The 144,179-nt window shown below is 41.8% G+C and overlaps 1 protein-coding gene across 1 annotated transcript; it reads left to right on the top strand.

Annotated features, from left to right (window-relative positions):
* Positions 1-65,278: 65,278 nt before the first annotated feature.
* SLC1A3 (solute carrier family 1 member 3) lies at positions 65,279-141,988 on the top strand. Its single transcript, XM_008692626.2, has 10 exons — positions 65,279-65,624; positions 67,271-67,543; positions 86,721-86,858; positions 124,709-124,913; positions 127,723-127,765; positions 131,196-131,488; positions 133,909-134,142; positions 134,703-134,897; positions 137,860-137,994; positions 139,789-141,988. Exons 2-10 carry the CDS (start codon positions 67,363-67,365, stop codon positions 139,991-139,993), a joined length of 1,629 nt encoding a protein of 542 aa, XP_008690848.1. The 5' UTR covers positions 65,279-65,624; positions 67,271-67,362; the 3' UTR covers positions 139,994-141,988.
* Positions 141,989-144,179: the final 2,191 nt, after the last annotated feature.

Raw genomic sequence — 144,179 nt, 5'->3', positions numbered from 1 at the left:
GAACAGATGAGACAAAAAGCAAACACAAAGCAAAGGGAAGATTTAAATTCGCCTTTATCAATAGTTATATTAAACATAAATAGCCTAAACACTGTAATTAAAAGGATTTTAAAAAAAGAACTTGCTTTCTACCATAAGCCTACTTTAAATATAAGAAACTAACAGGTTAAAAGGAAAAGAATGGTATGGTAGGCTAAATAATGTTCCCCTGAAAGATATCAATATCCTAATTCCTGGAACCTATGAATGTATTAAGTTACACGGCAAAAGGGATCTCACTGATGTCATTAAGGATCTTGAGATGAGGAAATTATTCAAGCGGACCTATTGTAATCATGAAAGTCCTTCTAAGAGAGAGGCAGGAGGGTCAGAGCCAGAGAAAGCCATGTGACAATGGAAGCAGAGATAATCAAGAGGATGTAATGACACTATGCTATAAAGATGGAGAAAGAAGCCATGAGCCAAGGCATCTAGAAACTAGAAAAGGCAAGGAAACGGATTCTTTCCTAGAGCTTCCAGAAGGAACCAACCCTGATGACACCTTGACTTTAGCCTGAGGAGACCAATTTTGGACTTCTTACCTCCAAAACTATAAAATAACAAATTTGTGTTGTTTAAAGTCACTAAGTTTGTAGTCACTTGTTATAGAAGCAATAGGAAATTAATACAGCTGGGGAAAGATATACCATGTTAACACTAATCAAAATAAAGCTAGTGCGACTATTTTAATATCAGACAGATTTTAGAGTGAGGAATATTGCCAGGGATAGAGAAGCTCATTACGTAATGATAAAGGAGTCTGTCAATTCTTCGGGAGGACGTAACAATTCCAAAAATGTATGTATCTAATAACAGAGCTTCAAAAAGTCATGAAACAAAAGTTTGATGGAAATTTAGAATGAATTTTTCAAATCTATAATTACAATTACAGATTTTTAATATCTATCTCTCAGTAATTCTACTAGGAAAAGTAGACAGAAAATCAGTTAAGATACAGACATCTTAAATAACACTACCAGCTTGACCTGATATTTCTAGAACATTCCACACAACAGTATACATATTCTTTTCATTTGCACACAGAACATAGACCACATTCTGAGCAATAAAATCTGTGTCAATTTAAGAGGATTCATGTCATACAAAGTATTTCTCTGACCACAATGAAATTAAATTCTAAACCAATAACAGCAAGATGCCTGGAAAATTCCCAAATATTTGGAAACTAAGTAATACACATTTTTGACAGTTTCATTTAGGTATAATTGACACAAAATTGTGTATATTTAAGGTATATAAGTAATAAACTTCTAAATAACTTATGGATCAAAAAAGAAATCAAGGAAAAATTAGAAAGTATTTTAAAATGAAAAAGAAAAGAGAAACACTATCTAAACATGGGATGCACTACAGCAGTCCATAGAGGTAAATGTACAGTAGTAACTACCTATATTAGAAAGAAGGAAGTTCTCAGATCAAGGACTTCAACTTCCACTTTAAGAAATTTAAAAAAGAAAAGCAAATTAAACGAAGGAATTAAAGCAAAGTAGAAGGAAGGAAGGAATAAATATCAGAGCAAAAATCAATGAATAGAAACTAGAAAAATAATAGAGAAATCAATGAAACCAAAAGCTTCTTGTTTGAGAATATCAATAAAATTGAAGAACCTCTAAGCAGAATTATCAGGGGGAAAAACCAGAGAAAACAAAAATTAATAATAATATTAGAAATGACAGAGGTGATTGTACCTTAAATTCTGCAAATATTGAAAGAATTATAAGGAAATATTATGAGCCACTTTATGCCAATAAATTTAACAATTTTTAAATAGACCAATTCTTTGAGAGTTACAAACTAACGAAGTTCACTCCACATAGCTCTTTTTCATGGGGCCTCAGATTCAACATCTTGTCACTCCCCAATCATGTGACCCAAACGTCAGCGTATTGCTCTGAAGAAATAGCATATTAAGAAAAATAAGTAAGAGGCTGCAAAATATGCGAAACTTTTGGCCAAGAGAATGCAGAAAGCCAAAGAAAAACACCAGGAACAGATTGCCAAGAGATGGAGGCTGTTCACTCTGGGAGCTTCTACCTAAGTCTGAGTCCAGTCAAAAATGAGATTTTCTCAGAGTAACCAATACATAAGATCAGGCATTAAAAAGAAGAAGAAGAAGAAAAATTCAGTCCACATAGACAAAACTTACGGTAAAAAGAGCTAGACAAAAAAGAGTATACATGTGCGATTCCATTTATATAAATTTCTAGAAGATAAAGACAAATCTAATATGAAAGAAAGCAGATCTGTGGTTGCCTAGTATGTGGGAGTGGTGTGAGCAGGCGGGGGCCAGGAAGAAGGGAGAGGGGTGGGTTACAACAGGCAAGAGGAAGCTTTTAGAGGGGACACATATGCCCATTATCTTGATTACGGTGATGAGTTCACGGGTCTATACATATGTCTAGATTTACCAAATTGTATATGTTAAGTATGTACAGTTTATTTTTCGTCAATTGGTAAACCACTTTTATCAATGAAACAGAGTTTGTTTTCTCAATTTGAAAGATCGTTCTATAAATCTCAATTCAGTCCACCTGCTTTTAAAGTGACTGTGAAGGACCATCCAGCTATATTAAAAGGGACCCACGTGAGACACGGAGGCGTGTGCCTAGCCTATGCACATTTACGGGCAGCACACAGAATTCTGTTCGGAAGACAAAACAGGGAGAGAAGCCGGGATGGAGGAAGAGGGAGGGTATGGGCAGCAAGCCTTGCTGAACTACCAGCAGAGCTACCAACACAAAAAAACGGCTTCACTTGCCCACCCTCTCCGCAGGCAATCCCCAGGGTACAAAGTAAGTAAAATCAACTTTCCTTCCTTCTGGCCTGACCTAAGCATTCACTGGCCTGAAGCAGGAGAACTTGTTCCAGCCAGCTTGCTAGTTACACCATCCTGGCAGGCCACATGCTCCGAGAGCTCTCTTCCAAGATACTGTGTCCTGGTTAAGCCCTCAAGGGCATTGCTTAGGACCTTGCTATAGGCAGGCCAAAGATTTGCATTTTTTTGAGCTGGGGAACTCCACTGAGGGGGGGGTCAGTTCTGGTGCCTGGAGTACACAGTGAAGTTTTGTTTGATCTACTAAGGCAATTGAGATGTTGTAACTCATTTGCAACTGATTTGATTTTACTCCAAAAGTATTTCCCTCCAGCCTAGACTTGGCTCTGTGTCCTGGAAATCAGGAGAACCGTATGTGGGTAAAAAGTAGAGGTCTAATGGACAACGAGCAAAGAACTCAAGGTCTCTCTGCATATGAGTATTTTAATTGCTTTCGAAACCCCGCCTCCCTCCACCCACTGGTCAACCGGCGGTGTTTCCTTCCACGGGGGTGGAGAGCGGAGCTGCTGGGAATGCTGCTGGGGCTCCCAGAAATGCCACCACAGTTGCCCTTGGCAATCCTTTCTTGTGCAATGCCCTTTCTCAGGGAGATGAATACAGGCTGTACATACCGAGTGTCAGTCACACACTCAGCTACCGCCGGTCTCATTAAGCAGAAACTGAAAGGACCCTGAGGAAAAATAATGCGACAGAATCCGGAATCCGGAGTTCAGGGAAGAAGGGAGCAAGGGAAAGAAACTTCCTGCAACGGGGAAGCCACTTCCAGGCAAACAGCCTGACGCCCAGTACGGTACAGGTCCCTCCCTCCCGAGAGCAAGGGCTATTTAACATTCCATGCCTTTGTCAACCTGTTCCTCAGTACAACCGCTCAAGTGGGAGGCACAGGCACCGAGACCCGGCACAGGGGAGGTCTCCTGGGCTGGACGGACAGCACTTGCTGCTCCCAGGAGAGCCGTCTGTGAAAGAATGATGCACCAGGGGTTTTTAAATCTGGATCTGCCTTTTAGGAGAGAAAAACGTCATTTTCCTTTTACCCTTCTGAGTTCTTAGCTGAGATGCCTGTGATGAGAGACAGATTAACTCGAAAAAACCAGATTATTAGCATCTAAGCCTTATGTATTCACCGGAGATACCCAAGAAAATGAGTAACTCCCAGAGGTGGCTTTAGAAGTCAGGGTTAAATACTATCTTAATAGGGAAAGAGGAGGGAGGGATGCAGACCTCTTAGTGGAGAGTAAATGATTTGGGGGAAAGATGAATGGGCCCTTAGAAGAATAGATGGGAAGGCAGGACAGTTTGTGACAAATTCTGCCTGGGGGTGGGCATTGACTTCTAGTCTCCTCTCCTGTGATAAGAGTCAATCTTCCCCCGCCCCCGTTAATGACATTCACAGGGAGGGAGGGGCTTTAGGACAACTGAGCTCCTTTTGCACAACCTGTCTTCTGGCAGATAAGGGGAAATCAGGGAAAGCCTTTTCCTACATTTACTGTGTTTCAAGTGACTGCAGCTCAAAATGATCGATGTCACAAAACATATTGGGAGGGCATGCCCTATCACATTTCTGCTGCTCTTCAGCCCAGAATTAGCTGTGAAACCTTATGTACCTCCCTTTACATCCCTGGGACTCTATTTCTCCATCTGTAATATGTGATTACACTCTAGTTTTCCAGTTTTAAGGTTGTATTAAAAAGGAAACCACAGGCCCCAAATGATGTCACTTAGGTTAAGACCCCAAGTCAGTAAACCAAGTAAACTCTGGTTTCAACCTCCTAGCAATGTTAGCTTTAATCAGTCAGCATGAATTTCCTGGTGAATATTAGAAAATTTACTAATAGGCCCCTTTTACTCCCCTTATGAGGGCAACCTTGCCAAAGCAATGCATTCCTTTGTTAATACATTCCTTTTCGTTATGCCCTCTCTCTGCCTCTAAAGACCTTTGCTTTGCTTAATTCAATGGATTTCCCTCTACTTGCTAGGTGGGATGCTGCCTAATTCACAGATCATATAACAAAGCCAATTAGATCCTCAGATTTACTTGGTTGAATTTTGGTTTTTAACAGATTTGGTGGCAGCGATGGGATCCAAAGTGAACTTTTGCCAGCACTCAGGGACGATAAGAAACAAACATGATGGGGCGCCTGGGTGACACAGCGGTTAAGCCTCTGCCTTTGGCTCAGGGCATGATCCCGGCATTATGGGATCAAGCCCCATATCAGGCTCCTCCGCTGGGAGCCTGCTTCTTCCTCTCCCACTTGCCCTGCTTGTGTTCCCTCTCTCGCTGGCTGTCTCCATCTCTGTCGAATAAATAAATAAAATCTTAAAAACAAACAAACAAACAAACACNNNNGACGCTTTGCAAAACCTTTCAAGTTCACTTTTGCACCATCTCTGTGGGCTGTCGGTGACTCCCTCTTGGTTTGAACTCTGCTCTTTTTGCATTCAGGCTAGCAACCTAATTGGCTTCCCAGTCCAAGGTTAATGGGTCAGTGTGGACTAACAGGAGGCTCTCAGGGAGCAGCTGTCCTTAGCCCTTGCTTTGGTCCACAGTCCCACACCAGAATCCCTCCCCCAGTTCCTGGCTGGATTCCGCATTTCGGGCATTTGCAGCTTTAGTCCTTTCCCCATTTCCAGTCCACAGTCTCTGTTTATGGAGTCTGCTAACTTCGTCTATGCTGGGAATTGCTGGGGGTGCGCACAGCCTTCTCTTGGCCAGTCCACAATGACATCGTTTGGTTACTGCTGGTGCGTGAAGGTACACAGGTTTGTCTGTCTTGTTTTGTGTAAATAAAGGCTTAGCTAATGGGATCCTTAAATTCTGAAGAAATCTTCCGGGACACCTGCTCATCTCATGTCTAAAAACTGATGCAGGGAGCTGTGACTATCTATTAAAAAATGGCAAAATTTTACTAAAAATAAGCTAAAATTACAATGACCATTGTGGGAAATATTCCAATGAGATAAAATCATTCATTTAAGAAGGGCACTTGAAAGAAAGGGTTCCCAAATTAAACTGAATGGGATACCTATTTTAATTGGCAAGCAAGCACCTCCAAAAGGTTTCAAGATTCCAAAATTGTTTCATTGGAAGATTCATTGCGAAGGCTAATGAAAAATTAAAGACGTGTGAGGAACGTAAAAGACTGTAAAACTGACATAACGCCTACTGCTCCCCTCTTTCCTCCTCCGAGTACTTACTCTAATCTAAATTATTTGTCCACTCTGAAAGACCACACAACTGAAAACAAAATTCCTCCAGGTCAATAGCCTTACAGACACCCCCATATCTACCTACACAGGAGGGGTCCCCAGATGGGCACCCTTGCTTTTCACATGCCTGATAATATATCTTCTTTGTAACTCCTTTGTAAAGGAGTTAATGATTTCTTTGGAGTCTTCCAGGACAGTAGATAACACCTAAGGACTGACCAGGCAGAGGCATGATGTACAATTTCCCAAGACCACGGACTCGGGACCCCTTCACACCAAGACCCTGGGCTCCAGGACATAAGTGACTTATGAAGGACACCTGAACACTTGTTCTGGTTCCTGGATGCCTGAGAGGACACGTACACGAGACCACCATCCTCAATAAAGCCCCAGACCCCAAGCAAAACAAGACTCCCTCTCCTTTCCTTTGTGAGTCTCCCGGATGTTCCGCCTGCTATACTGTCACTTACACTATTCAGTAAACTCGGCTCTCACTTCCTCTTTGCCTGAGTTTGATGTCTGTCCCTCAAGAAACCACGGACCCTTTTGACTGGCCCTGCAGAACCCCTTCTGGGTCCTCAGACCCAGCCAGCCAGCATCACTTCCGCTCCCAGAAACAGCTATTGCTTTCTCGCTCATCTCAGTTTGCGTAACTGGGCTTGGCTTTCCGCCTGCCTGGAACAGCCCTGGTTGCTGGTTCTCTCTTTTGGCTGTCTTTGGGAGTAACTCTGGATTTTGGGAAGGTACTATCCTCTGCACCCTCTTTGGGGACCTGTCTTACACCCAAGGGGGTGGGGGGAGGTTAGTCAATACTGCCAAAAATATTTAAAATTAAAACTATATCCCCAGAGGGAAAGAAATAAATTGAGGATGACGCAGTAGGATAAGTAGATCAACCTATGATGTCATTTAAGTTACAACCCAATTCTTTGAGGAAATGAGAGCAGCTATCCTTATCTTAATCTTTTGTAAAACAAAAATCAGTTCTGGAGGCAATTCAAAATTCGTCTATTTCTTACCAACCTCCAAACTTCCCTAGTTCCTTTCAAAAGGTTAGTAAATTATTGGCCCTAGGAAACCTCCCTACAGAAACTTACATTCTTTCATTGTTCCTTGAAGTGAAACATCTTATCATGTCTTTGAAATGTAAACACAGCCCACAATCACGCGAGACAAAAAGAAAAAAGGGAAAGAGGCCTTTTTCAAATACGAAGCACAGTTCCCTTAAGATTAATTTTAGGGACAAATAAAAATCTTAAAAATCTTCTCCACAAATATTAGTAACTATAAGATCTCTGCACCTGTGTGTGTGTGTGTGTGTGTGGACGTTATAAATGTGAGTTACCGTTCCACTTCCGGATGGTGTTGATGAGGGAGAAGGCTGGCTGAAGACAAAGCATAAGCACACACCCTGCAGCCTCCCCCCACCCCCACTCTTGGGTGGGACGTGTGACATTCTTCCAGGAAGCCCCCAACCGTCTTAATGCTAATGTCTTGCTAGAGAGAAAAACAACCTTAACTTGACAATGGCCAGGCCTCTGGTATCTTGTGAGTCTTTAACATATGAAAGTACTTTCACAGTCTCCCATTTTCCTTACCTCCCCCACCCCCATCAGTATATAATCAGCCACCCCTCACAACCCGGGGCCGCCGCTCTTTCTGCTCGTGAGTCCCGTTCCTTGATTTAATACACCACCATTTTGCACCAAAGACGTCTCAAGAATTCTTTCTTGGTCATCAGCCCCGGACTCCACCCCACTGAACCTCACCTATATTCTACAACTGTATCAGTATTGCTGAAATTAGTTTGTAAAAGAGCTGTTTTGTGGGTTTGAACACAAGTGCTTACAAGGACTGGGCAATTTAAAATACTAGAAAAGGGGCACCTAGGTGGCTCAGTTGACTAAGAGTCTGCCTTTGGCTCAGGTCATGATCTCAGAGTCCTGGGATCGCGGCCTGCGTTGGCTCCCTCGTCAATCAGTGGGCAGTATGCTTCTCCCTCTGCCCTCATCCCCAACTTGCACGAGCACAGAGCTTGTATGCTGTCTCATAAATAAAATCTTCCAAAAAAGTAAATACTCAAAAAGAGAAACTAACCCCAATTTTTTTCAAGTCCATGTGATCTGGGAAAATACTCTATATAAAAGCTAGTGTAAGGTTAATGGTTTAATTAAAACAGACATGTCTTTAGAGTTACCAGCAGTAAATGTAAAACTTTCATTCTACCTGAATTTCCTAGCCAAATAAGTTCACATAATCTCTTACAAGATTTACCACCGAAAAAACACTAGCTTGCGATAATGGCTGAAGTTGTCCAATGTTTAATGAAGTTTTGTAGGTAATCTAAACATAATTACTGAAAACAAGTGAATTAAATAAAAGCAAGATAAGCTTATAAATGAAATTTCAGCAATATTTATGTCTACTTAAATAACTTTCCCACATCTTTTTGGGTAACCTTAAAGTTTTACTGAATGAGGTTTAAACTGTAAGTTAAATTCTTTAAATATCTAGATGATTTCCAAATAAGATAAAATACTAAAACAATTATTGAACATAGGTTTATCTACGTTTTGGCTTCTTATTACAAAGAAACTAAAAGATATTTAGATATGCTAGTGCTACACGGGAAAATTGAAAAAAAGCATATGCTTCCAAAAATTATGAAATACATTCATAAATTTTCAAATCTAAAGAATACCGGTGTAAAGTTCACAATGGCTTACTGGTAAGTGTGCCCTGGAAACTAAGGGTTCTAAGAGTTACAACTTCTAATTAATTAAGACCACTGGAAATAATAAGGGAAACAATTCTCTACGTCAGGAAAGTAGGATGTATGTTCTGGTAAGAAAAAGCATGAAAAGAAAAAACATTTTTGTTGAGGGAAAAGAAAGTAACTTTGTTCTGAAGTAAGACTGGTTATTTAAAAAAGAAACCTTAAGGGGCGCTTGGCCAGCTCCGTCAGTGGACCATGGGACTCCTGACCTCGGGGTTGTAAGTTTGAGCCCCACACTGGGTGTAGAAATTACTTAAAAATAAATAAATAAAATAAAACAAAATAAAGTAAAATAAAAAGGGAAAACTTAGACAAAACCTAAATTTAAAGAGCAAGTTACAAGTTTGTGGAAAAGAAATCGCTGAAAAGAACTTCTAGTATGTGACCCACCTGACTTCTGGGCAAGGGCAGGAACAACGGATTCTATGAAGACTGTGACTCACGCGCGTGAAGCCCATTCTGCTTCTGCAAAACATGGCGCCACGTTGCCAGACCATTGCTATCCTCCTGGCATTATAACATGGCAACGGTCTGCTCCTAAGTCAGGAAAATTGAGGTGGTAAACTGGCTGTAAGTCAAATGAAGAGTCCAGACTATGAGAAAACCAAGAGAGCAGCTTCATTCTTCCCAGTTCCCTGACAAACCCCATTTTTTGGTTTTTGCATTCCTTCACCCACCACAGTGCATTTCAGATGACTCAAATTATAAATAGACCTTAGTGGGGAAACTTCTATAAAATTGCAAAAACCGTCTACCAGCAATGTCTGATTTGTCGGGTCCATCACCCTGGAAAAACTGTTTTGGTCTCCAGAGGCCTCAGATCTTCTCCCTCTGGATGCTTTGAAGACCTACAGGTGAACTTCATTCATAAAGCTGGCACTTCAGATGTGTTATCAATACGTTCTTGTGACTGTGTGTGTATTGAAGCCTGGGTGGGTTGAAGCCTTTCCTGATGCTCTCACAGTGGGGAAAAAGAAAAAAAACTGTTTAAAAAATGTGTTTCCCAGGGACACCTGGGTGGCCCAGTCAGTTGAGCATCTGACTCTCAATGTCAGCTCAGGTCATGATCTCGGGGCCCTAGGACCAAGCCCCGAGTCAGGCTCCATGCTCAGCAGGGAGTCTGCTTGAGGATTCTTTCTCCCTCTGTCCCTCTCCCTGCTCACACTCTTTCTTTGTCTCTCAAATAAATAAATAAATAAATAAATAAATAAATAAATCTTTTGAAAAAATGTGTTTCCCACTCGGGATACATCTTCTATAACCTCCAGTGACCAAGGCACCCACTTCCCTGGGCAAATCATATGAGTCTTAACGAAACCTTGCGAACTTCTTGATCCCTTGTTGTCGCATGCTGGTGTGGCCACCTACTCTGAGTCTCTAATGCCTTCTGTTCAAGCCTATGATCAGAAGGGGAAACAAGTCTTCCTTGGTCGCAATTCAAAGGATTCTGTTGATCAACGGTTTAGAGCCTGGTGATTAGGTATTTTAGAAATGTCATCAGAGGGGCGCCTGGGTGGCACAGCGGTTAAGCGTCTGCCTTCGGCTCAGGGCGTGATCCCGGCGTTGCGGGATCGAGCCCCACATCAGGCTCTTCTGCTAGGAGCCTGCTTCTTCCTGTCCCACTCCCCCTGCTTGTGTTCCCTCTCTCACTGGCTGTCCCTATCTCTGTCGAATAAATAAATAAAATCTTAAAAAAAAAAAAAAAAAAGAAATCTGTTTAAAAAAAAAAAGAAAGAAATGTCATCAAAGAAAACCAGCTCTCAAGCCCCATTGAAAAGAAACTTACCAGGTGCTGCTGACCACTGACACTGCTATGGAGCTAGAAGGTATCAAGCCCTGGCTTCACATCACACAGCTAAAGAAGGTTCCATGTGGCACCTGGTCCTATACAGAGACCTCCGAATCAAATTGCTGAGGAAGAGAAGTAGCTGACATTGAGGCAGACTATTTCTGTCCAAGACGACAGATCAAGACTTCATAGTCTAAGTGAACATGAAACCCTTTCTCCTTCTTCTCCTTTCCTTTACTCTGGCATTGGCCTAGAAAGATAATGCCTCATCTTCATCTCCCAAGCCATTGCTAAGGGTGGGGGGTGGAGGTAACCTCTGGAATTCAGAACATTTTATTTCAGGCTAGGAAAAAACAAATCTAATGGTGTCCCTAACTTTTCACAAGCAAAATAACACGTCTCATTGGTTGACTCCTCTGAACTCACATAGTCGAGTTAAAGAGGATGTTCCAGGGGCGCCTGGGTAGCGCAGTCGTTAAGCGTCTGCCTTTGGCTCAGGGCGTGATCCTGGCGTTCCGGGATCGAGCCCCACATCAGGCTCCTCCGCTGGGAGCCTGCTTCTTCCTCTCCCACTCCCCTGCTGTGTTCCCTCTCTCGCTGGCTGTCTCTCTGTCACATAAATAAATAAAATCTTTAAAAAAAAAAAAAAGAGGATGTTCCAGGAAGCTTTCGTGATTCCGGATTTACTCCTTGTGGCAGGTCCCTACTTCCCTGGCTAGGGGTATATGTAAATAAGGCTGTGATAAGAACCTGTCCTTAATTCTTCAAGTTGTTACAGAAACTGCAGCTAAACCCATAGTTGTCCCACAAAGATGGACTCTCTGGCCAAAGTTGTTCTTGCTAATAAATAGCTCTTCGTTATCTCTGAGCTGAGCAAGGAGGTATCTGTCCTGTGGCCAACACCACCTGCTGTCCCCAGATTAACACTTGTCGGGATATTAAAACTCAATTCCATAAAAGCAAAAACACGTCATTTGGCTTAAGAAGGTGACTCTTACCACAGGATCTTTTTTTGACTTATGTGATTTTGTTTGGTTCGGGTGTTGGGGACCACGGTTTCAAAGCGTACTCCAAACACTGGGAGTTCTCTTGCTTATAGTAATCATGATAATCTCCCTGGCCAAAGCTGTAAATGCATGTTGCCAGCTGCTAACCACCAAGCAAATGATCACCCTGCAACTGGAGCATCAGGAAAGGAACACAGAGGATGACCAACCTAAAGAACGTGAACCTGAAGTTCTAACCTGTGAATACGACAGGGGTAAAGCAACAGCCTCATGACTGGTGAATGCCATGCCAAGGGCCAATGAGGCTGCCAGAACCACAGAATGGTAGCTGAGAGTGGTGCTAATGCCTGCCATTTTGATCACATTTGAGTTAAGCTAAGAGTCAGATCAAAAGGAAGGAATTGTTCTAAAAAAAAAAAGAGAGAGAGAATTGTTCAAAAGAAAACCACACACCCAAAATGATGTCACTTAGCTTAAGGCCCACAAGTCAGTAAACCAAGACTTAATACCTAACTCATCTCCAGTTTCAATCCCCTAGGAATGTAACCTTTAACCAGTCAGCATGGAATTTCCTGGTCAATACTAGAAAATGCACTGATAGACCCCTTCCATTCCCCGTAGGAGGGCAACCTTGCCTAAACACTGCATTCCTTGCTAAGAAATTTCTTTCTTCTTTTTGTTGTGCCCCTCTATGCCTTTAATAAACTTTCTTTCATTTAGCTCCCCTCTACTGGCTAGGTGGGCTGCTGCCCTGATGCGGAAGCACTTAATAAAACCAAGTAGATTGTCAGATTTACTTGATTGAATTTTATTTTATTTTTTTAACAGATTTATAAGCAGAGTTAATAAAATCCACTGTGGGTTGCTCTCTGGAACCCTGAGCTCGTAGGAAATCAGTCATAATGCCCCAGAATGTAAAAGTTGTCCACGAAGGAGAGCCATTCTACTTTGATTTGTTTTGCTGCATTTTATTTTCTGTGTGGCATACCTGGCACATACTGATAAATAAAACAATTGATCGGAGCTACAAGGAGCCAAAATTGTAAGGGCAGAAATGATTTCATAAGAAAAACGTTTCCCTGGCCCGGTGCCTGAAAACCTCCTTTCTGCATACAGTGATCAGGCCACCTTTGAGTTTTTAGACTCTTAGTAGAAAGACACAAAATTCCTATTTTGAATGTTTCATGTAGAACTCAGTACCTGGCTCTACACAGATTATCTTAAAGTTCATAGTTATTGCTTCCGTTTATCTGGTCTTAATTCCTTGTAATAACATTCAACTAAGTATCCTACAGCAAAATGCCATTTGTCCAGCGTCATGGAGTTCTATCGGCCAGTGTTTTTCATTCCACACCATAGAACCAACTCCAGCCAGCTGGAGATAAATGTCTTTCTTTAAGGATATCAATGTGGGAGGGATTTTTCACCCGTGGCCTAGTAATCAGAGACATAATCCAAATTACAGTACCTGCTGCTGAGACCTGGGTAAACTAAGTTAATGGAGCACCAGCTGACCTTTCCCTTCTTTTCTATTTTTTCCCAGTTTTATTGAGATGTAATTGACATACGTTCTCTAAGTTTAAGGTGTGTAACGTAATGATTCGATATATGTGTATACAGTAAAATGATTATCACAATGAGCTTAGTTAAAATCCATCACCTCACACAGTTCCAATTTCTTTCTCTTGTGAGGAGAACTTTTAAGATGTACTCTCTTAGCCGTGTTCAAATAAACAATACAGCGTTATTAACTATAGCCGGCATGCTATACTTTACATCCCCAGAATCAGTTAATCTTACAACTGGAAGTTTGTACCTTTTGACCACCTTCGCCCAGTTCTCCTACCCCCCAACTCCCCACCTCTGGCAGTGATCAATCTGTTCTCCATATCTCTGAGTTTGGTTTTTTGCAGATTCCACGTGTAAGTGAATATAGTATTTGTCTTTGTCTCTCTGGCATATTTCATTTAGCATAACACCCTCAGGGGCCATCCATGTTGTCACAAATGGCAGAATTTCCTGGGTTTTTCTATGGCTGAGTAATATTTCATTGTATACATATACCACATTTTCTTTATCCAGTCATCTATCAGTAGACACTTAGGTTGTTTCCAGGTATTATATTCTTAGCTATTAGAAATAATGCTGCAATGAACATGGGGGTACAGATATCTTTTAAGAATAGTGATTTTGTTTCCTTCAGATATATGCCCGGAAGTGGGATTGCTGGATCACATGGTAGTTCTATTTTTAATTTTTTTAGGAACCTCCATACCATTTTCCATAGTGGCTATAACAGTTTACATTCCCACCAACGTATATACTTGATGATAAGGGCTATCCTTCTGGATAGATTACACTGTGAAGCAAGAAGAGAGATGGGGAGTAGTGACAGGCAGGGGGGAGGAAGGAAGCATGTGTAGCAGTTGGCTCGGATGCGAGAATCCTACCCTTGGCCCACCTCTGATTTCACCTGTAGCTGTGCAGAGGACAGTTCTGGAGGGCTCAGACGCGCCTCGCACTGGCAGTGCCCCACCTCATGCCTACTGAAGAGTCTTCCTGTATTTGAGTTCTTCTGCATTCTGCCCAGGGCCTTCGTAGGACAGGCTAGTGCCATCTGTAGGAGCAGGACTTTCACGCCCCCAAGGGCAAACTTCAGCCAATTCAGCACAAGGTACAGTGGGGTGGATAAATGCTCCAGCCTCCCCATCTTTAGGTAGACAGTCTGGAGGAGCAATGGTACTGATCAGGTTACTGCTATAGGTAACTGAGGCTTAATATTTTGGGACCTCCTGAGAAATCCTGTTGAAGACACCTCAGAATTGTCCCACTGAAGGACAAGAAGACTAGGGCATTCAGGGTATCAACTGCCCCCCCCCCCACAGTAGCAGGTGAACTCTGGTGGGTCAAAGGGTATGGGAAATGCTATTAGCAGCATCTGCCATAGTCACCCTTACTAATCCCCAGATCTGCTCATGCCGCACCCTGATTCTACTCTCTTCGTGATGCCTGAGGGTAAAAGCGAGAGTCCCTGCTGCTGCAGCTATGGCAGTTAATGGGGAAACCAAAGTCCCTTTGGCCTCAGCTAGACCCAAAGCCACTGATTTTATTTTCTCCTTCCCCTTGCACCCATTCCAGTTTCATCTCAAACTCAGTCAGAACTTTTGCCACCCTAGGTTGCTTTCCCTTGAGACAATGCAGATCTTTGAGATGTTTGAATCCCTGGTGTCCTTAACCTTGTCAGTCCTTAGTTGCTGAAACTGCCCTTCCTTCGGGCACAGAATTATCAGAGGCTTCTTGATGGATCTATTGATTTCAGACCATGCCCACTGTTACAACAAAACCGTTAGAATCTCAGGATTGTCAGTACTGATTACCACCCCCAGTACACTAACTCTTTTTTTAGCCTTATATTGCCTGTTGACATGAGAGCAACAGTCATGACTTTAGATTCAGTGGAACCCTAATTGTGTCCCCTGGTAGAAGTGTTACCTCCTCGGAGACCAGGACCTTTAATTCTGTAGACCCTGAAGTTATAGGAATAGGCAATAAAAACTCCGTAATTGGGACAGTGATGGTGAGAGTGAGGGCAGTCAGTCCAACTTCCACCCCCTGGTTCCACCCTTGTATTTAGCTACCAAAGACAAAGCACTACATGATAGTCTACTGGGGACAAAGCACCATGTGACATCCCTTGACCCTTAAAAGTGTTCTTCTCCAAGCTGGAGCCTTGTCTGTGTCTTTAAGAGGACATTCCAACTTTTTATCACGCTGGCAGCTTCTAGGTGCTGTAATACATGGTAGAACAAATGGATTCCATGGTCACTGCCCACTTCACACCTTCTTATGGTAAAGTAAATGTCTGGGTCCCTTGGTCCAAGGCAGCATTAGGCAGGATCTTACATCAGTAATTCAGAAATTCTCCTTTCAGTTAGGTGTTAGCCAAGACATTGTGGGCAGAGATGGCAAACCTGTAACTGCAATACTTATCAATCTCAAGTAGAAAGAATTACTTTTCCTCTAGGGTAGAAGGAGTCAATGGAATCAACTTGCCACCAATGAGCTGGTTAGTATCCTTGAATGGTAGTGCTCAACACTGTTTCCTGTGCTAACATGTTGGACATTGAGCAATGGCAATTACTAGATCAGCCTAAGTGAGAGAGAGCACAACAACAGCTGGACCCATACAGCATCTATGCTTGACACCATTGCCACACTTTTCATGGGCCCACTCTGTAAGTAGTATGGTGGCTGAGGAGAGACTGGCTGATCTCTAATGGCTGAGTTATCATGTCCACTTGTTCAGTGTATTCTCTGTGGGGGTTACTCTCCGATGACCATTTATCCACTGACTCCCACCCCCTATCAGTTAAAAGTTTCCCCCAGAAGCAAAATTCCACCCACGCTTCTGAAGTGTGCTTGTACACAATCAAGCAAACTCCCCTATCATCAAAGAAGGCCTTCGGCAGTAAAGAGGAGAAATGCAGGTGCTTGAGAAGGGAAGCTGTCAGGCTGCCAGGAACTGTCTGCAGCTGTAGGTATGGATGTGGGATGGGCTATTAAAAGCATCTGCTACACAGAGAATATGTGTCAAATTTATGCTATGTTACAGAAAATAGATGTTTGGACAAAAGCTTCCCAGGCATAAGCAAGATTAAAAGAAATTAAATAGAAGCTATATAGAGATACAACAAAAAGAAGATAAAGGAATATATATGCAAAAGACAAGTGAATTCCTATAAGTGGAATAGAACTCAAGAAACAGAAACAGATTCTCTTTGTGTACTATGAAGAGTTGAACAAGGATATCACTTTGGTAAAGTAAGAGTACAAAGACAAGGTGATATAAAACATGGCATGGAAAAGGGGATGCAGAACAATAAAAGCAGGCTTAAAATGCCCCCAAACCTTCCCCATTTATAACAGATAAGTAACCAAGGTCCAGCAAAGGATGAAATAGATATGCCTGAATTTTATATTAATGGTATGAAGGAGCATCTTAAGATAAAAAGAGTGAATATATAAGAAAAACAAGAGAAATAAGATGAATGAAGACAATATGCTAGACAGGGAGGACAAAGACAATTCATCCTAAATATATTTGTGTACTTGAAGAAAAAAGAAACAATAGTGGGGAAAAATGTATTCAGAGATTTATAATCATAAAATTCCCCTCAAAAGAAGAAAGAACAGAATCTATACACTTGAAAGAGCACACTACATACCAGGTAAAATTGATACAACATGACATCATGACATAGTTTGGTTCAACTACTAAACTTCAGGAATAAAGGTATCTGTACCACATTTCATAACAAAATATATAAATTAAAAAATAAATAAAGGAAGACTTCCGGACAGGAAAAAATATCATAAATAAGGTCAAAAATTCAGGATTACCCAAGACTTGTACCTAGAAAATTTAATTCCAGAAGACATTGGAATAATGTGTACCAAGTTCTGAAGGGTAGGTCCACAAATATACTCAGACAAGCATAAAAACACAGAAATTTTCAGCCATGTAAAATCTCAGGCTTCTTTAAGATGCTGAACTTGAGAAAACAAACTGAGTTGCTGGAGGAGAGGTGGATAGGGGACAGTGGTAACTGGGTGACGGGCATTATGGAGGACACTTGATGTAATGAGTTTTGGGTGTTATATGCAACTGATGAATCACTAAATTCTAGCCCTGAAACTAATAATTCACTATATGTTAACTAAATTGAATTTAAATAAAGAATTTTTTTTTAAAAACCATGTCTTCCAAAAACCTACTTAATGATGAAATCTAGCCCTGTAAGCAGGGGATCAAAACAGTTCAGAGTTCAGGAATCTGAAATGGCAAAAATCAATGTAAAAAGGATCAGTGATGTGCTCCACATCTATTTAAAGTAGCTCTAAGCAACCGGATAAATGCTTTTTTTTTTGTTTCAGAGAAAAACATAAATATTGATTGAACAATTAAATGAAAGTCATTAAGGATATAACAAAGCCAAAACATTACAAACCAACTTGACCTAATATTTATAAAACACTATACCCAACAATTTCAGAACATGTACTCTTTTCAGACCATGTGGAATATTTATTTGAAAAGACCATATACTATGCTATAAAATAAATCTCAATAAAATGAAAAGTACTGGGGCACCTGGGTGGCTCAGTCATTGGGCGTCTGCCTTTGGCTCGGGTCATGATCCCGGGGTCCTGGGATCGAGGCCCGCATCGGGCTCCCTGCTCCACTGGGAGCCTGCTTCTTCCTCTCCCACTCCCACTCCTTGTGTTCCCTCTCTTGCTGGCTGCCTCTCTCTCTGTCAAATAAATAAATAAAATCTTAAAAAAAAAAAAGAAAAGTACTAAGATCATACAGAGTAATATCTGTGACCATAATGGAAATAATTAGAAGCCAATAAAGAAAGATACATGAAAAATACCCAAATGTTTGGAATTAACAGTACATTTCTAAACCCGTGGATAAAAGATTAAATCACAATAGAAATGAGAAAATATTTTTAACTGAATGAAAATGAAAAAAATAATACCACAAAATTTGCTGGATGAAGATAAAACAGTCTTACAAGATAATTTAAACAATATTAATTGTTTAAATAATTACTTTTTAAAGAAATCTCTAAAGTCAATGAGCAAAGCTTTAAGCCAAGAAAAAGAAGAACAAATTCAATCCAAAGTAGAAGGAAAGAAATATTAAAGTTAGAGCAGAAATTAGTGACACTGAAATAGAAAAATAACAAGGAGAAATCAATAAAAACAAAGTATGTTTGTTTGTTTTTTGTTGTTTGCAGGTGGAGGGGCAGAGAAAGAATCCTAAGCAGGTTCCACACTCAGGGCAGAGCCCAACACAGGACTCGATCTCAAGACCCTGAGACTGTGACCTGAGCTGAAATTAAGAGTCAGACAACTCCGACTGAGCCACCCAGGCAGCCCTAACACCTGTTTCTTTGAAAGAGTAAAATGGATAACTCTCTAGTTAGAGACATTCTAGGTATTAAAAAGCTAGTAAGGAAATATTACAAACAATTTGGATCCCATAAATTTGACAAAACAGATGAAATGAAAAATTCATTGAAATACACAAATTACTAAAACTTAGGACAAAGTATAGGAATAAAAATCAGTGCAGCCACTTTGGAAAATAGTATGGAGTTTCCTCCAAAAATTAAAAAGAGAGCTACCCTACAGTCCAGCAATTCCACTTCTGGGTATTTATCTGAAGGAAATAAAAACACCAAGTGGAAAAGATATCTTCACCCCATTTATTGCAGCCTCATTTAGAACAGCCAAGACATGGCAGCAACCTAAGTGTCCAACAGTGGATGAATAGAAAATGTATATATACCATGGAATATTATTCAGCCATAAAAAAGGAAGGAAATCTTGTCATTTGTGCCAACACGGGTGTACCTTGAGGGTGTTATCCTAAGTGAAATAAGTCAGAAGAGAAAAACAAATACTATATGATCTTTATACGTGAAAACAAAACAACACTACTCATAGACACAGAGAACTGATAGGTGGTTGCTGGAGGCAGAGGGTAGAGGGGTGGACAAAATGGGTGAAGGTGGTCAAAAGAAACAAAATAAATAAGTCCTGAGGATGTAATGTACAGCATGATGTCTATAGTTCATAGTATTGTATCGTATATTTGAAATTTGCTATGTTGTATTATATATTTGAAAGAGTCAATCTTAAAAGTTCTCATCACAAGAAAAAAATTCATAACTAGACTTATTGTGATCGTTCCTCAATATACACAAGTATCAAATTGTCATGTTGTACACATGAAACTAATAAAACATTATACCTCAAATATATCTCAGTACTAAATAAATACAAAGATAGATATCATACAAGGTATCTCTTCTGACTACAACAGGATGAATTTAGAAGTAAATGAATAACAGAAGGAAAACTGGCAAATTCACGAATTTCTAGAAATTAAAGAGCACTCTCTTAAACAACCAGTGGATCAAAGAAGACATCACAAGGGAAATTAAGTAATGCTTAGAGATGAATGAAAACGAATACACAAAATCCCAAAATTTATGAGACACGGCGAAAGCACTGCTAAGGGGAAACTTACAGCTATAACCTCTTACCTTAAAAAACAAAAAAGTTCTCCAATCAACAACCTAACTTTATAACTTAAGGAACCAGAAAAATAACAATTGTAGGACAAAAGCTTCACAACATTGGGTTTGACAATATCAAGGCACAGGTAACAGAAGGAAAAATAAACAAATTGGACTTCATGAAAATTTTAAAAATTTGTGCATTATAAGATACTATCAACAGAGTAAAAAGACAACCCACAGAATGGAAGCAAATATTTGCAAATCATCTCTAATAAGGGTAATATCCAGAACATACAGAGAACTTCTAAAACTTACAACACAAAACAAGCAAATCAATATAAAAACAGGCAAAGGGTAAATATCCAGTAATGCAATTGCTGGATTATAGGGTAGTTCTATTTTTAATGTCTTGAGGAACCTCCATACTGTTTTCCAGAGTGGCTGCCCCGGCTTGCATTTCCACCAACAGTGTAAAAGCGTTCCCCTTTCTCCACATCCTCACCAACACTTGTTTCCTGTCTTGTTAATTTTTGCCATTCTAACTGGCGTAAGATGGTATCTCATTGTGGTTTTGATTTGTATTTTCCAGATGGCTAGTGATGTTGAACATTTTTTCATGTGTCTGTTAGTCATTTGTATGTTACCCCAAAGATACAGACATAGTGAAAAGAAGGGGCATATGCACCCCAATGATTATAGCAGCAATGTCCACAATAGCCAAACCATGGAAGGAGCTGAGACGTCCTTCAACAGATGAATGGATAAAGATGTGGTTCATATATACCACGGAATATTACTCAGCCATCGGAAAGGATGAATACCCACCATTTGCATCGACATGGATGGAACTGGAGGGGATTACGCTAAGTGAAACAAGTCAAGCAGAGAAAGACAATTATCATATGGTTTCACTCATATGTGAAACATAAGGAATAGTGCAGAGGATCACAGGATAAGGGAGAGAAAACTGAATGGGAAGAGATCAGAGAAGGAGACAAACCATGAGAGACTCTAGACTCCAGGAACCAAGCTAAGGGTTACAGAAGGGAGGGGGGTGAGGGGATGGGGTAACCAGGTGATGGGTGTTAAGGAGGGCATGTGTGATGATGAGCACTGGGTGTTATACTCAACCAATTAATCATCAAAAACTAATGATGTATTATATGCTGGTTAATTGAACATAATTTAAAAAATCAATTTATATATATATATATATATATATATTTTTTTTTTGCCTATATATAATATATATACAGGCAAAGGACTTGAATAGTTCTCCAAAGAAGATGTACAAATGGCTCGTAAGCACAAGAAAAGATATTCACCATCACTAATCAATAGGGAAAGGCACATCAAAACCACAATGAAGGGTCACCTCACAGCTGTCAGAATGGCTAAAATCAATAACACAAAAAACAATAGGTGTTGGTGAGGGTGTGGAGAAAGGGGAACCCTCTTGCTCTGTTAGTGGGAATGCAAACTGGTGCAACCACTGTGGAAAACAGTATAGAGTTTCCTCAAAAAGTTAAAAGTAGAACTACCCTATGATCCAGTAATCGTACTACTGGGTATTAACACATAGAATACAAAAATACGAATTCAAAGGGTTATATGCACTCTGATGTTATTGCAGCATTATTTACAATAGCCAAATTATGGGAAGAGCCCAAGTGTCCATTGATAGATGAATGGGTGAAGAAGATGTCGTATATATACAATGAAATATTATTCATCCACAAAAAAGAATGAAATCTTGCCATTTGCAACAACATGGATGGAGCTAGAGGGTGTAATGCTAAGTGAAATAGTCAGTCAGAGAAAGACAAATGCCCTATGATTTCACTCATATGTAGAATTATAGAAACAAAACAAATGAGCATAGGGGAAAAAAGACAGGCAAACCAAGAAACAGACTCTTAACTGTAGAGAACAAACGGATGGCTCCCCAAGGGGAAGCAGATGGGTGGATGCGTGAAAGAGGTGAAAGGGATTAGGAGTACAATTATGAGGAGCACTGAGTAATGTAAGGAACTGTTGAATCACTATATTGTACACCTGACACTAACATAACACTGTATGTTCATTTACTGGAATTAAAATAAACAAACTGAGTATTAAAGAGTTCATCCTTCCTTTTTTCATTCTTTTCACCTTTTCCTTCAAGTCCTTTTCTGATAATAATTTAGTTGTAACTACTTCTAGATATTTCACATCACATTGTTAGTGCTTAGTGTATATTTTCCTCCAGGTGTTAAATGAGCGGCATCTTGCAAGCTAGACAACCTGGTGCCTGCTTACAATCAGCACAGACCAAGAGAAGCCCGTGTGTGCCCCCAACAATTAAATTCTGGAATAGGGACACCTTTTTTAATGGCTTGAGTCATGCAATGTTTTCTCCTTACCTAGAAATCTGAAGCAAATATTGTTCAATGTGGTATGAACATAAAAAGGGTTTTGGAAGAATTACAGCTTCTGTTGGCAAATACACCAGAGTTCATTATCTGATTAAAATCTCCCCTGCTTCTTCCAGGTTGCACTTCTCTGTTTTTCTCTCCTGTGACGTCATCAGAAATTTCTATTCCTTTGTTAGTTGGGTCAAAACAAGAACTGTACTTCTTAGCATCTTTGGACACTGAGCATAGCTTTTTGTCGTTGTTTTCTTCTCTCGACTTTTTCTTTTTTGTTTCTCGTTGAAGGAAATGTCCAATATAGCTGTGCATAAAGTCTCTTCACGAGTTAGAAGATTCTCCCCCTCACAAGGCTGGCCGACCTATGGCCATTGAGGAACATCCTGTCTTGTACTTTGTGATGTAGAAACAGACTAGGATACAATTGTTATTACCCTTGTCAAAGAAAAGTGGTAGATTTTCTGAAGGATTCGAAGAAATAAAATCAACGTGCCAAAACATGCTAATACCTCAGGGGCCCAGCACCATTTGGAAATAAGCTAGCTCACATAAGTTAACTTCCCAGATAACTGAACATTGCCGCTGCCAGTACAATTATTACATTTTAAGTATAATGGAGAGATGTTCTCAGGGCTTGTGACATTTGTAGGGTGGGAGGCCCCTTCAATCAGTAGCCTCACTCCTCCACTTCGCTAAAATTTGGCCTGCCTTTTATAGTCTGTTCCCTCTTTTTCTGTTAGAGTCACCTCTCGCTAGCAGTACCCTACCTCCCCACTCCAATTTACTTCTATTATACTATCGCATAGAAACCAAATGACCACACTTGTTGAATTGTGTCCCAAATAAAAGCCTAGTGAAATTCTGGGACATGTTCCTTAGTTGTCCTCCTGCTGTTGCTTTGGGAGGCCTGATGCCTCTTAAAATCTTTTCTTCCTTGGTACGGTTGCATAGGCAAAACATACCATTTTTTCATTCAGTCATTCAACAAACAATTATCATGTGCCTCTATGCTCCGTTTACTATTCCAGCTCCTGGACATACAGTAACATATAGAGCACACACCAGTCCTCGCGTATGTAGAGTTTAAAATCTAGTCAGGCAAAGGGATATTGTGAAGAGAGCTTCAAAAAGCACTGTGAGAGCATGAAAGAGGGGAATTAATCTACACACATAACTCAGAATTCAAATTTCAAAAAAAAAAAAAAAAAAAAAAACCCTGAATTTCGAAAGGACCACTTTGCAGCCAGGAAACCATAATAGTCCTATTAGAGGCATGAGTCAGAGGCTCTTCAGGGAATGAGTTGTTTCTGGCAGCAGCGGCCTGTTCTGGAAGCAGGTCTCCCATGCACAGCCTCATTCTCTGGGGCCCTAACAAGAGACCTGCCCCCAACCCCTTCACACCCTTCCCGTCTATCCCCTCAGCTGCTATGCAAACAATCTTCACCAGCCACTGAGTTACTGGGGAAGGATGTGAGTAGTTGAGGGGTTTGGACTGGCATCCACAGCTGGCAGGAGAAAGATGCCCTGGCTATGGCTTCCCCTCCAGGGAGTCGTGGGAGTCAGCCTGGGAACCTTGCTTTCGAGAATAAATAAAATGTGGGGATGTGAAGCCCTCTCAGAATAGTTTCGAATTTGAAGAGACAGCGAAGGAAGAGAAATGTGACCATTTCCGTGAGATGAGCACTATGGTCGCTGGTAGAAACATCAAGTTCGCAATTTAGTTTAGGAAAATCTGAACCAGTATTTTCTATTCTTCTTTCTCCACAGTTCCAAATTTTGTGCCAGCAAAGTGAAAAGCCCTCCTCTTCCCACCCTGCACCTCCCCAAACCTCCCAGTTTGTGTTTGCTTGTGAAAAGAATATAAGCAGTTGGCTGTCTTTAATGACTCTTGACAATAAGCAGGGCAATGGGCTAAATTATTTAAGAATGAAAAAAAATCTGGAAAAACATTTAACAAGCTAACTGGTGGTTTCTGATGTGTTCCAAAATGAGAGGCATTGAAATAGAAAGGCCTCTCTGCTTCCCATTCAAGCAGGAACTCGAGATATCAAGTCCCAAACCAGGGCCCCTGGAGCAGTAAGATGAGGTCACAGCTGACCACATGAGTGGACTTTATCCAAGAAAACTCTTTGAAGGTATCCCTTCTGGTGACAGAACAGATTGTCCTCTGAGGTTGAAGCAAACACAGATAAAAAAACACTTGGGAAAAGCCATTGCACATGGCACAGGGATGATAAAATGCCTGCTGCTGGTTTCAGCTACTGACTGCAGGCTTCGCGCCATTTCCCCTCAACTCATTCCTGTGCTTACCAGAACCTTCCATCGTGAAGAAGAGTCTGATGGGTATCAAATGGGTCTGTTTATCATGAAAATGATATGAAGGCTCCTTCCACTTCATAAGAACCCAGGAGTTGAAAACGTACGTATAATCAGAGACTCCCAGCTCTCCATCCATCAGAATCATCTCCCTAAAAGGTCTCATTCACTACCCAATGGTCAGAAGCCTCCCCCACCCACACATCAGATATAAATACTTTATAAATAGCCTTGCTGACATGAGCCTTGTCTGGACATAGCACTCTGTTCCCTGGAGCCCAGTTCCCATGCTCCTTCAACACATATCTTCTTGACCTCCACAGACTATCTACTCTGCTGGGTGCACCTGCTCGTCCTACTTACACCTCCAGGTGAACTTGAGTCCTGTCTTTTTCATGGAGCCCTCTCTCCCACAATTGATAAACATTTGATTTCTACCCCATTTTTCTTAGATCTCTTTACTGCAGGGAGTCCCAAATGACACCAGGGTCATGGTGTCGGACCTAACAACCTGTAGAAAACTACTTGCCTTCCCTTTGCTCCAAGGTAGAGAGAAGCGGAGGGTGTTCTCTACCAAACTTTCACTCATGGCCAGTCTTCTCACCCTCCTAGGACCTGTGGACCTAAGACAGCGTTAAACAATCTAGATCACAGGTGTCAGCAATCTAACAGATTGGTCTGTGAGCTCCTCCCTCCCCTCCCCTCCCTGGCCCTGCCTTTGAAAAGTTTCCACAAAATGGTGATAATATATCCACCTTTCCTTGCGGGTCTCTCCCATGAAGAGTTCTACCCTTGGTAGTACCTTTGACCCAACATATATCCATCCCCATGCACCTTTCTACTTCCCAGCTTTTCCCCTTGCTCTCCTGATACTTAGAACACCCTTGCCCTCCTTTCCAATCTGATAGACATCTCCCCAGCCTTCTCAAGTTTGGGCTCAAATGTAACTCCTTTCTTCACTTTCTCTTTACTGAACTTTTGTACAATATTAATTACTCTCTCTTCCCTTATTCTCCAGGTATATGATTCTTCACTCTATTTTAGAACTTTACAGTTGTATATAGTCAACTATTATTTATACATCTATCACTCTCATTCCCTGGAGAGGAAGAACTGTCTTATTTAACTGTTTTATCCCCAGTTCCTAACATTCTGCCAATCACATAGTAGATGTTCCATTCATACGTGAACAGTAGATGAGAATGCCTAGAGGTTCCTGAAATGGACTCAGGTGCTGCACTGTCCCGCATGCATAGGGAGAAGCCCAGCCCAGGGCAATATCTGCTATTTCTGATGCTGGCTAGTGATCCCCTCTTGCTCTGCCATATCGGCAAACTATTTTTTCTTATCGCAGCTCTGACACTTGCTTCTGGTTACGCTTCCTTTGCAGACCTAGAGCAGACCCACTTCTCCAGCTTTATTTCTGTGAACTCTCTCTGCACAAGCCAAGTGCTTGCTTGCCACCTCTTAGTCTCAGTTTCCTTCTCTGATACACCTACTTGTAGCACTGCTGCATGGAGGAAAAGAAAATGTGTATGTAAAAAGTGTTTTGAACTGAAATAGCAAACAATAACGAATAGCAAACAATAATGCAAACAAAAGAAACTCTAAGTGCATATTTTACAGTAAAATGTATTTCTAATCAAAAATAGTCACGATACAAAAATAACTCACAGAATATGAATTCAAAGGAGACTGGAATATATCTATGAGTGACCAAATAGATCAAGAAAATTGTGACAAAGAAGTATGATGGAAAAAATACCCTGGACTGAAAAGTTACTGAATGTTACCAATTGTCACAAGAAAAAACAAAAACTTTTCTCCTTTATTCCATGTTTAGACATGATTATTTCTCCTCACAGGCACCTCAAATCCAGTGTTCTCAAAACTGAACTCAGAATCTCTTTCCCAAACACCCCCACACTAACTCATTTCTATTTTTATATTCCATTTATATTTTATATTCCTCTTGGCCAGCGCCCCTACTCTCCATCGGTCTATCAAACCTGGGAGACTCATCCTAACTCCCTGCCCCCAGCCCTATTTCATCTGCCCACCCTTCATCTAAGCCAATCCAAGTCCTGTGGAGTCTGTCCTAAAACAACTTGTGTTCTTTCTCTCCTCTTTCACAAACTCGTTGCCCCTACTTTTGGGCCCTTACAATTTGTAGAGAAATCTTTCAAAGATACTAACCTTATGTGCCACTTAAAAATATTCTATGGCTCCTCATAATTCAGATTAAAGATTGAATTCCTTAACATATTATTTCAATTTTTTTAATGATTTAGCCCCTATTTATCTTTCAAGTTATACTTCTGTGCTCCTTTACATATCTTCTAATAGAGAAAACCTTCTCAGACCTTCTCAAGGTGAGCTTCCTCCTACAGGCACCGAAACCGAGTGTGCTTACTTTAATTAGAGCATCTGTCTCACACATTGTCATCTCTCATTAGGCATCTTCCCTGCCAGGCTGTATACTCTCTGCTTGTCACCTAAAATTTTTACATGAAGACATTAAGTGGAAACCTCATTGCCTCCTCATTCAGGCAGGCAGCCCACGAGTGGAGTGTTAAGAAGTAGAAGAGAAGAGGAATGGGAATGAAGGAATGAAGAGATGCTAGTTCTGACTCTGGAGAGAGAAAAGAAGAGAGTCTTGTAACCCCAGTTGTTGGATGAAGAAAGTAAGATACCATACCCAGCATACGCTTGACCACACAACCCCAGCAAGGATCAAGGAATTTAACCCTTCATATGAGTCATCTTAAAACAAAACAGACAACAAGCCTTCCCATCAGGACCTTTGGGAAAGGCAACTGACCAGACGAGCTTTTCCCTGATGGATATGAACTAATCCCACAACACAAATGTTTTACTGTGAATTATGACTTGACCACATGTCAACAGGTGATTGCATTTAAAGAACTACAACGTTTTTTCAAGAGTTCTTAAAATGTTCTCATCACTGAAATCTCCAAGGACAGATAAACATTTCAAAATCAACACACTGGCCCAAACAGAGTAAGAACAGATCACAAAAACAGTAATGCTTGGTAAATTAAACCAGTTAAATTGAGGTCTCCGTGTTCCTCTCTCCACACAAACATCCTCATCATTGGTCTCAACATCTAACCAAGCCCAAGTTTATACCATAAAAAATAGGACATTCTAAAATTCTACTTCTTTAGGAAAGAGACTTATACAAATAAAATGAGGATTTTATCCACTTAGTCAGTGCATTCTCAACCAAAATTTCTGCCCTAAAAACACCAATATTTATAAAGATCGTAACACAAACTATAGTTCTGGCGTTGACTCTGCTGCCTGGGGTTTTAGATACATCCCTTTGGATATATCTATTTTTATGACTGATATGTCCCCCTTTACCAATATGGGGTAAAAAAGAGGGCTGTCTTTTTTAATATTTGAATTAAATAACTGTGCATCCCACTCCTGTATTGTGAAAAACTATACCTACCTTTTCATGGTGTCTCACGTTCCATGAGAAGGGAAAAAAATCCAAGGAGTCATCATTGTCTTCGTGATGGAAGAAAAGCAGAAACCATGAGGAGTCCGTCCACTGATGGGTGCCAGGATCTTCAGTGGTTGCTGCTGATGGAGTATCTGTGGAAAGCAGGTGGTTTGATGGTAAGATACAATACTTGTTTATTGCTGCAACAGTGGTGACTTATGATATCTGAAGAAATCTTCTGAAGAAAGAGACCTTGGCACCAATGAAAGCTATGCCATGAGTGTCGCAAGAGTTTTGTCAATGTGGACTATAGAAGAGTAGAAAGATGGGTTAAGGTCAGCAGTACTCACTACACAATAAGGGTACACTTACTAGTTACCTGTCTTATTCTAAATGATCATACACAGCTGTTTTTCAGAGGTTTGTCCACAGTGCCAAGGAGAACGTCATGTTTATCGGCACTCCTCATTGTGCCTTTTGCAGACTTGCGCCAATCTGGGAAACGTTTGTGGCTGAACCACCATGAGACAAGTACACACAGGAGTATGCATTTAGAAACCTTGATAGCAATTTGATGCAGCCATAACACTCAAGTACGTAATTGTAGACCCACCTCATTAAACAGCAAATGGAGCAGTTCAGGGGCTGTTGATTGGGGTGAACTGCATGGAGCGTGAGCTACATTCTAGTGACGAGGACAGGCTCAGGTTGACACATGAGATACTTTAAGGTTAAGTTTGCCAAGTATAACCCAGGTACTTATATGAGTCTTTTAAAATCTTTTAAATTTTTTGTTTTTTATAACATTGTTCTATTTCAATTGTTAAATATATATGTATATATACATATATATATATACACTTTTTTTCCTTTTATTAGGTAAATTAGGGAATAACATTTGTGTTATTGTTTCCATATCTGATATTGGCAAGGTACCTTGTATTTTCTGCAGATAACTCAGAAAAAAATTATTTAAAAACAACCTTTTGAAGGCTCTGGAGAGCAATCAAAAGCAGTAGAAACTGGACGGTAGTCAATCTTTGGAGGGGAACTGAATTCAATAAAATTTGTGTTTACATAGGTTTTTGCCTGAGAGTACTCCCCAGTCCACACAAGCCTAAAGCAACCACAATGTAAGCAGAAATTCCCAGTCTTACTGGTTTGAGGAACAGAGTTTGAAGAAAGGGTCAATGAATTGAATAAGGGGTCAACAGAAATTACCCAATATAAAAAGAGCAAAAAATGATTGAAAGAAGATAAACAAAACTTCAGGGACATAGAAGACAATGTCAACAAGACTAATATAATTGTAATTAGAACCCCCAGAAGAAAAGAAAAGAATGAATAAGGAAGAAAAACTATTTGAAGAAATAATAGCCAAAGGTTTCCCAAGTTTTTGTGAAAAACATCATACAGATCCAAAAAGATCATCAGCAAACTCCAAAGGATAAATACAAACACACTTAAGCATATTCTAATCAAACAAGTGAAAACCAATGATAAAAAGAAAATCTTGAAAGCGTTAAGAGAAAAGAAACATATTACTAAAAGGAGAACAATGGTATGGATAATGGTAGACTACTCATCAGAAACAATGGAGGTAATAATATCAGTCTTATACAAATTCAATAAAAGAACTATGTAAGCATCTAGCCACAGCAATAAGGCCAGTAAAAGGGGCGGGGAAGGCAAAAAGATTAAAAAAGAAGAAGTGAAATAATCCCCAGTCACAGACATCATACACGTTAAGTTGGAAGTTGTTAGGAAGCTACAAAACTATAAAACTAATAAGTGATTTTATCAAAATCACAGGATAAAAATCAATATTTAAAAATCTATTATATAGGATTTCTATTATTAGCAGCAAATAATTGAAAAATAAAATTTAAGAAAATTCAATTTACAATTGCATCAAAAACTATAAAACACTTAGGAATACCTTTAGCAAAAATGTGCAAAACCTCTATACTCAAAACCACAAAATATACTGAAATAAAAATTAAGACCTAAATAAATGGAGAGATATGCATTGTTCATGGATTGGAAAAACTCAATATTGTTAAAACGTCAGCTCTCCACAGACTGAGCTATAGATTCACAGCGATCCCAGTTACGATCCCTGCAAGTATTTTTATAGACACTGACAAGATAATTCTAAATGTATATAGAGAATGAGAGAAAAAAAAAACTTGTATAGGGGCTCCTGGGTGGCACAGCGGTTAAGCGTCTGCCTTCGGCTCAGGGCGTGATCCCGGCGTTATGGGATCGAGCCCCACATCAGGCTCCTCCGCTATGAGCCTGCTTCTTCCTCTCCCACTCCCCCTGACTGTGTTCCCTCTCTCTCTGGCTGTCTCTATCTCTGTCGAATAAATAAATAAAATCTTTAAAAAAAAAATTGTATAACTAAAATAATCTTTAAAAAAAAAAGCACAAAGTTGGAGGACTTACACTACTTCATTTTAAGACTTACTATAAAACTATAATAATTAAGACAGTATGATAATAGCATAAAGATAAATAAATATCAACGGGACAAAAGAGTCCAGAACTATACTTACACAATTAATTGACTTTCAACACGGACACCAAAGCAATGCAATGAGAACAAAAGGAAAGCCTTTTCCATACATGTATTAAAACAACTAGGTATATGTGTGAAGGAGAAATGACCCTTAACTCCTATCTTATCATTCACAGAAGTTAATTGGATATAGATCATAGACATGACAATAAAAACTAAAACTGTAAAGCTTCTAGGAAGATCTAGGAGAGGCTCTAAAGCAGGCAAAACTAAATTAAAGTGGTTTTTAAAAATCAGAAAGAAAAAAAAAACCACCTTTGCGTATGTGTATTGCAGGAGGGACTTGTGTGCTGCGAAGCGGCAAGAGGAAACTCGCTGGAGTGACAGATATGCTCTTTATCTTGGTAAGGATCGTGTTACACGTATATATCCATTTGAAAATCCCACCACTTGTACACTGGAGATTTTACACTTCAATATATGTAATATTTACCTATAAAAACCTGTAAATGCATATTAAATTCTAGCTAGTAAGTTTGCTTTTCACAGCAGTATAGTTGAGCAATTCTGAAGCCACTTTCTGTATATTTGAGGCATGAACAAATGAGTAATTATATATTATAGGTCTAGAGAGGGAGAAGACTAGAATGTATCTTGTGGTGTTGGATTGAATTGGAAATATCAGCATAAATTCATGGCTCTATACCATACATAGAGAAAGAGAGAGAAATTCATATATGTACAGGCTTATGTATGCATGTGTGTGGATGTATACGAGTGTGTGTGTGTATGTGTGAGTGTGTATTTGTGTGTTTATTGGCACTACCGCTGAGAGGGCTTATAAGCAATGACTCACATGTAACGAGCATAGTTCGATCGTTGTCAGATCTTGGTTTAAAATACCACTCTACTCAAAAGCGAGGGGTGTTTGGAGAAAGGGCTGATTCCAGGCTTCAAGCAGTAAGAGTATTGGATGATCCTGTAATACCTCATGCTGAAAAATAAAGAAATGCTTAAAGAATAAGAGATCATGCCAAGGGAACAAGAAGCCAGCTAGCTTGGAGGAGCCCCACTGGTCAAATCTAGGACAATCGATAAAATCAACTGATATTAAATACAGTGGGTAAAAATTTGATTTGTATGACCTCCAATTAATTCTTACAAAATATATCTGTGCCTTCAGGGGAGCAATCTGGTGGACACCAACTTATCCAAATAATCTAAGTCAGTATCACTAATATTGGGACAAATTGACACCATGTGCCTTCAGGTGTGATGCCCTGAGAAGGACTTATCATGTTATCCCTGCCAAAAATGCACGGCCTGAAGTTAATCATACCCGAACTGAGGGACATTCTACAAAACAGCTAGCTTGTTCTCCGAAAAAATGTCAAGTTTAAGTAAGACAAAGAAAAACGGAGGAACTATTTCAGAATGAAGGATAGCAAAGAGACCTGACAACTGCTGCGTTATATGATAACTGGACTGAATCCTGGACAGGAAGAAAATAGCGACAAACGACATTATTGAGACAAGAGATGAACTTTGGATGTGAATTATAGCTTATAGTGCTACATATACGTTAAGTTTCCTGAATTCAGTATCTTTACTTACAGAAAAACCACATGAAATGATTTCACAGAAAAGGGGCATGATGTCTTAAACTTACGCTTAAATGTTTCAGAAAAAAAAAAAAAGATTTCATGTGCATAAATACATTGATATGGGAGTGAGAAAGAGAAAAGGGAAAATGTTAATGTCAATGGAGCAAAATGGAAATGTGAAGGAATACCAGGGCTCCTTGTAATATTCTTGCAACTTTTCTCTAAGTTAGAAATTGCATCCAAATAAAAACCTAAGACAAATAATTAAATCATGTAACTATGTTGAAATATTAAGTGACCAACAAACAGGTGTTCTTTTATTGGAGAACTTATAAATTATTTTATTAAAAATTACTTTTGGGGTACTTGGGGGGGCTCAGCCGGCCTTGAGTGGTCAGCCCTTGGTTTCAGATCAGGTCATGATCTCAAGGTCCTGGGATGGAGCCCCAGGTCAGGCTCCACGCTCAGCAGGGAGTCTGCTTGAGGAGTCTCTCTCTCTCTTTCCCTCTCCCTCTGTCCCTCCCCCCCACACCCCCCACCCCACTTATGTGCTTTCACTCGCTCTCTCTCTCAAATAATTATTTTAAGAAAATAAGTAAATAAATAAAATTCTTTCATAAAAAGTTAAAATTAATGTATCTGAGTATATTAGTACAAACTTTAAGTCTTTACATTAATTATCTGAACACCAAAAATAATAAAAATGAAATAATTACCCTTGGTACACATTCATGTTTTTAATCAATTTTTAGCTTTATCTGCCTGTAAGACCCTGTCACAGGCATTTTTTGGTCAAGAATTTTTTCAAATATGCAATTATTATTTTTAATTTCCTCATAAATTTGCCTTCAGTATTATTCATAGTTGAATTTTATGATTAATAAGTTTGCAAATTGTGACAACTTCCACTGACCCCTTTCTTCTGACCATATTTTTATCCAAGAAACTCCTCTCTCTATAGGTGCCCGGCACTCTACAGGCAGCTCCGAGCAAAGTTGGCTAAAGAGAGCCTATTCTCAGATTTTAATTTTTAAATTAAGATCTGTTCATATTTCAACCCACATATTTTTATAGGTTTTATTTTAACCCCAAAGTTCCTTCTTCAACAAACATTTTTAAAAGATAAAATTCATCTTAAAAGGTGTTTTTAAATGATTTTTCTAAATAGTTCGTCAAACTGAGATTATATAAAATCATAGGTCTTCTCAATTTCAATTCACTCCAGAATAGAATATACACTTACCAAATTAAAAATCAAATCTTTTCTATTCACATGTTGAGCTAGCCCACCATTGGAGTTCTCATTAATTAAGGTGTTTGCTTCTTCGTTTGCTTTTGTGCAGATAAATATCAATATTCCCCTGTTTGCAAGCTTTGATTTTAATAATTGCAGTTTGCTATAAGCTTGAAAAGCTAAAGATCTTGGTTGTTCCCTTATTGAATAATTTGATTAGATATTTCCAATTGATTTTGGATAAAATACAATCAAAATTTAGAGAAATTCTTCCCCATGGTTGACACTTAAGTTGATTTTCCAAGTAATTCTTCAAAAAGCTCAAACTTATATAAAACTCAGTTGATGATGCATGACTAAGAGGAAATGCATACTGCTAAGCTGAAGGTTCTGTTTATTAACGTCAGCTTCACTGCACACACAAAATTTTAATTCAGTCCTTCTGTGTATATATAAAAATATTTGTAAAATTTAACCACTATCAGTTTCTACTTCAATTGCTAAAATATTGAAATTTATCTGAATGAAATTAGGAGTTGTGGATGCACCAAAATCAATTCCCATTATATCTGTGCTCCACAGATGTCGTAATTAGAACACAGTTTTTATCATGGTGCTATGCTCCAAAACATATATTCATAATATCACCAAGGCAACAAATAGTTTCATCTTCAATGTTAAATTTTTTACTAAATCCATCACAGTATTCAGCATTATATCAGTTGTTTTGCCTTCAACAGATAAACTTCTGAAAGTTTTACTTGGATTTCACGAGTTGTCAGATGGGAAAAGAATTGAGTCATCCACTGGAATTAACTTGACTGATTTCCTATTTGAAGTATCTGATGACCCTGACAAAAAAAAAACTGGAATTATTTAATTGTTCGCAAAATCATTCTATTGCTGATAGAGCCAACACTTTAACATTGCTTTGTAAACATACAAGAAATCCTGAAATTGAAAATGATTGAAATTAATTTAGAAGAACAGATATTCGATCTAAATGAAAAGTCACACTTCAAAGAGTGACATGTAAACATAGCTTTCCACAACTGCACAAATTAAATTATTTTCTTTGGACACAATCCTCTTAAAACAACTTCTAACTTTGAAGTAGGTGCTGTTGCTTCTTCAGCAGATGTGTGTCTGTGCTTTTCATGTGTTTAATGATATCACTAAGCCCCTGATGTCAACAAACATTTTGTGCAAGTTTTATATTCATCATCAACAAAGTTGAGAAATGAACATTCAGGACCTCATTTTTCATTAAATATACTCTTTCGGGCTCTTGGGTTTTGTTTGTTTTGTTGTTGCTTTTGTTTTTTAGCTTGTTACTGCTGAAAGTACTTATTGCAAAATTTTTTAAATAGAGTTACCAAGTAACAAATGTCAAAACCATGATAGCAAGAGAGTTTACACTACTTTTTGTGTATCTGTGTCAGGACTGTCAGTCCTTATATCCAGCACATATCTTGAATATACGTAACTTGTAATTCCCTGTGTTTCCCACTGATGGACAATCTCATGACTTTGTGACTCTCCCTGGCCATGGCACATATCTGAGCACACCTGGCTGGTAGACGCTGACCAGCAGAGGCAGCCTCTTGTCAAAAGAGTAAAAGGAGTTAGCTCACGTGTGAAAGCATTTCGTTTTAACAGCTACCCGCCTGCGTGCTATTCTTGAAAAGAAGCAGTTAATTACATCTGGAAACAGTTGGGAAAAGAGATATGAGTTTTCATTAGTCCTCTTTCAGATTGACCACATGTTAAAGTAAAAACTCTGTTCACTGCACTTGCATCTTACCTGTGACCATGGCAGAAGCTAAAAGCATGGCGGGGCGGGGCGGGGGGGACGGAAACACAAGGTGGAGAGCTATTCCATTAGTTTTCTATGCTGCATAACAAATTTTCCTCATGCATAAAACAAAAATAATAATAGATCTACTCATGAAGTTGTTGTAAAATATAAAAGAGTTAATACATATAAATACGCCTGGGTCAAGGAAACTTTTATCAGAATTAAATGTTATTATTAAAATTATTACTGCTTTCTAGAAAATACACACACATACTACCACTATGATTCTTTCAGTAATTCTTTGTTGTTGAAATTGTTAGAAATCAACGTATTTTCCAGATCCTTCACTGACATGAACGCTCTCTTAGTGTTGTATTTACCAGTTCCTCCCTGTTACGGTTGTGTTTCTAGATAATACGTCTATTGCGGCAACCACAGCAATTAGCTTTTATGGGCAGCCATGTCATATATGTGTTGGCTCATATTAAACTTAAATCTAAAAACAAAAAGCAAGCAAGAAAGAAAATCCAAGTGGATTTCACACGGTTATTAAGCCATAGTCTCTCCATTTCAAACTCAAACAGCTGGTGAAATACATTCAGAATTTCCCATCTATCCCCATTTTAGCTAGTCTTGTTAGTTTCAGTCCATAGTTCTATATCTATTAAGATCTTTCTGATCGTCTAAATTATTAGCTTTGGATTCTTTGTCATTAAGAACATGGGTTTGGATTCAAATAGGTTTAAATACCAGCTCTACCCTTCATTAACTATATAGACTTGGGCAATTTCAACCTAAGTCTCCACTTTCTCATCCGTCAAATGGGAATAATAAATCACAGGATCTTGAGATGACTAAATGACTTAATAGCTGGTATATCTCTCAATATTTTATTATAGAAATAAAATAGTGCTATAATATAGTTATTATAATATAACATTAAGTATGCTTATCATTTATTATAATAATAAAATATTCTTATGGAAAACAATTCACCAGGACAAGAATGATTTCTGTGATATCCCAATAGAGACTTACTTCCATGTACGCATATGACTATGTAACAGCTGCAAACTGACCTATCAACACAACCAATTTTAAATCCCTAACAGTAAGAAATGAGATTACTTTGTTAAAACAGCAAACACAAATTTTGGCTGTTTTTCTATGCTCACATCTTTCTTTTTCTGATGCATTGTATTTTGTGCCTTATTCCCATCTTATTCTTCAATTTTTTGTGTATGTCCAAATCAGCATCTCCACCCCAGAAAGTAAGTTACCAGACAGAAAACAGATCTTCAGTTGAGCACCATAAATAAGCATAGAGGAGAGACAGCATCATGGACACATGGGGTTTGGGAAGTATTTGATATGATGATTTTTCTGACAGCGCTTGACAATCATTGAATACCTTCTAAGCACCAGATAACTAATAATAACGATAGCCAAACTCCTTGTTCTTACCATGTGCCAGGCAGGTCCTCAGTGCCTCACATGTAGAAGCCCATCTGAGCCTATCTATAGTTGATATTACTATTATCTCATTTTACAGATGAGGAAACGGAGTCCCAGGAAGGTTAAGTTCTTGTCCAAGTGGTAGAACTGGATCACAAAACCAGAGAGCGTGGTGCCGGGTCCGTGTTTTTAACCGCCGCGATGCCGCGACTCTGCTTGCAAGAGACACTACGTGACTTACTTAGGGCCCCTCCACAAGCCAGGAGGGAGCTACTGGGGAGAACTCTGCTGCCACGAGAGTGTGCATAGGAAACACATGCCAAGATAGCACATCCCAAATGCTACAAATGACCCAATGCTCTTCCGTTCAAAAAGGCTGCCAGCTTCAACTCCACGCGCAGAGTGGGCTTTCCACACATGGAGGTGATGGTGAGTGCGCGGCTAGGTTTGCAGACGCCCTCTCCTGTCCCGGTGCCTCATGAAGGTGCCCTAGGATATCCTGCATTTTCCTTCTCTCTGCGCTCACTTTCTCTCTCTTCCATGTTGCTTTCAAAGCACCCTACGCCAAAATAAATCTCCCCCCTCTCTCCCTCCCTCCCTGTCTGGAAGGACTTTGGGGGGTGGAGGGCTGGGGGGGAGGGTCACACTGGACCTTGCACATTACGTCTGAATTCAGAACAAAACACAGGGCTTCTCAGGGCCTTTCTCCCTCACCGCACAGCCCCAAACACTCAACCCAGCTGTCTCTTCACTATTGTCCTGGCAACCCCTGCTTGGCTTATCTTTCCCTTGCCCTACTTTTTTTTTTTTTTTTTAACCCTTTCATCACAGCTTTTCTCTTTGGAATACAACAAGGAGGGACAGAGGTGAGAGTGGTCACCAGTATTTGTCATGTTCTCCACGGTGTGAAGTGACCAGCACTTTGTGAGCTGCCACCCACCCCCAGACGCCGCCCTGCCTAAGTGCCTCTTCCCTACTGGCGCTTGGGCCAACTCAGACTGAGTCATCTAGCCCTGTCCCCCTTCCCCTTTGCTCCATTTTCCTTTCCTGTGAGAGCTTTCGCCACCACCACGCAGCATCAGGCCCCGTTCCAACAACTGCTCCTGGACGGTGCCGGTGCCCTTCTGCCAATGAGAACAACTCCCTGGTGAATGCCAAAATCCTCTTTAAAAAGTTTACTGGACAAGTCTGTTCCTTAAGATTCCAGCTCATATCCTTCTTCCAGAACCACAGTAATGCTCTGGCATGTGCCAAAAGCCCCCATACTCATTACTTCATCTCTACTCCTTCAGGGAAAAGTACTATTCACACCTCTAGGATATGTAAACAAAGACTGAAAGATTAGTAACCAGAGGCAGGAAGAAAGGACCATCTTCTTCAGTGTCTGGTCTACGCCAGATCTACATGCATTATCTCCAGCTAAGTGTTCCCGGGTCTGTTTACTGATGCTCACTGCTATCAGGCAACTTGTCCTAGACCCTGGAGCTACCGGGCCACTCCAACTCCAAAGCCAGCATTCTTTCCACCCAACCAGAAGGAACACTTAGCCCAAATCTCTGAAGGAATAGAATTGCTCCATCCAATTATTATTTCCACACTTACTTTCCATACTGATTACTTTCATAACTGCCTTTTCTCATCACTATTTAGGAGGTAAAGACAATGTCTTGCTCATCTCTACAGTCAACTTCCTTTCTCTCATCTTGGAGTTTCTCAACAATATTTGCCTTACGGAGATGTTTTAAGACCAACAATCGTCTCATATCAGGAAAGCTTTCGTTAATACTCAGAATCAGGCTCATACATAGAGGGGATTAGAGACAGCTTGCCTGTTTTCCTAGGTGATCCACTCCTCATCTGACCCACCCACTCAGCACTATTAAAAACATAACAGGTATCTCCTCCTTTTGTCTTTCCCTGGGATTCAGTAATAGACTCTATTACAGCACTTATCACAGTGTGTCGATATAATTTTTTCCTTGTCGTATTTCTCTACTAGAGTAGGAGTTCCTCAAGGACTGAAGACCATGTAATTCACCTCTATGGTGGATGAATGGTAGGTGCTGGTTAAATGCTTCTTGACCAAATGAATGAACTGCAGATTGCACGAACTAAATTCTCCACTCGAAATAGGAGGTGGGGTAAGTTGATATTGGATATGAGGTTGTCAGAGTCTAGATCTGCAGGATGCTAACATTTAAAGGAACTTTAGAAGTAAAGCCCAACTCCTCCATTTTACCCAAGAAGCAGCCCAGGGAAATTGAGTAACCTGCCCAAAGTCACATACTTGGCCAGGGAGCTGGATATAGACTTCAGGTCTTCCCAGTTCAGTGAGTCCCAACCCTCTGAGAATTTGAAACAAAAAGGAGGGAAGACAGAAATCTTCCAAAGGGCCTTCCTTTCTCCTTCAGCCCAGCCTCCTCTAGAAGCCATCCCTGAGCTGCTATCCTTTCTCAGAGGCTTTATATGAGGAGTCCGAGCTGAGATGGATGAAGGAAACTCTACCTCCACTGATGCTCTGGTTCCTCTCCCTCAACTATTCCTTCCACTTCCAGGGATTTACCTTCATGTGAAAGGTAGGCAGTTTCATATTCAAGAGCCTTTCATCACAAAATCATTTAAATCACAAAAATTTTACCCAATATAAATGTCTGAAATAGGACCACAATTAAATAAGTCATGATACCGTTATACAATAACATGATACAGACTCATTGGAAAGTCATACTTTAATAATATAATGAATTCATGCATGCCATGAAAAAGTATTAGCTAACAGTGAATGAGTGCTTACCATAAATCAGGGACTAGCTAAGACTCTGACATACACTATCTTATTTAGTCCTGACAGCCATCTCTGAAGGAGGTACATTTGTTATCTCCATTGTACAGATGAGGATACTGAGGTTCCCAGAGGTTAAGTAACTCATCCAAGCTAACACAACAAGTAACAGCAGAGTAGAAATTTTAGAAAAATGATTAGAATGATAGGTTTTAAAGACTGGATGTACAACTTCATGCATTGTATTATCCCAACCATCTATTTTATTAAAAGGTAATACCATCTAAGGCAGTTTTCTAAGGATGCTCAGTATTTTTCAAGTGTTCTACAATGAATAAATACTTCTCTTATTTGTCTTATTCATTTATTTTAAGATATAATAAAAGTTTTTTTAAGTAAGCTCTCAGGAAAATGGCAATGCATAATCAGAATTGGGGGGGGGGGAGAAAAGGCCTTAAAAAAAGCAAGGGGGAAAGTCAGAGAGCTTGAGCCCCTTGCTGACTACACCCTGCTCCCACCCCTCCAAGCCCACTCCCCAAGCTCTAGCTCAGGCCCTGCCTTTATCAGTGAGAGTCTTCCCAACTCAGGAAGGACCTAGAGGAGGGAGATAGTTGTTGCTTGCCTCGTATTACCAACCACCCAAACACCTGTCTTGGCCAGCTCTTAATTTCCCGGGAAGCGCTCTGAATGAGAAAGGCTGGAGTCTCCTGTTCTGAGTTGCATTTTTAATCAGAGAGTAAGACCCAGCACCCACCTCAGATCTCCTAACTCAGAACTCAGCCAACCCCTGTACTCAGAATTTCACCTATTGCACAAGGGGTATTTTGGAAGAGGCCAGGAAGGTCAGAGGTAGACACAAGAGTCCTTTGCCTATTTTCTTCTCTAGGAAATATGTGTGAAACAACTATTTTGAGACAGTGGACAACCAGCATCAGAGAACTGTAACCCCCGAGAGAAGGGAAACAAATGAAATTATTCTGATGATGACCTCTATGATATTTTTCTCTGAAGGCATTTACCAGACTCCAGGCCATGGAAGTGGAAAGCAAGCCGAGCACAGTGGTCTCACTGAGTGGGAGAGATCTTCGGTGAAGTTTACATAAGATGAGGTGGCTGAAATGTGTGGGGCAGTGAAGACAGAACTACACAGACATATAGCTTTAGAACTCTGCACAGGCGTCTCTTTGAGTATTTGACTGAATACTAACTTTGCACACGCACAGGGTAATACTAACCTTGTGCATGCTTAGGGCAATACTACATGAGGCCAATCAAAGAAAAATAGAAACTTCACTGAATACCCAAGATATTTCGTTATCACTGAAGACCCCATAAAGGGCAAGCCATAGCATTAGGGCCAGATTAATCCTAGAGCAGTTACTCTATGCTTGCCCAACAAAAACTTAAAAACAAGCCTCAAAATGGTGAAGCTGATCCACCAGTAAATTAATTACACAACAGAACAAATCTATCCACTCTTCTGCTTAAGGAAGATAAAGAGATCCAGACACTTAAATGCACTGTCCAGCCATCCAGTCAAATAACACTAAATATTCGAAGACACAAAAAAATATAACCCATAATTAGGAGAAAAATTAATCATAGAAATATACCCAAAAGTGACAGAAATTATGGAAGTAGTGGATGATGGATTTAAAACAGCTGTTGAAAATATCACAAATATGCTCATGGATCTAGAGAAAAGCATGAACATAATGATTAGAGAAACAGAATATATATGAACCAAATGGAACTTCTAGAGATGAAAAATGCAATATCCAAAATGAAAAATTTACTGAATGAGATTAATAGCTGATGAACACTACAGAAGAAGAGGCCAGTAAATTTTTAAAAAGAGCAATAGAAACTACCCAAAATAAAGCACAAGTTAAAGGGGGCTTAAAAAAATTATTAGCACATCAGTGATACATGGGACAATATCAGGTTGTCTAATAATTGTGTCATTGGAGTCCTGGCGAGAGTATAGAAGCAACATTTAAAGAAATAATGATCAAGGTGTTTCCAATTTTGATGAAAAATATAAACTCACAAATCCAAGAAACACAACAAATCTCAACAGCATAAACAAAAAGAAAACCATGCCAAGACACATCATAATAAAATTGCTAAAAAACAATGATGAAGAGAAAGATCATAAAAGCAGCAAAAGAAAATGCCCATTATATACAAGAAAATAAAAATTATCACTTATGTCTCATCATGAACAAAGCAAGCCAGAACAAAACAGACCAACCTTTGAAGGTTTAAAGAGGGCCTGCGAGGGAAGGGGGAACCAGCCTTCTATATTAAAAAAAAAAAAAAAATCTTCAAAAATGAAGTTGAAATAAAGATATCTTCAAACAAACAACAAAAGCTGAGAGAATTCATTGCCAGAAGATATGCACTTCAAGAAATGTTTGAAGGTGCTTCAGGCTGAAGGACAATAATATCAGATGGGAATTTAAAGCTGCACAAAAGAATGAATTGTGCCCTAAGTGGTAAATAAACAGATAAATACAAAAGACATTTATTTTTCATTTGCTTAAGTCTTTAAATGATAATTGACCTTTAAAATAAATACACAAACAAAAAAAGTACTGTGAGGATTATACCATACAGAGAAGTAAAATCTATCACAATAATAGACCAAGGAAAGGTGTTGGGGGGAAGGACGTATATTGCCATAAATTTTTGAAATTTTATGGGAAGTAGCATAAAATCAACTTCTTACCTTACCCTCTTACTCTTACACTTTCTTATTCCATCAAATCCTAAGGACCCTAATCTTTGTTCTCATTATGATTTCCAGTCCCTATTCTTTGTCTCTACTAGCATCATTTTCTTGCTTTCCCACCCAGCAGCACGCTGTGGCCGCACCATAAGTCACGATGTTACAGTGCCAGGGGTAGAACATTATCCATTGCAAAACCCCCACCTCTTTTTTTCTGGTTGAATTACTTGTATTTTTTAATTTAAATTCAATTTAGTAAACATATAGTGTATTATTAGTTTCAGGGGTAGAATTTAGTGATTCATCAGTTGCATATAACACCCAGCGCTCGCTAGTTCACGTGCCCTCCTTAACGCCCATCACCCAGTTACCCCAACCCCCCACCCACCTCCCCTCCAGCAACTCTCAGCTTGTTTCCTACTGTTAAGAGTCTCTTATGGTTTCCCTCCTCCTCTGTTTTTATCTTATTTTATTTTTTCCTTCCCTTCCCCTATGATTTCTCTTCTGTTTCTTAAACTCCACATGAGTGAACTCATACAGTATTTGTCTTTCTCTGACTTATTTTGCTTAGCATAACACCCTCTAGTTCCAACCACATCTCTGCAAATGGCAAGATTTCATTCTTTTTGATGGCTGAGTAATATTCCTGTGTGTGTGTGTGTGTGTGTGTGTGTGTGTGTGTGTGTGTGTATAACACATCTTCCTTATCCATTGAGCTGTTGATGGACGTCTGGGCTTTTTCCACAGTTTGGTTCTTTTGGACATTGCTGCTATAAACATTGGGGAGCAGGTGCCCCTTTGAATCATTATTTTTGTACCATTTGGATAAATAAGTAGTGCAATTGCTGGACTATAGAGCAAAACCCATATGGCTGAGGAGAATTCAGACCTCCAGCTTATTTTCCTGCAGTAGTGCTCTTACTGTGATCCTGTATTTCCATGACCAATGCTGTTTACCCTGCCGATCCTCATACTACGCAAACACCTGCATTCAATTTCTCCAGCTTCATCTTTTTTTACTCATTGCTGCGGCTAATTGCTTACGAAACTCATTAAGAACATCAAGGGCCTCCAGTGCCATTTTTTGCATCTAACCTTAGCCTGGCTTTTAACATAGCTCCTCACTCCTTTGTCCATCTGTAATTCTTTAGTAGAATTTATAACTTCAATCTCAGATGCTTACCTTTTAGTTTTCGTATCACTTCATTTGTCCTCTTTCTTTCTGTAGTAGACATTTGTAAAGTTTTTTTTTTCTATTTCTATTTCTATTTCTGGAACCGTCCGTACATCTTCCTGTGTTTGGGGCATTTCCCACTGTGGCAGCAGACTTCTAAAAGAGCCTCCAAGATTCCCAGCCTCTGGTGTACACGTACCTCCCAGCTATTTAGACACTAATACTGCAAACTCCTAGTTCTTCAAATACTAATTTCAGATGTAATTAAGTCCCCAAATCAGCTGACCTTAAAATCGGGAGGTTATCCAGGTGAGTCTGACCTAATTACTCTAGCCCTTTAAATCTGGGTCTAGAGACCAGAGACAGAAAGTCAGAGATTTGAAGCATAAGAGAGGGATTCAAGGAGAGAGAAATTCTCCATTGCTGGCTTTGAAGATGGAGGAGGGATTACACAGCAAAGAATGCTGACCGTCTCTTAACCCTGAGAGTGACCCTTTGCTGACAGCAAGGAAACAAGAGACCTCAGTATTACAACCACAAGGAACTAGATTTTTCTACAACCTCATGAGTTTGGAGGAGGACCCTAAGCTCTAGATGAGAATGAAGTCTGACCAACACCTTGGTTTGAGTTTTAGAAGAGAACCCAAGGCTTCTCGCTTACAGAACTAGGAGCTAATAAATGTTGGCTGTTGTTTTAAGCCACTAAATTTGTGGTAATTTGCAATGCAACAGAAAACAAAAACAAAAACTGCTACACCAGTAGGTGTAGGCATTTGGGTCAGGTGTTGCCCCTGTTAAAAACAAGACGACAGGCCCAAAGTGGAATAACTTACGCTAAGCCTTATAACAAAGCTGAGACTTGACTTTATGTTAGTTTGGGCTTTCCCGGAAATGCAACCTAACTCAGTCAGTCAGGAATCACCTGATGAGCCCTAGTTACGTCGTCCGCCTGACAGAGCCCTGCCGCTTCCTAAAGGAAAGTAACTTTGCAACAACCAACCCGCTTTTTTGCTTCATGTAACTCCCTTGTTCCTGCTCCCTGCTGCCTATAACAGTCTTTCATTTTGTACTGCTCCTTGAAACTCTTTTCTATCTCCTGGACCAGATGCAGCCCAATTTAAATCAATTTTTGCCCAAGCTCGTAACATGTTTAATATGCCTCGGTTTATCTTTCAACAGTTTAAGTATCAGAAGAGGGAACCGAGGAGACCCCAAGGGTCCCCCCAGGAGCAACAGAGCAATCAAACATGGGTACCTGTGGAGCCCTTGAGGGGCTGCTTCCTCGCTGCGTCCTGGATGGGGGCTGGCTGGAACATTGGCCGGAGTCAGACTGGGTCCGACTTAAAAACTGGTCCAGGTCGAGCTGGGCCCAACTTAGGAACAGGACTGGTTCGGGGTGAGACCTGGTCTGACTTAGAAACCAGACCGGAGAAGCTTATGCTAAGCCCCATGCTGCCATATTGAGGATCCTAGTTTGTGCTCTCCGAGAAGTGGAATCTTAACTCAATCAGGAATCACCTGATGAGAACTACTTGGGTCATCCGCCTGACAGAGCCCTGCTGCTCCCTAAACGAAAGTAACTTTGCAATAACCAACCTGCTTTCTGGCTTCGTATAACTTCTTTGTTCCTGCTCCCTTCTGCCCAGAAAAGTCTTTCGTTTTGTACAGCTCCTTGGAGCTCCTTTCTATCTGCTAGACTGGAGGCTGTCCATTCCAGCAGATTTTTGCTCAAATAAACTCTTAAAAATGTTAATACACCTCAGTTTATCTTTTAACACTTTTCAGAGCCACTTGCCATACTCAGGAGCCAACGGCCCTCTGAGTATAATGTTCTCGCTCCCCAGTGGTGTTAGTGGCTGCTGCTGAAAATCGAGTCCCCCACGTAGACATGGCGGCCCTACAGCTGGGCCGCTAATAACAGTTAAGAGCCGACATTCCCTAGTCTTTGTTATGAATAATCTGTGCACTGAAGCACTTTGATTTTTCTCTTCGTTCACTGGTCAATGAATTTTTATTGACTACACCATATACTACTTTTTCCTAAGCACTGAAATTATAGTGGTTTAAAAAACTGGCAGGGTTTGGGCCCTGTCCTCACAGACTGTGAGATCTTAAAACATGTCCACAGATTTTTCACATTCTTCCCATCAAGCCCTGGAATATGAGTCGGCTTGGTAAGTCGGTTCTAATGAACTGAACGCAGTAGAAATGCCCCCGAGTGGAGCAGTGATAAACAGCAGTAAGCTCCTCCATGGGTTTCTCTGGGGCACGTGTTCTTGGACCCCAGTCACTGTGCTGTGAGGAAACCCAGGCCACACAGAGAGGTCACATACAGATGTTCTGGCTGACAGTCCCCACTGAGGTCTCAGCCGATAGCCACTATCAACTACCAGACAGCGGGGTTTTTGAGATGATTCCAACTCTGTCCTTGTCTGCCTATAACTAAATGAGAGACTTAGTGGTAATCACTCTGCTGAGGCTAGTCAACCGTCAGAACCATGAAAGATATTAATAAATGACCTTTCTTGCTCGTTTCAGGCCACAAAGTTTGAGATGGTTTGTTTTACAGCTATAGATGAGCTTACAGAGTAGTGATGGCATGAGCAGACATTAAGCAATTATCAAAATCATTCATTCATTCATTCATTAAATTATAAGGGTACCATGAAACTCTCTTCACCTGCTCACAAAACCTTACCTTACCCTAGTTCTTCTCTCCCCTCTTCCTGGCTTCCTTGTGCTTCTTAATGGCATCTTTGTCCTGATAAAAACGAAGGCAGAAAATCTGGGGGGCAGTCCTGACCCATTTTCTTCACACCCATACTTAGTCGGTTCTCATATTCTGTTGATTCTATTTCCAAAAGTGGCTCTGTCTTCACAATCTCACCACCACCAGGGCCCAGGGCAGGCCCTCAAAATCTTATCCCAGGTTTACTAAAATGACTTCTCCAACTGCTCATTCATGTCCTACCTATTCACTGCCGTCCCATCTATTCTTAAAGCACATCCCCTGTTTTTCCCTCCCCTACTAAAGAAATCTGTACTATCTCTTCACTGCCTGAAAAATACAGTACAAATGTCTCGGACCCTGCATGAGCTGCTGCTAAACTATGCTCTGGCTCGGCTCGGCACACAGCTCTGTTATTGCATGCTGCATTCCAGATAATCCAGACTTCTCAATATACTCTAAACAAATCCCCTCTTTGATGTCTCTGAGCTGTCTATCCCTCCACTGGATTTTTTTTTTTCTAATCCATATGTCCAGGGGTCTACCTCCTACGATCTTCCCAGTCTCCTTCAGCAGTGATTGTCCCTAGCCCTATGGCTAGCTAACAATGACAGCGGTGGCTAGGCTGGTTTACAGCCCACTGTCTCACACACCGTGGTTAAGAGTTGTAGCCGGACGTAAGGCTAGCTAGACACTGCAGTTCCCACCCTTCTAATGCGGCTTGACACAATCACATGACTGAGTTCTGGCAAATAGAGTGTAAGAAGAAATAGCGTGTGCCACATCTGGGTTGTACCTTTAAAAGGAATAAGCATGCCCTCCCCGGCCCCCTCCTTTTCTTGCTGGCAGGGATGTGGTAAGAGCTGGAGCCGCCATCTTGGCCTTAGAGATGAAGCCACATGTTGAAAATGACAGAGATACCCTTACAGCCCCACACTTCCTGGCTCTAGACAGAGAAATAAACCTCTATTTTGCTCTGCTGCTGAATTTGGGGTGGGTTTTTTTTTTTTTTTTTTCTGTATCAGCTTAGTCTATGCCCTATCTAATAGGATAACTAATCTTTCTATTGAAAGTTTATTGCGGGGCAGACCCAAGACATCATTTAATCCTCACAATGATGTTATATGTAAAATAATATTAGCGACAAGGACTCTGAAGCTCAGAAAGGGTTTGCCAGTTGCCCAAGGCCACACGGTGAGTGGACAATGGAGTTAGAACTCAAGCCTCAGTCAGTTGACTGCAGAAACTACACTTTTAATCACTACTTATCCCTTGGCTCGGATCCACAGGCTTAACGACACGGACAGACCTCACTGAGGTTTGCCAAGGGTCCCCAGAAACACTTAGAAGCATGCTTTGTGTGTCGTAGATACCCAACAAATGTTTTCTGGATGAATGATTGATTGGTTTTAGGAAGACGGGCTTTTTGAAAGTTCCTAACTACAATAATAGGATTCAGTTAACTGTTTCTGGTTACCCGGCAGCCCAGCATCCCTATTTCATACAGAACACTCTCCCAGGTGCTTAACACCAGACAGTTTCCTCCCTGAAGAATACCATATACGCAGCACTTCCGGTCCATGTGCTTACCCAGCCTACACAGTCAGGGGAGAGCCTATATGGGTACCGCAGGCGGCTGGGGAAGCATTCAGCTTGTTGCCGTCATCTGTATTTATTTACACAGCTGTGCTCCCCCTCCTTCAAGCAGAAGACTCTGGCCCAGAAATCAGAGATGGAAATAAAATTAGGGGGCTTTTTGAAGACTGCTGTGCAGTATCCTGCATCCTAGGCTCTCAGCAGGGATGTGGGGTCCAGGGACTTTCAAAGTCTTCCTTTGTGCTGGGTTAAGGGTGCTAGTACAAAGTGAGTAGTGCTGGGAGCTTCAGGCTGTGGGAGAGGTTATCATAAAGTACTGACATCCTGCTGTGAGGCCTGAATGTGTTCCCTTCTTTGGGGCTGTTATCTGGAGCCCTTCGGTGGTAGAAAAGGAATAGAACAGAACGCCTCAACTGTCCTACAGTTGCCTCCAGCCCTCCCTGGGAAGACTTGGAGCAATAAACACAAATCAAGAGGAAACTAAAGAATAATTTTTTAAAGGATCTTCAAACAGCCAGTCTTTATTTTTTCAAGTGGGGGTACTAAAAGACGAAATTAGAGCCAACTTTCTTTCTAATTAAGTTCCATGGACCTCCCAAAATACAACACAGATGCTGTGATGAACGTTAACAAGCTCTTAAGTAGAGTGTGTTTGAACTTGGACGCACAAAGATAGAGAATAATTTTTAAAATTAAAAAGAAAGAAAGAAAGAAAGACACGGAAAGAAAACCACACACACACAGAAAGACCATAAAAGCCTGCTGTGATCATGACTTGCATTAGTTCTTTAGGAGATTATGCAATAAAGCTGAATTCCTTTTCATCAGCACATTCAAAAATAAATTCACTCTTCTCTTTTGATTCCAGTAATGACATACACTTAAGATTATTCTTTCTCTTCCTGTGGGCACCTGCCATATTAACATAGTGATATAAAAGTAACCATTATTTGGTTTCAGAGCATATGTTTGGGAATAAAGCCCCTGCCCTGGAATTCCACAGAGTCATGTGTCCCAGGGTGGAGCGCAAGAGTTGGAGGGCTAAGGGGGGTCTACCACCTAGAGGAATGTGTGGATTAGGAGAAGTTCAGTGGTCCTTGAAGAGATATGGTCCTCCAAAAGACAGGTCCGTTTTAGTGCAGCCAGATCTCATGGGGCAGTAGAACGGGGGTAGGGAAGATAACTAGCCCTGAATCATTCTAGCCTCAAGTGTAGCAAATCAGAAAAGGTGCTGGGTCTTCCTCCCCAGGTTTAGGATCCACAGCAATAATCCCATAGACACAGTCAAGGTCCAGAAAACACCCCATGTAGACGAAACTAGGCACGCAGGTTGGCATCACTTTGGGGTTACTTAATTGGAGGTGAGAGAGTCAGAGAGCCAAACTGGGTGACAAATGCCAAGAAAGGTAGATGATGCTGTCCTAGAACAAGTCTCACTGGAGAGAGTTGAGCTTGGTGTTGAACTGGCACCTGGAAGCCATTGAAATTTGAATTGAGGATTATTTGTCCATGAGATGATATTAAAGATCATTTCCAAATCATTTTAATGAAGAAAAAACCCAAATCAATGGAGAAATGTATCTTTATCATTTCTCTCATGTTAATGTTGGGGTGAGAGAATATTCCAAAATAAATAATGTAGGGGATTTGTCAAAGGCAAGAAAGACTTTGCCTATGGAATAAACCGAGCTAGAAGACGAAGGTGTCGTATCACTTCTTAACATCTCTTTGTATTATGTCTCTCATCTTAAAAAGGAGGATAATAATTTACTCCTACCAGCATCACATTATTAGAAGGGAAAGGTTCAGTTTCCTTTCCCATACCGGTGGCGGGGTGCGGGTGGGGGGCGGAGGGTAACTTTTAAGGCATCTTTCCAACCCCTTGCTCATTCCTCCTTCTCGTCCTCTGACAAATTTGGGAAGAATAAAATCTACCCTCTTGATTCATTCCTTCTTCCTCTCCTTCTTCTTCTTCTTTCTCTTCTTCTTCCTCTTCTTCTCCTTCCTCTTCTTCTTCCTCTTCTCCTTCACCTCCCCCTCCTCTTCTCCCCTCCCCCTTCTTTTCTTCTCCTTCTCCTTCTCCTCCTCCTCCTCCTCCTCCTCCTCCTTCTTCTTCTTCTTCTTCTTCTTCTTCTTCTTCTTCTTCTTCTTCTTCTTCTTCTTCCTCTTCTTTTTTTGGAAGTGAGCAGACTACAAGGAGCATTGGTTCCAAAGTCTTGCCTAGACAGCTCCCATCTCAAGAGGTTACCTCTGACTCAAAGTATCTGCCTGGCTCTGAGGCTCAGGTCACAAACCTATTTGGAAGTATACTTAGCTATCCAACTCAGTTTTGGTCTCTAATAAAGGTTATACGTTTATTCCCCATCTGCCTAGCTCTTTACCTTCTTTTCTCAATTTGTTCAAAATGTGGACAGAGAAAATAAATGCTATATATTGAGCTCCTGGGAAATCCCAACAAAATAATTAGATATTGGAAAATATAAGCTAATTTTAAAGTATACATGGAAATAAGCAAGAATAGCTGAGACAGCTGTGAAAAATGAGACTAGTAAAAAAATGGGTTTTTAGATTATAAAGCTACAGTAATTAAACTGTGGTATTCAGCACACTGAATATACAGACAGATCAATGGATCAGAGAAGAAAGGCAGAAAATATATGTGGAAATTTAATAGTTATAAAGACGGCATTTTAAATCAATGGAGAAAAGAAAAATTATTTAATGAGTTGTGTTGGGGCAGTCATACAGAAAAAAATTAAGCTGGATTCTTTATGGAAGATAATTTCAGGTAGATTAAATATTTAAATTCAAAGAATGAAATAATAAAAATTCAAGAAAAAATCATTACAGTCTTTTATAATCCTACAGTGGGGAAAAATTTTCTAAGTATCATAAAAACCTCCCATAAGCCACAAAAGGAAAGATTGATCATTTCAGTTTTATAAAAATCAGAATTTATGTATAGCAAAACCCATAATAACCCTAATCAAAAGATAAATGACAAAGTGGTCAAAATATTAGAAATTTAAATCATGGGAGAAAAGCCAAAACTTTCCAATACGTGCATTCTATAAATCAGCAAGAAAAGACTAACAACTCAATAGGTAAAAAGGAAAAAAAATATGAAATGACTCTTACATAAATGAAAAAATGCCCAGCATCATTAATCAGAAGAAACACATAATAACTCTACAATGCCTTGTCATTTTTTTGCCTATTAAATTGGCAAAAATAAAAATCCACATGGAACAATGCATGGAGAACCAGCACTATCAATACAATATTGGTAGGAGTTATAAACTGATAATCCTCTACCAAGAATACTTTGATCATATCAATTACAAATGTACATACACTTTTACCCAGAAATTCCTCCACTAGAATTGTATTCTTTCAATATATTGCACAGGTGTAAAATGACTTATACAAGGTATCACTGCAGCACTGTTTATAGGAGCAAAAGACTGAAAGCCATCTAAATATCCATTATCGGGGAACTGAGTATATAAATTATGATAGATCTCATTAGAATATAACCTCTATGAGGAAAAGAATTTGTTTTGTTCACTAATATTTCAGAGTTTAGAAAAGTGCTTCACATATATTATGTTTTCAATAAATATTTGTTGAGTATATACATACAATAAAATTCTAAGAGGTGAAAGAGAATGAAGAATTTTTTTAAATATAAGTATGAAATGATGTCCAAATATATTAATAAGGGAAAATAGGAAGTTGAAAAACAACGTGTATTATATACTAGTATTATATCCTATTTGTGTATGTATTTGCTTATATGTGCAAAAATATTTCTATTTTGGGGTAGTCGATCTTTTCCTCATTTACCATATTTTCAGCAACTTTACTGAGGTATAATTGCTATATAATAATAATAATATGGGGGTGCGGGGCTGGCTCAGTCAGTACAGCATGCCACTCTTGATCTCAGGGTGGTGAGGTCAAGCCCCACATTGGGGGCAGGTTTACTCAAAAAATAAATAAAGTTAAATTTAAAAAATAAACATATGTATAAAAAAACATCTCTATAAGGATACAAAAGAAACTAGTGACACTGATTGTCTCTAGAGAGGGAAATGAACAATCAAGGCTGGGATTGGGTATGAGTAATGGAACTTTTTATAATAAAACATTTTATGTCTTTACGTTTTCAACCATGTGACTGTGTTGACTATTCAAAAGATAAATAAGTAAAATTGAAGATTTTAAGAAATAAGGGTAGTACACTATCTTGGTTGTGGTTATGGTTTCATGAGTGAATACATATGTCAAAATGTATCCAATTGTATAATTTTAATATGTGGCGTTTATTGTGTATCAATTGCTAACTCAGCAAAGCTTCTAAAACAATGGTACATGAGGAAAAGATTGACTATTTAATAAATGGTTTTAGAATATTTGGTTACCATTTTAGGAGAACAAATGAAAAAAGTTAGATTCTTACATCTATTGACCTTAAAGGCAAAACAGCCAGTTATTTTTCCAGCAAAATGGGTTTATTTGGGAATACCAGAGGAATTGCAATCCAAGACAGGTAAACCATGGCAAAGCACAGGCAAATCCAGAGGTAAAAGGAGAAGCAAGCTCCTTTACAGGGAAAAGGAGACCTCTCGGTCGGGAGGGGCTGTTTTGAATGGAAGTCCATTAGAGGAAACACGAAAGTCTAGGGTGGTGACAGTTTCTCATTGGCTGGACTGTGGTATTTTCTCATTGGCTGTGCTTGTTGGGGGCGAGGAGAAATTTTTTTTTCCTCCTGCTGGAGTAGGAGAGAAAGTAGGGCTCTTCCTGTTGGGTTCTGCAACTGACAACAAAGTGGTAGGGCATGAGGACTCGCTCTCTGGGCCTCCCAATTCCGTTTTAAATGAGGTGTCCTTTATTTCATTTCACACATCATACCAGATATAAAAAGAAATCCCAATTGGATTAAAGTGCTAGATTAAAAAAAACAAAACAAAAACCGTATAAAAATGTTGGAAGAAAACATTGGAGAGTACAGTACAATACTTGTGTAACTTTGGAGTGGGGAAGATCTTTCCAAGAAATACTCAAAACCTGGAAGCCGTAAAAAAAAAATTAATAGCACACTGGACAACCTAAAATTTAAAAACCTCAGAGGAGAAAAGATGCTGTGAACAAAGATAATGCCATTGACCAAACCCCCAAGATACCCAGTAGAAGATGATTACACTATCTCTGTCACCTGGTGCTAAGAAGTGAGAAGTCTATGGAAAGAACGCTGAGACAGAGTCAGAGACACCAGAGGTTCTCTGCCTCTCTGCACCATTGTCCTTTTTGCCGGACTAATAAAGTCCCTCCTCAAAATAAAATAAAAGTTATAAGTACATAAAATAAAATGCAAAATATTACAAAGGGAACCAATTATGTTGAAATACAATTATATGTATTTGTGCTTCTTTACCAACAATGAAAAAGACAAGTGTCAGGTCTGACAACTATGCAATTTTGAAATCATGAGGAGCATAGACAACATTTTAGGGTATCTGAAATAATTGTAGGGCAATGTGATAATACCTGTGATTACTACTGGTATCAAAATCAGGGTACAACTGATACGAATGTGATATGTTGCCTACGTTCATAATTGAAGAAACTGCTGAATTTCAGTTAAAAGTTAATGAAAATAAAGATGTAATTTTTTTTCCATCCAAGTTCACAGATCCCTTGGTTCTATTCCCAGAAGAGCCTTCGGAAGGCTCTTCAAACCCTAGGTTCAGAATTCCAGGGAGAGACCTGAAAGACCTTGACACAATCACAAAAGACAAAGAAATGCAAAGTCCAATCGAATGCTCTAGCTCCCCTGTGGTCGCTTAAAGACTCCAGCCTGACTTCAGTGTTAGAGGAAGAAACTCAGCCCCTGGGGGTTGAGTTATGTGACCACCCTACACTCTACCCTCTAAATGCATGAGGGAGAGACTCTAAAGAGCACCTCCGCATGGCAGTCAGGGGTTGAGAAGCCACGCTGTGATGTCTGCAGTTTTAATATCATACCCTGCCAAAACTTCTGGTCAATGTGCAATGCTAATTAGCTGAAAAGGTATAGCACCAAACATAATTCCAAAATATTCCTTTGGAAAAGCAACCTTGAAATTATTTAGATGACGTAATTATTTCCAAAGGCAAGTATCCATAATCCTGGCGAGATTTAGAATTAAATACAGAGACAATGGAAATCAAAACTATGGGACTCTATACTTGTGTTAAGTTGGTTTGTTGTTGTTTTTAGAGAGGGAGGGAAGGGGCAGCGGGAGAGAGAGACAGAATCCCAAGCAGACTCCACACCCAGCACAGAGCTGGATGCCCGGCTCTATCTCACCACCCTGAGTCCGTGACCTGAGCTGAAATTGAGAGTCGGACGCTTAACCGACTGAGCCACCCTGGCTCCCCAATATACTTGTGTTAAGTTTTAGAAGAATTTGTGACTATGTAATATTTTAAGTACTTACAATGTTTAAGATAATTTGGTATATTAGACAACGCTTCTGTTTTTTCCTCCCTTATCTCACCGTCTCTCTTCCAATTCCTCCATGTATTTTCCATTTCTAGACTTTGGAGAGCCCACAGGGCCAGTCCTTGATTATCTTTTCTCTAGCTACATTCACACCCCTGGAGTTGACATCCAGTCCTTTACTGCTGAAATGTACAATAGTTTTATACCTTATCTAGATGTTAATAACACCAAATTTAATCTCAAACCAGACCTTTCCCCTGAATTCCTTCTTTTATATCTAACAGCCTATCCAACATCTCCATTTGATTATCTCAAGTTTTGATTCCTTGCCCTGACCACACCCCACACAAATCTATTCCGGATCTTCCCCAAATGAGTAAATTACAACTACAGTCTTCCAGTTTCTCAGGCCAAAAACCTTGGTGTCATCCTTTTTGAGGCAATAAATGCCTATAAAAATTTGGCTAACAATATGAGGCAGAATAATAGAGATTCCATTAGATACAATTCTAGCCTTTGCAATAATGTTTGGTGTACTAGCGCGTATAATGTTAAACGCAACAACCTCAACTATTCAATTCTTAGTTATTCCATTCCATTTCAGTTATGAATCTTCTCTGTCTTCATGCATTCTCACGCACTCCCTTGGCATGTTTATACAGAGCTGAAGCTCTTAATTCCATGTGTGTGACAAGTTCCAAATGTGGAATTTCAGCGCTCTCTTCCTCTTAGATGCCATTGCCACCTGGACAGCTCCATTTGGAGATCTGAGAGGATCCCAAACAGGACTCTTTATTCGCCTACACCTACCCTGAACCTTAGGCTCTCCACCCCATTTCAGTTAAACTCTATTTACCTGCTTATCAAGTCTAAAACCTTCGTTCCATCCTTCACTACCCTCTTTCTTTCATACCCTTTGTCCAATTTGTCATTAAATCCTGACAGTTCTTTCAAAGTAGATCCCCAAATGGGACCACTCCTCACCACCTCTCTGGCTAGTGACCTTAATCTAAGCCACCACCATCTCTCATTGGGCTATACCAATAATTCTCTAACTAGTCTCCGTACTGCTAACCACTCTCCATGCAGCAGCCAGAGTCAGCCTTTTTAAAAGCCATTCCATCCCACCCCTCTGCATGGAGCTAAGCCCTACAATGGCTTCCTGTCCCACTCAGAGTGAGGTCCAAAGCCCTTTCCAGAAGCAATGAGCATTTATTTGTACAGGGTTTGTCTCCTCCCAAACAGAATGTAAGCTCCATGAGAGTCAAAACTCCTCTCCTTTTTTCACAACTTTACAGTGCTGGCATTGAATGGGGACTCAATTGATGTTTGTTGCATGAAGAGTGAACAAGCTTCTGAATGGGAGTGAAGGTGAAGAGTGTGAGGCAGTGTAGAAAGGCAACACGAAGAACTTTATATATTTTACTCTTTTGTGAAGAGAAGATATTTTGAAGACCCAAGTCTTCAAACATTTTAAAGAGAAAAAATTTATTTAAATGTGTCAACAAGAGCAAGCTCAATACAAGACTGAAGGGGCACTAGAATAAGAGAAAGATCTATAGGGCCCATGCTGGTACAGTTGAGGAATCTGAAAACATTAAGTCAACCTCAAGAGAAAGATCAGAAAGGAGACTTCCTCTAATCTACACTGCCTTTGTGATAAACAAAATCTCAGCTTTGGCCATAGCCTGTCTCTATCCTTTTGAAGATTATCTGTGCCCTTGTCCACTCTCTCATTTGTTCTTTTCCTCTTTCTCACCCTAATCACACAAGTCACATCATGCAGTCAATGTGCATTTTTAAATCTCTAGACAGCTCTCAGCAGCTCAAGACAAGCCTGTAGGAAGGACCCTCAACCATAAAGCCCAATATCTCAAAGATTGCAATCGCATCAAGAAGACCCAAGAAAACAGTTCTAAAAGGCCAGCAAGAAAGCAATGAATTCTCTATGATAAGAAGTTGGGAAAACCAGATATTCCTGGTGGATAAAAGGAATGCCAGAGGGATAGCTCCAGGATTGACAATAAACGCCTCCTGGAATAGGCCCAGTCTCAGGAGGAGTAGGATTTGCTAGTGCGGGGCTATGGTGAGGAGTCTGAAGCAAAAAGTGCAGAGGGTGGTTAACCTGGAGTAAATTTACCCCCCAGCATGCTTCTTTTCATTAGTCCCATCCCCACACATTTTAGCCGTGAGGCTGAGATTAGATTGGGGCCACATTTTAATCATTAAACTACTCCAGAACAGCAGGCTTCACCTGGCGGCTCCAATGTCCTAGAAGAATTTGAACACAGAACGAACAATAAAAATTCTGAGTCCTGTTGGATTTAGGGAAGGAAAGATGCAAGTATAAGCAGCCCTAGAGGAAGGGGAAACACCCGCCACTGTGTCAAGCATGTGAGGAGTGATTTCTATCTTAAATATTACGTTTGAAAAACAAGGCAGACACCTAAAAAAGGGACTCCAACAGATTACCTGATAAAATTATTCACTCTTTTCTACGTCTGGTGAAAGCTGTGTTTTTCTAATCTTTTCTGTCTGCCTTGTAAATAGTAGTGGTTATTCCTGGTGAATCTATTACCACCAAGACCCATCCTCCTCTAATGGAATAGAAAACCGAGATTTTGACCAGAGTGCGGATTGGGGTGAAGGTGGGGGATGAGAAGGCATTCTGTTTCTGCTGATAGAGATTCTGGCATATGGAAGAGTGTTGGCCACAGGGGGGGTCACTCCCATGGCGTCTCTGTTACATATGGATATATTCCTTTTGGCTCATCAAGATTGGGTAGTTCTTGGAAGGTCTTAGGGACTGATTTTGTTTGTGATAATGGTATTGCTTGTTATGCCAGATTCTAGAAAAAAAGACTTTAGCATTCTATGAAATGCATTAGTACAAAACTGTCTGATTTTGAAAGTCATACCTAAAGACTTTTTTTCCAACCTAAGAAATGCTCTGATTGCAACGTCAAGAACTCCAGGTATGCCAAGTTGTTTCTAGTGTCGTCCCACCTTTCTGTCCAAAACATGGTATACCCTGTCTCTTTGGTCTTTTCTTTGTCCTTTAGCCATGTATTAAGAGCCCATCTGGAGTCCTTGCTGGTCCCCTCACACTACTCTGTGTTTGTTCGGGCCTGTTCTTCCACCTGGAATGACTCTCCCGAGCTATTCCGAACTGTGGGAGAAACCTCCTCATCTTCAGAGTTCCTTCTGAAATGCTGTCTCTTCCGTGAAACTCTTTTTCCCCACAACTGGAATTAATCTCTCTCCTGTCTAAAGAAATCCATTTTAAATATTTCATCAGGTTTTATTTTGTCCTGTCTTTCATCATGCATTTGCTTTCTCCTACTGTATTGTGATGTCCTTGAGGACTGCAACCATTTTGGCCCTCTCTGTGTGTTCTACCTTCCCTCCAGTGCTTTTAAACATGCTGGGAATTTGTAGAATTCTGAGGGCAGTATTTTCATTGAGACTGTTAGTTCCGGCAAAGAGGAATTGTGTGGCCTTCCAGGGCCTGAGCTTTGAATGTAAGTGGCCTGGGGTGGAATCCCAGTCCAACCACTTAACCAGCTTGTGACCTTGGCTGGTTGCTGATTCTCTCTGAACCTCAATTCCTTCATTGGTAAAGTGGGAATAATAAAACTTCGTGACAAAGGGTTGTTGTGACAAGTAAACAAGGCAAATATAAAGCACTTGGCACAGTGCCTGGCACATAGGAAAGACTCAACTAATGGTAGCTGTTTTTATTAGTAGTAGTATGACCACTAGCAGAGACCAAATATTCTCACCTTACATTAATCTATTTAAATGAATTGGGAGAGAATGGGCTAGAGAAGAGGTTTTGCCGGCTGTGACAATTCCAAGGACTCCTCTATAAAGAACAAGAACTCCTCTATAAAGAATAACCATGTTATAACAGTACTGCCCAATAGAAATAGAAGGTGAGTCATATATGTAATTAAAAATGTTTTTACTAGTCACATTAAAAGAAGCAAAAAGAACAGATAAATTGATTTTAATATATGTTTAATATATTTTATCTAACCTAATACCTGAACTATTATCATTACAATGTATAATAAATAAAAATAATTATTAATGAGATACTTTACCATTTTTTGGATCAAGTTTTCAAAACTCAGTGTATAGTTTATCCTTACAGCGCATCTCAATTTGCACAAGCTGCATTTGAGTGCTCAATAGCTGAATGTCGAGGGTGGCCACCATATTAGAAAACACAGATTTAAAATATTGGATTTTAAAACACTGGCCTCATGAATGAATCAAATCACTTCTTTCACTGAATGTAATTGGGATTAAAGGACAATATGTTTCTCTGAAAATGAGTAGAACTGAGAGTGAACACTGGATTCTGGTCTTGACTCTGACATTCATTTGGTTGGTTTGGGGCAAACCATTTGTTTTGCCATGCTTCGTTTCTCACATCTGTCCTGGGGCTTAGCTAGGTCACAAGGCCATACAAAACATGACCAGTCCCTCAGTCCAGTCTGTCTCTTCACCACCCAAACCCCTAGACCTAAGCCTGAGACCTGAAACACATATGCCTACACATCTTACCTATCATGGAATTTACTAGAATGAGGCAGCCTCTATAAAATATATTAATTGAGGCATCACTTAAACTTGGGTTCTTAGAGTTTACTTTATGTCTTTTGTCTTTTCCTCAGGGGTTGTTTTTAGAATTTGAGTACTTTGAATTACCTGATTCAGTTGCTTCCGTATCTGACCCTGGGCACCCATTCGGGGTCCAGGTGCTGGCAGTGGAGACGAGGAAAGGGGGAGGGGAAGGAGAAGCCAGAGGAAGGGCAAACCTAGTGGCTTATCCTTCATGTGCCACATTGCTGTTATTTTCATCACTGAGATTTTATTTGAACAAAGGGTTAAAAATTTTTTTTAAACCCAGCCCTTGTCTCACCTTTCATTTGGAGGGCAGGGCCACAATATTTGCCAAGGTTTACACACCCCCACTCCAGTTTTAGTGTATTTTTGTCCAACATCATATTATCTCCCTTCATTTCACCTGTTGATATTAAGAGATTTTTTTTTTTTTTTTTTTTTTTAAGAACTGATTGGACTTAATGCAGTTCTAATAGAAACACCTTTCACAGCCGAGACCTGTTGACAGGAATGAACTGGTCACCCGGAGTTCACTTCACTTCAGCAGGTGTGATCTTGTGTGGGGGAGCAGCTGGGTGAGGAAAGAGGTTTGCCTTTGCCTCTTCTGTGACCCATAGGTGAACTGCCTCACCAGGCAACGGCAGTTCCCCTGCCTGGCCGAGGAAAATGGGATCCATGAGCATTCTGGTGGCTTTCTTCCCTGGTCTTTCTACTCAGAATCAATCCATAGACACAGCATTAGCAGAAGAGAGACTTTGACTCGGGCGCATAGCCCTAATCTTGAATGTATGTTTTAAAACATAAAATAACTTTATTCTGACCTTACCCCAGATCCCTGTAACAGCATCCAATGACCAAAAATGATTTCAGCAGCTAAGGTTGATTTGTGTTCAAGGCCCAGACAGTTTCCACCATTCACCCTGTTTTCTCAACTCAAAGCTGCATTTTCTCTTGCTTAAAAAATTTGCATATTTTCTCAGTGCCTGTTTCTGACTCACAATAAACAATGCCCAGACCTCCTGCCAAAAAAATGTCCAAATGCGAAATAGTTGCTATAATAGTCGTTTTTGTGATGGCAACTTTGAGCTGTGTGCTTTTAAATTATAATTACTTTTTCTTCCTTACAAAAGATGTGTATCTCTCTTGATTGCTGTAATTATGATTCTATAGCAGCAAACAGTTATAAAAGATTCATGTCATCGCTGTGCTTCATAAAACCCGTGCCCTTCAATGAGCTTCCTCTTTGTGACTGTTTATGTGTTTGTGTTTAGTTTGTGGCAGAGAAATCTAATGAGAAGCCATTAATCATTGAGAGCATATAAAAATTTGTGTCTTTACCTAAACAGGCAGAAGTGGATAAGGCAAGCCCATTATTGGCATGACACGATCTAGAATCATAGAATGTTAATAGGGAAAGCAACTTGAGGAAATAATGTAGTCCCACCTCATCCTACAGATGACATTCAAAATCGGGAGGGGAGAAACATGTGCTTTAGTGACTGAAAACCCACGGGAGCAAGAATGGGGGACCCAAGTTCTAAACCTGAACCTAGCCCTAAGGAACAACAGCAAAGGCCAACCTGACTTCGTCATTCATCTTGTTTTCAAGGACCATGGGTGGAATCCATGGATTGGTGAGGTACCTCGGGGGCTAACTGAGGAAGGGGGACACTGAAATAGACCATGACACCCACCTCCCACCCATTCAATTAGAGTGGCCCCACTTGGATCTATTTTACATCGTAAAGACTGAAAAAGAAATTCATTGGCTTTTTCCCCCCACTTTTTAAAGTTTGGTGTTTGTTGATGTCTTTTCTCCAAGTCTTAGGATTAGAGAGGGATCGATGTATGGCTGTGTTGTCCGTTTGTTCATGGCGACTCCTCACGGAGGACCTTCTGTGCTGGTTACAGAGTATGCAGCGGTTGTATACACCGGCTCTGACCTCAAAGAGCCCACAGTCTACAAAGAACAGAGTGGTAATCACTCTAGAGAGTTAAGCCCAGGGAGCCCTGGGAGCAGACAGGAGGGGCAATCAACCTATCAAGGATTGGAGGGTGAGGAGGAGGGTGAGGAGAAGGGTGAGGAGGAAGAGGTGGAGGAGAAATTTATTCTTGATTTTCCAGAAGAAATAACAGATGGTAGGCCCTCCTTTTAATGTTCTTTACTCTCTTTTCTATCTATCTTTAATAAAAGCTACCAGGAACTTCTTTTGGAAAAAGATGAGAAACTAAAGTTCTTTTTTTTTCTTTTTTTTAAGTATTTTATTTATTTTTTTAAAGTAGGCTCCACACCCAACATGGGGCTCAAACTCACGACCCCAAGATCAAGAGTTGCGTGCTCTACCAACTGAGCCAGCCAGGCACCCCAAGAAACTCAAGTTCTCAGAATCATTGTGAACTCTTGTCACTCACTGACTGTAATCCTGGGCATACTGCTTAATCCCTATGAAACGCCATGTCAGCATCTGGGTGTACAGGACTAGTAATAATAGAATATGCCTCAAGCATTGTCACAAAGACTAAATTAGATCACATGCATAAAAGTCCTTATAAAACTGTGAGGCGCTATATAAATGTTCACTATTATTGTTGCTAGCACTCGGCCAAAGACTAATTCCAATTAACTTACATGATTTTCCTCAACTAAACCAAGATTCTGGTCCTTCAGAGGTTTGGCAACTGGGAGCAACTGGGAAAAAAGCCATTTCACAATATGTCACAATTAATAGCAATTGTGAAATCTTCACTAAAAAGTGGACCGTCCTTAGTTTCAGTATGAAGAAAATGTGCTCAATTTCTTTAAACCACCATGAGATCCAGTTCTTAGCTAACTTGTGATCACGTGGTTGGTGTCATTTCTCACCGTGAGTGGGTCTATTTAGAGAGCTCCTCTTGTTCTTCTTCCCCCTTATGTTGGGATTCTCTAGGCCTCTGCCCTTGCTCAAACCACTTCCAAAGGTCCAAACAGTAGAGTATGTTAAAGGAAACTAAAACCAAAGAGGGCAGGCCAGTGACGTGGGGAGTACACACCCATCTACTGCAGGAGGTCTTGCTCAATGCCAGCCTATCCCGAGGGGCCTCGATATTATGAGATTGTCTGTATTTTTCAACAGAAACTATTCCTTTTAATGTAGGTGTGAACTATCCCACTTGGTAAATGCTTCTCTTCACTTCCATTTCCTAACTCAAGTCTTCCTCACGTAAAGGATTTGCATCAACCCCAAATTTAAAATCACTCCTGTGCCTGGGAGTTCAAGTTCTTTAATATGGTGTTTCGGATCCTCTGTACATACAACGTGAAGCCAGGCCCACCTCCTTCAGGGAACTCTGAGTCTCGTAGAGAGACCTGGTAAATAGGCCCCAACCCAGAATTCCCATAACTCCCTGTGGGGTTCTCCCCTTGCCCACTGCATAATAATTACAGATGTGTGGGGCGCCTGGGTGGCGCAGTCGTTGGGCGTCTGCCTTCTGCTCAGGGTGTGATCCCGGAGTTGTGGGATCGAGCCCCACATCAGGCTCTACCGCTGGGAGCCTGCTTCTTCCTCTCCCACTCCCCCTGCCTGTGTTCCCTCTCTTGCTGGCTGTCTCTCTCTGTCAAATAAATAAAAATAAAATCTTTAAAAAAAAATAATTACAGATGTGTGTCTGTGGGCTCCTTGAGGAAAGGGACTGGCATTGGGAGCACAATACTTGTTCAAGGTTTGTTGAATGAACGAATGAATGAATATGATAAAGGTTAATTATAATCCACCCCTAGAGCTGGGTTTTTCAGGCTTCATCTGGGTTTAAAATAAACCCAGTCGGTTAAAAAAATCCAACTAACCAGAATTCAGCACAGATTTTTTTTGTTTTGCTTTTTACATTCAAGCCTAAGAAAAAAAATTCGAGACAACATGAAAGACCAACGACCATAAGTTCTGCTTCTACTGTAACTACAACTCTAACATTTCCACCCAGGTTAAATCAATTCCCATTCATGTCTTCACATTCTATAGTTTCCAAATCATAGGAGAGTTGACACTCCCTATTGATGATCCTAAAACATAAGCTATTTGAATAAAGGACGACAAAATCTCTCCCAAAACATGAAATTAAAATAAAAGTAGAAAACATTTGGTAAAGGTTAAAATATTTTCTAATCCATTTTCTTGTTCTAATTCCAGAATGCCCTTATCTTGAATACTGAAATTAATTGTTCTGTACTGTGTTCCAGCCCTTACTCGTTAATCACGATCCTTCGTACTTCAGGCTAATGAATGGAAACAGTCCCTTTAAGAATACGTTAGATTTGGTGGTTGTTCCAGTGACATTTTTTTCTCAAAAAATAAAAAAGAATATATGTACGGCATACTTTACAATAGTATGTTCACAGAGGATTCTTGGAAGATTTTTCAAAAGGAGCAGCGTTTGCCCCATGTGATTTTTTTTTTTCACTCTGGAATACCAAAATTAATATGATTCCCTGGCTCTGTGTCTCCTACCCAAAGTAGCTTTAAATGAAATCCAGCCTATAGAGTCTTGTTCATAATTTCTTCATCTTTCATTTATTTCACATTTCTATGAAGGAAAAAAATATTTTAATGCTTAAGGGTCTTATTTATGAAGTAAGGGAAAAGGTAGAAATGTGTGTTGAGTTGGGGCCTAGGTCGCCCCAAGGGCATTATTGTTAATAGCTTTCCCAAAGAGAAAGTGGTGCTTAAAAGAAGTAATTCTCGATATTTCCCCCCAGACTAAAACCTTGTAATTCAGATGAACTCTGAACTGAGACTCTTTGCATCTCATTTTCTCATTAGGTTTTATTACAGCCAACAAAACTTTCAGTGGTGAATTACTTCCCCTCTCAAGGGTACACCAGACTCCCATAATGTCTGCGCAAACTAAAATAATGAAATGGTTTTTAACCAAGCCTTAGGGATTAGAAAAAAGAAAAAAAGAAAGGGCAGTAGGGCCTTCTCATCTCGATGCTAACCAAAGTGTGGTTTTTCTAGTCCTCTTTGTTGCCTATGAAAAAACAGAATTTAGAAACGGAAATGCCACTTGGCTTGAAACTCCATTTAAAATCATTTAAAGATTTCTCTCTTAAGCTCTCTTAAAATACAAGTCACTTCCACAAGAAATATGGACAAATTACTCTTAAACCCATGGCTCGGATAGGACTTAGGGCAGTAAATAAATGCTTTCAAATGTGCTCATGGTGTTAAGAAATGACTCTGCTCCACGCACCTAGGCCAGAAGCACCAACAGAAAAACAAACAACTTCCTTTTAACACAGAAGATTGAAAAGCATTTTATTTCATACTCTTACATTACGCCGTCCACCTCTAAGAACTGTTTAATATTTGCTCTGTATCAGGCATAGGACTGGTTCTTGCCCTCAAAGAACTTATAATTCGGTCAAGAAGCCAAAGCTTAACATGATTTTAAAAAGACAGGATTAGCAGAAGACAGAGCGTAATTAAGTGTTAAACAATGTGGCACAGATGCTAAGTGACCTAGGAGATCACAGCAAGAGAAAGATCCCTGAGGGCTGAGACTGTCAAGAGCGTGATTTTCAATAAACTCTTAAAATTACGCCAAATTGAAAAGTTGTTATGATTTGTTAAACAAATGCTGCTCGTTTGTAATTTTAAGTCATTTACACGATTCGCCCTTGCTTTCCAACCCGTTCGGAAGGGAAGCTGGCAGGAGACATATCTTTAGACTCTCCCTGGGTTTGCTAACGAGGGAAAAAACACACCTCCCTATTGGATGACAGACGCACGAACGAAGCAGATTTTGCATGGAGAACACGAGATTTAACGAACAGGAGTACAGAACTCTAGCTGTCATTTTTGGTATGGGTTTTTGTTTCAAACTTTGGTCTTCATGCTAAACAAGTTCAAAGTTTTGGAGCCAAGTCAGGCTTAAAAAGATGTGTTTTTTTTTTTCATTTTTTAAAAATCTATTTCCACAATCTATTTTCCTTTCTAAGAAAAGAGGGCTAAAAGTGCAATGAGAATTTTCTAATTCCTAAAAAACGATGGCGCCGGGGCTGGGGGGGGGCGGGGCGATATTCAGCATCCTTTAAAATTGAAGCATCTATCTATATAGCAACTTATCTTTTGAAATCACAAACCTTCAGGTGTGCATTTACACTTTTGGTCTTAAAACGCTTTTTACTTTATAGCTCAGCAAAGATCCTGGTCTCGGTGTGTGTCTTTGTAATGCAGGCAGTCTGAGCTAAATTAGATTTGTTAGAAGAAGAGTTAAACTGCTAACATAGAGACATGCCTCATCTTGCGTTTTGAGTAACTTCGGGCAAGTTTGTAGAATTGTAGTAAGCATTTCTCTTTCTCCATACTTGCTGCGTTCTGGGTCTTCCCAAGAAACGTCAGTTATTCCCCCAATTCCAAAACGAGGGACTCTTTATAACAGTTGTACAACCAGGCAAAAGAGCACACTCTCATGTTTCCTTCAGGGGAGGAAACCTGCAATGAAGTGAGATATTTAAATTTAGTCTTAGCACGGTCTTCTTTGAAACGTTCTGATCAAGACTTCCAGCTTTCTGAGTGTGTGTGAGCTTTATTTTGCAATTCTTCCTGGTCCCGGTTTTGCATTCCTAATGAAAGTGAACTGGCAAAGCGTGAAAGTGGTCTAAGGAGCAAAACAAAGCCAGCAAGCATGCTTCTGGTGAGCCAAGATTAATCAATATTCCAGAAACCTCGGGTTTGCCCCCTCCTTCCCTGTGGTGTTTTCATTTTTCCCCACTCCCCCTTTCCCGGGCGCAGACTCCTCCCCTTTTCTTAAGTTGCCCTGATAGTAACTTGCAGTTTCAGAGCGCGTGCATGCGTTGCTCACAGCGTTTGTGGCTGTGCCGTACCTGCTGCGGAATTCACCTTTCATTGCCTGCTGTCCCTTCCACGCGTTACAAAATCAGAAAAGGTAAGTCTGACGTTCTGTATTCCTGCTGGGCTTCGCTCCTGGTTGCACTTCTCCACCCGTGTATTTCGTTTCGCTAGCGGAGGAGCAGCGAGAGTAGAAAGCTAGCCATTTTGGTAGATAAAGTCCACGTTAGTAATTTAATGTAACCAGCGCATGGTGTCTATTTATGCCGCGTCCGCGCTTAATTTGGAGTTGAGTCATTCGGGCTGGATTCGGGTAGATGGTGGTTCCAGAGCCAGAAAAGAATCAAGGCTCAGCTGGTCTGTTTAAAAGGGACTGGAAAGGGAACCAGAGATTAATGAAAAGGAAAAAAAAAAAAAATCTGGTCTCTCGTGTCAACCCTCCTTCCCTTCTCCCTCAACTTCTAATCTGCTGTGAAGTCTTAAGCAAGCTGTAAGGTCGTATTATCACTGACCCCAACCTGCAATTTTATTTAAAAGTCAAAACTGTTAAGACGAGTCTTTTTTTCCACCCTTGGATTTGCCAAAAGCTTCGGAGGAGTCTTTGCTTTCCAGTTACCTCCCCCACAGCCGCACACGCTGGCTGCTTGCGTTGCCATGTACACACGTCCACAGGCACCACTCATTTTCACTGGGATTGATCACGGGAAGGATTATGGATCACAAATCTTATAAAGCAGGAGGAATCCTTTGATTTCTTCAAAACAACTGATTTCCACCGAGGAGAGATGGACTTAGATCTATTTGAATAACCTAGGAGCACTTTAAAGAAATGGAAACCACACACTGTAATGTTTGGAATGAAAATTGGATTCATCTCATCTGTTCTAGAAATCCTAAATTTTGAAATGCCCAGAAGTCGCTGATGGTTTCCTGAGAAGACTCCGATATGATTGCCACAAAGGCAGATACTACTTTCTACTTTTAACAAAAATGGAAATGAATTACCGTTTCAGATAATGTATAGTTGGCCTCGGAGATCTTTGCTTATTTCAGGGAAAAAACTAAAAAGTGACCCTGTAAAATAGTCAAATATATTTCCAAAGTCCTGGGCATGTATTCTTTTTATTGCGTTCTCTTCATGCCCATAATTACCAACTGATATTATCATGTTTTTTTTAGTGAAGAAAATCGTTACTTTATTATAGATAACAAAGCTCGGAAAGTGAAATATCAATATCTTAATTCATTTTATTGACCTGGTTATGCCTTCACCATGTACACAACATGAGCCATCAAGCAATTATTGAGCGCTTCCTGTGCATTCAGTTCAATTAGACATTATTGAGGGTGAACGTTGTGCAAAAAGCACTTGGCTAGGTTCCGGGGAGATGAGGGGGTGGGGTCTGCTCAGTCACACTCAGGGCTCTGATGAACCCTTTTATAGCCTCCTTGGAATGGGAAGGGCAAAATTTTTTTTAAAAATAGAACACACAATTCTGCTTGTATATACATACATATTTTATTGCTCGTATTTCTGAATTTATGCACATTTCCCACAAGGGGTCCAGTAAAATATGCACATCCCAGCCTTGAAACCTGGCACTGCGGCTCTCTAGCCCCTGATTCCTACCCAGATCATGCGGTGTGCCAACAGCTTGCCCTGCTGTGGGGCCGCCCTGATTCTCACCCCTGCATTCTCAGCCCTGCAGGCTGTAACTCTTGTCCCTTCTCTCCTGGTTCTAGTTGTGTTCTCTAACACCAAAGAGGTCTGGCTTTCCGGGGGTGATTCCAAGACACTGAAGTGCAAAGAAGAGACTCTCCTAGAGAAGTAAAATATGACTAAAAGCAATGGAGAAGAGCCCAGGATGGGGGGCAGGATGGAGAGATTCCAGCGAGGAGTTCGGAAGCGCACACTCTTGGCCAAGAGGAAAGTGCAGAATATCACAAAGGAGGATGTTAAAAGTTACCTATTTCGGAATGCTTTTGTGCTGCTCACTGTCACTGCAGTCATTGTGGGTAAGTCATTTGATAACAACCAAGAAAAAGAAAAAAAAAAAAGGATCTTGTTTCTCTGGGGCATCTGGCTGCCTGAGCATATTATCAGATGGACTGATTGTAGGTATTCAAAATAATAGTCCAGGCTTTCATCTGTATTGGAAGATTTTTTTCTCCCATAAATGACAGTCTGTTGGCATGTTTGGAGCAATATATGGTAAACACATGGGAATCTGAAAGAAGCATCATTAGGCATGATGCAAATCAATTGATTGTGTGGAGAAAGGAAACAAATCAAATGTTTTCCCATCTCGTGTAAGGATGAAGGAGTGATAATTTAATCATTAGGCCTGAGCACTTAAATAACAATAAAAACAAGTAGGCAGGCTAGATTTGGACAAAATGTAATCATTATACGATGTCACTTTCACTTAAAACTAATTTATACAATTAGTACACCCAAAATGCGGTACAGGATCCTAATAGTAATTATCTTCTAGCTGGTGCTGACTTGAAGCTGAGTATCATGCCTGGAGGTAGAGGCTGAGTCTTTTGGTGTTCGCACTCCCCCATCCAGTGACTGGAAAAAGTGAATTGAGAAAAATGTTGACACCGATCTTTTTCATTTATTTCTTGCCATAAATAGCTATCTATCCCTTTTCAGCCTCTTACAAATGTAGCGTGTTAACAGCAATCTGTACTAATAAAACATTGTTTTGTTTGATACCTGAAATTATCACTTACTACTTATGGGTGGCGTGGATCCTACTTTAAAATACAGCTGAAGAAGCTACTTACTTGGAATCTTTGGCCGAACCAATACAGAAGTCCTTGGGCTGGTAAACATACAAGCCAATGCCATGTTGTAAAAACTGTCTAACGTAAATTTCTACGGTGTGGCCCAAAAGGGGGAGGGGGCATTGTGTACAGTTTTAATCTCTACCTTTGAGTTTGCCAGGATCTCCATCAAATATAAAGAGGTAATGACAATAAAAACTAAGAAAATTTTGTAGCATGTAAATATAACTAGAACTTTATCCAAAAAAATAGGATTCTTAAAGTGTAGACAAATAAGAGTACAACAGGAGAATAGTTTGTCACAAGACTTTAGATGTATTCCATTTCAACATCTTTTGTTCCTTATAGTAATTGTTGGTGATGAATGACCGTTTAACTAATTGTAGAGATGTTCAGAGAGAAAAGGTCCTGATTGACTCAGGGAAGCAGTGGCTTTCTTTAGTAGGTTCCCAGGTTTGTTGTGGTTTGCTTGGTGTTTTGTTTTGTTTTGTTTTAAGATTTTATTTATTCATTTGAGAGGGCACAAGCAGGGGGAGGAGCAGAGGGAGAAGCAGGCTCCCCACTGAGCAGGGAGCCCAGACTCAAGGCCCTATCCCAGGACCCTGGGATCATGACCTAAGCCAAAGGCAATGAATGCTTAACCGACTGAGCCACCCAGGCGCCCCAGATTCCCGGGTTGAAATACATTCCTGGGAGAAGTAGTTCAGTGCTGTATCACTGTCTTGGAAGTTGATGTAAAATGCTTGAATGACAGCCAGCAAGCCAAACAGTAGCTGCTGAGTAATAAGAGCAAACATCATGCAGTGCTACTCCAACTACTTTCCAGGTGTTTTGCCTTTATTATAAGCTTACTTAATCCTCAAACAAGCCTGTGGGTGAGTGGGAAGGTATGACTAGTATGATCTTTATTTTATAGATGAGAGTAGTGAGCAAGGAGAGATCAGGCAAGTTGCCCAACGTCATGCAGATAGTAAGTGCTAGAGCTAAAAGTCAGACTCGGGCTGTCCGGCCAAGAGGCTGTTCTCTTACCCACTTTGCCATCCTGCCTTCTTGCTCTGTGGACTGGTTGGTGTCTCGTGAGAGATGCCAGGAAGAGAAATGCTGCTGTGTGTCTTGGTAGAGGCCAGTTAGCAAGCAATGCTGGGTCCATTCACATAGCATTGTCATTTTACTATATGGTTTACCCAGTTAAATCAGCAGAAAACTTGTAATTCTCCGACAAATGATTCAGCCACATCCCTCTCATTCATTTAACAAATACTCATTTATTCTGCAATCCTACACCCTTAATTAGAGCTCAGTGTTACTGGCGTATGTTTGGAAAAGATGCAGAAACACGTATTCAAAACGATGTTCTAAACACAAGAAGAGTTCGATTTCTAGAACAGAAATATTTCAGTTAAAGAATAGAGGAAGGGAAAGTAATAAAACCTGCACATGGGAGTCAGATTGATGGAGAAGCAAGTTCCTAAGTGATTACAAAGACAAATCTCTAATAGAAGGAAGATAATGCCAGGATTTAATAGTCCATTTTCTCTATGAGTTCTGGGATCGTTTTCTAGCCCAGTGAGGACTTGCCTAACATTTGTGAGAACTGCAATGAGTTGGCTACGCCGGGGTAGATAACTTGGCAGGATATCCTCATGGTTGGCTTTACGAATGGAAACTGAAGAGGTAGAAATAACAAGAAGAAGGCACTAACAAAGAAACACATAAAAAGAGCTCATTGACAGTCAGAGAGACCACTGAGTCTACACCAAAGACTTGGAAAGGCAAACAGACAACTCAGTAGCAAACAGACTTAGGAAAGAAGGAAGAATCCTTCCGTTATCTCTTGGTGTGTCTTCCACTGAGGGCCCAGTGGAGGCAACAAAGGCCCCATTTAGCTTGTCACTGGGTACCATGTGTACTTCAGCCCTAAAAGAATAGTAAGATGTCTGGACTTAACTTTCTAACCCGTTCGCTGCATCGTAGGAAAAAAACTGGAAAGACGCTAGCAAGGAAGAAGAAAAGTTATTTTTCCCAAAGAGGAGGTGAGAAGAACCAAATTCTTAGGTTTTAATCACTTTTAATAAAAAGAAGGCCTAATGTCTAATGTCATTTCTAAGCGATGTCAAAGTCGGAATGTGCCATGCTCTGACAAGGCCGTGTAATGGGAACCAATTCGCAACCTAAGAGAAGGCATTGCCAAGTGTTAGTCCCTTTAAGAGGGTTCATTATTAAAGCATTAGATAAAGTGTCTCCCAGGGCTGTTGCAGACATCTGTCTGACGAAAACCACACTGAGGAGAGTGGTTACTATCTTTCTCCCTCCAGGAAGCACTTTCTCGGTTCAAACTGTGGTAAGTGGGTTGAGAGTGACCTCAGACACCTCGCTGAAAGAAAGAGAAAGTCCTTTGTCGTGTTCAAATCCTAGAATGCCCATCTGTCCGTGTCCAGGGAACAAATAGCACAATAAAAATGAAATCTCCGGCTAAAAATTTTTGAAGAAATGGGTCATAAGATCAGCTGCAAGGAGAAGGAAACTAAATAGCATTGCATAGATCGGAGGGTGATTTGACTTGAGGGAACTCAGGAACCCCGCGACTAGCACCTTTCTCTACTGTTTGTCTATACACACACCTTTTATGTTTAGGTTGTCCTTTATATGGGTTTGAGAAAAATTGGTGACTTTCCAGAAAAGAAAACATACTGACTAAATGTGTAGAAAACATTTCCCATCATTCGCTAATGCTCTCCAGCAATGAATGTAAATTGCACTATAATTAGATGCAATTCCACGATATCTCTGAAGGATATACAAGAAAGTGGTCATTGTGGCTGCCTCTGGGATGGGAGCTGGGTATCTGGTAATGAGATAGAAGGTATATTACTTTCCTCTAAATAAGTTTTTGTATGGTTTGAATGCTTTTTACCACAGTCATATATTATCTACTATTCTCTATTGTCTGCTAAATAAATGTGTGGTTTTGTTTAAAGATTCAGCAATTTAACAAATGCTGAATGTTTGGGTATCTGGCCTGTGCTATGCAGTGGGGAGTCTCTTCCCCCAGGTTGTTTAGTAGGAGAAATGGATAAAATGAGATGACAGACAAATAGACACGGTTCAGAGGTAGTACCAGAGAGTTTTTAAATTATCTCTAAACAGTTTTTAAGTGAGATCATATTATCAGTACTGTTCTATATAATACATGATTTTTGTGTTGATACTTAGAGTTTCTTCTTTCTTTTTTTTTTTTTTTTTAAGATTTTATTTATTTATTTGACAGAAAGACACCCTGTGAGAGAGGGAACACAAGCAGGGGGAGTGGGAGAGGAAGAAGCAGGCTCCCAGCAGAGGAGCCTGATGCAGGGCTTGATCCCAGGACTCCGGGATCATGCCCTGAGCCAAAGGCAGACGCTTAACGACTGAGCCCCCCAGGAGCCCCGAATTTCTACTTTCTTACTAACACCTATGTGGGGGGTGGTTGGGTGGCTCAGTCAGTTAAGTGTCTGCCTTTGGCTTGGGTCCTGGTCCCCAGGTCCTGGGATGGAGCCCCGCATAGGGCTCCTTGCTCAGCAGGGAGCCTGCTTCTCCCTCTCCCTCTGCCCCCAACTCATGCACTCTCTCTCACCCTCTATTTCAAATAAATGAGTAAAATCTTAAAACAAAAAACCATGTGGGGAAAAAAAAGAGTGTGGCTTTTGATGAAGGACAGAGTGGATGTATATGCCAACTGTATGATTTAGTAGCTGTATGACCCTGGACGAGGCATTTAACTGCTCTGCGCCTTGGTCTCCTCATCTACCATTACACATATTATATACACTGCAAACATTTATACTGTGTGCCAAGCACTGTTGTAAGTGTTATCAACACATTAGCTTTATTTAATTCTCAGAACAAGCCAGGGAGGGAGGTGTTCTTATTCTCATTTCACAGATGAGGAAACAGCTCAGATACTTTTCCCACAGCTGAAGCATATTTGACTGGGATTCAGATCCACCATGCTGGCCCAACGTTTAGACTCTTAACCACTCTTCTGAGTGCTGGTGCCTGCCCTCGGGACCTGTCCCTTCTTGTTTTATGACATCAGTTAGCTAAGGGTGTGCACTGACCCAACGACAGGAAAGGAGGGGTGAAATTGAGACCTCAGTATGCGAGGCACTTCTGTGTTCTGACAATTGGTTGCATGTGAGCATGAGCGGAAGAGCTGGCCTGCAGGCCTTTGGGTGACTTGGGTGACTGCGGATGCTGGTGCGACCAGTAAGGGTAGACTACAGGAAGAAGGTTGGGGCAAGAATGGAAGGGGCGACTTCAGTTTCTTGGACGTGTGGATTTTGAGATGCAAATGCCACCGCAGAGATACAGTGCAAGAGGCTCACTGGACATGGAGATTTTGAGGGTGTTTTGATGTCGAAGCAGAACCAGGACAGGTTCTGTCTTGGAATGTTAAATGAACAGTGATCAGTGAATCGGGTTGTCCTCCTGAAGAAGCTACTCTGTGAGAGAGACTCTTCTCAGAGCGCTGTTAACTCTAGGGCCCTTCTCTATGCACAAAGCGAGACTCTCCCAGAAACGCCGTAGTGGGGTTCTGTGCCTTGCACACGTGCACACTACCCAGCTGAGTCAGTCAGTTCAGTCAGACAAGGTTAGTGATGTGGTTAGCCAGCGGCTGCCGTGCTCAGGTGATTGGTAACGGGACCAGAGGATCCGACGGCTTGAGTTAGTGGTGCGGCCCCCGTGCGGCCCCCATGAGGGCGGCCTCTCCACTTACCAAGAGACGGGCATCTCCACACAGTTGCACAACAGGAATCCAAAGAATGGTGAAAGATTTCCAGGCTGGGGTTCATGGTTTCTTCAACACTTCCTGGAAACAAGAAGAGAGAGAGGGAACTTCGGGAAGTTAAAAGAAAAGTTGGCTTCTGGGGTAGGCCCTCGCCTGGTGCCTTGGACCCCAGCTCCTCACAGAGGCTCCTGGGGGCAGGGGCTGGGAGGGAAGGGGCTAGGCCTCAGGAGCTCGGAAGCCGTGGACTCACCATGCCCTGCTCTGGAGAAGGGACACAAAGGTAGGGTGTAGGGACTAGGGATTTTCTTCTGCTTTGTCTTCTCCCCCAGGGAGCAGAAATACAGAAAAAAATTGTCGGGGACAACGATAACACAAGTATCTGACATGTGCTCATGGCCGGCCTGGATCCTGGCCTTCAATTTCATTCTCGAACCAGGGAGCTGCCTCCTATCGTGGGGGTGTAGTCAGGACAGTACAGGGGAGTGGATCAGAGCTATGGAGTCTGGAGTCCGACACTTTGAAGTTTATGTCCCCGTTCTGGAACTGCGCCTCTGTTCCTTCATGTGTAAAATAGAATAATTCACACCTCTGCCAAGATTGATACCCCAGTTCCGCCACGTACAACCACGTAACCTTTCATAGTTTCCGTAAGGGCTTGGCAGCTAAGAGTATCCATAGGAACCGTAAACCCCTCATCTTTTGCGTGGGACTTTGCTGGGGCACCAAGTGAAAATACATGCTGATTTGATGCTGCTTCTGCCAGAGAACTGAGAGCCAGGGCTGCGGCGAGGACAGGCCAGGAAGGGGAGTAGATGGTCACCTGGTTGAGGTCTAGAAGTGGCTTCTGTTTCCTTGGCGAGAGAAGAGAGCCAAGAAGACTTGTAGGGAGAGATTTAGTGGTTGTAAAGAGCTTTGAGAGGCCGAGATGAAAGGCTGGGAGTAAGAGATACTGTCATTATCTGTCCCTCACCCACCTGGCCTCCTGAACGGAAGCAGAAAGTAATCCCCCCAGCGCAGCCCTTATCACGGTAGACTGCTCAATGGAGGGCTTGCCTGACGGTAGATGTCTCTCTCGGGCAAAGAGAGTTGCTGAGGAGATGTGTTCAATAAATGTTGTAACCTGCTCAGTCATGCATTTTTGTTCATACCACTTGGGACCAATCTGCAAGTTCACCACCTCCCTGGTTTCTCCCTTTTCTCCAGCGTTTTGGGGTCTACTCCCTGTTACCGGCCACCTCATCAGAGTCCAGACAGGCTAGATGAGGGGTTCTGGAAACCTGGGAGGAGTGTTGCTGGTTCCTAAGAAAGTTGGTACTGGGTAGAGGGCGTGATGGTAGTTCGAAGATTATTTGTGGATTTTATTTTGCTGTTTTCTTCCTGTTTGTTCAGATAATGAGAAAGCTGAGCAGGCAACTTCAAATTTGTTTCTCTTAAGTAGGTTATCAAATAAGCAGGTGTGTTGGGAACAATTGCCTGCAGTAGCGATACCTTCCACTGTTGCGGTGTCCAGTTTCCAAAGCGTTTGCGCAGTGCTCTCTCTTGCAGTTCAAGTCCTGGGCCCAGTCCGTGTTCCTGAGCAGTAGCTGCACGTGTCTGGAATGCAGCTGAGGAAGCGCTGAGAGTCTAAAGGTCCTGGTTACAGACCCAGGTCTGCCATCAACTCCCTCACTTTATGATCAGGACAAATCTCTGGGCCTCAGGTTTCCTCGTCAGCAAATCATGTATTTGACTAACGTCTGCTTCCAGCTACAAAATTCTATCACTTAACGTCTGATTTGCCTTCCTCTAAAGCAGAATGTATGGAGTAAAGCATGACAGTGTTTTCTTTCCACCCCTTCATGCTGTACAATTGCAGGGACCTCTAGCCTATACCGTTGGTCTCCCGGCCCGTTCTAGCCAGGCTCTCCCATCCACAAGCAGCCCCCTTCTCTCCCATTAAATTCTTGAGGACCACCATGTTCCTGCAGTCTGGGTGGGATAACCAGTGTTGGAGCCCGCGGGTGAGGCATGCTGAAGCCGTCTCTGCCCTGCAGCCCATCCCTCATAAATCAGAGGAGAAGAGCTGCGAGTTCTCTGTTTTTGCTATAGAGCCAGCAAGGCAGGGAAGAGCCTACAGTTTCTGGAAAAGGCCGCTGGAATTTAAGCACTGTCTTTTCCAAGTTGTGCATTCCAGGTGTTGGAGCGCTTGATATTTATGGAACACTGGGGTGCTATCATTCATCAGCTATTTGGTCTGGCAGCTGGGTGAGCTGTATCATTGCTGTGCGGTGAGGAAACACACAGAGCACTTGAGGGCATGAAGTTTAGCCATTGTGTTCACCGAGCATAAAAATGAAGAGTTTTAGGTCAAGCTTCACTGCTACCAAAGTTGCCCAGCGCTTACTCCCTAACCCAAGAATATTTCCATCACTGTGCCTGGTCAAGAGAGGTCCCCGAGTGGTTTTGAAGCCAAAAAAAGAAGAATGAAAGCCCCAAAACTAGATGAAGGAAGGTATTCCCTGGATGAATTAAGACAAGAGGGGGAAAGGCACTCCTTCTTCACTCTGCGTATCAAATCGAAAATTCAAAGGTAAATGTAGGAGCAGCGAGTTAAAAGCACCCTTAAGTTTTGAATTTCAAGACTGAGTCCCCCTCTCCAGAAAGGGCACCTCCATTCTTCTTATACCCAAAGAGACTTCTCCAGTTCTGCAACAATGATTGCAGGCCGCAGACTGGCTTCTGCTTCCCAGAGAGGAAACAATGGCTGTTAGCGAGAGACTTTCTATTCAGAATCTTGTAAGATGAAGCTCATTTGTCCCTAATGAGAGAGGAACAACCACTGCCCTTCTCATCCTGAAAAGACGGCCCCTGCTTTTAGACACTTTGCACCCCTGGAAATTTCATCTTTAAAGCGAGTAAGGCAAGACCCCAGGGATCCATGTGTTTCCTGGTGCCTTCCAGCTTCTTGCTGAATGTGAGTGATGAGTGACAATCGAGAAGGAAATTGTGAGTCTTTCAACAGACTCTTATTTCTTTCTTTCTTTCTTTCTTTCTTTCTTTCTTTCTTTCTTTCTTTCTTTCTTTCTTTCTTATTTCCTCTTGGATTTGTTTTAAGGCACATGAAATAGTCATATAAAAAAGCTGAGACTCCATAGACTTCCCAGGGCTTTGTCCGTGCTGCCCTTGCCATGCTTTACGCCGTCTGATGGATGATGAAAGAGCCTGTTACCTTTGCCTACTGGTTGACGAGGCGACTTTGCAGCTTTGGGGCACTCATTACTCCAAGGGCTAATGAGTGGAAGCCAATGTGATCCTATCATGATTGAGTTCAAAGTTTTTTCAGATTCACTTCCTTGTCTCCAGGAAAAAAGAGAACTGTTTGGTCGGAAAGTGACCCACTCACTAGAAATCTGAGCACAGCTAGTGACTTTCTTCTCCATGGCCCAAATTAAGTAAACTCAGTGTTAAAGCAAATTAAAGCAAGATTGAGGAGAAACTAACCCAGACCCAAAGTGACTTTTTAGAAAGATCCAAGCATCTAGCAGAAATACATAGATTGGAATTCAGATTTTTTTTTTTTGCAAGTTTCGTTTTTATTTATTTAACTCATCTCTACACCCAACATGGGGTTCAAACGCATGACCGGGAGATCAAGAGTCACATGCTCTTCTGACTGAGTCAGACAGGCACCCTGAATTCAGTCAGATTAAAAAAAAAAAAAAAAAAAGCCAATTATCTTTTTGCTTATTTATTTTGTTATTTTATTTATAAAATACATTTACGTTGCCCAAAATAAATTCAAAAGGATATAAATATCTTGTTACCAGTTTCTTGTGCGCCTTTAGAATTGTTTTATGAGTATAAAAAAATACATGTCTATCCCTTTTTTGCCTTTTGTATTCAAGTGCTGGCATAATATATATAGCCTGCTTTTATGCCTTACTTTTTTAACTGTGCAATATACCTTGGACATCGTGCCTTATTAGCACATCAAGAGCCCCCTCCTTCTCTCTTGGGGGTGCATTATATGGGTGTACCTTCATCTATTTAAGTAATTCCCAGTTGATGGGCACTCAGATTGTTCCTAGCATTTAGATACATTTGTTAAATGGTACAATGAATATTCCTGTACAACAGTGATTTCCCCCAGGTAAAGTGTATCTGGCGGATACATCCCCAGAATTGAAACTGCATTTACAATTTCTGCTCATTCATATCACTATTTTATGTTTTACCAGAAAGGAATGCAACAGGTCCTAATGATTGGGCATTTAAAAGACCTGTAGGTGTGGTGATGGGCACTGGGTGTTACACACAACTAATGAATCGTTGAACACTACATCAAAAACGGATGATGTATTATATATCAGCTAATTGAACAAAATAAATAAATAAATAAATAAATAAATAAATAAATAAAAATTAAAAAAAAAATAAACTAAGAGACCTGTAGGATTATTTGCAAATTTAATCGCCATTTCACATAGCCTGCGTTAGTGCAGTTTTAGGAAGAAAGCACCAGGCTTTTCAGAACTCCTAGGGCTCTTCTGACAGAGTTGTCTTCTCCGAGTTGCTCGCCGAGTGGACTTGTCTGCATCAGTCCCCAGGGCTGGTTCCTCTGGGCGGCACTGGTAGAACAAGGCTGGATCAGGTATTTCCCACCTCCAGCAACAGGAAATACCAAAGGACAAAAGAATGAGCCAAGCCAGGGCCCAAATCTCTGAAGGATGTGGGAACAGAGGAGTGGGGGAGGGTTGAAAGGTTGCCTCCCACAGAGTAGCTTCTCTCCAGGAAATGCCTGGAAGTTTGGGGTGAAACCAAAGACCTGGAGCAGCAGACCCCTTGGGCAGGTAAACTCACCATTACGCCCTTGCCCTTCTTGTAAAAATAAACTACTGGAACTTCATGCACACCGGCTTCATCAGGCTTGCATGAGACCGACTTAAAAGACTTCTCCAGCCTGGGCTACAAGCTAGCCAAGTTCTAAAATAGAAACTTCTATTTGATCTCTCAAATAATTTATTGCCTACCTGCCATAATAACTGTAATGGCCAAGGTGACAAAGCATTTTCTGACGTATTAAAAAATGCTTTCCTATGCCTTCTCAAGGACTTGAGAATTCATGAGAAGAAACAAGATACATTCAGAGTAAGGCAGCTAAGATGTATAATGCTTTCAGCTTAAACTCAGAACCTTTCGCCGAGAATATTAAAGTTCAAGAGGATTTTAGATACTGCCTGTCCTGATCTATCCGTACCATTTTGTGGACAAAAAAAAAAAAAAAAAGAGAGAGAGGTCCAAAGAGGTGTCATGATTTGAAGACGTGGGCTGTGGAAATGGGCAGACCTCCGTTTGCAACCCCATTCTGCCAACATCAGTCACTGGTCCTGTCGCCCAGAACCAGCAGCTTCCTCTTTCAAGGGTTCAGTCTCCTCATTCGTAAGAGGGTAATAATTAAATGCTGCAGGTTTGATAGGAAGATTCAATCTTTAAAGTACCCACCAGCATCATTTGCTGGCAGCCTCAGGCCCAGAACCTCATCTCTGAAATCTCAGTCCATGACCTTTCTGTAGCCTCACACCCGCTCTCCTTCATACTCAAAAAAATCAAGCCTTGTGGGAGAAACAGGAATCGGGAACTATCCCTCCTCGTTTGTGATTCTAAAAACCTAAGCCCTATGAGAAATCGTGGTTCAGTTGCGATCCAGTTTCACAGATCACAAGAGAGAAATGACGGTTTGGAAGAAGGGCTGTTCCTGAGGGTAAGCTACTGAGCTCACAGAACACGGTGGGGAAGCGCACAGCACAGCGATTCCTCCAGATCCCTCCATCGGGTACACGTGTGCGCCGGCGGCTGGGCACGGCTGGGCGCGGGTCTTCTGAAAGAGAGCTAAGCCATGCGGTTCGTTCGTTCATTCAGCAACGTACTGAGCACGTGGTATGTGTGAGGAACTGTTTCAGGGGCTTAGTATATATCGCTGAACAAAAACAAATACTCAGGAAAGAAAAATCTGGATCCCTTGGAGCTTATATTCGAGGACGCAGAGACCACAATAAACAGCAAGCACAGGAAATGAGAAAATTATATCGTGTTTTGGAAGGTGGTAAGAGCTCCTGAAACAAAGCCAGCCGAGGGAGAAGAAAGTTCAGGGTAGGTTGCAGTAAGAAGGTGACACTGGAAGTAAACCTGGGAACCTCTGCGAAGGGTGTCCCAGGCAGGAAGCAGAGCCAGCACCAGGCCCCTAGAGCAGGATCATGTCTGATGGTGGAACAACAACGGGGGGGGGGGGGTGAGTTCTGAATCTGGCTTAGCTGGGGAAGCAGGCCAGATGCCGCCATCACATGGCTTTGGCTTTGGCTTTTACCCCATGTGACGTGGGGAGCCGTGAGGGGACAGAGAGGAACAACACTCTGACTTGGGTTTTGAAAGTGCCCCTCTGGGTAGTATTTCGGGGGGGGGAGGGTGCTTGCTGTAGGATGGCAAAGTGGAAGCAGGGAGACCAGTTGGAAAGCTGTGCAATAGGCCCCGGCAAGAAGGAGGGTGATGTTTGAATCTTGGAGCATTCTTCCTTTATAAATTAGGGGAAAAAATGAGGCCTAGGAAAGGTCACATGAAGAGTTAAAGGCAGGCCTAGGACTACCATCCCAACATCATTCATTCGCCAAACATCTATGGAGCATCTTGTCTCTGCATGTGTCTATACCACACGAGGAGCAGCTGGATAAAGGGGCCGAAAGACCTTTGCTTGTGAGTCAGCCCCTAACTGTCCAGGGCCGCTTACTGGTTGAGTGTGGGTGGGACCCGGGACTTGCTTCTAACCAGTAGAATGTAGCAGAGATGGTGGGTTCCATTGTCGCCTTGGGACAGGATAGTGCTGGTCTTTTGTTGTTACTGTTCCTACATAAATGAAAAGCTCCCAGCTGGGGGATAGTAGTATTTTGTCACATAAAACCAGTGTGTGCGATCAGCACAAATTGTGAAATCGTCATTTTCCTTGAGCCATCTTGCATACAAGTGGATGGCAAGGGACCCTTTCTGGCTACAGATCTGCAGGCCAAGCTTATTCTGGTAGGAGTTCGAATGTCCGCTGCCTGGTTTGCAGTGTCAGTGTTAGAAGAGCTAGTTGGCTCATCCTGGGTGGACATTTGGTAGTTTTCATACTGTGGCCTCAAAACAGAAAGTCTTCCCCTCAAGATCAGTGCAACTATGACTTTTAGATTTCCTTTTGGTATCTGAGCCCTTTGGGGGGCATCCTGTCTTTTTCTGGAGAATTTTGTATGGTGAGCAATTATTCTAGAAAGCTGTGGTCTGCCAATCTGTTCATGACAGTTTGGAAATAGGGCAGGGGAACTTGAATAAAATTTTACTATTTCAAACTCCAACATTTATCAAAAGTTAGAAGTTGAATCGGTCCAAATTTTACTTCAAATTGTGCCTCATTTTTCTACTCTTAAATATTTTCTGACTTCTTAATATTTTCAGTAATTTTATCTGATTAAATATGGGCCAAATTCTTAAAAGATGTCTTTAGCTTTTAACTTGCTGTACGTGTTGGGCTTTCAAAAGGAAGCGTGTGGTGATGTGTTCTTTCTGAGGCTCTAGTGTCCACGTTGTGTCTTGGTTTAGGAAAGCGAAGTGATATTTAATCTACCAAAGAAGTGTTTGTTGTGTCGACTCTCTAGGGGAGACAGCGAACCCCCCTGAAGGACTCACTTCTTGAGCTTTTTGTATTAGGAGAACATCTTGAAACAGAAATGTGTCTTTGTTCATCGCATTCAACCAGCACAGTTCATTTTCATCACCTTCAGCGTTCCAGTTAAGATACTGACTAGATTCCAAACATCCGGTAAAATACCAAAACAGGAATGATAGAAGAAGACTGTTGACTGAGAATGTGCAATCCGAATTGAATTGTGACATCTGTCTTTTTTTTTTTTTTAAAGATTTTATTTATTTATTTGACAGAGATAGAGACAGCCAGCGAGAGAGGGAACACAAGCAGGGAGAGTGGGAGAGGAAGAAGCAGGCTCCTAGCAGAGGAGCCTGATGTGGGGCTCGATCCCAGCACGCCGGGATCACGCCCTGAGCCGAAGGCAGACGCTTAACCGTTGTGCCACCCAGGCGCCCCATTGTGACATGTGTCTTATATAATGTCACCAAGGTGCACACTACAAAGGTTACTTCAGCTGTAACAGATCCCATGGGGAGGTTATTCGGATTTGTATCGTTGTTTTTGCAGAGTAATCAATAATAAAGGATCTGTTCTTTCGCACTAAAGACCTGGTGGCCATCAAGGTTTTTATTAGCTCTGCGAACCTCAATCGATGTGCTTCAAGGACGTGCAGAGTCCTCAGCTCCTCAGAGGCTGTGAGTGAGCCGCTGACCACAGTGAAGAAGGCCACCCCGCCCTGCTGCCTCTGGTTGGTCGGAAGGGCAGAGAGTGGAGGGCTCTGAGAAGTCTGTGAGGATGTTTCGGGGAAGACTTGTCTCATCACTGGGCTGTGTAATCAGAAACCTGAACTGCTTACCCCAAAAAAGCAGTCTTCGCATTCAGAGCATTTGCTCCTCTTGATTGGACGCTGGTAGCTGGCTGACCTTCCCGCCCTGGCCTCCCCTCTAATGCTGCCTGGCAGAGCAACAGCCAAAAAAATAATGTCTTTTGTTTATTCATTCAACAAATGAAGGGAAAAAAGCTGGATGTTGACTTCATTAAGGAACACCAACAAAACCTTTGCCCAACTCGGTCTCCATATGAGTTAAACTAATTTGAAATGGAACAAAAAGGCAGGCGAAATATTGTGTCCTAAAGGCTCTTTAAATTAGCCAGGAGTACAGCACAGTAGGTGAGAGTCCGGGCCCTGGAGCTGGACAGCCTGCTTGTGAAGCCCACCTCAGCCACTCACCTGGCATTGGGGAAGCAGCTGGACCCCTCTCTGCATTGACCATGGCCCAACTTGTACCAGCTGTGAGGTTTTGGCAGTTTACCTACCCTCTCAATGACTCCCGTTCTTCATCTGTGAAGTGTAGGTAATATGAATCCTGGCCTCCATGGTTCCGTGAGGCAATGTGCTCATGAGGACACAGCGTCTTGCCTGTACTTGATGACTGCTAGCCCTTGTCCTCAAACATGGGCGCCTGAAGCATGTTTTCACTCAATGTCCTTTCCAGCTTTGTTACTGATGGTTTCCAAGGATTACAATGTGTGAAGTGGGGTGAAGAGGCAAGCTATTTTAATTTATAAGTTTTATGTAAGTTTAATTAAATCATTCCATTGAAAGGAATTGGGTGGAACCCTTTTAAACAGTGACTTAGTACTGTTGACCGTAGTCATGGTCAGCATGACTTTGTACATGTGATGACCGTATTGTGAGATCCTCAACAAATAAAGGGACCTCTGATGGGTTTCAGCATGTGCTGGGTGCCTCTGGGACATCTCTAGCAGATCCAAGATTATTACTCAAGTGCCAGAGTTCAGGGTTGGAAGTGCTGAAGACCCAGGAGCCAGGCTCCTTTGAGAACTGTCCTCAGGCCCAGGCTACAAGGATATGTCTGTGTTTGAGAGGCATTAGAGTGTAGTAGAAAGCGCTCTGGGTTTTCTTTAAAATTCCCAAGTCAAGCCCTTACTAATTCGGTAGCCTTGAGCAAGTTAACTAGCTTCTGAGCATCAATCGATGTATTTATTTTTAAAAAATAGACGTGACACTATCTACCTCATAAAGTTGTGATGAGGATCAGGCCACCATTGCTCCCATTAAGGGCTCAATAAATACTCCCCTTCCCAACATCATCTCCTCTGTCCTAGGAGTAGAAATGGCTCACTTGGTAAACCCAGAGATAGTAGACAGACCAAAGCTTAGTCAGGGGCAGAACTGATTGAAAGAGTATTGGCAATGTGCTGTCACTCTAAACAACTCTTCTCTTCAAAGCTTTTGACCTGAAACTGTCCCTTATGAAGAAATAAATGGTGACTCCTATCTGCTATCCCTGCTATAAAGAAGAGCTTTAAGAAAATCGGGGTTCCATATCGGATAATGTAAAGAAACTGAGACATTCTAGACTAGCTGATGCCAGGACTACGCTTCCAAGCAAGAAGCCTGTTGACTGGAAGAACAGAAGAAAAATATCATCACCTCTTGAGACTTTGCCCCCTGGCTGTATTTCTGCTGCTCTGTTAGATATCTACCTGATGGACTGGGGTTAAGAGACATCATTTACCCACTGCCTGGGACTCAGTGAGCTAGCCTACTTTCCCGCTTTGCACCTAGATGAAGATTGGTGGCACTGGATAAATGTGGTATTTGATGGGGGGGGAGAGGAGAGAGAGTACATAGAGCTCCCAGGGAGAGAGAGTCTGGATACAGCTGGTGTGGCTGTAGAGAGAAGAATACAGTCAGTGTTGGCAAGAGTCAGACCTTGGGAAATGGGATCTGATGCACCTAGTATTTAGAAAGATTAATCCCTTCCTTCATCGACATTGACTTGTCTCTTGCTCCTAGAACCTGTATCATTGGCTGAGCAGCTGTTCTACCATTTTCTTCTAAATGATACCTTAACTCATTCAAATTTCTTAACTTCAATTTAATAACTAACTTCTAGACTAGCCAGGATCCTACCCATTCTTGGAAACAGTGTGTTGTATTTGAAAAAATACATTTCTAATAACAAACAGCCAACTTAGAAATGAACTTATAAAACCAAGACTGGTCTTTAATTATTATTTGGGAGATACCTGAAATTCCTAATATTTTGACATGGTCAAATTCCAGATGACCAAAATGAGTTTCTAGAGTTTATTGTGCACATTTTATACTTAAATGACAAGTGTTTAAATGCAGTTAAATAAAGTTCTGAAAACAATCAATTCCAGTGAAATTGATTGGAAGTAAAGTAAGGTTTATAAATATTTATTTACTTACTTATTATAAGATTAAGCAGTTATTTCAGTGTGACTTGGTCTTATTTGAACAGGCAGGAAAGAGCTAGATATTACCAGTGCCTTTTATAATTCCTGTGTGCTGTTGATGGTGCTGTGTGGAATAATGCGCACTGAAAATTAGAATTCAGTGCCTTACCCCAAACCAAGTTCCGGGAAGATTAAAACTTCAAAATTTTAAAACAAAGCCAGCAAACAATGAAAGCAGGAAAAATGAATTAAAGATTTATCAAACTTGGGAGGAGAGAAATTAAAGTGTATAACTCTTGAAGAAATCACCTAATAAAAAAGGTGTGCAGACCTTATTTTATAAAAATGCAAAACACCTTTGTATTTTAGAATAATAATAAATGGCCAGCAAATCAGAAAAATAGAGCAGATATTTTACACATAGGCAAAGGGTAATTATCTTTATTATGCAAGGAATTTATAACCAAATACATAGCACACACACATAAACTCCTCAACTATTAGGATTTAGTAAATGCTTGGAGAATATACAATTAGGAGAAATGGTTGACCTCAATAGATGTTAAGTAAATTGAAAAGAAATAAAAAATATGTACAATTTACTCATCACATTCACAAGTTGTTTAAACAATTTTTATGAAAATTCTCTCAGCTGCTAGAGGTAGAGATAATACTAAAGCCTTCTCACTCACTAACAAAGCATTAAACTGAGGGGCCAACCCACTGGGAAAACAATTGATAACGTCAATCAAAGTCATCATGGTCTTCAATGCACGGGTTTCCTTTCTCTAAACTGCACTAAAAAAATATTCCTAGTTACAAAACGGGTGCATTCATCGTGGTGTTCTTCATAAAAGTGAAAAAATGCCAACCAACCTAACTGTTCAATGACAAAGGAAGTATTAAGTAAATTTGGTTCAACCATTGGATTCGATATCATGAGGCTAAAAGCGATGCTTATGGTGACTGTATATGGAAAAGGATATTCTGTGTGATTTCCCTATATTTAGCTCTATGAGAACATTCTGAAAAGAAACTCACAGACACACTAACAGTGGTTGTTTGGCTCTACGAGAGAGGTAGGAAGTCGGTGAGGGGGTCAAGAGTGTCAGCTCTGAGTCCAAGTGCCTGGGTTTCAATCCTAGCTCCGTCACTTGAGTCGCTTTGTGACTTGGGTATTGAGTAGCTGTTGGAATCTGGCAAGTTCGAAGTTCTCCGTGATTAGATTTCTCCGTCTGTACATTGGTGGTGAAGAAGGACCTACTTCCAGGGGTTTTTGTGAGGACTAAATATACCAACACAAGTAAAGCACTGACAGCGCTTGGCGTCTGGCAGAAGCTCGGTGAGCGTTAGCGATATGCTGTTTAGTGGTAGAACCAACACGGGCAGGCTTTTGCCTCTCTCTCCTGTGTTTTCCAGATCACCTTTTCTCGCTTGAACGTAGGATCATTGCATTGGGAAAACGCGATAAACATTTTCCTGAAGGCCCTGCAAACTGGATCAGCCAGATTTTCTAGTCACACAGATTGAGACTCTTACTTGGAATATCACGTATATAATCAGAGCATGGATACTTCGTGGTTGCTGAGACCCAAGAAATGAAATTGGAGTTGCTGTGACAACTGAAATGAACTTTGTGCCTCATTTCTTAAGAGAAGAAGCCCATTTCATAAGAAGTTAGGATGATTCGGTTTCCTTAAAGAACTGTTTGCTTCCCTTAGAAAAACTTACGTCTACCCAGTATTCTCTCCCCGTCCCCAACCTCTAGCTTCTAGATAACTCAGTATTTCTCTATAACTCACATGTTTTAGTAATAGCAGGACAGAGTTTTTGAAAATACTTACAATACTGGAATAAGTAAGTTTTCTTGGGCAAGGAAAGTAAATTAGGGAAAGGGGGGAGGGAGTACATTTATTCAATGTGTCTGTTGATTTCCGAGCACTTCAGAAGCTATCGTGCATAATTTAATTTACAGATAAAGTTATTTTTTAAAATATATTTTAAAGTTCCAGGAGCAGAAGGAAAATTAAGGGGAAAATTGCATTCTCCTTCTCTTACTCCTCCCTAAGTTTTCAGGGAAAATTTTTGGAAAAAAGTCTCTGCTCATTTTGGAGCCTCCTTTTGCCAGCAACTAACAAGGCCGTACAATACAGTTGCCAAGGTAATATCAAGACCATGTAGACAGAAAGCATGGTGTGTAGACAGAAAGCATGGTGTGCAGACAGGGAGATGATGCAAATGGATTAACAGTGTGAACAAGAGGAATTTTTTTAATTGGAAAAAAATAAAATGACACTACCCTTTGTAAGTGGTTATGTTAGCAGTCCTAACATCTGTTGTTACAAAGGAAATTCATCATAAGGGCTTTTTTTTCCCCCCTATATGCCTTATTCATGGATACATGATTTGTCTCCCAGTTATGCCCCTATCTTTGTAACTCTGTACTAAGCCGTGTCAAAATGGGTTCTACTGCATTCAAGTTAGACAAAGAAATTTTTCATTTGCTGAAGCCAGTAACATTTTTTCTCTAAGTCCTACTGAAAGCCCTGGATTCAGCCAGACCCTTCCAGACTACAACCGAAGAGACAGGCATACCCCTAGCTCTTAAAGCAGCACAAATATTTACTGCTTAAATAAATGTACACTTGTCTGACAGGAGTGACCACCAGCCAAATAGTTCCTCATTTCCCTAGGACTGTGACTTCGGTTTTTAAAAAAACTCAGCTTTTCTCCTTTTTTCCCCCCTCCAGGTACAATCCTTGGGTTTACCCTCCGACCGTACAAAATGAGCTACCGGGAAGTCAAGTATTTCTCTTTTCCTGGGGAGCTTCTGATGAGGATGCTGCAGATGCTGGTGTTACCGCTGATCATCTCCAGTCTTGTTACAGGTACCATACGCGGTTTGTGTTTTTTTTAAGTGTGCTTATTGCAAAAGATCGCTTAGAAAAGCAAACGCTTTAGGTTTCTGCTGGATGCATGCTCTGTTCTAGAAAAAAAAAAAAAGTCCCTTCAGAATGATGGAAAGGAGGCTTTAGTAATGCATGAATGATTATAACTCTCGTATTTTACCAATCACAAGAGGAAACGGATTTAAACCACCACGTAATCTGGTCTGCCTCACTACGAAAGAGGCACCCCGCTAAACACTACACACCCAGCCTTCTCTGACCACAGCGATGCAGTTGACAACAGCGTACAACAGGTCTGTTTTCTCACCCTCTTATCCCACCCAGATAACATCTGGTTGGACAGCCTATTAGCTATTGATGCAAGAATGCTTGTTCTCAGAGCCGCCAGGACTTGAGCGGGAGCCTTCTTGGAAGCCTCATCGAGAGGTAATGCCCACAACACACTCACCAACTCTGCTGCCACCAACACTTGATCTTTTCCTGGTGAACCCGCATGATTTCGTTTCCTTCTCCAGTTGTCCCCCACCCCCGTTAACCTTTTACGCTGGTGGGAGAATGGGGAGGGGGCGGGAGATTTCCCCATCTGGCTGTTTTGTCCATCGACACTTGGATTTGCAGCGAGCGGGGGCTCTGCAGGGTAGGATCTGTTCTCTGTGACTCTCCGCTGGCAGTTGACGCCTGCACGGGAGATGCTTCAAGAGTCGTTTGTACGTGTGACTGGTGAATTCCAACAGAGCCAAGAAGTTGCAAAAAAAAAAAAAAAAAAAGAAGTTATTATACATTCCTTCCTGCCCACTCTTCTCTTTCCCCACAGCACATCTCTGACATGAAGAAAGAATGTCCATAGACACTGTCCCAGCAGGATGGTTTCTGGGTTTGTAGCTAAAACCCAGAACTCAGGTACTATTGACCTTGTTCTCTTTTCCACCCTTGGCTCACTGTCCCTCCTTGGGCACATCAGTCCACCTCTGTGTGAGCTGGCTCTGAGCATCTTCTCCCCTCCCAGGGATTCTCAAGGATATTTATAATCTCTGTTCAAGATCTATGTGTAGTAAGAACTTCATAGCACAACTCGAAAGTCATGGGGCAAGATTCTGAGGACTGCATGCCTGGGAGGGCTAGCCTTACTTGGACAGGAACTGTGTCAGCTTTCCCCGGTGCCTCGCGGATCTCTGCTGGCTTCCACTTGTTCAGGTCTTTAAACAAGTGATTGCCTGTACAGGAGTCTCCCATTGGAGGAGGAAGTGCCCATAAAACAATCATGTAGGCAGGATGATTGAGGTGCTTGTTTCTGAAGTGACCTGGCCCATTGCTGACCAGGGGTAATCTTAGCAGCCCCAGCTCTTAACTCAGAAGCTAGATGAATGCTGATGTGAGCTGACATTCTCATTTTATTATCCATGTATTGACATTTTTCTGGGAAGCAAGTTCTTGCAGTGGCACCGAGAGGGCAGAACGCACGCACATGTGTCATTTTACGTAGTGGAGCAGGGCATCCCTCTTCCCCATCCCTACTGGCTGACATCTGACTTGTGTCGCTGCGGTCTTCCTGGATGGAAACTTAAGGGGTTCTGGATTCCTTTATACTGTCTCTCCAAGGGTGGGACCAGGGTTTAGAGGTTTCTGCTTTCTGGTAATTGTGCTAAAACCCACTGTGTCACTCATTCTAAGAAGAAAGCCCTCATTCGGTACAACTAGAGAAAATATTACTTCCCCTTAGTAGCAATCCTACTTAACAGTTACCTCAAAGTGGATTTTCGTGATGTTTTCTAATACTTAGCACAGCAACTTTATTGAAGGAATACGAGCTTTCACTGAGTAATTTTACAGGAAAAAAAACCCCACACCATGATGCAATCCCTTCACATGGTTGAAAAGAAATTTGTGGGTAAACCGTGGAAGAACTAGCAACATTTATAATATTGAAAGGAATTATAAGCTGCAAGCAACCAATATTAAATGAACTTTTAAAATGTAACCTAATTGCAAGTTGGGGGATGCTGCCACTTGGGACCATGGAAAGAGTCTCAGCCCTTTTCTGGGACTGTGTTAAGACAAGGGACATAATTTAGTTTGCTAAAGATCTTCTTAAGGTGTTAACCTCATAGCAGTAATTTCCAAGCTGTGTAGTATTTTGGATACTTATGATCAATTACGATGAATGATTGATTGAATAAGACTTTCCTTCAGGGTTTTAAATACAGTGATTCCAAACCGAAAAGGGGGCCAGGCTGTATGACCCAATGGGAATGGGGAGGGGGATCTTCTGCAAATTGCATGCATCCCTGGAGGACCCCCCGTGTGTGTTGGGAGACGCTAGAGAATGTGGATAAAGTGTCGGAGAATGTGTTGCCTAGGGAGGGAACAAAGTCAGGGCCATTATTTTAGAATGGAAAAGCAAACTCAAATGCCTCCCGTGGCCAAGCAGGTGATGATTATGTATGAAGCTGCCCTTTCAGGCTACCTTTGTTTTCTTACTTTGATAGAGCCATGGATACACAGAAATAGTTTTCTTTGACAGAAGTAACAGGGACAAGCGTGATAAGTGTGGAAAGTGATCCAGCTGCAGAATAGTGTAGACAAGACGAAATTTTTGCCATGTGTCAACCGAGACCCAAATGTGATTTTTTCAAGAGTCCAAAAATCTAAAAAATTTTAAGAACCTCCAGATTGTTCAGTGTCGATAAAATTAACAGAACAGAACACTGCAAGGCAAACAAAGCTCGTCTGCAGGCCAAACCAACTCCTGAGCTGCCAGTACAGGAACTCGGGTTTGAACGTCAGTGCTACTCATTGTAAGATGCACTGCTAAGGGTGCGCCATAGAGCAGTCACTGGGTTTCCCTTACGGCCGCCTTCAACTGTTGACGGTCCCTTGCCAAAACTCCACTCGCCATGGTATTACTGAACATTTATCGCCACCTAAACAAATAGCGATTGGAAGACTTCTCCTGCCCATCTTCTGGGTATAACCACGTTGTGTCAGATCTGTGCTGAACTTCCCTGCACCCGACAGGAATACCAGAATCAAAACTCGGGGCTCATGCTCCCCTAGAAATATTTCCCGGCGGGAAAATATTTGACAGGCTCAATGCTTCCACGTCAAAAGTCCCAGAGTTTCTACACACATTGAAATGCACGAAGCCCTTATTGCATTTGTTGGATTAGGTGCTCTGTTTTAAAAGTTTATGTACATTTAATTGTGTTAAATCCTATTTAAACTCAGAAATCTAAGTTAGGTTTTCATACTTGAAACATCCATGTTTGTGAATTGGGGCTCTAAAGCGCCAGTAAGCCATTTTCTCCTCTTCCCAAATTTGAAATTCCAATCTTGCCGAATACCCTTGGTGTGTATTAGCATTCCAGAGCTGCCAGAGAGAAGCTGGGAGCAAGTCTAACGGCTGGATTTGTACTCAAGTACCTGTGTTTTTGAACAAGAAGAGTAAGTCTGTGCCAACACACCACACAATAAAATAGAGGTTTGGCGCCAATTTCTATTGACTTGGTCAGCATAGGCAGACCAACTAGGTGTTTCATGCCAGAAATATGAGTTGGTTTGGCTGGCTTAGCCTGATTAAATTTGCTAGATAATAATTAAACTCCATTTCAGGTTGTGCTTTGTAGACATAACTATCACCTCCTCCTCCATCTTTTCAGAAAACTAGTACTTTCTTCTTTTCTCATCTAAATGTGCATTCCTCTGTGATCTCTTCCCTCAAACTGTGTCTCCAGCTTGCTTGAAGTGGGGAGCAACACTTGACCAACGATCTCTGTGGAGTTGGGTATAGTGTAAGTAAAAGGGGAGTTGGGGGGGAATGCCAACAGCAATAAAGTGGGAGCTGTGTCTGGGGCCCATGGTAGGGCACTCTGGAATTGAGGTTATAAGATGGATGAAGTTTATCTTTTAACATTCACTCATTCATTAACAGCTATTTTCTGAGCTCTTACTATGTCAGACACTGAGCTAGGCACAAGAGATATATGAACACAAAGATATGGTCCCCAAGAGGATGTATGTTGGGTGGAAAGGGAGAGCTACCCTGCATCTCTGAAATCACAACAATATTTTAAGCAAATCCTGATTCCAGCTACGAGGGAGTAAGGCTGGTCCTCTGTTAGGTGACCTGTGTTAGGTGACCACAGGCTGAACTCCTCTGAGCTACTGGTTTGTTGCAGCTGATACAACAGCTGGCCCAAACCAAGCCAGTATGAGCAGAGGGTTGGGTCCAGGTCGGTGTCCCAATCCCGGCATGTGACATCTGGAGCACTAGGTTCAGTTCTGGGAGTGAGGTACAGGGAGGGCAACCAGGGCAACAAGAAAGACATTTAATTGATTTTAGGAACATGATCCTAAATCTGACTTTCTGAGTCATGGCATCTCCATCCCAAAGGTATGTGGCTACCATCCCTATTCTCATTTACTTAAAGTGTTCTTGAAATCAACATACTTTTCTTCCAATGCTTTAAATCATTACAGAACATTCCTGTTACTTGTCTTGTGAAATTACAACGTAATAAAATTCCAGATTGCTACTATTGCCTGCCAAAGGTTTTGAGAGCCTGAGATTTGTGCTCTCATTGTTTAAAAAGGTGCCTGGTGGGGGAAGGGGGTGGCGTTAATGAGGTGTTAAATGCATTTAGTACCATAGTAAGACTTGTCTTTTCTGTAATACAAGGACTGAAAGAGAATTGAAAAGAATGACTTTCTCACTGTGGGAGTTAATGTTAATTAAGGAGGGGTTTCTGTCCCACCAGAATAGATGTATGCCACTGTATTTACTCCGCTGTGGAAGCACTACTCTGGTCCAGCCAGCCTCCGGTATCTCCTCCGAGTCACTGTCCAGCTTCTGCCTAAACAGTCCCCAGGACAAAAGATCTTTAGAACCCATTTGCCCTTAGAAATCTAAGAATTCTATTTATATCCAAAATCAAACAAGTATTTTTATCCAGAAAAACAGACTGTACTTCCTCCTCCATGTGACAAGCTCTGTGACATGTCACATATTCCTTGGGCAGCCTCCTCCCCAATCTATTGACCAATGCAGTTGGTGGAACATAGAATTTAACCATCTTTAAGGCCAATAAGGGCTCTTTTGCCAGAGGAAAAAAAAGTACAATAAATGTTGTACCTCAAAGTCTATCCCTCCGGCTTCGGAAAAACGGCAGTTACAATAAGAATAACCTAAAGGTTTGTCATTTCTTTTAACATGAGAGGGCAAACAGTGAGCTAGACAATTCCTAATCGATTACTTGGACGTATAAAGGGCTTATTAAGGGCTTGCAAAAATGAAAGCCAAAATCACTTAAGAAAAATTTAATAGCTTAAACTATTGATTGTCATGGCTCTGGGGTATAGCTAAAGCCTACTTGAAATACTCCAGGCATTTATGTATGAGAAAAGGGACTGTAGATTTCTCTGTTTTCCCCATGCATACATTTTACAGAAGAAACAAAAGTGTCTGTCTTAGGTGGGGAGGAGATTCTTTGGGCCTCCCTTTCATTCTCTGTAACAGGAAGGTGATAACAGTACCTGGGTCTTGGGTACCTAAATTGTGAGGGTTTATGCCTGGCACGTAGCATGTGCTCAGTTAGTGGAAGCTTTTGGCCATCACAGTAACATCAGTAGGAGCTGTCCTGGTGGTCCGCTTTGTATAAAGGCAAGTTCTAGAGCGAGAGGACGCCGCTTCCATTGAGAGGCATGGCACGAAGCGTCCAGACTGCACATGTCTCCTGTGTGTGATCCTCGCCGCGATCACTTTCCCATTGAAGGTAAATTTAAGAAACCATGAAGTTAATCGAGTAACAACAAGGGAGCCAGAGAGAATTCCTTCCTCACCACTGGATGGGATTGGTTTCTGCCCTCCAGCATGGGAAGTGATTACCTTATCCCAGCTGCACAATTCTAAATATTTTCATTGGTTATACAACAGTCTTTCCTGAGAAACTCAGGCCCAGTGTGTGGCACCCCAGAATCCACAGGGCCCTGGGTTCCCCATGCTGTGAGCAGAGCCTTCCCCGCAAACCAAAACTTGAGACAAACTGAGTCTCTGTCTCAACACGCATACAGTCTTTGTGGTGCCCTGGAAACAAGCCAGCCAGAAAGAAGCTTCAGCCCAGCTCATTTAAGGCCAACAGGCTGGTCCTGCTTTATTTTCTCTCTAGAGCTGCTCAGAAACGTGGAAGGGGAGGCAGGGAATGTCCATTTAGAGAAGGAGGGGGTAGGATATAATGGGAAGACCCATCTGTGGGGTAGAGATCATCTGGCTTTTTTTTTTTTCTTTTCTGCATCATACTGAAAGGAAATCTGGGTAATTATTTTTTAATTTTTATTTTTAAAAATTTTAGTGATTTCGGGGTTTTGTTGAAATGTAGACAAAATCATTTAAGTCTAGCTATCTCAGAAGAAGTCTACCTTTCTGTTACAGACAACTTCATTCAGTAAACATGTGTAGAGACTTTAAACATGCCAGCCACTTTCCTAGCATCTGAGGATACCACAACGAGGAAGACAAGGTCCCTGACCTCAAGGAGTTCCAAGTCGGGTTGGGAGACAGGCCTGAGATGGCAGTATGACAGGGAGTGGTGACCCAGGCAGGATGAGCCCAGGGGGAAACAAAGGACACAAGGAGCAATGCGACCATCCCTCTTCCGGACTCTCCAGTGTTCAGGAAACTAGTGCTCCCTAGCAGGAAACAACTCTGTTAGCGGGAGAGAAGGAGCATCTCTTGGGGTTGTTCTCATTGTTTTCCTCACACCTGACTCTTCCTCATTAAGTGTAGTAAGAGCCAGGGGTGGGGCCCTGCGAGTTTCCCAGCAGAAATCACCCCCTCGCCCCGCCCCCCAGGAATATGGCCTCACGAATGTTAAGTCTGAGAGGAGAGTCTCCTGACAGGGTTTCGACCACAGAAACTTTCCTTTCAGGAGGGGAGCCAGGAGACTTGAGGCTCTCCTAGCTGGAAGGCCCGCTGAGGTGATACAGTGCAGCCTGGCACCAGCGGGAATCCCTCCACACCCCTGGAAGGTGGCTGTCAGCGGCCGCCTGAACATTCCACTCTCAGATGCTCCAAACTGTTGAGAAGTCCGTCTTCTGTAAGGTCCTCCCAGTGGTCCTAATTGTGCCATATGGAGCAGTGAAGGATGACAGTTTTTCGAGTGATGCAAAGGCCACCTAAACACAAGCTGAGTATCCCAGGGCCCTTCACCACCCTGGTTTCCCTCCCCTGTACTCCACTCCCAGAATTGAACCCAGTGCTCCAGATGTCACATGACGGGGTAGGGACACTGACCTGGACCCAACCCTCTGCTCACACGGGCTGGGTTTGGGCCAGCTGTCGTATCAGCTGCAACAAACTATTGGCCGAGATGAGTCCAGCCTGTGGTCACCTACCCCTCAGAACTGAATGTTTCTGGAAACATGTTTGTGGTAAAAATGGAACAGTTCTTGAGTTGGAAGATCAGAGGCCACAGGTTCAAGGCTCTTTGTCAGAAGCAACTTTCCAGAAAGTTGCAGGCTTGGGCCTGCGTGAGTTGGGAACTCTTATCTGTAAATTGCAGAAGCTTCAAGTTAGCCTGTGGTTTCGATCAGTTCTGGTTGGTAGGAAGTTTTTGAAAGCTTCCTTAAAAAAATTAAAAAGAAATTTTAAAAGCTTCCTGTAAAATTAAATCACTCTCTAAGAAAAAGAAATTCTCCCCCTTACATTACCAATTTGATAATTTCCTTCAAACCACTGTAGGACTATAGGTCTGTTGGGGGGTGTTGGGAATAGATGTTTTTCTTCTGTTGATGCCATGATGGCTTCCTGGAGAGTAAGTTACCTGAGGAATTCTGACTGGAGATTTATGCTCAAGGACTGGAAGTGGTGGGTGAGGGCGGGGGATGGGGTGCTTCTATAGTTAGACAGCATCTTCCGCACCACTCACTTCTGGAGTTCACATTCTCAGAGTCTATACTGTCCCATTCAGGTTAATTACACTACATGGGACGTAGTGCCCACGCATCACCCCTCCCCCGCAAATTCTTCACTTAATTGGTCTGAAATGCGGCTTGGGAATTGATGTTTCTCTCTAGCTCTCCAGATGATTTTACTGTGCACCAGGGTTAAGGACTACCACTTTATAGTTTTTCTAGACTCGTTCTTTGGGAGTATGACCACTCAGGTCAGGTTCTTACGAGTTCAGATACCCGGTCTTCCAGGAAGCTTTCTCTGGCTTTTCTCTAGCCCCTACTAATGCATGCTCCCAAAGGCACAGCATTATTCATTCCATAGGATTTTAGTTAAAATCATTTAAATAAAATGAGTGCTTACCATTTGTATGAGCAAAACATATAGAAATACATAGAGCAAACCATGAAAGTACTCCCAAACACAGAGACGCTCAGTCTCTTGATTCTGATTTGAATGGACTTTTGCTAGGAGAACTACTTACCCTGAAAACGTTTGGCTACCTCTGTCCGTTATAAAACACTTGTCTGGGGACGCCTGGGGACACCTGGGTGGCTCAGTTGGTTAGGCGTCCGACTCTTGACTTAAGCTCAGGTCATGATCTCAGGGTGGTGAGACTGAGTTGGGCGTGGAGTCTACTTGTCCCTCTCCCTCTGCTCCTCCCCTCGCTCTCACTCGCTCTCTTTCACTCTTTCTCTCTCTCGCAAATAAATAAAAATCTTTTAAATAAATAAGTAAATAGACTTGTCTGTGTCCCAGAAAGCCAAGAGAAAAGATGCCAGAGTGTCTACCAACAGAAAGACACATACGCATGCATGTACGCACGTACCCAGAGAGTGAGAGAGAGAGAGAGAGAGTTTGTATAGCCAGACAAGGCTTTCTGTGACAGTGTCATGGATTGTACGTCTCCAGGCATGTTAAGTACCCCGTCATCCCTTTGTTCCGTGTTTAGAGAACATCTCATAAGAAGCAGAAAGAAGATTTTGGGGTGGTATTACTTTCTGCTGGAGGATTGATCTGCTGGTGGATGGTTCTGCTGGAATAATCCAGCCAGTTTTGAATCTGGGTAGAATCTGGATTTTAGGTTTTAAGCTTCTTTTTAGCTTCCTCAGGAAGATGATGTTTGCCTGATTATGGCAGATCCCCAGGCTGTAAGCCAGTGCACAGTGTAAGAGTGTTTTCAAATGTTCCTTCCTGAACTTCCTCATGTGGGGAAAGAGGTTTTGCCATCTGTGTATTTATTTATTTATTTATTTATTTATTTATTTATTTATTTATTTTCAACAATTGCTTGAGTTTCTACCCGAGCTGTCTTCAGAGGAATGAAAATTCCCCTAAATTACTAAGGGGGTTTCCTTTCACAGGGTGTTGGAGGAAAGTGGCCAGTTTCTGAGTTTTTTGATTCAGGAGACAAGCAAACAAGTCAGGAGGAGCTGTTGGCTAATGTTTCAGAAAGTGTTCCATAAGATCCACATGACTATTGGTCTCCTAGATCCAGCCTGCTAAAACAACATCCATATTACTAGAACTTACCAGTACTTTCTGGCAAAAATATCTGTATGTATACATACACAGTCTTGTTTCATCTGTAGTATCCCTGGGACTCCTCCCCGACCTACACTCTGTCCCACTACTGGATGATTTTGAAGCAAATGCCAGATATTTCATTACAGAAAAGCAAAGGGAACATAAGATAGGCATAATATTTTAAGATGATTTTAACATGTTTAATGTTTCTTTAATGTCCTACGCCGCCCAACAACACATACACACATACCCCAAGAGCTGTCAATCACTTGAAGAAAGTTTTGTCAACCAAGCACTTTACTTTCTTTCCATTTAGGATACAAACTCCTGTACCAGTGCTTTACATTGATTACCGAACTCTTCTGCAGCCAGAGCAGGTCTTTAGTAGGGGATGATGCAATAGGTGTTTATGCTATGAAATTTGGGGGCACAATGTTCATTACAGCAAGGGTGTGTGTATGTGCACACATAGCTTTGTATATTCGTTCTTTTTTCCAAGGTCCTTCTAACTCAAGAAAGTCTGTCAGTGCCTCAACTGTTGGTAACTCTTTTAATTTACAACTTCCAGAATTTGTTCCTGTACTAGATTATTTCTAGGTAAGCTATAATACGAATGCAATGTTCTCAAGGGTGTGTGTGCTAAGAGGTGAAGTTTCATTATTTTAAAGCTATCTACCAAAAAGCATGTCACAAAAGATTCCCAAATTTAAGAAAAAAAAATCCTTAATATCAGTACACCTGACCTACACACTAAGTATTTAAGAAAAAATGGAAACATTAGTGCTTCTATACTGGAACCTTGCCATGTTTTTTTAATTTTATAATTGAGTTTGGGAGTCTTATCTTGGGATGTATGCTTAATGACATATCTGCAAGCATTCCTTTTTGGCAAGGATCCCAAGCACAGTTTTAGAGCCAGGCAATGTAGTAGTTCTTAATCATATTTAGAAATAACAAACTGAAAATGCATAACACTTTTATGGGTACGTTAAAATGTTTACATATTAAATTCTGTGTGATATAGGAGCACATTGACTGTAAGACAGTATGGCTCTCATGCAATGTAAGGGCAAAACTGTAAACATATTTCCATGTATAAGCTATTAACCTAAGCATGATTGGCAATTTTAACTTCTCTAATACCATTTAGGTATAGTATTTCATAGTTTTCAAGCCCTTTTATCTGCTAGCATTCAGTTCAGTAGAAGTCAAGAAAGCCTTAAGAAAAATTTATGGTGGGGGCGCCTGAGTGCCTTAGTTAATTAAGTTCCAGCTCTTGATTTCAGCTCAGGCCATGATCTCAGGATCATGAGATCGATCCCCAGGTGGGACTCTACGCTGGGCATGAAGCCTGCTTAAGATTCTCTCTCCCTCTCCCTCTGCCCTTCCCCAAATCTGCGCGCACTCCCTCTCTTTCTAAAGAAAAGAAAAGAAAAAAATTCACGGTGGACAAATTTTAAACTGAGAGAATTCGATCTATTGACTTTATTCATCACTTTTCCCTCTGAATTGAGTACCCAGTATCCTTTGATTTTAGCCGAAAACATTTGGGTTTAGCTTAACAGAACACAGATGTTCAATGGGAACATGGCTTGAAAGTCTCCATAACTTCCTATTAAATAAACATCTGAACAGTAACTTAACAACTACCAAGTGAGGTCAAGTGCCTGATACATCACATAAGTATGCTTTCCTTATGTGAAACAGTTACATAACAACATGTATCAGACTTTGAACTGCTAGAGACTGTTGCATTAAAACCTTTGCCATCCACCATTAACCTCCCTTGTTCCTGAGAATGATAGAAGCCAGGGGCGCCTGGCTGGCTCGGTTGGAGGAGTGTGAGACTCTTGGTCTTGGGGTCATGAGTTTGAGCCCCATGTTGGGTGTAGGGATTCATGGCTGGCTGGCTGGCTGGCTGGCTGAATAGATAGATAGATAGATAGATAGAGATAGATAGATAGACAAAATGATAGAAGCCCTTTTCCCATAGAGGGGGAGATTCTTTATCCCTATGAAGCCTCTAAAATTATTCATTGGTATTGATAGATTTAGGCTTATCTTATTTCAAGATAGTACCTTTTTTTTTAAAGATTTTATTTTTAAGGAATTTGTACACCCAGCGTGGAGCTCAGACTCACAATCCCAAGATCAACAGTCACATGCTTTACTGACTGAGCCAGCCAGGCTCCCCCTAAATATGGTTTGTTTGGATTTACTGGTTTCTTTTTGTTTTTGTTTTTAAGTGAACTCTATACCTAATGGGAGGTTTGAACTCATGACTCCAAGATCAAGAGTCGCAGGCTCTACCAACTGAGCCAGCCAGGCACCCCCTTCAAGAAGGCACTTATTTTTTAATAGTTTTATTGAGATATAATTCACATGCATGCAGTTTACCCAAATAATGTGCAAAATTCAGTGGCTTTTAGTGCATTCAGAGTTGGGCATCCATCACCACAATCCATTTTAGAACATTTCATCACCCCAGAAAGAAACCCCACACTTCATAGCCATCATTCCCTAATTACCCCATTTCCCCAGCCCCAGGAAACACCAATCTATTTTCTTTCTCTATAGATCTGTCTATTCAAGACGTTTCATCTACCTGGAATTTTACAATACACGGTCCTTTGTGACGGGCTTCTCCACTTGGCATGTGTTCAAGGTTCATCCATGTTGTCACACATCTTAGTATTTCATTCCCTTTTATGGCCACATAATATTCCATTGTGTGGACGTACCACCTTGTATTTATCCATTTATTAGTTGGTGGACGTTTGGGTGGTTCACTTTTTTTTTTTTGGCTATAGTGAATAATTTTCCTGTGAACGTTTATGGGCATATGTTTTTATTTCTCTTGGGTATATCCTTGAAGCAGAATTGCTGAATCATATGGTAACTCTGGCACTCTTTTGAAGAACTACCAGACTTATTTCCGAAGTTGCACTATTTTACATCCCCACCAGCAGTATATGGGGCTTCAAGTTATTCCACATTCTTGTCAGCACTTGCTAATTTTTTTTCTTTTGCTTTTGCCTGTAAAAATCTATGTTTTTACTTTTGAAGTCATAAGATATGTAGTCTGAGCATTATAATTGTGCATTTTCATTTCAAAAATAGTAAAATTCAAGTGCGAAGTCTTTAGCTATATTAAAATATTATTGAAATCCTTTAGAATATATGTAGACTAATCAATTGTAACTTTTTACATTAAAATATAATATGTTCATTTCTTGAGTTATAGTGAATAAAAATAAAGCTAATTCAAAAAATAAGCCAGGTGACATGACAGTGTAAATATACTTCACACTACCGAACTGTACATTTTAAAAGAATTAAGATAGTAAATTTTATGTCATATGATTTTAACACAATTTTTAAAAAATTTTTGATTAAGGGAGGTGTAACATTTTAATGTCAATTTTTTGGAAGGGGCACTCTGAACGGTTGTTTGCTCATCGTTCTAACCTACCGCAGTCACAGTTTTTACACAAAGCTTTCAACATACATCACACACTGTTTGAGCCGTAGAGCTGTCTCCCTGTGCCTGGATTTCACTTCTGGAAATGTGTAATACAGGCACTCGGGTTAGCCAGAATGTAAGTTCTCGAGGGCCATGATCAGATAATCTCTCTAACTTACATTTCCTCAGCCACCCCTGTAGTTGCCTTGAAGAGGTGCTTGGGGGTGAGGTTGGGGAGGACACAGACTGAAACAAGAGAACCTCTGGGTGACATAGCCAAGCCCCCTGACTCAAGGAACGTGGATGCCAAGACTGGAGTGCTGAGACTGGAGTAGGAAGTAGATTTTAGGAGCTGTCTCAGCAGCCTGGTACGTCTCCATTTATGGAGTGGCCCCATGCCCCACTGGTGAAAATTCTGTTCAGATCTTTTGCAGTACTATCGGATTACATATTTCCTATCCCAGGTCAGTAATTTTCAATCCAGAAAGTAAATGTTTGCTTTCCCTAGGTGTCTGCATTTGGGTGATTACAAGAGCCCCTGAAGTTATGTTTTTAGGACACTTCCTTTTTTAGGACACCTCAGATCCAAATCTTAACTCGGCATCTTTGAAGAGTAACTTCTACTGCCCTTTAACCATCAGTGAGAGCCAAGGTGATGTTTGCCAACTGACCATTCTCAGTTAATTTGAGGATTGTTACATTCAGCTTCCATCTTATTTCTTGAATTCCCAGTGGTGAATTCTACTTTTACTTGATGAGCTAATTTGTCATGATCCTTATTATTGCTAATTTTTATGCCTGAACAGGGCTATGGCCCAAGCAACTTCTTGTGTTGATATGGACATCCTTTTACAGGGATAGACATAACGTATGGACTAATTAGAAGTCATTCCTTTGTGTTCATTAAAGGAAACCCCCAAAGACTCTTTGGTATAAGCTAAATTTAAGCCAGTGAACACTTCTTAAAAACAAAACAAAACAAACCAACAAAACCACGCTATACTATTAAGGGAAAACTAAAGCTGGTTGGGTCTTTTGAAGTTGCTATCAAGGAAGGCAGCATTGGTTCTGCTGCCAGACACAGGATGGGTTTTTGGTTTAACCAAGGGAACTCTGGAATTTAAAGAACCGATAGAGTATGACATGAACTATCCTTGATAACAAGGGCTGGATTTTTTCACTAACAATTGGTTTCCTCTGTTTATTTTGCTGTTTCAGACTATCCTTTCTGTGTTGAAATCCACACAAGGGGCATAAGATTAAAACCCTCAAAAAAATAAACAAAATATCCCAAGCTTTTTGGAAATCTAAATGTTAGACATTGTTGGGTGATGTCTGCCCCCTGTGGTTGGACAGAACCACACTCTGGTAGGTGCGTCGGCTTTATTCTTCAGCCCTGTGAGTTGCTTCAGTGGCTCGGGGCCGGAGTGCCCTCTCCAGACGCAGGCTGCACGAAGGCAGACCGGGGGCTCCGCTCTGGGTCAGCTCTGTACTCGAGGTCCTCAGGAGGGGCCCCCAGCGCCGTGCTGTGCAGCGGTTTGCCCTTGTTGACGATGACAGTGTCCCCTCCCTGCCGCGACAGGGGAATTGGATGGTAGAAGAAAAATGATTTGTGGCATCCTACTTGCGGTCTCTTTAAGGAGAAGATTCCACTGAGTGGTTCCTAAGTCTTTGAAAACTTTGTATCTCAATATTTCTTCTTGCGAGAAATCGAAATTACATTACCCATAAATAATGCTCGAAGAGGAATTTTTGAGGGAGGAAAGAAAAGTTCCTTGAAACTTTGCAGGTACTAGTAATTCCTGTGGGGTACAATTTCATGTCTGGGGACGAATCAGAGATCCCATGTTCATTGTGCTTTTGGGGGTATAAAAGTTAGGGATAGAATTGGTCCCCGGGGATGTTTCTTACTGAAATGATCTCTGTCCACAGCCCAAAATGTATCTGTTCTAATAAAATACACATCCCACACGACACCACGTTCTAGACTACATGTTGGTGAGAGTTGTGATAGAGTTAGACTCTCCCTACATCAGACTCACGTGGGAGATGCAAAGAAAGCTTCACGATTCTGCACTGCTAAGCTTTAATTTTCATTTGTCGTCTTCGATTACCCTATTGGAAATGTGTAGTTCTTCCTTGGTCGTTTCAAGAATCTGATTTGATCATTTTCCTCTTAAAATATTTTATGAGTCTTGTGAGTACTCAGCAAGCACTCACTGTTAACCAATTTCTATTTTCAGCCACATGCCGATCATCATGCAACTTATTAAGAGGACTCGAATGAAATAATTTAATGGTTTTTAATGTACAAAAGGCAAAATTGGCTGCCATGAATTACTCTGGAGCAAAGCATACGCGATCCTTCCAAATAAATGTTTTCATTTTCGACATTCAGTCAAGATGCACTCAAATTCAAATGTATCTTTGTTAAGTAAACATTTTCTTTGGCATTCAGAAGTCCCAGCTTTGCTCAGGAAAGGGTAGGAGAGAGAACAGAGATCAAATACATTAGAGCGAATTTAATCAATTTTACTTTGGTACATTTTTCCTGCCAGTCTACCCCTTGGTCTACTTAACACGAAAGAGTACATATAAAAGTTAAGATTAAATCAACGATTTTTTCATGGAAAGAGATTTTTGTCAGCAGCAGGAAAAGGCAGATTGTGGTCAAATTTTGACCGAAAGGCTATTTTCTTAACAAACATCCAGACTCCAATCACCCATTTTATTTTATTTTTACAACTGAAATCAGTTTTTGAGAAAAGGCAGCAGTGACAACCATTACTGTGTTTTAAAAGAGAGGAGTTTCTTTTTTTATCACAATTTATCACTGTAATTTCATGCCTTTTTTGTTTCTTGTTTTTGATTTATCCCAGCCCTTAACGTGGAGGAGGCTAAACGGGGCCCTGAGGGCTGTGAGTTTGTAGTGAGCATTTCGAATCCTGTTACTTGAATGACTATTATTTTCTTTAGCTTTATAGAATTAGGATTAATGTAAACTGTTCTGCATTTCTGTGTGATCACTTAGAATTTTCTTTTAATTAGGGATTAATCAGCTTCAAACCTACCAATTGGTTTATATTTATCCTTTTTTATTTTGAGGACCAAACACATAGATGTGCAAGAAATAGTACTTTATTCTCTAAATACCTTCCCATTATTAAGCTTTTAAAAATTACTGCACTGTCTCCATGTTGAGATGAAAATGGAAAAGATTTGTATGTTTGATTTTTTTTTTTTTTTTTTTTACCTACACGTAGGACGATACCACTCTGAGCAACAAATTTAAGTTTCAAAAATTTAGCTTAGAGACTTTTCAAGGAATTTGAGGTTTGTGTCAATAAGATGTTTTTACTGATGACTAATATAATTTAGAACACAGTCCTTAAATCAGTTTGAGGCTGCAAAATCTACCATTTTTGTCCCCATAATTAATCAGCTCTTCGAACATCCTCCAGATGTTCTCCGTACCGTGTATTTCATACTGTCTCCGCCTCTGCGCAGTCTGAGAGTTTGACTTCTACAAACTTTGGTTACCCTTGGAGGTATTTATCGTTTCTAGGGGCTTTGTCCCCAATCACCATGTTCTTGTAGGATAAACCCTTTGTCCTTCTTATGACAGGGAGCTACGGATACCAGCTTCCCCCATGTAAGGTCGTTGAAATCCACATTCAAAAATGCTGCCTCGTCAGGAAAGGGGCTTGAAAAGTTCTTTAAGCCTGAGTAGGCCCAGCGTGTTACTGGTCTTTACGGATGGCGATTCTCTCTCTTTTTCTTTTCAACCTCATACATTGTCGAAAGTCTCAATGTCAAAAGTGCAGGATTTCATCTCTCATGACTCTAACTGCATAAATGACCTGTGGTTCAAACGCTACTAAGATTTCAGTAGAAGAAAAAAATACGAAAACAAAAACCCCCTCAAAAGAAACGTTGCGGGGCGCCTGGGTGGCACAGCGGTTAAGCGTCTGCCTTCGGCTTAGGGCGTGATCCCGGCGTTCTGGGATCGAGCCCCACATCAGGCTCCTCCGCTGTGAGCCTGCTTCTTCCTCTTCCACTCCCCCTGCGTGTGTTCCCTCTCTTGCTGACTGTCTCTCTCTGTCAAATAAATAAAATCTTTAAAGAAAAAAAAAGAAACATTGCAAATACACACTTTTGTGCTACGTATAATGAACAGCCCTAATTGTACAGTTAGTTATTGTAGTCTTAATATGTAGGTTTAATTATAAAAGTCACCACGTCAATCCTAACTGAATGAGTTTATCTGATTAGCTCATGGGTAAAGGATGTTCTGTATTTTGTTGTCTCTATCATGAAAAAATGGACAATTGGCTTAAATTCCTATTTCGGGGATTCTCAAAGAAAACAGTCCTCTCTCTTCTGTTGGTTCATAAGATCAAGATCAAAAGTGACATAAAGAGCAGGGCTTTTGTCTTAGCGTAGCTCGTTTTGTTAAAAAGAAAGATATTCCTCTCTCAGGAACGTCATTCCAACAAATTTGTTCTAAAACAATTTCTGACTGTTGAAAGATCAAGGTATAGTTCACCTTGAGAAAATATCCTAAAGGAAGGTCCAGATCAAAGGTTCTCAAAATTTTTCCAGTCCCAACATACTTGAGGGATAAGAATCACTCTTCTTAGTAATTAATAGTAGCTAATACAATCTCTGTGTTTGGTTTTTTTGGTTGTGTGTGTGTGTGTGTGTGTGTGTGTGTGTATTTTTTGTTTTGTTTTGTTTTGTTTTGTTTTGTTTTGTTTTTGGTGTGGGGAGAGCAGAAGGAGCTATGTAAACTTGTGTAGTTTAAAAGGACCCTAAGGATTTTTCTGATACCCTGATACTCATCCTCCCCCCCCCCCGCCTCGAATCCCAACTCTTGGTAAAGAGGTGCCTTTCCAACTGAGAATAACTGTGCATTTTCCAAAACCAACAAATTATAAAATGCTCCAGTGTGGATTGCTTTAGTGCATTTAAAATTTGACTCAAACTTTTAGGATCATTGATTTCGCCTTCAGCTTCTAATAAACTGCTGGGCAAACGTGAAAGTCTGGGAACATCAGTCAACCTTCTGTTTTTGTCTGGGGCATCGCAACTCTTAGTGCAGAAGCAGGTGGGGAAATAAGATTAAATGTGAGATGAACTTGTTCACTCTTCCTACCTCCACGTCTGGCTCTGGGGTGAGAGTGAAAGCCTGTCTCCTCGATACAGGATCAGGACTTTCTGTAGTGTGAGGGGAAGTCTGGTTTCTGTTGAAGTCATTTATGTCGAAAAAGAGAATTCTTCTCCCTAAACATAGCCATAAGGCCCATTATCATTTGTTTAAAAATTAACAGTAATCTCTTACTAGTATCATCCAGTTGGTTTTCAAATATCCCCACTTCTTTTCTCCCTCTCTTTTTATAGTTTGTTGGTTTGAACCAAGCCATATCTTTAGGTTGGATTTGTTTTGTACTTGTAAATCTCTTAATCTATAGGATTTCTCTCTCTCTCTCTCTCTCTTTCTCTCTGTCCCATCCTTTTCTTTTGCAATTTGATTGTCATTTTGCAATTTGATTGTCATGTAAAATTAGCTTTCCACAATCTGAATTTTGCTGATAATAACCTCTCTAGTGTTGTGTGACATCTTTCTCTATCCCTCAGACCATGGTTTCAGGCCAAGAGATTCACAAACAGATAACCAGCCCTAGAAGTCTGTAACAGAAAGAGGCCTTGAAGGGCCTTAGTGGCCACAGCTTCTAGGAGCTGATAAAACTCAACTGGCCAGAGAATATCAAGTTAGGCAGGGCTGCCCTTTGAGGATGCGATTCTTTCATTCCTCTCAAAACAGGCAAGAACTAGAGAATGAGTCACCAGGTATACGCATAACTAGAACTGTATGCAAAATAAGCTTAAAGGCCCAGTAAAGACTTCATAATTCTAAACTCTCCTCCTGGCTTTAAAGGGGCCCACTGGTCCTTTCCAAGTTACTAAGGTTGTGTGTGTGTGTGTGTGTGTGTGTGTGTGTGTGTGAGAGAGAGAGAGAGAGAGAGAGAGAGCACGGTGGGGGGAGGGGTGCTGGCAAAGGGAGAGGGAGAGAGAGAATCCCAAGCAGGTTCCATGCCCAGCACAGAGCCCAATGCAGGGCTTGATCCCACAGCCCCGACATCATGAACTAAGTGGAAATGAAGTGTCGGACTCTCAACTGACTGAGCCACCCACGCATCCCAAGTTACTAAGATTTTAAAGAGCTGGTTATTATTATAAAAATAGTGAGTTCATATAAATAAATTTATTCCTGGTGAAAAAATATAAATACAGAGGGGTAATTAAGCAGTTTTCAATCTAGAAAGAAAGAGCAGGAAAACTATTAAAAAGGGTTGTTGTTGTTATTGTTGTTTTATCCAAATGAAATGTAGAAACCAGAAGCTCAACCAGAAACTCAGTCTCCTCCTCCGGCCCCTCCCCCACCCCCAGGCTTGTCGATTCTTCCTCCTTAACTCTGACCTTAACTCTGACCGAGGCCTCCGTCCCCACCCTCGTCCAACAGAGTCTCAGTCCTAATTTGTAACAATTCCCCTGCTTTGTCCCCCTGCCTACTTTTTTACATGAAGACTGTACAGTGTAACTAAAACTCAGCTCTGCCCTTACCCTCACGTTGCTTTTGGGATAAAGGTCAGACTTGTGAGCAGGTCCTACTTATCCATTTCTGTCTGATTTTTCACAGCCTGTGCCTGCATTGACTCTTCTCCAGCCTCTTCACCTGAACACCCCCCCCCTTACCCTCACTTCGTACCTAGGATGTCACTTCCTCCAGGAAACCCTTCCTACCCTTGCAGTGTAACCAGGTGGCCCCATCGTCATTCCCCACTTCCTCCACCCAGCTGTAAGTTTGTTGAAAGCAAGGAACCATTTTATTTGGTACTGGAACCCCAGGGGCTGGCAACACTCATTTTCTGAGATCCCAGAGTGTTTTCACTTATTTTAGAAAGTCTCAGGGACGCCTCCATTCTCATGTAAAACAGGGTTATACACTGCATAACATTTTTTGGAGATTTGAACATAGGCGGGAAGAAGGGTCAAAATTCCAAGGTGACTTAGCTGTTCCTGAAACTTATTACATGGCTTATTTGAGTGGTGTCAGAATAGGAAAGCCAACATTTGGACTCTTGACAGAGAAATATTACACCTCCTGCCAATTTATGCAGTTGGCTTTTTTCTTGCTTGCTTGCTTTTGAAACAGGCAGAGTGCTTCGCCACGCTATTCCTGGAAAGATTCACTGATTCAGTCTTCAGTTCACATGTAGTAGAGTGCCGGCTGAAGGCATGGCAGGCAGGCAGTTCTGCCCCAGGACATGAGAGTGGGCGTCGGTTAGAACAGTGAGCAGTACATGAGCGGTTTCTGGGTGCCAGCTAGTTCGCTTCCCCGATAGGCATTTCCGGATGTGAGGAAAGATGTATTTTGGCACCCCCAGCTCCAGCGGTGTGCACACACATGCTTACACACACACACACACACACGCACGCACACACTGCATATTCTCTCCCTTGGTACTTAAGATCATCTGTCTTGAAAGTTGGGAAGTTACGTTTCACTACAACAGAAGAGCTGCCTCTTGGTAACTTTCAAGGGGAGAAAGGGCATCTTTCCCTCCCCTGGAACGGAGTACAACGGCTTAAAAATAGAACAATGTGTGTTTGGTGTTTTCTTTTCATCCCCTGCATCAATAACAGGTGTACAGTTACAAACACAAAGAGCTGGATTCACGTCTCCTGCACGCCTCTGGAGAATTCCCAGAGTCACCCAGGGAGCAAAACTGGGCCTAAAATGTTCAGTAAAAAGAAAGTAACCCAATATAGCTACGTGTTACTGACACTGCTGTGTCACATGGCTTTATTATTCTCCTCCCACAGTGACTCTGTGAGTAAACGCCCGGTGGAAGAAAATGTCACCGAAAATAAGTCTTAGGAACCCGCCAACAAAACGCTTAAACGGGCTGAGGGCTGAATTAGAGAAACTGACACAGCTTCTGTAAATTACAGGCTTTGCAATGAATAGGGCGAGGGTCCTGAGAATTGCAGTGCCTCCACTGCAGAGATCAGGCTCCGCTTCATAAACCAAGTGTGACGAGTCAGGCCCGTGTGCTAGTTTGCTTTTTAGTGTGTTTCCCAAGAGGAACTTCTTGAATTGTTCTATGACCTCTTGGAAGCATTGACCTCACATGTGCTTCGTGACGAATGCGTCGCCCGTTTTGCGGCCTGTCCGTGGTCAGTGGTATTACTTAATGAATAAGGTCACACGTAAATTCAGGCATCCCCTGCAAGCACACTTCCTGGCAGCTGCTTGCGATTCTTTCACATTCCCTCCCTGAGGAAATGGTTCCTAATAGATTTTAACAGATGCTAGGTGTTTGGGAGCATTCTGAGGGGTCCTAGTTTTCAAAATTCGGGTTATTTCATGTCTCATAGTTAGACTTTGAACAGCCTGTATGCCTTCGATGTGTTCCAGTGTTCACATAAATACCTAACCTCTGACTCCACGTTTACCCCTCAGCAGTTCTCCTAACCCGTTTATTGGTTCTGACAACATCACTACTAAATCCTTGGCTCTCAAAGTCCAATCTGGTAAACGTGCATGGGCAGATCTAATTTGGCACTAAAATTGCTCCTTCTCTCTAAGTGTGCTTTTCAAGTTCTCCCTGACAGCAAAGTTAAGTGTTGCCAGAACTCCGGCGGGTAGGTTATTACCGCTCCCCAAATCCCCTTCTCCAGGGCCCCTCTCTTCTGCCACACTCCCATCCCTTCTTTCAGCACCCCCTTCCCCCGGCTGAGGCTCCCCCCCCCCCACTGCCCTGCCTGCCCTGTGAGCGCCGAGAGCAAGCACGAGGTTGTATTTCCATCTGTAGTTCTGAGCCTGGCATACAATAAGGGCTCAATAAATTTATCTCAAGTGAGCCAAGAGAAAGGAAAATAGTTCATATTTTATTATCAGTCTGCTTTAAGGTCAGCCTCCACCTCTGAGGGGGTTCGGATGCCCCTGCAGGGGCCACTAGGGAGCATACAGGTAATCGTCGGTGCATACAGAAAATCCACAGTGGGTCGGAGGAGCCCGTGGACGTGTCCTCACGCTTCAGAACACTCAGTGGTGGATCAAGGGGCGTGTCTGCGTCTTCGGGCCCTGCTCCCCCGTGGGCGGTGCAGAGTTTGTCTCCCTACCTGAAATAGTTTACCTGTCTACTCACGGGAGAGTTACTCCGCAGGTATTCGGGAGGCAGGCACCTGTGGGGGGGGGGGCCGCAGAGTGCGCGCTGTCCTTTGTTTCCGTCGTCAGGCCTCGTATAGCGCTGCGGTCTCGCTGCGTGCACGCGAAGTAGTCCCTACGCATCTGCCGTCTGTTTTCCCGCTTGGTTCCCTTCCTTGTCCTGCTGGCGACTGTGCTCTGCGTCGCGCACAGCAGCTCTTGTCTGGTCGAGGCGAATAATCCGTTCAGGACCGAGCTGCTCCGTGGGCTGTGCTCGGTGCCGAGGAAGGAAGCCGAGAGCCTGGCTCTCCTCCTCTGCAAAGACGCAGTGTTTACGCTGAGAAGTTGGCGAGGAGGCTCGCTCGGGTTCTGTGTATGTGTGCTGATCCCTGTTTGGTTCTTAAGAACACAAGCTTCAGAGCTACCGGACTAGTTTCTAAACGCGTCGCTGGTACTGACGAGCTGTGACGGGGAAGCCGCTTTGGCATCCAGGGCTCATTTATGGAGTGGAAAGAGTGGTGGTGATAGTAATCGATACGTTGGCTGTCCATGCCACACAGGGGACCCCGAGGGGAGCTCAGTTGAGATGGGGGCTGTGAGCATGCTTCACGTGAATTGTAGGCACTCGGCTAACGTTGGTGAATACTGCCTCTCAGATTCTGCTTCGATACTATGAACATCAACTTGAAAGTCCCGTCTGGCTTCCTTGGTGGTGAGTGCCAGGTTCAAGGCGCTTCCTTGCTTGTGCGTGCGGGGTCTGCCCAGAGAGAATCATTTCCTCACGGTCGGCCCAGGCCATGTGAGGCATCCTCATCAACACCAGCTTGCCTTTGTCACTGAGTGGTAGCCAGTTTCAGAGCTCCTGTCGCATGTAACCTCACCTCCTTTCAGCTGACTTGCTGCTTCCTATAACATGCCCACTGGTACTTCTCCGCATTTGTGAATGAGAGAACTGCTTGTGGGTGAGCCTGAGTAAGCAGCTGAAATCACTGTATTATCTACATTAGAATAAAAAACCCACTTGCCAGGAAGTTCCCAACCTTCCCAGACTGGGAAAATGTGATTTGTTAATAAACTTCGTCTCAAGCTGGTGTGCTATCGCAAAGCTTTAAACTGTATTGCGTTAGGCAAAGGCCTGGTGAAGCTTTCATTCCGCTTTTGCCTCACCACTAACCAGTGGTATCATTTTGTACATCACATGGACAAATCTTGGTTTCTTGGCCTCACTCTCCAAACCTGGAGGTCCTCAGCCATGACTTAGCCCCAGTTTCAGGCATTTAATTTTGGCTTTTTGATAATAGACTTGGTTCCCAAGGTGGTCCGCAGATTCCCTGTGGGATTGTGTTCTCTGCAATCAAGTTTCCGTACCATTAAGATGTGTGCAAATTAGAGCCAATACTCCATGGTTTACTCAGCCCGGGACAGAGCCTGGCACATGGTAACTCCTCAGTCATTAGCTCAATAATGTGTGGTTTACATCTGAAGCTGAAAAATGTGTGAGGTCATTGGCATCATCATTCAGATCGTGCTCTCACTTTGACGTGATAAAATGATCATCTGGATTGCAGATTGATTTATTCTTTGATTGGACAGTGACATTTGTATTTCACCTGCCATAAGGCTGGCTAGCAGTTATTGAGTATAAAAGACATGCCAGGCGTTGAACACACATACGTATTACCCCTTCTGCAAAATTGTAATATTCCTGTCTCCATTTTCCAGCCGAGGAAACGTCCCCAGGGTTTCCCTGCTGGCAAGGAGCTGAAACTGTGTTCAAACTCAGATCCGTTTGTCACTCAGGCCCCCTCTCTGTAGTGCCATGCAGCCCCTAATGTACTGCGGCTTCTAGATTGTGCTGGATCAGTTTATAATGCTAAAGCACATCTTTTGTCTTAATTTTACTGCGTATGGTAGAGTCTTCTCTCCACATGAACTAAATATTTTCCACAATTTTCCCATTCTTGTGCCCTTAACTTTTTGTCATCTGTGGTTTAACGTTTGATTATTTGGTGAGACTATGACTTGTCTTCTCAACAAGAGATCTCCTTGGGAGTAGGAGCTCCTGTTTGTACATCTGCATCCCGGCTCTGGTTGCAGCAGTGAGCTTGTGTTGTGTAGATGTTAACGTCAATAACTCATTGAGTTGTGGGTTGACTACATTTGCTTAGTCTCACCTGCTGAATTTGCAGACTAGGTCAGTCATCATGCATTCAACGAGTATCTGTTGAGTCGCTACTGCGAGAGCCACTGGGCATATAACAGTAAATATGGGCCATTGTGTATGTTTATAACTGAAGGCCTATAACCTGGAAAATCACAAGCTGATGTGTTACCGTGGAAGGAGTAAAAGCAAAGATGAATTAAAGGCGTATAATCAAATACGGAACTTTTCTATGATCAGGAGAGTACATCCAGAATTGTTTTCATTGAACTAGCCGGTAAACTTTCCTGAAGCTTAAAATAATTGTTATTTCTTTCTCCTATGAATAACTTATGTTTGTATTAATTCTTGATATGTTTATATCTTTATTCAAATGATACTGCATTCCCATTTAGTAGAAAAAGATACTTATCAGTATGTACCTTTCTAGATTGATGCCACAGATGCTTTTAGGAAAAGAGAATTGTTTCCTAAAGTTACAAAGTGGGGCCTACTGCATTCCCACAAAACAGCTTGTCCCAGGCACTACAAGGACTCTTTATATTGTGAAAATACTCCCTTTAGCTGTGGGATTCCTGTTACTATTTGTTTGGGTCATTCTCAAAAGTTTTGAGTCTTCTGTGATACTTTTGACAATAAAATAGGACCTAATAAAATAGCGAAGTGGATTTTAAACTGGCTGAACGTTTACACCTGAGGAGTGTTTAAGGCCCTGTATCAAGCTGGAAAGACACCTAGTGAAGTACGCTGTTGAACTTTTTAAAAGCTGTGTCCTGTTCATATTTTTATCAAAAACTTAAAGACCTAGGAGGCACCTACATTGGGTTTTCAGATGACATAAGCCCCAAAAGAATGGCTCTACCACATATGCCTAAGATCATGATTCAAAATGACTTCAATTGGCTGCAGTGCTGGATGGAAACCAACAAAATGAAGTTGAGCGGGGGATAAATGTATATTTCTGCTTTTAGATTCAAAAGGCACTTGCGCAATTACAGGATGGGGAAAGACTGAGCTTGGCACAAGTTCATGTGACTAAAAGCTTAATATGAACCAGCAATAGGATGTGGTGGCTGAAAAAGAATGAATCTAGTCAGTTAAAATTATTAATAGTTCATCGTACTCTGCACTGGTCACACTACATCGGGAGTGATTTGTTAATTCTGAGCACACTCAAGAGTGACTTTGACAAAGCAAAGTAGCTACTAAGAGGGTGTCGAATCCAATCCAAGACGCGCGTATTGGGCTCCTGTTTTGGGCAGGCAGCATGCTAACCGATGTGGGAAATAAAGAAACGAAGAGACGTTGCCAGTCTATAGCCTCAAGGAGTTGAAAAAGTAAATGGAGAGCCGGACAGGTACGCACATGACTGTGAAACAAAGCCGACTAGGAAGCCAAGAAGCACAAAGAAAGGGCTGTGGGAATTCAGGGGCTGGACCAAGGGTAGGATTTCCACGGCAAATGAGGACGAGGGCAGAGGAAGCCTTAAAAGCAAAGATGGAGAGACAGGAACACTCAAGGCTCAGCTAGGGAATACTGAGTATGCGAAGTTGCTGGAAGAATGGGGTAGGTCTCAGCAGGCAATAAAGCTGGGCAAAGAAGGTTTGGACTGGAGCGTGAGGGCACTGACTGGTAGGCAGTGGGAGCGATTACAGGTTGGCGAACATCTGGAAGTCATGATACACGAGGATCAGTTGGAGAAATGTTGAGTCTTTAGTCTGGAGAAAAGACCAAGGGCCCTCTGGTAAATGTGAACCAGACTCACTTGATATTCTTCCAGAAGGAAAATTTTATCTCAGGAGAAAAGGGTTATAAGGAATCAGATTTTGCATCTTTCTGAGCTGCTTTCTGTTGTAAAATTCAAAGCTACCCAACAATGAAGAGCTGGCCAAGGAGATGGTGAGCGCCATTGTGGTTAGGCTCAGAGAGAGTTTAATAACAGATACTCTAAAGGAAATGGGGGGGGGGGGTAGGGGGAATGCTGCAGCTTCACCAAGAGACATGGGAGTTCTAGGAATTACCCAAGGCTTTTGTAGTGTGGAATTATCCGTGGTTGAGTGTTCTTTCTTTCTTTCTTTGATTTAAGATCTCCAGTACTGTATCAACTTCTGAATAAAGTCTGCATGTTAGAACTCCCCAGTTCAATAAGATGTCAGACTAATTCTAATGCAGGCTGCTCAGTGCTTTGACAGTAGCCACTCATCATCAGTGCTTTACTTTTCAACATGGGCACCATTGTTTTTAGCTGGGATGTATAGCATCCTTTCAAATCCGAATTTGACAGGTTTTTGTCAGAAGTCCCCATTAGGTGAATCAAATGCAAGTCAACAATTGATGTAAGTCCAGTGCAAAGGAGACTTTATTTTACAAAGAATCCCTGTCCAGGGCTGTCGATGAAGGGATTAAACAGGAGCTCTGGGGGCAGAAAGACTTGAGTTCATATGCCAGCAATGCCACTTACTACCTGTGTGATCCTGGGCAAGTGACTTAACCTCCCTGTTCCCTAATCTGTGACCATTGTTATCCCAACCTTGTAGGTTGCCTGGGAGATTTCATGAGATAAAACCTTAGTGAGTGTGCCTAGCAGGGTGGAGTTTATGGACTGAGTTTTCACATTTTATAGTCGTGTTCCAAGGACCCCTTCAGAGTCAAAAATATTTTTATAAAACAAAACAAACACATCATCATCATCGTGGCTAAGTTATATGTACCAGTTATTATACTAAGGCATCACACGTTGAACTCATTTAATCCTCAGAACGACCCTATGAAGTAAACCATTATTATCCCTCATTTACTGAGACACTGAGAGGTTACGTATCTTAACCTGTCCCAAGCTAATAAGTGAGGGAGCCAGGATTCAAACAAAGCACATTCTAGAGTTTATTACAACTATTTCCTTCCAATACGGACCAACACAGTTCCCCGTTTTCCTCCCAATTCCATTCCAAATCACTCTGCTGGATAATTTTATGCATTTTATTTGTTCAGGGCTGTTTCACAAAAATATATTTTGAAATCTTACTATACTAAATATGTGAGGGCCCTATCAATCATGTCTTTGGCCGGAGCGTGGAGAAGTTCCTTCATAAAAGTTGAATGAATGCATGAATAAGTGAAACAATTTTAATTGTAGAAGCCACTTTTAAAAGAAACAAGTTACCCTTAATATAACTTCACTACCCTGCTGCCTCTTTCCATGGTTTGTGATGGGGCTGTGGTGCCTGTTTGAATTATTCATTTGAAATCATTCATTTGAAGGGCTCCTGGGTGGCTCAGTCAGTTAAGCATCTGCCTTCAGCTCAGGTCGTGATCCCAGAGTCCTGGGATCGAGTCCCACATCGGGCTCCCTGCTCAGCGGGGAGTCTGCTTCTCCCTCTCCCACTCCCCCTGCTTGCGCGCGCTCTCTCTCTCTGTAAAATAAATAATCTTTTAAAAAGAAATCATTCCTTTGAATTCAGTTTTGCATCCTCCTTTCATTTACCTTATTTATAAATCTTTGTCTCATATCTTTTTAGCAACAATGTCCACAGTTCACTCCCCCCCCCTTTTTTTGTGTTTTGGGTTTGTTTTGTTTTGTTTTTTTGCCATCGAATGTTACTAGGTTTTACTCAAGACCCATCCAGTAGTTGTGTTTTTTCCAAGCACTGGCGACTGCATCGTTACCCACCCTATCCCCATTTTCCAAGTTAAAGAATAACTTTTACAATCCAGTCCACGCAACATCAGTCTCGATTCAACCAAACACCACTTCCACTTCCTGTCTCTGCCACCTTCCTGGATCCCTGAAGACTACTCAGGATAAGTGGAGTTGGATAGAAGGGGCTGTCCATAGTTCTCTTTGGAGCACTTATGGGAATTTCTAAATACCCCTTGAAAAAATCAAAATATGAAACTGAGAAGCACGTAGAAACTACTTCCATAGGTGTTAGAAGACTGAGGTAGAAGAGGCCGAACCAGCTCCCTTCGGGGGAAGGGAAAAGCTGCGGCAGTCTGGTGCCGGTCCGGGTGGACTGTATCAGGATTAACTCAGTTCTAGGTCGCCCTTGGCCCAGGGGGCAAAAATGCAGCTTTTCCTGTTTCAAGGAGAGAATGTTCTCTTACTACACTTCAGGCAGAGGTAAGGGAAGCCGACCAAGACCAGAGTTTGGACAGTCTTTTTCGCTCAGTGAAGTGATACTGCTTTATTGTTCGGGTCAGGTAGCTGCGAGCATAATCTCCCCCTCCCTGGGTGCGACTATTCCTTTATAGATTAGATAAGAACAACTGATGAAGTTTTAAATGCTGAGAAAATTAATCAGAACTGAAAAGGGGTGTGTTGGCCAGAGGCCAAGAAATATGCTGACTGAGATAAAAGCACCCACAGAACTTTTTCTCCATTCCACGCTTCTCTGCTGGGTAGTCTGCCTTCCCTGTCTTTCCCTCTTCTCTCTCCTCCTGTCATTGTCTCAACCCCAGCTCTGTCTCCAGACTTCCTCGGCACGCTCTCTGAACTGGCCAGAATGTGGAGTAAAATTTTTTAAAAATTGTTCTTGTATATCATATATAAGATCCTGTGTCCTGGAGTTAATTTAGAGAATAGCTGAAGGGAATGCATTTTATTCTCTATCATTTCTTTTTTAATATAAGAAACACATCTTTTTAAAATATGCGAATTTCAGTTTCAAGCCACAAACTTAACCTCAGTCCATTTCCAAGTTCTCAGATTGGCTTATGGTTCCAGAATCTTTTGATGGCAAGGAGTGGGGTGGATGTTGGGTTGCAACCGTGGGTATGGCTCCTTTGGCCCCAGGAATCTCTGCTGCTTCCCAGCCTCATTTCAGGACGTGGAGACACAGTCCTGTCTCAACTGTTCTGGGAATCGGGGCCAGGTCGAATTGGTTTTTAATGTCTATGTGTTGCTTTCAGTTTCTGTGAGGCTTTCAATTCCTTTTCTCCTGTGAGGGACAGGCCTTCCATGGGAAGAAAGGGAACCCCTTGAGTCTGACATGCTCTGCAGTCAGCTTGAAATGCCTTTGGATTAACTTTGGACAAGTCTGGCCCAGTTGTGGAATTCAGTCCCTCTCAGCATTCTGCCAGCTGGGAAACGTGCTGTCTTGACCATCATCTTCCTAAGAAAGTCGCGTGGGACCCAGAACGTAGAGGTCTTTTCCACAGCAAGTAATTCAAACCAAAGTAAAGAGAGCTGCTTTGGGAACTGCAAACTACTCATTGAGTGGTTGGTTGTAAATCATGATTCTTTGGGGAAAAGGGCAGAGGGGGCTGGAGCTCTGGCCCTCAAAGAACTTCCTCTCGTTAAACTGAAGCAGTTTGCTGCTCTCCACACACTCGTTCTCCTGTGAGTGAAGTTGCCTACTTTCTTCCCCAGTCACATCGGTGGTCCTGGCGGGGGCTGGGCGATGGCTGACTGCGTGTTGGCACATCTTTGCACGCGATGGAGGTCTGTTTTCAAAGCCAGGCTTCACAGGTATAACCGAGAGCTGGTCCGATCAGCCCCTGGTCTCCATGGCCCAGCCCACGCTTTTTCTTTGAGCCGCTATTTTCTGTGGTCCTGGGTTTCTAAATCTTGGCGAGAGGACAGTCATTCCTTTGTGCTCGGCTGTTACAATGAGGTAACCAAAGAAAGGGTCTTGGTCTGAGGCTGTCAGCTGTTACTAATCACTACTCCCCAGCTCATCGTGGGTCCCGCTCGCCTCTCCCTCTTGCTCTGCTTAGCACACATAAAGAAGATGAATTACTCCCTGGTTCCTCTTCAGAAAAGCATATGGTGCAGCACATTCCAATGCCGTGAGCGAAGGATGGGCTAATGAGAAGGGTAAATGGGTATCGAAATCACCTCCCGGTGGGTCTTGCGCCGGCAGCTGTGTGCCTGTGAGAAGTGAATCTCAGAGCTGGCTCTTCAGAGGTTTTCTTGAGACCTTGCAGAGACAGAGACAGGAAGTCCCCACGGTGGGTTCCCTGGCAGATCGCGGCACTGGAACGACCGCAGGGCTGAGCGAGGCTGTAATGAGCGTCTGTTGCAGGGTTAAGACTAGCGTAGAGAAAAAGCAAACTTGACCACTCAGAGGACCTTGCCGGCTGGTAACTCAGGAGAAGCGTTCTCCACCCCAAAGGTCAAGGAGGCCACTGGATGCTCTTTGATATTGGAGGTAGCAGCAGTTAAAGTTGGGCCTCAGTTTCCCCTCACTGCTTCCCGGGTGAAAGTTCATTTTCAGGGGACAACAATAGCCAGAGAAAAGGGATTGCCTGCTGAGGATAAAGGGTGATTTATGTGAATTTTTATGCCACTAATTATGTTGTCTGCTCCCCTGGGATTTTTCTGTTTAACAATCTTTCAAAATAGAATGTTTCCCTTTTGCCTTTCCACACTTCATTTTACTAGTGAACAGTGGAACTCGAAGAAAGACTTTTGTTGACAGTTTTAAGGGTCAAATTAAAAAATCAATTTTCCCAGCAAATTATATGCTATCACAAGCAATAAATTCATAGAGAAGCTTCCTTGTCATTCTTATGCAATATAACCTCATAAAACTAAGTGATATTGTAGGTGAACGAAATATCAAGTTTTGTGACATTATAAACAGCTATATGGGAGGGAAATTTTGGCCAGGGTGAAAACCCCTGTGAAGGTACTTGTGATTTAATTGTGAATTCCGTGAAATTGTTCTTAGCTGCTTATGGAGATGGTTTAACTCTTCTTCACTGAGAATCACTGATTAAAGTAAATGCCTCTTTGCTCAAAATTGTGTGAAGCGAATCTATTTGCAAACTTTCCCCCTTGTTACAACGTCTCCAGAATTTCTGTTCAACTCAACTGACCAGTTACTAGACATCGGCATCCGTACTTCCTTGGTCTCCACTGGCTAGGTGAAATAAATTCTTGGGTGCTGTGGGCAGCCCGAAGTCATAGCAAGCAAGGACGACAGGAAGGAGAGACCACAGCTCATGGTTCCTTTTTAAAGCCTCTACTTTAACTGAATGTGGTATCTACCAGTGTTTGCAAACTACTTTTTTTTTTTTTTACTAGAACCTACAAATGTATTCATATCTGGGTGCCCCCTCCAAAAAAAGGAAAAAAACCCCACACCCACAAATATAGTTTACATTGTGACCCATCACACACAATACATACACACAGCTGAAAAAAGTTTCACAAAATAATACTTACCTTTACCACAGGGGATACCCCTTCAGTATTTTCTGTTCTGTTCTCTTTCATCAATGGGAAAAGGACTTCAGCGGTTACTTACATAGGCTCACCTGCGGGAGGGCATCATGGTGGTGGAAGAGGGAAGATAACACAGGAGTGGGAGAGAGAGAAGGAAGAGAAAGAGGGAGGGTGCTCCCGGTGGTGAGTAGTGGAGGCGGGCCAGCCCTCTGCCTTCCTGACCATCCCGAGGGCAGCTTGCTATGAGTGACACCCCCCCCCCCATCCCAGCTGTGGAAATGAAGCTCCAGGTGATGCCGAGTCACTCTTACCCACCAGAGCTGTCTCTCATTCTTCAAGATAGAATGAACCTCACTATTTTGGTGTAACTGGGGGAAGAGCAACTAAAATTGGTGAATCCGAATTTCAGAGTATTTTCAACAAAAGCAACTTTAGTACTTGTAATTCACAGTAACCTCACCTAAATGTTTAAAAAAAAAAAGTGTGTGTGGCCTCTCCCCAGGATAACAACGACGATGGTGATAAGAATGACCGTTGAACCAGTATTTATTGGGGGCCTTCCTGCGCAGGCGCCGTTCTAGCCACTGAGGCTACATTAGTGACTAAAACATGTGGTTCTGCTCTCTTGGAACTAAACGTCTAGTAGAGGGAGACACATACAGTGATGGTAACTAGCATTTATCAAGAACCTGCTTTATCTAGATTCTTTGTGTAAGTTTTCCCTAAGCTTGCAGTATAAATATTACTAGCTTCTTGCCTAGATGAAGTGGAGGCTTAGAGAAGGCAAATAATACTTAGTGAATAGCTTGTTTATTACTTTTCTGCTTACTTAATAACAGCTACCATTTGTTGAGTCCTTACTATGTGCCAAGCACTATGCAAAGTGCTGCTTTTTTTTTTTTTTAAGATTTTATTTATTTATCTGAAAGAGACAGCAAGAGAGGGAACATAAGCAAGGGGAGTGTGAGAGGGAGAAGCAGGCTTCCCGCCGAGCAGGGAGCCCAGTGTGGGTCTCGATCCCAAGACCCTGGGATCATGACCTGAGCCGAAGGCAGATGCTTAAGGGCTGAGGCACCCAGGTGCCCCGATGCGAAGTGCTTTCTGAATGGAAGTCCCATTAATGCCAGTGAAAAGCCAGTGAAGGAGCCGTCATTACGCCCATACTACAGATGAGGAAACAGAGGCTTACAGAGGTCATATGGTACCAGAGCCAGAAGTGGAATCCAGGTATTCTTAACCTCAGAGCCTAAACTCTTAATCGCTGAGCTATAATTTAAAAAAAAAAAGAAAAAGGAAAAGAGAAAAAAGAATATGCTTCCAAAAGTGCGTGAGGTTGGCCTTTAGTCTGAACTATTGTCTTTTAGATTAAGTTCTGAGGCTATATCCTGCTTCTAATTGTGATTCAAAATTGTGATACAATCATTAGCAACCGTTTCCAACCTAACAGAACCCATAGAATCATAGACCTTCACTTTTTTTACAATCTAGTCTATAAAGGGACAAGAAGAAAATATTTTAGTGAAGAAAAACATAATATAGTTTTAGAACGATTTTGAGGGTTCCAGTGTGCCCTTGCTCCAGCAGTGGGCAGTTGCTTTAGGACACAAGAGCTCATTTTTCAATCTGTAAACAGGAAGTACATTGTATTTTTTGAATTTAACTTTACTTAAAAAAAAATCATCACCTTATAGTCAAATGAATATGGTATAGGCTGGAGCTCATCCTCGATTTCCTTGTTGTAAGTTTGCCCATCTTGAAACTCTAGGAGGATGGAGAACAGGCGGCTTTCATTACATGAGTATTTGAGCCCATTGTGGAAAAGGAGTGCCTCTAAAGTAAAACAAAAACCGAAACAGACAACATTCTTGAGTCAGCAGTTGCCATCCCCCCTTTTCTGTTCTTTCTGGGCCTGGTCCAGTTCCTGGAAGAACAATGAAACACCATGAGAATGAGTAGAGAGACAATTCATCACAGAAGGCTTCTTCCTTAAATTTTTTTTCAAAACCAGAGACAGGAATTATTGGGGAAAGTAAAGTAAGACACATGAATGGATAAGACATGGAGTTTTAGCAGATGGGTGAATAAAATCCATGCAAATAATAGAGCGTTGAGAACTTGACATTATTTATATATTATCCTTCTAAACTCGGCTGAATACATATTTCATTTATCCAAGAAGTCATACGAAATATTATACCAAAAGAGATCTGACTTACAATACAGACTTACAGAGTTCCGCGTACGTATTTATGAGACCCTCTCTCCCTACTCCATCCGTGCAAAAGCCCACGAATGTGGTGCATATTTGTTAATTACCAAAAGACTCCTTTTATAAATAAAGAAGTAAATGCATATTTACCTATTTGCATTAAGAAACTCTCTTCTCTTCCTTCCTCTCTTCAAAGTGACTGCTGCCTAAAATACCAGGTTTCTGAAGCAAAGTCTTAATCTTTTACATTCTAAAAAATGTCTGTTTACTCCCTTTTAGATGCTTAACTCATCAGTGAACATGTAATAGGTTTGCAGAAATGATCGATGGATTGCTTTCTTGATGACTGGTTCTTGATGGGTTGGTTTTTAGAAAGGAAAATGAGATTCCTGTACCCACAGCCAGCAAGTATCCGTGAGCCTCCACTCTCCATTAGAACATGCTCGTGGCTGTTTCTCTGGAAATGATGAGAGATCCGTACTAACCGATCAGTACTCTAGCTAGTCCTTCTGGTGACCAGTGTAACGCACTTCCGCTGAAGGTAGGGAATGCTGAGTAATGTGCTAGAGTTTTCCAGTTACCTACCGCCATGGAATTTTCCTCCAGCCCATCCATTAAAAGAGAGGTGTAGGGGAAAGGGCGATCCCTTGGCGGTGCGGTTTGGAATTCTGCCACTGCCGTTCGCTAGCTGTGCAACATTGGATAACGTATTTTACTTCTCTATCTTGGGTATCTTCACCTTTAAAATGATATCAGTGACATCTACAACCTCCAGTTGTGATGAAATTAGATGAACATGTGCCATTGGTTGGGGGTGGGATTTTGCGAGTGAGTTAGGGAACTAGCACACAAGTTAACTCAAAATATAGAAAGCCTATAAAGAGAACAAACACGTCATCATAATTGGAAGACCAGTCACGGTACTTGTAGCAGTTGTGCAATATAGTATTTCTTGGGTTTCAAGAGGGTCTCAGTTCTGATGGCAGATTGTTTTCGTAATAAAGATGTCAAGATGTCTTGAATGGGTCTGGTTTGGCTAAACCCAGATCAAATGAAGAAAAGGAGACCAGCTGAGATCCTTATCTTTACTACTTGCTCTGGAATGTGTTTCTCAAATGTATGTTTAGACAAACGCATAGTTGTAACACACTCCCGTCAGTACCTACACACCCAAGTGACCTCCTGTCTGCCTTGCCCTGGTGCTCTTTTCTTCCTTTTCTTCCACGTATTTTGAAGTGACAAGACTCAATTAAAATTTTCCCTTCCCAAACATTTAGGGCACTTCCTGCCAAAGTTCCCTTTTCTACAAAGTGATTTAGTACTTTCCCTTGCCCCCAGACCCTCGAACATTTGTGTGTAGTCTCTGGTGTAGAGCTTTGTCTTGGATTTCATGAGGCTGGGGATCAGAGATGGTCACTGGGTTTGAGTAAGAGAGAGGAAGAGAGACACCGCTCACATTAGGTTTTGTCTTCCGGAGCTTATCCTCCATTTTCCTGGTTCCACCGGTATCAGGACCATTCTCTTTCAGGCCCTGTGTCTGGCAGATTGTCCACATCCATCCTGCTCTTGTGCTCACGACACCTTGTTCATGGTGGTACCTTTAGTTTTAAGAGCCCGTGTCAGAGAAAAGGGGAGTGGTCAGAGTTGGCAGGTGGTGAAGAGGGGTGGAGGACCAGGGGCAGAGAGAGGCAAGCAGCCTGTGTGGGACACCAGGGCCCCCTCTCGGGAAAGGACCTACTTGGAGAATTGGTTCATGAAGCTCTTCTGCCCTACCCCACACACCCCTCCTTCCTTGGCTGAAATCACAGCAGCTGTTGCTCTGTTCTCTAGCAAATGAAAAGGGTCAATATGTAGAGGTTGGTGAGCCTCTCGTTTGACTGTCGCTTCTCCTTCTGGGCTCACTGCTGAAAACATGGCTTGGTGGTTGTCTTCAGCTATTTCAGAATTCAAAAGTATGGAGAAAACACTCTCATATTGGTTTTCATTTTTTAAATTAAAAAAAAATCCTATAAATAAGAATCTTCGTTTCTTCCCATTGATAGCCGTATAGCTGTGGACTCTGGGATAACTCCCCCCATCCCTAGCCCTGCAGTGGGAGGGAGGGAGATTTAAGCCTCCTCCTTTGTTTGCCACTTTGGTTTCCAGTGCTCTGCCGTGACCACTTAGCGCTCTCTCTGAATAGCTATAGGTCGGGAGTAGTGGGCAGGAGCGTCAGAGAAGAGTTGGCGTGAGAACGGAACAGCACCACAGAATAGAAGGCGAGAGGGAAAGAAAGCATCTCGGAGGAAGAAAATACTGCTGCCTGGTACCCCCTAGCAGAGATATCCGGCCTATTGTGCCCACACCACTCGCCGCCGAGGAATTTCAGGCTTCAGTGGTGACAAGCTCAGGCAATAATGGGAAAGAGAGTGGGCCCCTTCTGAGAAATTATTGCAAGCACGGGAAGCCAAGATATTTGAGATGTGATTCAGACCTGAGGATGAAAATGGGGGGAGGGGACATTGGACTGAAAACAGATTAGCCCATTTTTAAGGTTGACAAAGTATTGAAGTGGCTCCATCCCAGTAAATGGAAACCCAGGGCAAGGGTAAGAGAAGCTAAGTTCATGCATTAAAGCCAAATTGGTCTCCTTGTTTGTGGGAGCTGCAGCTGTCTCCTCAGGAGCAGAAAGTATATGAAAATTAGTGACATAAGAGCAAAGTTAAGTTCCCACTCCGTTTTACTTGGTGTTGACTAAGACCTTAGACAGTCACTTAAGTGTTTTTTAATCTGCATTATGGGTTGTTAAAAGTAAGAACATATCAGGTATAAGTAAGTGCTTATTATGAAAATTATAAATGATATTCAAATACAAATGAAATGATAAACTGAAAGCCCTGGCTTCAGTTCTCATGGGAATTACCATTATATCACATTTTGGGGCAAACTCAGCCCAGTCATGGATACTATTTTTTTCAATACTTTACCTTACTCTAAATATGTTGGTATGAACAGGGTCACTACCTAAGATTAAATCTCTATTAGAATCTGATACTGATCATTGGAGTACAGTATAACCTTTTAATACATTTATAAAAATGCAATTTTAAATAGTAAAGAGAATAGTCCCATTTGTTATGATTGGATTATACTATAATTGGATTTTCGTGTTTTCATGAGATTAGGGAGGGGAAAGAAAGAAGAAAAGTGAAGAAATAGCTAATGAAACAGAAGAGCCCATATTATTATAATCTAATCTTTTGAGGGCTTTGTGTCATTTCCAATTTTTTACCATCCCAAGAGACACTAAGATCTTTTCAGTTTGCTAGAGCAGGAAGGGAAATCTTGAAAGTCACACCTCCTTTTTTATCTAGGATAACACCTCACCTGAGGTAGACTTTGCAGATGTCCTGAAAACGAGGGGGCGAAGATGTTTAACATGGGATGAGGTACTCCATGCCCAGGGGAGAAGGTGGAAACAGGAGAAGAACCCCACCAAAAAAGAGAATTTTTTTAAAATTTTGATGAGATGAGAAAACCACCGAGAAACTATTTGAGAACTTTGGTTTTATAACCCAATGTCTAATTTAACTGCAAATTGACAATAAATTGTTAGGTGATCAGAATAATGGCTTATATTTTGCATAAAAACATAAAAAAAAAAAGACTCCCAAGTACACATATAAAATAATAAGTCTTTTAAAAGAATTTAATGCCAGTTTATCTGTGTGAGTCACCACAGTGACTTGAGATATGCTCAGGTTATACTGCCAGAAATTTTTTTGAGTATTTCTTCATCTACAGAGACACACACACTACTCACTATTTACACGCATAGCTTCCCCAACCAGTAATCACCTGGGAAAGAATTTGATTGCCCTTTTAAATCAGTAGAGAGCCATGTGAAATCAGCTCTTGAGACAGGAAACGGGTGATCAGGTGTTTGCTGACACAGCTGATGACTGGCCGTTCTTTGGCTTTTTTCCTTCACCTTTTATGATGCCCTGATGAAATCTGATGCCAGGTTCTCATAACTTGTGTAAGATCCCATTGCTGGGTGGAATGAGGGTAAGGGGGTGTAGAAGGAATTACTGTCCCCGTTACCTTCCTCTGGAGAATTCTCTGGACTGACTTCCTGAAAATCTCCTTCTGTTTGCCTTCACCAGGAATGGCGGCCCTAGATAGTAAGGCATCAGGGAAGATGGGAATGCGAGCCGTAGTCTATTACATGACTACGACCATCATTGCCGTGGTGATTGGCATAATCATTGTCATCATCATCCATCCCGGGAAGGGCACAAAGGAAAACATGCACAGAGAAGGCAAAATTGTACAAGTGACAGCTGCAGACGCCTTCCTGGATTTGATCAGGTACGTCCTTGCAAGCCCGCCCCTTTGGGTGTGTTTTGACCACTGCAGCCCTTCTTTTTGGGGAGCTAGTCAGACTGCAGAACAGGTGTCTAACGGAACCAACCTCGCTAGGCTTGTAATGAAAGTCACATCTTTACTTCTGCCTAACAGAATTAAAGGTTTTATTTTCTGATCTAATGGGAAAGAGGTGAGGAGCAGAGAGGGGATACAGATTTTGAGTGTCTTGCTTTTAGGGTTCAGAATCTGATCACTCAGTTCTCCTCTCAGCTGTGCAGCTTACCTTGGAATGTTAATAAGTCTTTACCCTACTGCCTTGCTGTTGGAGGCTAGTTTTTACTCAACTATAGCCTGTTGGTGGGACTCTTCTAATGTAGAATTTGTCATCTGTATCATCATCTGTTCTGCACAACAGTTTCTGTCCAGAAAGGACTTTAAGGGTCATCTGGTCATACCTGTTCTAAGGTCTTCCTTTTATACTATTCATGAAGAAAGGATTTGGCAGACCAGCAATGAAAGATTAAAGGATGGCTTCTTTAGCATTGTTCTGTGTACAAACCATACACCGATTGCAAATGAGTCTTACCCAGTACTTGAAACAGACTTGATGGTAGAGTCATCTCACACAGAACAGTGAAGTAAACCAGTGTTTGATCCTCGCACCTTCCTGCTTGCTCTCTCTCCACACCTGCCCTTGCATCAGTCAGATCCTGGCAGGAAGCATAGTGCATATTCAAAAGGATCAGTGAAAGGGGCTCAGAAAGGTACAGGCAGGGTTAAGGAACTTACAAGGGATGGCGAGGCGCTACCAGCGACAGGAAGCTGTTTTGTTATCAACCCCAGCTCTGAGGGGCAAAGGAAGGGATGTGGGAAGAGCTGTGGTCTTGGAAAAGGGCCCTATGATAAGAACAGGAGTGCTAATTAGGATGGAGGGAGCTGCTGCCAACCTGTCAGAGAGCTGAAGAATATATCCGTCCACTTCTCTCTCCTCCTACCCTGTGATCTGTCAGCACATCCCACTGCACAAACCCAAAAAGGAAGCCAGAAGGCAAGAGAGCCCACATGCTACAACCTGAGGGGTCAGCCTTCTAGGGCACAGAGCAGGATGGAGAGTGGATCTAGAAGGGCAAATGAAAGGTACCCCAGCACAAGCCTCTAGATTTCTCACCTGCTCAGCATTCCTCCACCATGTAGCCTTCTCAGCCTGTCCTCCCGAAACCAAGCGCTCTCCTCCTTTCTGTACGACTTCCTTACAGAGTGACTTGTTGGCCAATCCTAGATGCCTACTCTAAAGGGTCCCTCGCTGATCATCTGAAAGAAACTCCTCCTAGGGACTTGATACCACATGCCATCTCAAGGGATGGGTCTTTGACAGGTAGATTCAAGAGAGATTTGAGCAACAAAGGCTCCCTTCAGCAGCACTTCTGTTTCTACCATGAATGACTTTGTCCCATCTGTATATAAGCACAACCCAGCCCCTTAGAGCCTCTTCTTGAAAGCCCTTTGTAGGGAATTAATCACAATTATCTGAAGGTAAGAAGCCAAGAAGCCACCCTATAACATTATTTCATATCAACTTGTCACCTGATGCTATGATTTTATGTAGTTCATAAAATTAATTACAGCTTTTCACCATTTTTTCCATGAGCTTTACCATCAGGTAGGTTAGGTTAGGAGTATTTTATTATATTCTCTTCTGTATAATTTCCACTCCTTGTTTGAAGAACTGGGATCTTGTCATTCCAAGTCTGGTTGATCCATCGGAGTGCTGTGTGTTTCTGCCTCTCCTTGCCCCAGTGGTAGGTGTATGAGTAGCCTATCCCCACCAGTCACTTGGCTCAAGCATTTTTCCTGAAATCTCCTGAACTCACATTTCTCTCAAGATTTATATAAACAGATCCACAGAGCATAGATAGGAAGGAAAAGGAAACAGGATTGTCTAGGCAGTAAGAAGAAAGGGACAAGAGTTGATGACCTTAAAACATGACTTTGATAGCACACAACTGCTAGAATCTCAGGCTTTGCAAGTTCCTGGGCCATGTCTCCTCGTCCCACAGTCTTCAACCTTGGAGCCCTAAGGATAGTTTATTCCAATCTCCTCTTTAACAGATAAATCAGCAGAGATCTAAATGGGTGTAGTGACTTGGCCAAGTTCATGCAGCCGGTTAGAGACTCCCCAGGTAGATTATGGCCCCTTGAACTCCACCATGAACTCAAACACTGCTCTGAGAAAGTGACAAGCCTTGCCACATGGACCACAAGTTTAAATTTCGTGAGCCGTCTCCCCATTGGTCACCAAAAAGCCTCAAAAGCGCCAGCAATTCAGGGTCAGTATGCCATCCCCCAGCTGGCCTTTGGAAGGACTTTGTGGGGAACAAAATGCCACAGTCTGACCATGACATTTGATTCAGAACATTTGGTCCCTGGACACATGGCATAAAATCAAAATGGCTGCTATTAAATAATACCTCAGTTAACCAGAATGTTTATAACCAAAGGTGTTTCCGTTCTCACTTTGGTTCTTCCTGGGAGCAGGATTTGATGAGATAATTACCAAATTTAAAAATCCCATTGTTTGACAAAAGGACAGATGAGTTGAATTTGAGACTTCCCTGAAAAATACGAACTACATGGGCCCCACATAGGGATGACAGTATGTCCCACTTCAAGTCATAAAAGCCACCAAAACCTTTCTTTTTATCCATTTGCTGCTTAGTTCAATACATCTTTACCTTAGACCCAATGAAAAAGTATTTAAGAAGCAAACTTACTATTCGAGACATTTTTTAAATGACCATTATTTTCTTTGCAGGAATATGTTCCCTCCAAATCTGGTGGAAGCCTGCTTTAAACAGGTAAACACTCTATAGCCACTAATTCACTTTTGAAATTCCTCTTTGGCATACCACACAGTTGGGACCCTCTTGTTTATTTTATTTTATTTTTTCCGTTTCTCCACAGTAAGAACACTCTTGCCAACCAGATAGAAAGCACTCGGGTTTTCTGGGGAATTTGCAAGGGGTGGGGAGGTCTTACCTTGTATTGAAGGCTTACTAGTTGCCAGATACTCTAAATCTTGCATACAAATAACTGATTAAGTCTCTGTTAATTATTAAGAAGGCCAATCAGAACACTCCCTCCCTCTCTATGCCCCCACATTCCACAAATGAAAGCCCACCAAGCAAACAAATTCCAGTATAAACACATCTACAACTTGCTTTAAAGATTAGGGAGATTATTCAAGTTTCTGGGTTTAATTTTAAAAACCAATGGGTTGTTTTTTAGAAGTCTACTAAGGGCCTTATAGATTCTAAAGGAGGAACCGTATCATTTCTTGAATGCCTGCAATGTGCCAAGCACTAATGTTGTATTTGGTCCTCACATGAATGGAATGGGTATCATTGTCTTCATTTCATTGATGAGGCAACTCATCTATGCTAATTCAGAAGGATTATTTAAAAGGCACAAGATCTCACAAGTAATAAATGGTAGATCCAGAATTCAAATTCATCACGTTGACTGCAAATTCTGCCCTCTTCCTGCTCCTGCATTCTGCTTCCTGGAGAGGGAAGAGACACCCGCCTGGAAGCTATAGTGAGGTCCAGTTCCTTTTAGCCCATATCTACTCGATTCTCTGCTCTCAGTGTTACGGATACAAATACATTTTACTGTTGGGGGTAAAGTTCGTTGTAACTTCACCTGAATAAAAAAGCTTTGTTGCCCAAAATATTAAAAGGAAAACAATTAGACATTCTGGGTTAAGTAATAGTTCCCCAGCATTTCTCCAGGTGGTGTCACTTCATCCTAGTTGTAATCCCCTAACCCTTCTCCTTAGGATCTCTAAAGCAAAAAAAGAAAACCCCTACTTTATGGAGGACTTTTATACATTCAAGTCATGCTTTGGTTCCCTCCCCCCTTTTTAAAATTTTTATTGACTATTTTTAATAGGTAATGAATGCACACACTGCAAAATTCAAACAGAATCCTTTCTTTTAAAAAAAGAGAGTCTAAGAAGCCAAAATCAAATTTTCTTTATTCAAAACCTGCAATAACCATAAATAATAAACCCCTTTCAATCCAACCAGCCAACCCCAGCACCATGGGGCTGACTATTCTAGTTAGTTAGCTGGCACTGGGCAACATCAAAAGTGCTGATTTCTAGCAGCACTAGGAAAAGTGCTGACTCGAGCAGATTAATTGTATTTGGTTTTGGATTGCATTTACAAGATTTTGAAAGGGAAGCAAATGTATCTTCCCAGATCTATTTGTCTTAGACCAGAATGCAAATGAGGTTGCAATTTCTGTACGCTACAAACTGTGTCTGAGGGGAAAGNGTTGGAGCCATAGGAAAGGCTAATCAGGATAGGAAATCTACCTAGACAGTCCATAAAATGCATAAGCATCCCAATGAAATAGAGATTTGAGAGTTGCCTGGAACAGGAGACTAAAACGGGCCAGTTTCTTTGTTACTTAGAATTACCAGCAGTATCAATGATTGTTCAGGGATGTGTCCATAGTATTGACAGCTGGCTATGTCCTTGTTGGAGAGTAGTGGTTCCCCACTGGACAAAAAAGTCTCCCATTCACTCTTTTTTTTTTTTTTTTAAATATTTTATTTATTTATTCGACAGAGATAGAGACAGCCAGCGAGAGAGGGAACACAAGCAGGGGGAGTGGGAGAGGAAGAAGCAGGCTCATAGCGGAGGAGCCTGATGTGGGGCTCGATTCCGTAACGCCGGGATCACGCCCTGAGCCGAAGGCAGACGCTTAACCGCTGTGCCACCCAGGGGCCCCTCCCATTCGCTCTTGGTAGAGAAATGGCCCAGCACTTCATGTACAGCTGTGTGTTCTTCCCCTGGACTGTAGACCCAGTCAACATCCGTACATCATTACTCTCTGATCCTTTACTACCGTCAACATAAAGGTTGGGGATTCTACTCTCATTAAAATCATAGATAGATGGATGGGCTTGATTGTTTTATACGGTCACAATCATCGACTCTGCATCTTCTGTCTGGCCCATCTATGCAGAAGCTGTTGGGAAAAGACTAACTTGAGTAGGAAGAGAAATTCCTTTATAGACTTGAGAATTGGGTTGTCACCCTCAGCTATTAATCAAGCATCTATTGATAGTATCAGAAATGCGTTGATTCTATCAGAAATGCCTTGAAGACGGTTGTTTTGGGATTTTTAAATTTTTTTTTAATTTCACTAAGTTTTGTTTTAATTCTACAATTCTAGTATAGTTAACATACAGTGTTATGTTAATTTCAGGTATACCATAGAGTGGTTCAACAGTTCTATACATTATTCAGTACTCATCACGATAAGTGTACTCTTTAATTCCCATCACCTATAGCCCCCCTCTCCTATCCCCTGCACCCCCTCCTCTGATAACCATCGGTTTGTTCTCTATAGCTAAGAGTCTGTTTCTTGGTTTGTCTGTCTCTTTTTTTGGTTTTTGTTTCTTAAGTATCTGTCTTTCTCTGACTGACTTCGCTCAGCATTACACTCTCTCAATCCATCCATGTTGTTGCAAATGGCAAGATTTCATTCTTTTTATGGCTGAATAATAGTCCATGTGGTAAATGTATACACCACATCTTCTTCATGCACTCACCTATTGATGGACACTTGGCTGCTTCCATAATTTGGCTGCTGTAGATAATGCTGCTATAAACGTAGAGGTGCATAGGGGATTTTTAAATTTTTAATGTTCGCTGAAATCTCCAACTAAGTCTGGTCCCCAAAGGGCTTTGTTACTGAGCCCCATTAGCCAACCTTAGTGTCGTACTTTAAAACTTACAAGGCATTCTCATATATTCTGCTTAATTTGATCAACAGCCCTGTGAGATAGAACCACTGTGGTTATTTCTGTTTCACAGATGTAAGTAAGACCAAAATGATGATTGGAGATTTGTTCATGATCCCATAGCATGATCCTATAGATAGTAAAGGGACGATGTGAATATTTGGATTTACGGGTTTTTTTAAAGCCCATTTTGGCTATTTTTTTAGGGTTTCAGAAGAAGGCAAAAACACATGTATATGTCTAGTCCAGACTCTTCAACCAGATACCTCTTTCCTGTTACGATTGTCTTGCATTGGGGGTGTGTGTCCGTGCTGAGGAAGTAGTAGAGGTTTGTCACAGGTCAGATGCGAGATACCTTCTATAGCCGTAGTCTCCAAATGCGAGGTAACGTATATCATTAGAGAAAATTTGGAGAATAAGAAAGTAAAAAGAAAAATCACCTCTAACCCCTGTTGTGCCTTTTCTTTTTTAAGTTTAAAACCAACTATGAGAAGAGAAGCTTTAAAGTGCCCATCCAGTCCAATGAAACGCTCGTGGGTGCCGTGATAAACAATGTGTCAGAGGCCATGGAGACTCTTACAAGGATCAGAGAGGAGTTGGTCCCGGTTCCAGGGTCTGTGAATGGGGTCAATGCCCTGGGACTGGTTGTCTTCTCCATGTGCTTTGGATTTGTGATTGGCAACATGAAAGAGCAGGGGCAAGCCCTGAGAGAGTTCTTTGATTCTCTTAATGAAGCCATCATGAGATTGGTAGCAGTGATAATGTGGTACGTATTTCCATTTGCTGTATACGCTGTCTACAGGTGCTCATTGCCATCAGCATGGGTTCTATGCTGAGGAAGATGCCGCCAGGCAGGATAGCCAGTTGCAACAATCTCACTGGGGTAAGCACAAGAAATCTAGTGATTGTCGGGGCCTGTAGTGGCCTTGGATCCTGTCTGTAAGCCACTCTTAACAAGTTTGCTTTCTCGTTTTTGAAAGGTGTCTACTTCTTTACTCCAGGGCTAGTGGGATGCCATTCCTCGTTCCTTCATTTTATATCTATTTAGTTATTCGTTCAGTATATATTTATTTATTGTCTACTATATACCAAGCATACAGTGCCACACACTCTGAACATAGCAGTGAAGAAAACAGACAAGGATGTCCCAGAACTTACAGTCTTTTAAGGGATATAGAAAAATAGACAAATCAACCGAATGCTTTAGTAACAAGTACTGTGAAAAAGTAAAACAGCAGATTTTATTTTATGTGATGTGATAAAAAGTGACTGGGGAGGAAGCACAAAATTTGCCTTGGATTTTGGCCTCTGAGGAGGTGACTTTTTTGCTAAGATCTGAATGACTCAGAGAAACTAGCCACACAGTGTGCCAAGAGAAGAGCATTCACAGTAGAGGGCAAAGCACACGTAGAGGCCCCTTGACTGTCAGAAAAAGTGAGATCTCCTCTCCTCCATTTTTAGCTCTTGGAAAGAAATGTAAAATCATGGCAGTCCTGCTGCCTGCCCAAAGGACTCATGGGAAGTGTTAGAGAATGCCAATCCACAATTCATAATAAAACTTCCTTCAAGTAAAGTTGAGAGTAGGACACAAAGGAAAAGACTAAATCCGCAGAGGAACATTGACCTTGGAAAGTAAATTCTCCCCAGCTGGGAGAGAACCCTTTGATTGGTTTAGGCCTCATGTGGGGGTTGCTTTCCCTTTATCCTTTTTTTCTAATCCAGACTCCCTTCTTGGCACTGGTAGGAGGAAGGCATCCATTTCTAAGAAAAGTACTCACCAACATGATTAAAAATACCCTTTGTCTTTATGGCCACCAAGGCCCAGAGAAATCCATTTTTCAGGAGCTTGTACGAGGTGGATATGAACTTGGGCACGAAGGCTGATCAGAATGTGATCTCCACAGGAGCCCTCGGTTGAAATCCTGGGGCCCCTCCTTTGAAATCCTGGCAGAGCTGAAAGTGGACATTTATCTTCATATTATTAAAATGCCTCCACCTTTCACCTCTTTCATGAAAGAAACCCATTCAAGGCTGCTGAACGAACCTCACATGTAGCTTTTCAAGCTGTACATTCGCCTGCACGTTCAACATTGAGTTATTACTTTTCTGAAAACAGGTACTCTTATAATTTCCTGGCCTGTGTTTTGAAAGGACTTTTAAAAGAAGCATTGTATTTTCAACTTGAAATAAGACCTCCACAGTTCCCAGCAGACCCTTCTCAAGGGTGATTGGCCCCTCTGTTTTTGGTAACGTGAGTTTGGTTGCAGTTTACTGTGCCCATCAGACAAAGGAAGTTGAAAGTGGGGCAGAGGGACCTTTATGCAACAAAGGTGGTTCTACGTACAAGTTATTTTGTGTCTCAGTTGTTTCTTCTTGCCGGTCTGCAGGGGGAAGATGACAAATACCAGTAGCAGCCTGTGGGTGATAATTACTTAATTAGAACACCTATAACCTGATCGTGGTAATACATACATGCACATTATTAATTTTAGCTTTGCATTTATTATATAGTTGCCTTCAGTCTGCGGCAAATGGTACTAGTTTTCCATTCCCACTATAGCATAAAACTTACTCTCAGAGTAAATTTAAGAGTTGATTTGAGGACCAATACTAAGTAATATTGTAAGTGGCGTGTTACGTGGGAAAAGAAAGACTTTTAAGAGAGATGATTGCAAATCTAAAACACTGAAATGGTATTGTGTGCATCTTGCTTTAACTTGGAAATCGGGCTCTGATGTGGGAAATGCTCCCAAAAGTCTGGATATTGGGTCAGTGGATTCTGGCTGTTCAGAGTACTTAGAAGGAGAACAGAAGGCAGGGGGAGTTGGGTGCCATCTGAGGACCGCAAAAGTAACCCAGGTGGGGTGAAAGGAGAGTGATCTAGAAAAAAGAAGTGAGTTTAAAAACCTCTGTACCTGTCTTTTTTTCATAGGCTCAGGAGAAAAGAAAAAAAAAATTGTGACCTAGAGAAATTCTGAGTGAGCGGAAGGCCTTATTATGCGTTATTTATATTTAAAAAAAAAAAAACCTTAACGATTTCTGCAATTTCTCATAGTATCCTGGGCACAGAAAGTTCAGCTATCAGCTCTCTGTCGCGTTTTCTTGTCACTTGGTCGTTTCTGTGGAATAGCTGGTTAGCTCGTCAGAAACCAGACTTCCAACCGTGCCTGTGTTGCTTCTGCATAGGTACGCCCCTCTGGGCATCCTCTTCCTGATTGCAGGGAAAATTGTTGAGATGGAAGACATGGGAGTGATTGGGGGGCAGCTTGCCATGTACACGGTGACTGTCATCGTCGGCCTGCTCATTCACGCCGTCATTGTCTTGCCCCTCCTCTACTTCCTGGTAACGCGGAAGAACCCTTGGGTTTTTATCGGAGGGTTGCTGCAAGCACTCATCACGGCTCTCGGAACCTCCTCCAGGTGCGTACGTATGTGTGTCTTCACTCCTATCAGAATATGTATCTCAAACTTAACTTTGATCCAGAATCCTGGTAGTGGTGGCGGTGGGGTGGGGGGGCGGTTCTGGGTTTTAAACTTCCGGGTATATGAATTGGCATTTTCACGCAGGTGCTAATCAGACCTAGTTGGGATTCAGGGAATGGTTGGCTGTATACCCTTTGGGGAGACATATGGAAATCAGCTATTCCTTTCCTGCCCACCGTCCTCTCTCTCTTCCAGCTGACCTGTGCCTGAGGGAAAGATGGCAGTCACTCAGCACAGGTGTGGGGAGAGGGGAATAATCACAAGTATGCCTCACAGAAGAACCCAGGAGTGGGAGAGCTGCCACATAACCCAGGGAGGCAACCCACACTGTTCTAACCCTGTTCCCCTATTTCTACAAGTGCTGACTTAGTTCCCTTTAAATTAGGGCATGGGAGAGGAAGGAACTCTGTCCAAAATACCAAACATACAGTCGTGGTCTAAAAGATCTGGAGGGTCAGCTGACACGCCCCCTTTTTTTTTTTTTTTACCATTCTCAGTTCTGCTACCCTACCCATCACCTTCAAGTGCTTGGAAGAGAACAACGGTGTGGACAAACGTGTCACCAGATTCGTGCTCCCAGTGGGGGCCACCATCAACATGGATGGGACCGCCCTCTATGAGGCTTTGGCTGCCATTTTCATCGCTCAAGTTAACAACTTCGAGCTGAACTTTGGACAGATCATTACAATCAGGTATGAGGAAAATTCTACACAGCATTTTCTTAAGAATGCCTTTAAATGATGAGAAGATGATCAGGATTGGATGAAGAAACTGGTTGGAAAGGGGATCGAACATAAACAGGAGGTTGGGGTTTGTGGCAGTAGATTTACTTTTGATATTTAGATATTTTTATTCATTTTTTTAAAAAAGTACAGATGTACACATTTATTAATAATGAAGTTCTAATGATACAGAAATGTAGAAGTTGTGCTCGCTTCGGCAGCACATATACTAAAACAGAAATGTAGAAGTCAAAAAAATGGAACTTTCCTGCCACCATCACCCCCCATCTTTCTGTAGGTCACCACTATTAATGTTTGCGGTATAAAGACCTTTTCCTACACCTAGACACACATACACTCTTTGTATAATTAATAGAATCATGCCATGCATACTGCTTGTCCCTGGATTGATTTATCAGTGTACCGTCGATAAAACATCTAGCTCTTTTAAAATCTACAGAATACATAGTATGGATATTTCTTTTTTAAAAATGTTAGATTATTCTTCAGTTTTAAAAGGCATTAAAATATGTTGGCTTTTATTGCCAGTATTAAAAAACTAAAATACACTTGAAAAACTGGATTAGCATTTTCTCTTGGGTTAATTTTTAGGCAGTATAAAATAGGTGAGAGACCCCATTGACAAACAGGTTGAGAATTTTATTTCTATGGACTGCTTTTTTAACTATTATATTTGAGGTGTCTAGTGAAAGGTAATGTTCCTTTCCATACCTTCCCCTGATTTTTCAATTTCCTTCTCCAGAGGCAGCCACTGTTGCTTGCTAATTTCTTTTATGTTCTTCTGGAGATAGCCCACGCATATGCATGTGTATATGTGATTATAACGCCCTGTTTTGGCTTACTGAGTGTCCGTTCTGCACAACAGACCAATAAGTAAGTGTAAGGGAGACGTTAAGCCTCACAAGCCAGATCAGACTCTACTGTTCATTGTGTGTGTTCTAATAATTATTAGCAATTTATTTTGGATATCAAAATAAGTCAGATTTTTTTTACAACTCTTTATTATAAAAATTATCTTACAAACGGAAAGTTGAAATAATATTACAACAAACATCTACCAAGATCCAAGAATTGTTAACATTTTACCATTTTTGCTTCTTTCTTTCTCTGCCGCCTTTATATTTTACATATACATAGTCCAACATGCGTCTCCTGAGAATAAGAATCATTTTTTATAAAACCACAATAGTAAGATTCTTTAAAATACTTGAAGAATATCCAGTATACATCCAAATTTCCCCAGTTGCCCCAAAAATGTCTTTTATAACTTTTTCCCCTAGACCAGGATAAAGTCCAGATTTATGGCTTGCATTTCTTTATATTTTACATATACATAGTCCAACATGCATCTCCTGAGAATAAGAATCATTTTTTATAAAACCACAATAGTAAGATTCTTTAAAATACTTGAAGAATATCCAGTATACATCCAAATTTCCCCAGTTGCCCCAAAAATGTCTTTTATAACTTTTTCCCCTAGACCAGGATAAAGTCCAGATTTATGGCTTGCATTTGGTTTTCATGTCACTTCAGTCTAGTTTTAATCTCTGTCAGTTCCCCCACTGTGAGTGTGTGTGTGTGTGTGTGTACATATATGTTTATCTAGAAATAAGTTATGTTAGACTCTGTATATATGTTTTGAGTTACTAGAAAACAATAATAGCTTATAAAAAAAAAATGAGGCTGGTCACAGCCAGACGTGACTGGCCTGGGCGTTCTGGGAGCCCTGAGCACAGTCTAGCTACACTGGGGTTAGGAGATGAATATCGCAGCTCACCATAACCCATTCGTGGGCATACCTTGGCAAACTGGTTGAAAAGCCCTGAGTTAATAAAAGGCTCAGTTGCATGTGACAGAGTAAAACATTATAATAACACTAAGAGTGACTTACTTTCTCCATTACTCCACAAAGCCCTCAAGGCTGGTAAGTGTTTTATGCGGTGTAATATGCAGGGTAAGGGACCCAGGCTTTGATTCCATCATCCGTGAGGTAGCACCCTCGTCCAAATGGTCCGGATAGCTTTTCACCACCTTCGAATCCTAGCCCCTGTGAAGCGGAGGAGGACACAGCCTGCAAGGTGCGTGATCACTTCACCCGTATCTCATTGACCAGAACTTAGTCTAAGCTCCAGCCTCTAGTCTTCACGCTGGGCAGCCGTAGACCAGGTAAAGCTTCTAGTACCATAGAAGAGCAACAATATAAGGGAACACGATAGTCTCTTCTACAGACTGACTTTTATTAATTCCACTTTATATCAAGGTAGTATTTTACTCTTTATAAAACATTTTCACCTTCTCACATCAGCCTATATCAAATAGATATTTAACAGAGTCCCAAACAAGGTTGTGTGCCTTACAAGTCAGGTCTGTACCACCTCCATAAAAAATACTTATAGTGGTACAGAAATTTGTTCATGAATCATTTTGCTTTTGAATTAATACATTTGATTTTTTTTCTGACCACATTAACCGTACAAGTTCAGTATCTTTACAATCCTCTACTTGCATAGACGAGTTAACAGGAAACAAATTGTTATTGTAACTCTACAGTATTTTTGACCTTAAATATTTTCAGGTATGTGAAAAAGTCTGTTGGCACCAATGCATTCATTTAAAAATGGCTATAATAATAGGACCGACTTCCTAAGGGTTGTTGTGAGGCTCAAATGAGATAAGCCATGCTTAGCGTATCTGATGGCACCTAATAAGCCCTTGATAAATATTAGTTAATATTATTGTTAGCTCAGTGGCTTTTTTTTTTTTTACAGTCTCCTTAAGTTTTTCTAAAGCATATCCTGCTCTGTTAACTTGGCAAGGCAGACACTGCTGCCCCTGGCGTGGTCTGCAGGACACACTCTCTGTTTGGGGGGAGGTGTGCAAATGTTTTATGTTTTGGAACTTCTTTTCACAGCATCACAGCCACGGCTGCCAGTATCGGGGCAGCTGGGATTCCTCAGGCGGGCCTGGTCACCATGGTCATTGTGCTGACGTCTGTGGGCCTGCCCACCGACGACATCACGCTCATCATCGCCGTGGACTGGTTCCTGTGAGTATGCTTGGACGGCCGGCCAGCGTGCTGTCGCAAGGCCCCCTCTGTTACTCCAGGGCACCAGGCAGCTTGGCCTACCTGCCAGAAGGGCTCCACCAAGAGGGGCAGCGTGCCTGTGATTAAATTGCCGTCACTGCTTAGTCCCTGCCCTTATCTGGAGACCCAGCCCCTACGCCAAGTGTGCTTACGCCCTTATCAGCCCGTGGGGCACAGCCGGCAAGTACACTTCTCACTCCATAAAGCCATTCAGCGATTGGGAAACTGGCCGTCTGCGAAGCCAACATAAATCAGCAAGGCATTTTCCGAATTGCGCAACACATCCCCACGGTGGCCAGAGCAGAACGACAGGCCTCCCACGCTGGCTCAGGCCCTCCTCCTTGTGCTTCCCGTTCCAATGGCGTAATGCAGCGCAGATGTTCCCGTCTGAACCCAGGAGGGAGAGGGGCGGTCATGCAGTGGGAAGAGCACTAGCGTCATTAAGTAGAATTGACTGTGGCTCTGGGGAAAGTTCCAAGAAAGGTACCCTCCATCCCCTCAGACCCTAATCTCGGGGGGCCCATCCCTCTTCCATGTTCCCCACGCCCTTCTAGCTGACATCTTTTGTCTCATAAATTCCCTTTCACTTGGAAAAAAGACTTTCCACAGGATGCCCAAAGTGAAGGCCTAGAAGGATACAGTAGGTGTTGGAGTCTCCTGTGTGTTGCCTTCGCTGGAAGGACTATGAAGAGCTGACGGGTGTGCTGAAGGCACGATAAGTGGGAGGAGGGTAATCAGTTGAGAGCATGAGTCCCACAGTCGCTTGGATCTGCGTTTGCATCCCAGCCCTGTGTGACGTTGGGCAGGTTCCCAGCTGTCCTGGTTTCCTCCTCTGTACATGGAGATGATAATGCCACCCACCTCCCCATGGTGCTTAAGGATTTCGGGCAGTGATGCCTGGCATTCCGCCCACTGTTGGGCCCAGTCAGCACTCAACTGCCATGAGGACTTCTACAGTATAGAGCTGTGGTTCTCAAAGCTTTTAGCCTCAGGACCCCTTTACACTTAAAAATTATCGAGGACCCAAAAAGCTTTTATCTGTGTGGGTTTTAGCTATCAACACTTATCATATTAGGAAAACAGAATGTTTTAAATGTTAAATTCATGTAAAGTTTACAATAATAAATGCATTACATCTTAACATAAATAACGTTTTTGCAAAAAAAAAACATCATTTACCAAACCAAAAATTTAGGGAAAAGAACGATACCATTTTACATTTTTGGTATCTCCTTAGTGTCTGGCTTAATACAAGACAGCCGGGGTCTCCTAACTGCTTCTGCGCTCAGTCTGTTGTGGTACCTTTAGTGTTGTGCTGTAGTTCTTGCAAAACCCCACCCAGGCATTCATCGGGAAAGGAGAATGAAAAGGGCCAAAACCATCTCAGCATTGTTGTGACAATAGTTTTGACCTCGGGGGCCATCAGGGGTCTCTGGATCACCCTTTGAAGACGACTGGTATAAAGGAGGGTGAATTGTAGGAAAGACAGGCAAAGAGAACTTTTAAATAGGAGAAAGGGAGAGGTCATGCCCCACTGTTGGTACTGTAGTAATTGAACCTTGGTCATCTATGTGTTCTTACAACTTTGAGTAACTACTGTTACAAACAGACGTGTCTATTATGTAATGTTGCCGTTGATGTTTGCAGCATTTTAAAAGATGCCTCAATAGATTTAGCAGCTGGTTCAAAATATGAGCTGAAATCACGTGATGTTCACAGGAGCCCCGTTTTTTCTGCCCCCACCCCCCACCTCAGGGACCGCCTCCGCACCACCACTAACGTGCTGGGAGACTCCCTTGGAGCCGGCATTGTAGAGCACTTGTCACGGCACGAGCTGAAGAACCGAGACGTCGAAATGGGTAATTCCGTCATCGAAGAGAACGAAATGAAGAAACCGTATCAGCTGATTGCCCAGGAAAGCGAGACTGAGAAACCCATTGACAGTGAAACCAAGATGTAGACTAACACAAAAAAATGTTTTCTTGAGCAGCAGGTGTTTGCAAACCATTGTAAAATGTTTCCATCTGTTACAACTCATTCTCTCCAGGAGGCCCCCTTACCTCCCTTTTCCTGGTACTCTGATAGGATTGGGAAGTATTCATCCAAAAACAAGGGAGGATTTCGCGAGTCAGATCAGATCTTACATGTTTATGTGGCACACAAAACTGTAAATGTGATTTTTTTATAAGCTAAAGAGTCAAATAGTGGGCTAAAACATGCTTTTAAGTCAACTTTCAAAAGTTAAAAATCCTTCAGAATACAATTCAGTTTTAGTATTAAAACAACTTGATAAACTGTAATCGGTTATCAGTGGGAGAGTAGAAGGGTTTTTTTTCCCTTTCTCTTCTGATTTGTGTCCTGATTTTATTAACAGCAGGGCAGTATGAATACACAGCTAGCACAGCTGTGAGGACTCACATAGAGTGAAATTTCCATGTGGCCATGGGCAGGTTACATCTCATCTCCAGGCCTCAGTGTTCTCATCTGTAAAATGAGTGAGTTCTCCGGACGCCTGTATGGTCTCTTCTAGCCCAAACATCCCGTGACGTCATGGAAGAGTCTGCCTTCTGTTCCTCCTTGGAACATCATGTAGCAAGTACCATTCCATGGAGCATGGGACTTTCAGAAAGGACACTTACTAGGAAGGAACCTTTCTAAATAGGGGAGGGATGGCTGTATGGTTTACCGGGTCCTGTGTCCAAAATGTCAGTTACACAAGTCACCAGGCTGGAGGCCATTCCAGGAGTGGAATAATCCATGAAACTCTGCTCAGTTCTTCCCAACAGGGGAAGGATTCCCTTCTTTCCTACTCTTCCCAAACGGAAGGGACTGCTCTGGGATGGATGCCTCCCACCACTCCTCAACTGACTATAGACTTTTAAAAAGTAAAATGTAAGACTAGCAGCCAGCAAGGGTGCCCACGGTCTTACTATAGAACACTAAAGAGCCAGGTAGGAAAGAACGGAGCATGACTGACACTAGAGAGAGGATTTAAAAACCCCAAGATTATACACCATCTTTAAGGAAGAATTTAAAATGGAGAGGTTCATTTTTTTTTTAACCTGAAATACTTCTCTTCAGTTCAAAATCATCCCCCAAGGAAGTTTGCCTATCAACATAGGCACGTCTATATTTTTTAAAGAAGTCAGATGAATGAGCTCTCTCTGTAATAGAGTTCCGTGAGCTGGGTGGGTGGTCTCTGATTTGAAAAGGTTTTGACTATAAGCAAAAGTTCCTAGAATGAGAGAAACAAGATATCTTTGTGTTGGAATTCCACTTAGCAAATCGTTCAAAACCTTCGGCTGGAGTGGGGTTTGGTTTTATTTTGTTTGTGTCCCTGAGAGAAATGGTAGAAGACGAATCAGTATAAAGACACCGCCAATGTGGTTCTAAGAAAAAGCCAGCAGGAGCATCAGTCGCAGGCGAGGCGGCTCCCAGCTTTGGAGGAGATTAATTTTTTACCCCCTGAGGAGTATTCATTCAAAGACATGGAGTGGGAGCTCACAGACAATACCAGCTGTGTTTGAGTTTCCGACCGAAAATGGTAAAGAATGGACTTAATTATGCTAACAGACTGAAAATCTAGACATACACCCCCCGATATACAATTAGATTTTTTATATAGATCGTGAGCGTTACATGTGTACAAAGGTTAACGTTAGGCTGTGGTGGAGTAACTATTTAATGCCGAGGCTCTATTTGGGAAATACACTACAAAAGTTAATATCCATGGCTATCATCTCGTGACACCAGTAGAGCAAAAAATTAATCATGTCAAATTAATTCTGTTACACAGTGTGATCTTTTTTTATACTAACCATTTCTTACGGAAAGCAAGTCCTCTAGGATGATCCTCTGGCCAGCCCATCACAGGCTCTGCATCAGCATGCACCCCGTGGGGACTGAGAAGCATTACTTTGTAGATGTATTTTCAATAAAGAAAAAATTAGTTTTACATTATGACCTTGTATGTTGTTGTTATTCCTCTCCCCGAAGGAAAATCTGTGTCCCATCCATGGAAGTACTGTAATGAGCTCAGGGCAATGCTGGGAAGGGATACCATGCAGATTTTTTTTAGGTGATACTAGGTAACGTTGTGGAAGGACTGGCTGGGGGAGCCAGTCCCAAGGAAATAAGGAAGGACACGTTCTCTCCCTGCCCAGCTCCTGGAACTGGAGCCAAAAGGAGCTGATGAGGGAAGCACTTCACTGTTTTGGCCTGCACTTACTTGTCCACATAAATTTCTCAGATAAATTGAATCATTTCCATGTGGGGATTAGAAAAGTGTAATGCCACCATTTGCTCTTCCAAAAAAGTAATTTCCTGTCTGGCCTTCAAATTAGGTAGATTTATCTGTGTGATTACTACTGCCATTTATGAAAAGAGCTGAATAAGATCTCAAGGGATGTTTCAGAAGCAGCCCCTGTGGTAGCGAACCCCTTCTATTCATAAAGAACAACTTTTGGACTACTGCTTTGTCCTCTCAGGCTTTTTAATAAAGAATTGGCAGATGATAATATGGAATGCCCAGGTTGAAGTTACGTCTGGAGACTGACCCTCCCTCTACCCGTAGGTAACAGAGAGGCTCTTAAGTAGGGTCTGTAAACCCTTAGGTTATCCATGTGAAGACTTAAATGAGTTTTCATTGCCCTTGAAATTGTAGGGAAAGTTCTGTGTATTTGCTTTTTTCTGGGGTAGACATTTTAATTTCCATCCGTTCTCTGAAGGATTTCTTTTTTTACTGAAAAAAATACATAAAACTTTATTGCAAGACTGAGAGAGACCTAAATGAATGGACAGATATGCAATATTCTTGGATAGAAAGATTTAACACCATAATGAAGTTAATGCTCACCAAAATGATCTTTAGTTTCACTTATATACTTTTCAGATTCCCAAAATATTGTTCAGAGAAACACGCAAAAGGAAAAAAACTAGGAAGAGGAAAGTTAACACAAATGTCAGGGTAGTCAGAAGGATCTTTTGACCAAAAAATTTACAAATCACTGTTTGATCAGTACATCCTAGTTTTTTTCAAGGCATCTGTGATCTTCAAATAGTTGATTGGGGAAGTGGAAGGAGACTGCTGACAGCCTGAGGGAACCAAACCAGCCGTGGCCACCTTGAGGGGACCCATATGTGTACACCTGTAGGACATTCTGGACACAAAAGCATTCAGGGAAGCGCTTCCTCCAGCAGTCACCAGCCTTTTTCTGACTTCTGCAGCTTAAACTGGATTTTGCACCCCCTCCCCCTCAAGTACAAATCTGACAAGCTGGTCATCAACCTGTGGGAGGTCTGCGGAGACGGCATTATGATTGAGGGGTATATCCGCTCTGTCAAGGTGTGACTGTATGGCCTGGCGGGGCGGGGCGGGGGGGGGCGGTGCGGTGCAGAAGATGATGGGGAAGGAAACAGATCTGTTCACCAACTTAACTGAAAATTTTCAGGTTAACTTTTTAAGAAAATGTTTCTGGTAAGTAAATACATTTCTAACAAAATTTTTTAATCCTACGCTTTGAGAAGTTGGGGGTCTGTGTGTTCCTTTTCTCATATTTATCCCTTCAGCACCACTGTCTCACCCCCAGCAGGATTCCCTTTCCCAAGTTAAATAGTTTCACTCTCCAAGTAAAACCCTTTTTTGTAAGACTTTATTCATACACACCATGTTGAAAACAGAGATTTTAGTGCTGTTAATTGCCCGGGTCTGAAGGGAGCTTAGAGGAGAGGCTCGGTTCCCGCCGCGTGGGAGCCGAGTGAAGAGCATCCTGCGGCGGAGGGGGCGGGGCGGGGGGGCGCAGGGAGCCCTCTTTCCGGGCGGCCGCTGGGCACTTGACCCGAGGCTGCTGTCAATCATCCAGCCTCCGCAGCGGCGCGCAGCCTCTGCTCCCACCCGGGTGGTCCCCGAACCGGGGCAACAATGACCAGCTCTGTGTGGCCTGTTCCCGGGGGCCAGGACTGTTGGGAGGTGTCACACCGAAGGCAGGCTCGGAATGAATAAACCGACGGAAAAATAGCAAGGCCGCAAGAGCGAAGGAAGCTGATGGGCAGCTTCTGAGAAGCAAAGTGGGAGATAAGGAATCTCCGGGATAAATGAGGCAGGGGCTGGGGGGGACGATACCCAAGATACCCACCAGGGGGAGCCC

This window comes from Ursus maritimus, unplaced genomic scaffold (genome assembly GCF_017311325.1).
Source record: "Ursus maritimus isolate PB19 unplaced genomic scaffold, ASM1731132v1 scaffold_15, whole genome shotgun sequence".
Classification (NCBI taxonomy): domain Eukaryota; kingdom Metazoa; phylum Chordata; class Mammalia; order Carnivora; family Ursidae; genus Ursus; species Ursus maritimus.
The sequence above is the reverse complement of the archived record's forward strand: the minus strand, read 5'-3'. Positions and strand labels throughout refer to the sequence as shown.

Bases quoted from the DNA above. Each gene is read 5' to 3' on its own strand.
- SLC1A3 (XM_008692626.2), top strand. From the start codon at position 67,363: ATGACTAAAAGCAATGGAGAAGAGCCCAGGATGGGGGGCAGGATGGAG. The intron at 67,544-86,720 runs GTAAGTCATTTG...TCCCCCCTCCAG, and splicing joins TGTCACTGCAGTCATTGTGG to GTACAATCCTTGGGTTTACC. The intron at 124,914-127,722 runs GTACGTCCTTGC...TTTTCTTTGCAG, and splicing joins GCCTTCCTGGATTTGATCAG to GAATATGTTCCCTCCAAATC.